The sequence below is a fragment of the Salvelinus fontinalis genome, chromosome 8 (assembly GCF_029448725.1).
Source record: "Salvelinus fontinalis isolate EN_2023a chromosome 8, ASM2944872v1, whole genome shotgun sequence".
In the NCBI taxonomy this organism is placed as follows: Eukaryota; Metazoa; Chordata; class Actinopteri; order Salmoniformes; family Salmonidae; genus Salvelinus; species Salvelinus fontinalis.
The window spans coordinates 1,178,612-1,322,790 of NC_074672.1; the positions used below are offsets into that span (position 1 = coordinate 1,178,612).

Here is a 144,179-nt window from a genome sequence, read left to right on the forward strand (position 1 = left end):
CGCAGTCCCGTTTGTGTTTCTTCATCCTCGAACTCTTTCAAAATGTAAAAAGTCTGGCATTGTATATGTGTACAAAACCGCATGGTTTGAAAGTAGACAATTTGGGCTTCACTGTCATATAAATGTTTTTGTATAATTCGCTGACCGACAAACTTTTATTTCCCGAAAACCTACCCGAAGCACAGCGCGTTGTGATCAATTTTGCAGAATTCCTATTAAATTGACCCAAACAGACGGAACCGAATATTAAAATGACAAATGCATAATGAAGACGAATCAATACTTTAACGAATGCACATGGGTTGACCGGTGCAAAAGCTAGTTTTTGCTTTTAATACACCGAAATAATTTTCGAACTAACACAGCCCGGCCATTGACTTTGAGTGACGTGGTTGAGATTATTTAGTGTTAAACCTCCTATAAATTAAATGACAGACTATCTGATGTATGGATAAAGCATCTGTTGTTAATATAGATTTATGTAGGATTTAGTGGAATGGTTACATTCAATTTATTTGATGTTTTAAGGCGGAATTAGAAATAAACAAACGGGCACTATTGCTCTTCGCGACTGTGCTCCTTTGTCAGGAAAGTTGCCAACACCTCCAAAGATCTGGTTCTCTGATAATAATTCACGAAATCTGTCCATTTTCATAAAAGAAACATGATTGTCTGATATTTGACGGGGTATTCGCTCAAGTGTGAGTGCGACAACTATCTATATTAATCCACCCTATCATTTAACATAGGGCGCATTGATGACATTCTTTTGTTCATTGGCTGGTAGGCTATAGGAGAGCCGACTGAACGACATGACTCATTTACGTGTGGATCATCACATATTTCCCATGGCTATACATGTATAATGCGCAGTGATATAGGCGACATTTGTTACAACAGGAAACATTCCAATTGGTTGTTTTTATTCTAGATGTTCATCTGATATATTTCCCCTGTAGCCTAAACGCCATCTTGGATCCCTTAGTCAATCTCCTAGTACTTTTTGTGTTCATTTTCTGCTATAAGGGCTTTATGACTGTTTACAATCAATTAATTTTGACCTGTCATTTTCATTATTCTGAATTTCACATCATAGCCACTTTGCAGTTAGTCCATAACATCGCATAACACTGTCAAAACGGTTTAGGCTAGCAGGTGATGTTATCAGTTTTAACAATTACTCAAGTTGTAGAATATCTAGTTATGCCAATATGTTGCTAGTGTAGGCTATGTTCTATGTAATTTGAAAATGTTTTCAAAATATTTTGGTATACCCTGCACAGAGGGGCCTAGGCTATATAGTTGTGCTGTATGCGCTCCCTCCTTCTTCCCCTTTCTGACCCGCTCGTTCTTTCCTTCTCCCTCTCTCTGATGAGTAGCCTATGTGTGCGAGAGCATGAGTGAGGGAGTGCTCATGAGGGGACGCGCTAAATGAACGAATGAATGCGCGCGCACTGTCGTTCGGTAATTTATTGAACATTCCTATTCACTGTTGTTGACGAGTGCCAGCAATTTGAGAGCAGAAGTGGTCGACCTCTTTCATGGCCTTCTTAATCGATATGTGTTTATTTATTTTCATTATGGTCACAGAACACTTAATAGTGTCGGGAGAAAGGTAGTTCTTCAGTCGGTGGTTATGCCTATGTGGTTTGGTGCTGAAAACAGCACCCAAACGCATTTCTCGCACTAACACACTCCCTCCCTTCACCGACAGAGGGACGTCTTTAACAATGGACGGCCCGTTGTTGGGTCAACAGAATCCATTCCATTTTTTCTGTTGATTATCTTAACACTGTAATGGCGGTACTGAATCAGCAGTCAATGCGCCAACCGTAGGATTTTAGAATCAATGAATTGCCCCATGGCAACTGTAAATATGCCTTTACATGAATCTGTGTAGCTTAACAACAGGAAGTCCATTTGTAACACCTCGCAATCATTGCGTAATAGTGCCATATTTCGGTCTTTGCTCCCGTTTCTGTGTCAGTTGTGATTGTAAGATAGTTCATTTACAAATATTAATTAATATAGGTGATGATTGTCAGAATTATTCATAATAAGTACATTATTAGCCTATTATTAATTATTATTATCAATGCTTATTATTGCAGGTGTATGATTTACTTCCAGACATCAAACACTTTTGCAGACAGTGCAGCCTACTGACAATACACAATTGACTCATTATTCAGCATTTCATATATGACAACTCCCTGCCATGCCCATATACTGTATATACATTGAACAGAAATATAAACGCAACATGCAACAATTTCAAATATTTTACTGAGTTACAGTTCATATAAAGAAATCAGTCAATTTAAATACATTCATTAGGCCCTAATCTATGGATTTAACATGACTGGGAAAACAGATATGCATCAGTTGGTCACATATACCTTAAAAAAAGGTAGTGGTGTGGATCAGAAAACCAGTCCGTATCTGGTGTGACCACCATTTGCCTCATGCAGCATGACACAGCTCCTTCGCATAGATTTGACCACGCTGTTGATTGTGGCCTGTGGAATATTGTCCCACTCCTCTTCAATGGCTGTGCAAAGTTGCTGGATATTGGCGGGAAGTGGAACACGCTGTCGTACACGTCAATCCAGAGCATCCCAAACATGCTCAATGGGTGACATGTCTGGTGAGAATGCAGGCCATGGAAAAACTGGGACATTTTCAGCTTCCGGGAATTGTGTACAGATCCTTGCGACATGGGGCTGTTCATTATCATGCTGAAACATGAGGCAAATTCTCTAAAACAACATTGAAGCCGGCTTATGTTAGAGAAATGAACATTCAGTTCTCTGGAAACAGCTCTGGTAGACATTCCTGCAGTCAGCATGCCAATTGCACGCTCCCTCAAAACTTGAGACATCTATGGCATTGTGTTCTGTGACAGGAATAGCATTTCAAGAAACTGATTAAACAGCATGATCTTTACACAGGTGCATCTTGTGCTGGGGACAATAGAAGGCCACTCTAAAATGTGTAGTTTTGTCAGGTGGATGGATTATCTTGGCAAAGGAGAAATGCTCACTAACAGGGATGGAAACACATTTGTGCACACAATTTGAGAGAAATAAGCTTTATGTACATTTCTGGGATATTTTCTTCAGCTCATGAAACAGGGGACCAACACTTTACATGTTATGTTTTTGTTCAGTGTAATAGCGACATAATGCAGTGCCGGCATGTTCTTAAAATAAAGTTCACACTACTTTAAGAAGTAGGTAAGTGATGTCTAAAGTTGCACATAAAAGCCTACTTCAATATATTCGTAGAGGAGAACCACACATGTCCGAAATACTTTGTCTTAGTTAAGTCTAAATTCATCCCTTTGCCAACTAGTAATTTGAGCTTTTTAAAACCTCTCTGGTCCTCTCATGCAGCAGTATGGGAAAAGTTGCTCTCCATGTTGCTCAAAGCTTGTGTGTTTATACTCGATTGTTGCTATGGAACCATTGTCTTGGGGTCCAAAGCAAATACAGCAAAGGATCTATGTAGCGTACTTCTTTCTCTCTATGAAAAGCTTGCCACCTGTAACCCTCTTAACTGCAGATACTGTGTAGGATTCCAGATGAAATTAACCTTTTACTGAATGTTGCTGAAGGTGCAAGGAATGTATGAGGGTCTGGTTTGGGTTCAGGGGCTGTATGAGGGTTGAGAGTTGATGTTATGGTGTCCTCTTTGTTACATTATTGAGTGTACTTCAAACCGTATGTATTAGAAGAGGTGTTAGTCTTGTTGATCCAGGCAGAGACAGCAACGTAATGTTTTGTCCTTAAACAGTTGTAGTGTGTTCACTCACACACATGCCGTTAGTGTGTGTTCCCTTTGACAGTTGTGACAACACGTGGTTGTGTGTCTGTATGAGCAGGTGACGGAGAACAAGTGCTCTGCTGACTGCAGCACAATACTCAAACACACACACGCAATGCCACACAATGAGGAGAGTGTCCGTCTGAGCCAACAGAAGCACAGTGGTTTGTGGCCCACGCCAAGTCTCTCTTTGAAACGCTCTACCCTCCTGCTCCATAGCTTCCCCGTCTCCCCCTGAGCTCAGTATTTAGATCAGCTAATTATTGCCACTGTGACAGCTGTGACCCCCTCCTCTCCTGACAGCCCCCTCATTGGACATCATCTGAGATGCACCTGTGTGCCTTCAGTCAAGCCAACAGACTTTGTCTGATCAAGGCTATTATAGGCTGTGCCTTTGATACATATTAAGGGTATAACCATTAACTTATTCTTTATTGCTTTTGAGTTGATATCGGTCACCAGAAGTATGTTTGTTTCATTTCAGTTTAATGCTTAAATTGACTGTATTTGGACTGCTTTCAATTTGATCACATGCTGTAGCCATTCTATCATAGTCCTCTGATGGTATCACGATTTGACGAAAGGCCTTTAATCCTTTCATCGCTCAGCAGGCTTCTTTTTTCTGTCTAGGGCAGCTTACATCTTAGTGTACATCTTAGCGATAAATCATGGGCATTAAAAACATTAGGCAACTTTTTCTCCAGCTCTCAGTAAATGAATGCAGTATAGTTGTGTGGCTGAATAGTGTATTGTTTTTTAGACCAGCAGCAGCTGTCCAATACTTTTTTTAAAGCTGGTCATGTAGATGAAGCCTACCTCTTTCTGCTCTGATTCGGTGTCAAGGTTAGATATTTTGGTCATATTTCACGAGAGCTTGAGGGATTATAAAACCATTATAACCGTTATAATTATTTTATAAACCTGTAGTTATTTACAGAGCCTAGCAATGTCATGATGTGTGAGCATTGGTTAAGGTTCATACATGAAGCTTGTTTGGTGACTGACAGACTCACGACAGGTTTGAAATGGTAATTTATTTGTTTTCTTTCAAATACTTGAGGTGCACTTGATTCATATACTGTAGCTTCCTGATTTAATGGAACCAATGGGGAAAAGTCCAACTCCACCCATGCACCTCAGGTATTTGAAGGAAAACAAATACTGTTTGGTCCCAGACTTTTCTCTACAGTTGGTCCTTGACTTTAACCCTTTTCACCAATAGATGGCAGCAGCCCCCTAATAGGGGCACTAGAACAGTAATTTACCCTTAGCCTACATATTGCTTACAGTACAGTCTAGGGTTCCCTTGCCACCTATATTATTCTCACCTGGGCAGTCCGGTTTTCAATCTTGTGCCAGAAGGAAGATGTGAGATAAACCAGTGTCTAGTTTTAGATAGGTGGCTCTATTTTCAGCTGTAAACTAGCCCAATTGTCAAAAGCACGTCCGTTGGCAATTTCAACCTTTTAAAGCCAGCACTCTGCTGTTTTCCAACATGTGCGGCAGGATTGGTAATGTAGGCTACCTGTTTTATATGAGCTGGCTTGGGAGGGGTGGCAATATCTGAGGTGTGTCCTTAAAAACGTGCGCCAAAGTGCCAATTTCAGACAGCACTGGTGGGGATATTTAAGACCAACCAAAAGCTGATCTTAGCAGTAACGTGGTTGGAACGCGGTTGGTTATGTCATGGCATGGATTTTGACAGCAGAACTTCAGTCTATCCAACTGCGACGCACAGTGCCCACGTGCACACCGAACAAGAAATTTGCTTTTGGTGCCAGTAAACATAATATTTAGAAACATAAAATACTTGTTTTTTTCCATTTTGTTTCATTTGATATAAAACCAACAATAGCCTCCCCTCCTCTCAGTGAGAGGAATGCATTGCCAAGTACTTAAGATAAAGGGTTTGAAATAGATCTTAACCACCAAATCCTTATTAAAATATCAAGTTTGGGAGCAGCAAAACAGTGAGCTGACATACCCTTTTTCATCTATGCATTGTAGTGCCTACATTGTTTTAGACAGCTCCCATTTTTTTTTTAGGTAAAACCCCTCCAAAAGCTACATGTGTCTATATGCCCATCATGAAACGAAAGATGGTGACCCTTGTAATTAGAAGTTATTTTCCTGTAACAATTGCTTGTCTAACGTTTCATATGATTAAAAACCAAGCCCTCCGTAGGCTACTCTTGAAGACGATTTATGCTTGATCTGGAGGCGATATCAAGCTCCATGCTGCAACGCCTTGCGCCCCACCCTTTTTTTAACAATGTGGAGGGCTCAGTATAGCTCCTTATAGCTCTGCATTGATATGATTGGTGGACAGTAGGTGGGCAGGGCCAGAGTTATGGGCGGGCCTTAGGTGGCATGGCTCGCCCTACCATACCTCGGTTGAATTCCAAACACTTAAGACACACCCTATCCCCTCAGCCCTCAAATTAAGTGGGCACTTCTGATGACGTTCATGACGTCTGACAAGTATACACTTGCACTTGGGCGAGGGAGGAATGATTTTTAAATGGAACGCCCATACCCAGAAATTCATCACTCGTTCATCCCTGCAGAGGCCAATGTAAACGTCAGAATGACCATGCAGCGCCTTTTACTGTCGCAGCTTATCTAGGTCAAATAAATGATCAATATTTTTATTTGGATGGGCAAGGAGGGCTGCAGCTCAAACTCAAAGTAGACAGCCCTCGGCCTTATTCATTTGGGGGAATCCCCGCGGACATATTTGTCGTCGTTTCAAATTAGCCAAGCAAGGGAAGTTTACAACGTTGCCTGAAACGATGATTGTACATCCGCTAAGAAAAGTCTGTCAAAACTAAAAACCTCCATCAATATGGGGTCAACATACAAGTGTAAGTAAAAATGAATGTAAATAAGTTAGAAATTGTGCTACCAACGCGAAAACACATTTCATAAAAGTATTGACGTTTTTGTTTGGTAAGCTTTTGGAAATTGTAGAAATAAAACATTTTCCTTCTTCAGAAGTAGCTAGGCAGGCTAACGTTAGTTAGCTAATTCATTTGCTAGCTATCATACAGTAGGCATATATTAATAACTATATAGTTAATATAAGTAGATGTAACAGGAAAATATATTGGTGATTCCCCTTGCCACTTTATTGTTAAGCCAATGGGTTTTTGGTTTTAGTTTTGTCTTGCCTTCACCTACTCAACATGGCATCTTATTGGCTGGTTTGCGTAGCTTGCTTACGAGGGAGGATGTTTCAGTTAGAATCGTCCCAGTGAACAAGCACCAAACCAGCGGTAAGTTGTTGGTTGCAAAGCACTGTACGTCAAAAGTGATTTTTATACTCCCAAGTGATGATTTAAATGTACAATTTATATCAACCGGTTTGTAAATGTTATTCGAACATCACACATAAGATGCAGTGTTTTTTGGAGAATATTGGTTGTGCATTTTGTTGTAAAGAATTCCCGCCAGTACTAGCTAGCAACTTACTGTGTCTGGTGGGGGGGGTTCATATATTTTGTACAGTGCGTGAGAGGGATTTGAGTGGGTGCAACCAACCTAGAGAATCTTCCGTTTACTGTCTTTCTTTCAGGCACGCGTACCTTCGCGGTCATTCGCATCACATCTTCTCTTCGTTTAAGCTACTCTCTCTACCCATTCGGCGTATTTCACTCGGATAGCTTCTCTCTAAAGGAAAATACTGTTTATGGTTTTGACCGAAGATTTCAAGATGTCTCGCACCGACGAGGTTCACCGCATAACGGAGAATGTCTACAAGTCCATCATGGAACAGTTCAACCCCTGTTTGCGGAACTTCGTTGCCATGGGGAAGAGCTATGAGAAGGCCCTATCCAATGTGACGTTTGCTGCTAAAGGCTACTTTGATGCCCTGGTGAGGATGGGAGAGCTAGCCAGTGAGAGCCAGGGATCCAAGGACATGGGGGACGTGCTGTTTCAGATGGCGGAGGTCCACAGACAGATCCAAGTCTTTCCACAACGAGCTGCTGTCTGAGCTGGAGAAGAAGGTTGAGCTGGATGCTCGTTACCTGACGGCTGCGTTGAAGAAGTACCAAGTGGAGCACAAGAGTAAGGGAGAGAGTCTGGAGAAGTGTCAGGCTGAACTGAAGAAACTCCGCAGGAAGAGCCAAGGCAGCAAGAACCCCTCCAAGTACGGAGAGAAGGAGATGCAGTTTGTGGAGACCATCAGTAGTAAGCAGAGTGAACTGGACACCTTCATAGCAGAGGGCTACAAGACTGCTCTGTCTGAGGAGCGCATGAGGTACTGTTTCCTGGTGGACAGACAGTGTGCTGTAGCCAAGAACAGCAGCGCCTACCACGGCAAGGGTAAAGACCTGGTGACCCAGAAGATCCCAGTATGGCATGCCATGCTCCTAGTCCAGCAGATGGGCTCCGGGTCCAGCACGGGCACCGCTTCCCTGACCATGGGAGGCTCCAGCCCCCTGAACACCTCCAAGTCTAACCTGTCCAACCTGGTCATCTCTGACCCCATTCCCGGGGCTCAGCCACTCCCTGTCCCCCCAGAACTGGCCGTCTTCATGGGTGGTGGGCTGGGGCACCAGGCGAGGCTGATGGGTTCAGATGGGATGTCCATGGTGAACGGTACGACAGGACTCCACGGAGAAGAAGAGTATTGTTACAGTGGTGCCGTGACCGTTCTTCTGAATCGGATCATCCTTCGCTGGATTTCCATCTCAGAACTTCGCCGTGGTTGCCTTTGAAGAACCAGATAAGACGTTGCTGGTGCAGTATAGTGCGATATCGCATTTCGCCACAAGAGGGCGCCACCAACGTTTTATTATCGAAATTGATGATTTCTCTGGCTGAGACACTTCACAGATAAACGATATAACTTTTGTGTTACTTGTTTATTTGCAATTCTAATGTATATCTGATATAAGTAGGGTGAGTTTTACCTGTGTACTAGATATAGGTTCGATTTTGATGTGAGGTTAAAGAAAGAAATATATATATATGCATTTTTTTTGCTAGTTACATTTTTATTAGTGTGTTGATTTCCCATTGTTAAAATGGAAGGTGTTGGGAGAGGTAAGGGTTTCCTGTCATTTAATCTGTCACCATCTGTTGGTAGGGGTTCAGGCAAAATTCCAGTTGCTTCTACACCTGTGCCTAAACTGGAGGGTTTTGGGAGTTTTGATGATAGTGTACCCATGGAAACGCCCAAGGATGTGTATGACAGAGTTTTGCCAAATACAGGGAGTGGGGAGGTCTCCATGGATTTCATAGCAGACATAGTACAGCAGATTGGTCATTCCATTGGGGAGAACATTGCCTCCTGTTTGGAGTCAAAGGCAATTGTTGGACATGTTGGGGACAATGTTATGGGGAATGCATGCAGCTCTAGGGGTTTGGATGTGTCAGGCCTGAACCTGGTATTGAAGTCTGATATCAGGGAACCGGTGTACTTTCGGGGGGATGGCTCTGAAAAGTGCACAGTGCATGAGTGGGAGGATATGGTCATGGTTTACATGCGTAAGAGGGATGTATCTGTGATGGACCAAGCTGTTGAGGTTATGGGTAGGCTTATGGGAAGGGCCCGTGATGTTGTTAAAGTTGGCATACGCAGCAATCCCTCCGTTGATTTATCTAAAGGCCCGAGTCCCATCTTTGACATACTGAAACAACATTTTAGTGACACTGCTTTTTCAAGCATGCCCCTCGCTGACTTTTATGCCACATTACCTCTGACTGATGAACAACCATTTGAATATTGGCTCAGACTGAACAGGGCTATGGAGGTTGCTGAAGATTGTCTAAAGAGACAGAAAAAGAGTGTTGAAGACCCATCTCGTGAGCTCACAGTCATGTTCATCAGACATTGCCCTAACGCTGAACTGTCCCTTATCTTTAAGTGCAAGCCATTACAGCAGTGGACTGCTGCAGATGTTCACGAGAGGCTGGATGAATACAGGAGGGAGCAGAGGTACTCTCACTTATCTAAGGTGACCCCAGCCATCACAACAATGAAGCAGGAAGTTGGTGCTGTCATGCCGATCACCATGCCTGCTGTGAGGCCCCACATGGAAGTACCCAATACGTTGCCTTACCCAGCCCAGACAATTCAGGGCTCAGCTGAGCCGATGGAACGTATCCTTGCAATGCTAGAGCGAGTGCTGGCGCAGAGACCACAACAGTCTGACCATAGGTTCCAGAAAGGGAATAGGAGCAAAGTGAAGTCTAATGGGCCATGTAACGTGTGCGGGGATGCTGGACATGATACTTACTTTCACTGCAGGGCCAATCACCTCTGCTTTCTTTGTCATGTAGCTGGCCACGCACGCTCTCAGTGCCCCAAGGCCGCAGCTCTGAGCACAGCTGGTGGAGTCCCTACAGTAACCACTGCTCAGCTCCCGGAAAACTAGTAGGCCTGCATGTAGAAGGGGAGAGTGTTGGGCCTTTTGTAGAGTCCCCATCGGTGAGAGCTGTTGATTTGGAGTCTGTATATAAAAGTGTTTGTGACAAAATGGAGACTGAGAAGAGTATCATAATGCAGAACACACAGAGGCTTTCCGCACATGATGATTTATTTTATGCCAAGGTGTTAATAGGAGGAGAAGTGGAAGTGAGAGCTATGCTTGACAGTGGATCCATGGCTTGTACCTTGAGCTCTAGGGTCTTACCTGAACTGTTGTGTGCAGGAGTGTTGAAAAGTCCATCATTGAGTCCTACAGAGGTAGTCTTGGTTGGTTGTGGTGGGTTGAAGACGAAGCCTTTGGGAGTATGTGAGCTGGAGATGGAGGTGTACGGATGTGTAGTTGCCGTGCCTACACTGGTGGTTGAAGGCCAGAGTGATGACCTCATCTTGGGCAGCAATCTCCTAAAGCACTTGATTCGCCACCTGAAGACGGATGTAGATCTCTGGAAGAGGGTTTATACTCCTGGGTGTGACGGGGGTGAGGAGAGCAAGCTAATCAATATGATGGCTAATGTGGAGAGATGGAGAGACAGTGAAGTACCTGACAAAGTTGGAACTGTGAGAATTAAAGGGGCGGTGACTCTAGAGCCTATGCAGGAGCACTTAGTCTGGGGCAGACTACGAAACACTCAGAATCTATCAGCGGGAAGTGCTGTTCTCATTGAGCCCAGCAGTTCAAGGTCAACACCAAGGTCAATACTAGTAGGGAGGACAGTAGCTCTATTGCGGGGGGATGGGTGGCTCCCTGTTAGAGTGATAAACCCTTCTCAGAAGACCGTGACATTGAGACGAAACGCCACTCTAGCCGATGTCTTTCCTTGCATGGCTCTAGAGGACTTTGACTGTTCGTGTGTGAATGATGATTCATCAGCAGCTTTACAGCAGCAAGTGCAGAGAACGGCTGATATACTCACTGACTGCCAAGATGACTTGACACTGACTGATGACGGTTCCAGCCAACTTCACGATACTGACGGACCTGACAGTTCAAGCGATCCTGAGGTCTTACGTGACTTAGGTTTGTCTGATATTGATGTCGACTCCTGTCAAGCGTCTCCTGCTGGTAAGAAGAAACTCATCCAGCTCATAGCTGAGTACCAGTCTATTTTTTCCAGGCACAAGTTGGATTGTGGAAAAGCTTCCGGATGTCTTCACCGCATTCAACTGAGTGATGAGAAACCCTTTCGGATGTCCTACCGACGCCTTTCACCAAATCATTATGAGAAGCTCAAACAAGCATTGAATGAGATGGAAGAACGTGAAATCATAAGGAAGTCTAGTAGTGAGTTCGCCTCTCCCCTTGTCCTTGTATGGAAGAAGTCTGGAGACCTGAGACTCTGTACTGATTTTCGTTTGCTCAATGCTCGCACCATCAAAGATGCCCACCCACTCCCTCACCAGGCTGACGCGCTGGCTGCTTTAGGTGGAAATGCCTTTTTCTCGACAATGGACCTTACCTCTGGCTACTACAATGTGGAAGTGCATGAGGATGACCGGAGATTCACAGCTTTTACGTCGCCATTTGGATTGTACGAATACAATCGTATGCCACAGGGGTTATGTAATAGTCCTGCAACCTTTATGAGGATGATGCTAAACATCTTTGGGGATCAGAACTTTCTTAGCCTGCTGTGTTACCTTGACGATGTCTTGGTCTATGCGCCCACTGAAGATCTGGCTATACAGCGCCTGGAAATGTTTTTTGAGCGTCTCAAGGCTCACAACCTGAAGTTGGCGCCAAAAAAGTGTAACTTTCTGCAGAGGTCTGTGAAGTTTCTGGGGCATATCATTAGCACGGATGGTGTAGCTACAGACCCTGAGAAGGTGAAGGCCATTACAGGAGTAACAGAAGCTGATCTGATGGAAGATGGCACTGACATTCCATCTCAGAAGAAATTGAGGTCATTCCTTGGGATGGTGGTGTATTATCAACAGTTCATTGAAGGTTGCTCGACCATTACAAAGCCTCTCTTTGGATTGACTACTGGACACAAGGCTCCACGCTGGAAAAAGAAGCGACGCCCACCTGTCAGGAAGTTGACGGCTGCCGACTGGACAACAGAATGCAGACAGGCCTTATTCCAGCTAAAGCAAACCTTACTGGACCAGGTTTTGTTGGCCCACCCCAACTTCGAAAAACCCTTTCTACTCTCGGTGGATGCGTCCAGCAATGGCTTAGGTGCTGTGCTGTCCCAGGTGCAGGAACAGGGAGCTACAGCGAGACCTATAGCCTTCGCGAGCAAGTCCCTCAGTTATGCGCAGTCGAGGTATCCTGCGCACAGGCTCGAGTTCTTTGCCATAAAATGGGCTATCTGTGACAAGTTCCACCACTGGCTACAGGGACAGCAGTTCACGGTATGGACGGATAATAATCCCTTGACATACATTCTGACCAAAGCAAAGCTTGATGCTTGTGAACAGAGATGGGTCGCCAAGCTGGCACCGTACGAGTTTGACATCAAGTACATCCCTGGAAAAAGAAATGTTGTTGCAGATGCTTTGAGCAGAGAGCCCTTCGTACAACCCAGTGCACTCCATCGCCTGACAAGGGTCCCGTACGAGACCTTACTAGCTGAAGCCGACGCTGTGCGCACAGACAGAGTGCAAGATGTGTTTCGCTGGTCCAGCCACCCCTTTGACAAAGCCTCTGACTCCAACGAAGTGGTCATTAGCTGTCAGGCTACTGTTGACCCCCCATCTGGTGCTTTATCAAGACATGAAGTTGCAGCTGTTCTTCATTCACACAGGTGCTGGGGGGATGAAGTGGGCTCACATGCACTGCTGTTGCCACAGCTTCCACAGGCTGTTATGCCATCAGAGCAGACCGATGTCGATGTTCTGCCACACGACCGACTGATGGGTAAGCAGCGTGATGACAACGTGATCAGCAGAGTGATCTTCTTTGTGGAGAGGGGGAGAAGGCCATCCCGGAGAGAGCGTTCCCATGAGACTGTTGAGGTTTTGTGTCTTCTCAGAAGTTGGGACAAGTTGACCATGAAGATGGGTGTACTGTATCGTGTTTCAAGGAATGTGGTTACAAAGAGGAAAACGTATCTGTATGTGGTTCCAGCCTCCATGAAAGCAATGGTGTTGAAGGGTGTCCATGATGAAGCTGGTCACCAGGGCCAACAGAGAACAGTCTACCTGACAAGACAGAGGTTCTTCTGGCATGGCCTGGAGAGGGAGGTAAAGGCATATGTGAAGTGCTGCAGGAGATGCGTCGTGAGCAAGACTCCTGATCCGGAAGCAAGAGCTCCTCTTGAGAGCATAATAACAACCAAGCCTCTTGAACTAGTGTGCATAGACTTCTGGTCTGCAGAAGATTCTTCAAACAAGTCCTTTGATGTGCTCGTTGTTACTGACCACTTTACCAAATTGGCTCATGCCTTCTTGTGTCCGAACCAGTCTGCTAAGTCAGTAGCTCATCAGTTGTGGAACAACTATTTCTGTGTCTACGGGATGCCTCGCCGTATACACTCAGACCAGGGAGCCAACTTCGAGAGCGCTTTAATAGCCGAACTGTTGAGTGTTGCAGGTGTTCAGAAGTCTCACACCACGCCGTACCATCCGATGGGGAACGGGTCCTGCGAAAGGATGAATAGGACGTTGGGAAACATGATCCGGGCCCTGCCAACGAGAGCAAAGCACAGATGGCCTCAGGCGCTGAAGTCCCTCACGTTTGCGTACAATTGTACAATCCACGAGACCACAGGCTTTGCCCCTTTCCTGCTAATGTTTGGGAGGACGCCAAGACTGCCTGTTGACATAGTCTTTGGCTCTGTCATAGAGAACCCAGAAGTTGTCGACTATGACCAGTTTGTTCAGTCTTTGAGGAGAGATCTGAAAGAAGCCATGAATACAGCACAGGCATCTGCAGCGAAGCAGTTGAAGAGGCATGCTGACCTTTATGACAGAAGAGTCAGAGGAGCACCAGTGGAGATTGGTGATCGAGTGTTGCTGGCTAACAAGGGGGAGCGGGGAAAGCGGAAGCTCGCTGACCGTTGGGAGGATACTGTCTACCTTGTCACTGGGTTGAATGCTGACAGCCACACTTTTAAGATTCAGAACAGCTCCACTGGACGGGAGAAGACGGTACATCGCAACCTGATAATGCCAGTCAACTTCCTTCCTCTTCCCCATGCTGCCGTTGATGAGGGAACAGACATGTCTGGATTAACAGAGTCTGAGGGCATGAATGACAGCCTTATGGTCTCAGCTGCCATGGACACTGCAGTGGATGATGATGCTGAGTACAGAACAAGAGTGTGGGTGTCAGAATTGCCTTCTGAAGGAACAGGTGACACAAGCCTGGAGGGTGATGCGCGATCCTTGGATGCTCAGGATATTCCACCTTTGGATTCGGTGGGAGATATACTGCAGCTGGAAGGTCTGCCTCGGTCAGAGAGTCTTCAAGAATCTGACCGAGACCGTAACAGTGTAGTGAGTGAGCTAATTGACCAGTCTACTTACGATATCCGTACTGACCTACCAAACTCGGACCATTCCTTACCTGATCAGTTACAGACGGACTGTGTTGACAGACCCACTATTGCAACAGTACAAAACACTGTTACCCCTTATGCAGTTGAAGGTAGTCGGGGTCGTATTAGGTCAAGGGCAGGAAGACTATTTAAACCAGTGTCAAGACTGATTGAGATTATGAATCAGCAGACAGTTAGCTCTTGAAGGTTCAATATGTGAATAGAGGGTCAATGGTATTGACATCTTTTATTAGTTTTGCTTTTACATCATTGTGACCATGATTAGAGGTTGCAGGATGGTAATGTGACGGATATGATCAACTCTCTTATGGTAGTTTATTTTATTACTTGGATGTTTTAAAGTCACTGAGTGTACTTAACATGTAACAGGCATGTTTACCTATGAGGGCTAAGGGGATTGATCAACCGCTTTTCAGTCTAATTCTCAAGGAGAATAGTCTAATGACTGGAATATTTAGTGACTGATTTAAAGCAGGGTCTGCATCCTTGGTATACACAGCTTTACCTTTTAGTTTCTCTATTAGGTAGTATAAAAATATATCAAATTTTTTTTCTCTGGATTATTCTGTACATATGTTGAGTGTTTCTGTATCTGGTATGTTTGCACAGTGCCGTTTTGTATTTTTATTATTTTTCTTTGCAAGTGGAATTCAGTAGGGGGGAGTGTAACAGGGTTATATTGGTGATTCCCCTTGCCACTTTATTGTTAAGCCAATGGGTTTTTGGTTTTAGTTTTGTCTTGCCTTCACCTACTCAACATGGCATCTTATTGGCTGGTTTGCGTAGCTTGCTTACGAGGGAGGATGTTTCAGTTAGAATCGTCCCAGTGAACAAGCACCAAACCAGCGGTAAGTTGTTGGTTGCAAAGCACTGTATGTCAAAAGTGATTTTTATACTCCCAAGTGATGATTTAAATGTACAATTTATATCAACCGGTTTGTAAATGTTATTCGAACATCACACATAAGATGCAGTGTTTTTTGGAGAATATTGGTTGTGCATTTTGTTGTAAAGAATTCCCGCCAGTACTAGCTAGCAACTTACTGTGTCTGGTGGGGGGGGGGGGTTCATATATTTTGTACAGTGCGTGAGTGCAGAGTTGGATGGTGAGCCGTGCATTGCATGACATGCAATTTTGTGCTGTTCCTATCAGGTACATTGTTAAAGATATTATATTGTATATTGTAATTGTATTATTTTGGTAACTACACCCCAGTGAACAAGCACCAAACCAGCGTGCGTGAGTGCAGAGTTGGATGGTGAGCCGTGCATTGCATGACGTGCAATTTTGTGCTGTTCCTATCAGAATAAATCTCCATGACTGGTGCTACACGTTGGAATTCGTGTCGAGGATTGATTGTACACAACGCAAGAAGAGTACTGTTACATAGACATACAATCATAAATGACTGTAGTACATATAAAGCACCCACAAGCTACCGGTGGCTGAAAACACAATCATCGCGGGATAGAAGCCAGGGCATTCAGTGAGTTTGTTTTATACAGGACCTCCCGCCCTCATCTACAGTCAACCAATCATGTCGATGCGGAGCTATATGGAGCCCTCTGTATTGTTAAAACATTTGAGAGGGACACAACGATGTGGTGCCGAGCTCAATTTGGCCTCTGCCTGACTCTGGAGACTCCGCAATTGCGTCACACCATCCATATAGCGCTCCGACCACATTTTCGGTTTGGATCAAGCGTAAGAGCGAATTTATGCTTGATCCGAAAATGTGGTCGGAGGCGCCATATGGATCACCTTGTATTGACCTTGTAGCGCCTTTGGTGCGTCTTTCAGCCAATTTAATCTCAGTTAAGCATCCGAGCGAGCGAAACAGCGCCCCCTATGTCTCAGTATGTGTAGACCATGAATCTGACGCTGTGTGGACCAAAATAAATGGCATGTCATATTATTTCTGGCCAGATGGCATCAGATATATGGGCTACATATAGAGGGGCGCAGTTTTGATCGCTCAGATAATTTCTCCTGTGATATACAGTACCAGTCAAAAGTTTGGACACACCTACTCATTCAAGGATTTTTCTTTATTTTTTTATATTTTCTACATTGTAGAATAATAGTGAAGACATCACAACTATGAAATAACACATATGGAATCATGTAGTAACCAAAAAAGTGTGAAACAAATCAAAATATATTTTATATTTGAGATTCTTCAAAGTAGCCACCCTTTGCCTTGATGACAGCTTTACACATTCTTGGCAATCTCTCAACCAGCTAAATGAGGTAGTCACCTGGAATGCATTTAAATTAACAGAATGATGCGCTCTATCTTGGCCTTATCAATACTGAATTGAATCTCACTTATTGACAACGTTTGGCATGTCCATGGCTCAGGCATAATGCCATTTACAGTAGCCCTAGCCCCTATATTAGTGTGAATGCTATGTTTTAACAGTATATTTCCATATTGAAGCCATGCAATTGCTTTCAATTAGTGGACTGAAACATGTTCAACATATTTAGCAAAGATGGGATAGGCCTACAGTTTGAAGCAACCACATATTTCGCGATGGGCCATGTTCCGATTGGCCAGTGATAAGTCAACCCTCAACACGCCTACAAATGACTTATTCATCAAAAAACACCCTTTTTGTGGCAACGCCAGCTACTGCACCCATAATTCTCGCTGTGAAAATATCTAAAATATTTCTGACACACCCTGGACCATAGCGCTACCACCAACGCTAAGAGGGTTTGTTAAAAATAGAACACAGAAAAGGACACAGAAACTAAAATGCATGTGTTATAAAAATACAATTTCAAAAAGATAATATACGGGCAAGTACTCAGGTTTCTGCCAGTTGAAAAGGCAACATCAGTTCTGCAGTCAGTACGATTCAGACACACAGACTGATTCAGTGGTTTGGGTCCAGGTCAACCTATATAACACCCATTGAGGATAATATTCAACATTCCAAAGCAGTTCTGTGGTTGGACTCCATGGCTGGTTGCCAAGATAATTTGGGTTGGTTGTTGGACTGGTAAGTCACAATTGCACGTCCAGACTTTAGAGGGCTCTCCACTCCTCTCTCTGAGTTTATTATTCCACTTCCTCAGCTATTCCCTTATCATTGGAAACTGCTTAAAAGGAGTGAGGCTTGATTCAACTCAATCAACAAACCTCTTTGGCCTGACACCAAATTGTTGAAATGTGGCATGATATTCTTAACAGTTCAGCACGTCATTTGGGACTTGAACATTACAGAGATGTTACAGAGCAACACATATTCCATGTCTAAATCTGGGTGGTGGCAAAACCTCTCAACCATAGGCAATTCTTCATCCTGTAAAGAATAACTTCAATGCATTTTATGCTGCAAGAATGTGATCTCAATCTCTCATCTGTTTGTGCTCTTCCTCCCTCCCTCTCTCTCACTTTCTTTCACTTGTTTTCACTTTCTAATTGTCCTCCCCATTCTCATCTCACTCTCTCCATTGGTGCTTCTCTCTTTCCCTTGGTTTCACTCTCTACTGCATCCTATCTCTCTCCAAATATCTCTCTCTCTCTCCATATTCATCCCTGGACATTGCATAAAATAGAGCACTTTGGACTAAAACTATGTCACATAGTGACCCGATTAATTTGGCTGTCATTTTCATCATACGGGTGATTCCCCACACTGCCCACTTACAATTGCCGGACATCTGAAAGCGAGAGGGTCAAGCATTATCTACTGTACAGTACCAGTCAAAAGTTCGGACACACCTATTCGTTCAAGGGTTGTTTTTTTTTTGTTTTTTTTACTATTTTTTACATTGTAGAATAATGGAATAACACATATGGAATCATGTTGTAACCAAAAAAGTGTTAAACAAATCAAAATATATTTTCTATTTGAGATTCTTCAAAGTAGCCACCCTTTGCCTTCATGACAACTTTGCAAACTCTTGGCATTCTCTCAACCAGCTTCACCTGGAATGCTTTTCCAACAGTCTAGAAGGAGTTCCCACATATGCTGAGCACTTGTTTGCTGCTTTTCCTTCACTTTGCGGTCCAACTCATCCCAAACCATCTCAACTGGGTTGAGGGTTGGGTGATTGTGGAGGCCAGGTCATCTGGTGCAGCACTCCATCACTCTCCTTCTTGGTCAAATAGCCCTTACAAGGCTGGAGGTGTGTCCCATTAACCGCTAATCAGATGGGATGGCGTATCGCTGTAGAATGCTGTGGTAGCCATGCTGGTTAAGTGTGCCTTAAATTAAAAATAAATCACAGTGTCACCAGCAAAGCACCATCACACCACCTCCTCCATACTTCACGTTGGGAACCACACATGCGGAGATCATCCGTTCACCTACTCTGCGTCTCACAAAGACACACGGTTGTAAACAAAAATCTCAAATTTGGACTCATCAGACCAAAGGACAAATTTCCACCGGTCTAATGTCCATTGCTCTTGTTTCTTGGCCCAAGCAAGTCTCCTCTTCTTATTGGTGTCCTTTAGTAGTGGTTTCTTTGCAGCAATTCGACCATGAAGGCCTGATTCACACAGTCTCCTCTGAACTTCTACTTGGTCACAATCCCGGATCCGGGAGCACCCCCATCAGTAAAAAAGCTGACTAGCATAGCCTAGCATAGCGTCACAAGTAAATACTAGCATCTAAATATCATTAAATCACAAGTCCAAGACACCAGATGAAAGATACACATCTTGTGAATCCAGCCATCATTTCTGATTTTTAAAATGTTTTACAGGGAAGACACAATATGTATTTATATTAGCTAACCACGATAGCAAAACACACAACTTTTTTTCCCCACCATTTTTTTCCTGCATAGGTAGCTATCACAATTTCGACCAAATAAAGATATAAATAGTCACTAACCAAGAAACAACCTCATCAGATGACAGTCTGATAACATATTTATTGTATAGCATATGTTTTGTTAGAAAAAGGTGCATATTTCAGGTATAAATCATAGTTTATACATTGCAGCCACCATCACAACCCTCACCAAAGCAACTAGAATAATTACAGAGACCAATGTGATTTACCTAAATACTCATCATAAAACATTTATGAAAAATACACAGCGTACAGCAAATGAAAGACAAAGATCTTGTGAATCCAGCCAATATTTCAGATTTTTCAAGTGTTTTACAGCGAAAACACAATATAGCATTATATTAGCTTACTACAATAGCCAACCACACAACAGCATTGATTCAAGCCAACAATAGCGATAACGAATAAACCAGCAAAATATATACATTTCTGTGGCCTCCCGGGTGGCGCAGTGGTCTAGGGCACTGCATCGCAGCGCTAACTGCGCCACCAGAGTCTCTGGGTTCGCGCCCAGGCTCTGTCGCAGCCGGCCGCGACCGGGAGGTCCGTGGGGCGACGCACAATTGGCATAGCGTCGTCCGGGGTAGGGAGGGTTTGGCCGGTAGGGATATCCTTGTCTCATCGCGCTCCAGCGACTCCTGTGGCGGGCCGGGCGCAGTGCGCGCCAACCAAGGGGGGCCAGGTACACGGTGTTTCCTCCGACACATTGGTGCGGCTGGCTTCCGGGTTGGAGGCGCGCTGTGTTAAGAAGCAGTACGGCTGGTTGGGTTGTGCTTCGGAGGACGCATGGCTTTCGACCTTCGTCTCTCCCGTGCCCGTACGGGAGTTGTAGCGATGAGACAAGGTAGTAATTACTAGCGATTGGATACCACGAAAATTGGGGAGAAAATGGGATAAAATTTAAAAAATATATATATATATATATATATATATCTACATTTTTTCACTAACCTTCTCAAACTTCTTCAGATGACAGTCCTATAACATCATATTACACAATACGTATAGACTTTGTTCGAAAATGTGCATATTTAGCGGCACAAATCGTGGTTATACAATGAGAATAGTAGCCAAGCTGCCAACAAAATGTCGGGAGAAATCTTGGGAGAGGCACCTAATCTAATCAGTAACTAATCATAAACTTGACAAAAAAATACAGGTTGGACAGCAAATGAAAGATACATTAGTTCTTAATGCAACCGCTGTGTTAGATTTTTAAAATTAACGTTACATCGACATACAGCGTGCGTTAAAGCGAGACCGCACCGAAATGAATGGCGGAACTGTTGGTCAACATTTTTCAACAGAACAACGAATTAACATCATAAATACTTCTTACTTTTTGATGAGCTCCCATCAGAATCTTGGGAAAGTTGTCCTTTGTCCAAAAGAATCGTTGCTCCGGTTGTAGAGTGTCGCCTTCAACTTTGGAATTAGCAGTAAACATTAGCCATGTGGCCCAGACGTGCCCAACCCACTACAACGCAGCACAAAGATTTATCCGAAAATCGCAATATACTGATATAAACTGATATAGCTCGGTTAAAATAACAACATTATGATGTCTTTAACACCTATATCGAACAAAATCAGAGCCGGATATATCTAAGGCCTATAACGGGAGCTTTCCAGGGCGCCATCTTGAGGTCTGTCTTGCGTCTTGGCGAATGTCGAAAAGGGGGGACACCTCGTTCCCAGACCCTTTTATATGGCTTCAGATCTGCCTAGCAACTCCATTCCAATTCTCACTATTTGCTGACATCTAGGGGAAGGCGTATGCAGTGCATCTCAACCAATAGAAGACAAGCAAATTAATAAACTGACACCAGAACAGTCTGCCTGATTTCAGATTTCTCACATCCTCACATGAAAATTGCTCCAACTTGAGTTCTGTTTTACTCACAGATATAATTCAGACGGTTTTAGAAACTAGAGAGTGTTTTCTATCCAATAGTAATATTAATATGCATATTGTACGAGCAAGAATTGAGTACGAGGCAGTTTAATTTGGGAACGAAATTCTTACAAAGCGAAAACAGCTCCCCCTATTGAGAAAAGGTTATTAATGTTGAGATGTGTCTGTTACTTGAACTTTGAGAAGCATTTATTTGGGCTGCAATCTGAGGTGCAGTTAACACTAATGAACTTATCCTCATGCGGCAGAGGTAACTCTGGGTCTTCCTTTCCTGTGGCGGTCCTCATGAGAGCCAAATTCATCATGTCGCTTAATGGTTTTTGCGACTGCACTTGAGGGCACACCTGTTAATTGAAATGCATTCCAGGTGACTACCTCATGAAGCTAGTTGAGGAAATACCAAGAGTGTGCAAAGCTGTCATCAAGGCAAAGGGTGGCTACTTTGAATAATATAAAATATATTTGTTTAACACTTTTTTGCTTACTACATGATTCCATATGTGTTATTTCATAGGTTTGATGTATTCACTATTATTCTATAATATAGAAAATAGTAAAAATAAAGAAGACCTTGAATGAGTAAGTGTGTCCAAACTTTTGACTGGTACTGTATTCACCAAGACCTAGAGAGTCACAGTGTGTGGTGCAATTATGAGATAGACAGACAGAGAGCCTCTGTCTTGTCACTGGGCCAGAGGCAGAAAATCATAGGACCTGGGAGTTGGCACTGGATCTGAGAGGGGACAGTGGACTGTAGACGGAGAGGGGATCCTGACCTGTTGTCACACTCTGATGGCCTCATACACTGTCAGGTCATAGCTGAGCCACAGCAACCTTACTAGAGCTTTCAATTGGAGCGAATACACCAGCTCACTTTACGAAGCAGGATTTACTGTATTCCCAGCCATCCTCATTGTCCTTAAGAAAAGTGGTTATGATGTATACATGCATATGGAATAATAATGTGTTCTCTTCTAAGGAAATAGGTCTGGTAATGGCACTGCTCCTACCAAGGCTGCCCACACAAGGGGTTATGAGTCGCCATTCATCAATCTGATGTTTCGACCTTTATGTTCAGGTCCCCATACACCAGTCTCTTCGTAATTTACATGAATTATGCATGGGATTAACATAAAGGCTTTATACTGGTTTTACTTATAATGATCAATTGTACACCAGGGATTTTTGCCCAAATGTTATTGCAGTTGTATTCATGTATGCGATACCATGGAGGTGGAATTGGTACGCCATCCAAACTGTCTCTGTCATTAATACATGCATGTTTGTGTGTGTATGATTCTATGTGCTATAATATGTCTTTGTGTGTATGATTAGCGTAAAGGGGTACACAGGAAGGGTATTTCGTCATGGTTCTGTAAGTGTGCTTTAGTGTAATATTTGTGTGGTTCCTGTGTGCATCTGAGTGTGATGTATATTCACGTTTCTGTTACAATATGTGATAGGCCTGCATGTACTGTACATGTATGCATATATTCAGTCTGTTCACAAGTAGCTTAGGTGTTTTCTCTCTCTCTCTCTCTCTGTCCGTGTGTATGTGTTTTAGATGTGCCTACGTGCGTCCCTATCTGAGCCTGTAGTAGGCACACAGCCGCAGTGGAGCTCATCCTCTCTTCCTCGTCAAGACGCCCTCCTTGCAATGTGGAAAGGAGCTGCAGCCAGTGGCCCCTCCTGTTCCGGTTCCCATTGGCCGAGAGGAGCCACCTCCCTCCCCTGCCTCATTGGTATGCAGGCAGTGCAGTGTCAGTGAGGAGAGAGGGAGCAGTCAGTGCTGCAGGGCAGAGGTTAGCGAGGAGGAGAGTGAGTGAATGAGAGCTGCTGAATCTGCTGTTTGCTTGTTTTGCTGGGCTGCCTCCTTTCCACACAGCACTGGCACCACAGAATACCCTGCCACCACTACAGACGCTGCTGATTACCACGCTAGTTAGCCACGGCGCTAACAGGAGACCAAGGGGCCACCAGGAATCAAGCTATCCGGGTTTCGCCATCCTTTGAGCAGGGGACATAGCCGTGTCGTGTAGTGGAGGGGGCTGACGCTACGATTTAGTCACCCGCTCCTACCTCCCCAAACCCCACTCCCCGTCCCCTTCTCCCCAACCACCACCAGCAGCCCGCTTGCTCCTCCCTATCTATGCCCTTGTCCTCGGCGGCTCCTCTCAACTCCCTGGCCAGTATATGGATAGAAGCTCCCTGTTTCAGCTCATACAAGAGCAGGTAAGCGAGCAAAGCAGCGGCGGGAGGTTTCTATGGTTACCGTCTCCTGCCAGCAACCAGCCGCACTCTTTCTATCTAGGGATGAAAGACAGGGATGAAAGGCAGGTGTTAGAACTGCTGCTATAGGGGAAGTGGGAAAGGGCATGTGGTATTGTGTTACTTAAAAAAAAAAAAAAACTTTATTTTATTTAGTAATTATTAACTTTATTTATTGAACTGCGTTGTTGGTTAAGGGCTTGTAAGCATTTCACGGTAAGGTCTACACCTGTTGTATTCGGCGCATGTGACAAATAAAATTTGATGTCGGCATCAAATAAAATTGTCACATGCGCCGAATACAAACCTTACCGTGAAATGCTTACTTACAAGCCCTTAATTAACCAACAATGCAGTTTTAATAAAATGGTCTTAATAAAATATTTACTAAATATTTTTATTTATTTAAGTAAGTAACACAAAATAGCAATAATATGGCATCGGTACAGGTTAGTCGAGGTCATTTGTACATGTAGGTAGGGGTAAAGTGATAATAAACAGCAAGTAGCAGCAGTGCAAAAACAAATGGGGGGGGGGGGGTGTCAATGCAAGTAGTTCCTGTGGCCATTTGATTAATTGTACAGCAGTCTTATGGCTTGGGGGTAGAAGCTGTTAAGGAGCCTTTTGGACCTGGACTTGGCACTCCGGTACCGCTTGCTGTGCGGTAGCAGAGAGAACAGTTTATGACTTGGGTGACTGAAGTATTGACCATTTTTTGGGCCCTTCCTCTGACCGACCTAGTATATAGGTCCTGGATGTCAGGAAGCTTTTTAAAATACTTTTACCCATTTTTCTCCCCAATTTCGTAGTATCCAATTGGTAGTTACAGGCTTGTCTCATCGCTGCAACTCCCGTACGGACTTGAGAGAGGCGAAGGTCGAGAGCCTTGCAACCTCCGAAGCACGACCAACCACGCCGCACTGCTTCTTGACACAATGCCCATTTAACCCGGAAGCCATCCACACCAATGTGTCAGAGAAAACACTGTACACCTGGCGACTGTGCCAGCGTGCATTGGCCCAGCCTGCCACAGGAGTCGCTAGAGTGCAATGGGACAAGGACATCCCTGCCGGCCAGACCCATTTGTCATCAAGACAAATGGTGGCTACTTTGAAGAATCTAAAATCTAAAATATATTTTGATTTGTTTTACACTTTTTTGGTTACTACGCGATTCCATATATGTTATTTCATAGTTTTGATCTTTTCAATTTTATTCTACAGTGTAGAAAATATAAAAAATAACGAAAAGCCTTGAATGAATAGGTGTGTCCAAACCTTTGACTGGTACTGTAAGTGTTCCTTTTTTCCAGGTGGGAAAGGGCTGCGTGGAGTGCGATTTGAGGTTGTGTCATCTGTGGATCTGTTGGGGTGGTATGCGAATTGGAGTGCGTCTAGGGTTTCCGGGATGATGGTGTTGATGTGAGCCATGACTAGCCTTTCAAAGCACTTTATGGCCACTGACGTAAGTGCTACAGGGCGGAAGTCATTTAGGCAGGTTACCTTCTCTTTCTTGGGCACAGGAACTATTGTGGTCTGCTTGAAACATGTAGGTATTACAGACTCGGTCAGGGAGAGGTTGAAAATGTCAGTGAAGATAGTTGGTCCACGCATGCTCTTAGTACATGTCCTGGTAATCCGTCTGACTCCGCAGCCTTGTGAATGTTGACTTGTTTAAAGGTCTTGCTCACATCGGCTACGGAGAGCGTGATGACACAGTCATCCGGAACAGCTGGTTCTCTCATGCATGCTTCAGTGTTGCTGGCCTTGAAGCGATCATATGAGGCATTTAGCCCATCTGGTAGGCGCTAGGCACTGGGCAGCTCGCAGCTGGGTTTCCCTTTGTAGGGTGTAATAGTTTGCAAGCCTTGCCACATCCGACGACCGTCAGAGCCGCTGTAGTAGGATTCAATCATAGTCCTGTATTGATGCTTTGCCTGTTTGAATGTTCGTCTGAGGGCATAGTGGGATTTCTTATAAGCCTCCGGATTAGTGTCCTGCTCTTTGAAAGCGGCAGCTCTAGCCTTTAGCTCGGTGCGGATGTTGCCTGTAATCCATGGCTTCTGGTTTGGATATGTATGTACAATCACTGTGGGGGTGACGTGGTCAATTCACTTATTGATGAAGCCAGTGACTGAGGTGGTATACTCCTCAATGACATTGGACGAATCCTGGAACATATTCCAGTCTGTTTTAGCAAAACAATTCTGTAGCGTAGCATCCGCGTCATCTGACCACTTCCGTATTGAGCTAGTCACTGGTACTTCCTGCTTAAGTTTTTTCTTGTACGCCAGAATCAGGAGGATAGTATTATGGTTAGATTTTCCAAATGGAGGGCGAGGGAGAGCCTTGTACGCGTCTATGTGTATGGAGTAAAGGTGGTCTAGAGTACTCTGCCTCTGGTGAGCAGTACCTCTAGACTACCTTAATATTAGACATCGCGCATCAGCTGTTATTGACAAATAGACTCACACCCTCACCTCTCGTCTTACCGGACGTAGCTGTTCTGTCCTGCCGATACACGGAAAACCCAACCAAATGTATATTATCTGTGTCGTTGTTCAGCCACGACTTGGTGAAACATAAACTATTACAGTTTTTAATATCTCGTTGTCAGGATAGTCTCGAACGGAGCTAATCCAGTTTATTCTCCAGTGATTGCACGTTGGCCAAAAGATCAGATGGTAGAGGCGGGTTACCCACTCGCCAACGAATTCTCACAAGACACCCTGATCTCTGCCCCCTGTATTTCCTTCTTTTCTTCATGCCAGTCACAGGGATTTGGACCTTGTATTGGAGCAACATTATATCCTTCTTGTCACTCATTATATAAAAAATCTTTGTCTAGTTCGAGGTGAGTAATCGCTGTTCTGATATCCAGAATCTCTTTTTGGTAAGAGACGGTAGTATCAACATTATGTACAAAATTTAAAAAAGGTCAGATCATGTGTCACAGTTTGTAGAGGTGGAAGTGACATGTTTTCCTGGTTTACCTGTGCAGCAGTGATAGGAATGAATGGTTAAACTCTGGATGAAATAGATTTAGTGTGAATGAATGGATTGTAGGAAGCAGTGGTCACGGGGTCATTTATCTGGAGATAGTTGGTCCTGACCTGATGATTTTACTGTAGTCAGTAGGGTAATCATCTGGGCACTAGCTTGTACCTGTGTTGCTGTGTGCCATAGGTCTGTCTAGGTGTCTGGTCTTTTTCCTATTCCTTGAGTATCTCAGAAATATTGACAGATTTTCCACTTTACATAACAACCCAGGGGCAATGCTGTGCTTTGCAGTATCAAGGTCCAGCACCAGTGGTGTAAAGTACTTCTTAAGTAGTTTTTAGGTAATCTGTAATTTATTTTACTATTTATATTTGTGACTACTTTTACTTAACTACAGTCCTAAAGAAAAGAATGTACTTTTTACTCCATACATTTTCCCTGACACCCAAAAGTACACCCAAAAGTTACATTTTGAATGCTTAGCAGGACAAGAAAATGGTCCAATTCCTACTTATCAAAAGAACATCCTTGGTCATCCCTACTGCCTCTGATCTGGCGGACTCAATAAACAAGCATGTTTCATTTGTAAATTATGTCTGACTGTTGGAGTGTGCTGCTGGCTATCCGTCAATGTAAAAAATTAAAAGAAGAAGAAAATGGTGCTGTCTGGTTTGCTTTATATAAGGAATTGAATTTTATATATTTTTTTACATTTGATACTTAAAGATGCAGAAATCGCTCTGCCATTTCCTGGTTACTAAAATTCTAACAGTTCGCCTAATTTCAGTTTATGTAGAAAATCATTGTACCATCTAAACCGCTGTGAAGTATATTTTCCATAACCAAAAATATTGTATATTCAGCTGTTAGAAGCTGGTGTTGATGACTCAAAAACAAGATTTCAGAACGGAAAGCGTTAGAAATAGGACACATAAAACAGATCTATCGTTTCTTGCCTTCTTGCCTTCTACGGGAATTAAAGATCTATAACTCAAATTTCTATATGAATTTGGTCAGGTCACTGAAAAATGTATATATTGTAGCGTTAAGTATATTTCAGCAATTACATTTAGTTTTGATACTTAAGTATATTTAAAACCAAATACCTTTTGACCTTACTCGAGTAGTATTTGACTTTCTCTTTTACTTGAGTCATTTTCTATTAAGGTATCTTTACTTTTACTCAAGTATGACAAGTGGGTACTTTTTTTCCACCATTGTCCAGCACTGAGACAGCTACAGCCTCAAGCACTCTTTTCAGCTCTCTCAGGAAGCATTTATTCAACTTTGAACATTTTTCAATTTTTTCAGTTTTAGTATTTAAAGCATGTTGCTAGCTAAATCAAAGACTACTTTAATGGTTCTTTTTTTATCAATGTCTAATGTGTATCGTGTCAGGTGTTGGACCAATCCAGCCAGCCAATAACATGAATGAGTTCTGTTCTGTGGCACCAGCTGGGGATTTGACTGATTGACAGATTGGGCACCGAGAGGGAGGCATCGATTATCTGCTGCAGGGTCTAAGGGTCACGAGTGGCCCATCAGTAACACATTGATCAACAGACTTAGAGGTGTGTGCGTTTGTGGGTACCTCCCGTGGCCGAGAGTCCCATAGGACAGTGTACAATTGGCCCAGCGTTGTCCGGGTTAGGGGAGGGTTTGGGGGTTTTACTTGGCTCCTCGCCCTCTTGCGACTCCTTGTGGCGGGCCGGGCGCCTGCAGGCTGACCCCGTCGTCAGTTGAACGGAATTAAGGTTAGGAGTTAGGGTTAGTGGTTAGGTATAGTTTTAAAGTTAGGGGTTATGGTTAGGTTTAGGGAAAATATGATTTTGGATGGGAATCAATTCTTTGGTCGCCACAAGGATAGCAATACAAACTGTGGTGTGTGTGTGCGTGCATGTTTTACCCTACCTTTTTTCAATATTTGTGTGTGTGTGTTTATGTATGAGAAGAAGGTGAAAAGCCACCAAGGAATATTGTGTGAATATCAATGTGGTAAAAGGATGTGTTGTGGTCATGGTGGTGGTTTTCAAAGTTTTCGAGCAGCAGCATGCATAGTGAATCATTTATGAGCAATTCATTGAAGGTGCAGAGGCAGAGGGAATTCTATAGCTTTAATGTGTCTGGTTTCAATGGAGAAAAGCTCTCTTTATGTTAGCCCAGGAAAGCAACGGAGTGTGTGCATGTCAACATCTATTTATCCATAATGTGTGGCAGACCTCAACTTGACAGTGGAGTAGACCAATATTTTCTCCCCTAAGAGATACTTGTTGTTCTTGTCTCCTCAAAATGTCTCTGAAGGCTATATTCTCATTGGCTCAGATGTGTAGACATTCATGTAGGCCCAGATCAGCAGGTTGACTTCATGTTGGTCTAGTCTCCTTTCACTCGTATAGGGCTATGAGTGGAGTTGTGTGCTACATGTAGCTAGTTGCATGCACCTCTCACATTGGGCTGCTACATCCGACTGCAGCACGAGAGAGAGAGTAGCTACACGAGTGAGTTTTATTAGTCTTTGTCTGCAGGAGGTAGCAGTGCTGAGCTCAGGCTATTTCCGTCCCATGCAGGCACATACACCCACTGACTCACACTCAGACTCATACTCTTAGCCTTGACAAACACAGACACACTCACACTTCTGTCTGTCTACTGGTTATTTATATAGCCTTAATAAGGAAATTGGCAGCCAGAGCTCGAGCTCCACCATCACTGAGCCATGCAATCATTAGTTGATTAATATCTCCTTTGCAATTCCCTCTATTTATCAGAGCTATTTTCACTTGCTAGATAAAGACTGATGATCTGAGGACAGTGTTATACAGTTTTGACGTGTATATATGCCAACCATAGCAAGGATGAGGTTCTTATTTTCTCTTTCATCGAGGTCTGATGCCTTCAGCATGGTGCTTTTCATGCATAGCATTTGAGGAATGTCTCCTGCTGCTGTTTGTGTGACTGCGTGTCAAAGGGAGAAAATGGAATCATGGATTCGACATGAATCAAGGAGTTTTGCTCTGTCTGTGTAGAGCGAGAGTAGAGACTAGAGAGCGAGAGAGAGCTGTTGTCGTGTCCTGACTGCCACCATCTTGCAGTCAGTGCCATAGTAGCCTAGAATGCTGCTGATGTATATTAATTAGAGGGCCCAGTTGTCAAAGAACAGCAGTGGATCCTGGGGGCGCTGGAGCTGATTCACTGCTTAGCTCAGACGCTATCGCTATGCTAATACACTGCCACGCAAATATTACTGGAACACTGATACTACTGTCATACGACAGCAATACTCAGATGCTACATGTATACTACTACCCTGCTGTACTTGTACTCTGGTATGGAAATTAAGGGTTTTGGGCATTGGCATAGCAGGCTAGTAGACCACCATTTTTACTAGCCCAGTCTGAAAAGTACTAGCCTTGGGCTATCTTTATTTCCAACCCTGCTCATAATACAACACTACTACACCACTCTGATACTACTACAGTACTTAACCTGTCTAGGATCAGCGTGGCGCTAGCGGCACACCCCCCCCCCCCCCCACTGAAAAACCAGTGCCGCGAAATTCAAAAAAAATATTTTTTTAAAATATTTAACTTTCACACATTAAAGTCCAATACAGCTAATGAAAGACACAGATCTTGTGAATCCAGTCAACATTTCCGATTTTTAAAATGTTTTACAGGGAAGACACAATATGTAAAGATGTACATCTATTACCTAAAAACACATTAGCATAATCCACCATCTTTTATTTGTCCACCAACACCAGTAGCCATCACCAATTCGGCTAAACTAAGATATTTATAGCCCCTAACCAACAAAAAAACTCATTAGATGACAGTCTGATAACATATTTATGGTATGGGATAGGTTTTGTTAGAAAAAAGTGCATATTTCAGGTAGATGGCATAGTTTACAATTGCACCCACCATCACAAATGGACTAGAATAATTACAATGAGCAACGTGTTTACCTAACTACTAATCATCAAACATTTCGTAAAAATACACAGCATACACGAATCGAAAGACACAGATCCTGTGAATACAGACAATATTTCAGATTTTCTAAGTGTCTTACAGCGAAAACACAATAAATCGTTATATTAGCATAGCACATAGCACATAGCAGCCCAGCATTGATTCTAGCCAAAGTGGGCGATAACGTCAACATCGCCAAAAATATATTAATTTTTTCACTAACCTTCTCAGAATTCTTCAGATGACACTCCTGTAACATCATATTACACAATCCATATAGAGTTTGATCGAAAATGTTTATATTTAGCCACCAAAATCATGGTTAGACAATGTGAAATGTAGCTCAGCTGGTCAGAAAATGTCCTTGCGCCACTTAGACAGTGATCTACTCTTATACATAAATACTCATAAACGTGACTAAAAAATATAGGGTGGACAGGGATTGATAGACAATTTAATTCTTAATACAATTGCGTTATTACATTTTTTAATTTATCCTTACTTTTCAATACAGTTTGCGCCAAGCGAAGCTACGTCAAAAAACATGGCGTCCTAAGCCACTAAAATGTTTCGACAGAAACACGATTTATCATAATAAAAATGTCCTACCTTGAGCTGTTCTTCCATCAGTATCTTGGGCAAAGGATCCTTTCTTGGGAGAAATCGTCTTTTGGTGGAAAGCTGTCCTCTTGCCATGTGGAAATGTCAACTGCGTTCGGGATGAACTGAAAAGCGTGCCCAACTTTTCACATCGTTGCAAAAATAAATGTCCCAAAATCGCACTAAACGGATATAAATTGCTATAAAACGCCTTAAATTAACTACCTTATGATGTTTTTAACTCCTAAAACGAGTGAAAAGATGACCGGAGAAATATAACAGGCTAAACTAACGCTTGGAACAGGTGCGCGCCGGTGTCCTCTAGGCTCATGACGCAGCTCCCAAAGAATGACTAGCTTCAGGGTTTTTTCATTTGTAGGGCCTGTGAACGAGCAATCGACCCCGTTGGAATCGTCATCACGTAAAGGCATCCAGGGGAAGACGTAAGAAGTGTCCGTATAGTCATAGCAACGACAGTGCCCTTTTAAATGACTTCAGAAGAGTGGCCAACATTTCTCAAATCTGACTCCATGTCAGGGAAATTGCTGTAGAATGGGCTCTGTTCCACTTAGAGACAAAATTTCAACTCCTATAGAAACTATAGACTGTTTTCTATCCAATAATAATAATAATATGCATATTGTACGATCAAGGATTTTGTGGGAAGCCGTTTCAAAAATTACCCAATTAGCATAAATAGTCTAAACAGCGCCCCCATCCCCAACAGGTTAAAATATTACGACACTTCTTCTACAATGCCACATTACTACAGTCATGCTACTACAGTACTACACTCTTACTACTACACAGTACGACGTAATGTAGGCACACACAGACCCATCCATTTTAGTGTGGATGTGAGGATGTAGATCTTGCAATGTGGACAAACAAAGCTTCCTTTTTTTTTATTTAGGGCCAAGGTCTGTTCTCAGGTCAGGGTTTCCTCCCCCTCCCACTGTAGTGCTGGCCTCAGTTAAGTGACACCTGCTCTGGGGTTAGCCTCAGTGGCTGGTTGTCTGCTGACGGTAATAGAGGTCTTGAGGGTTAACGACGTGATCTTCCCCTGCAGTCAGCACAGCCGCCTCCTCGTCCTCCACACTATTTCATCCCCTTATCTTCATCCATCCCCTTCTACTTGCTCCCACCATATTTTCTTCACCCTATCTTGTTTTTCTCTATTTTTGTTAACCCTTTCACCCTCTTCATCCGCAGGTCCTGCTGTCACCCCCCCCCCTGACCCCTTAGCCCTCACCTCTTTCATCATCCCTTTTTCACCAGCCCATCCTTCTATCCATTCCTCTAATTATCTCTCCATCCATCTATATCCTTCTTTTCCTACTCCAGTGCTCTCTACCCCCCTCCTCTCTCAATCTCCCCTCGTTAAAGGGAAATGCGAAAGCTATGACACACAGGAAACCCGTAACCATGGCGACGATGTGGCTTGTCAACGCATCATCCTCCCGGTGTTGTATGACTTCAATAACAGCTCCCTTTCAGCACCATCCCCTCGATTTCCTCCTCTCTCAGCTCTCTCTCTCTCTCAGCTCTCTCTCTCAGCTCTCTCGCTCTCGCTCTCGCTCTCTCTCTCTCTCAGCTCTCTCTGTCTCAGCTCTCTCTCTCTCGCTCTCTCTCTCAGCTCTCTCTCATCTCTCTCTCGCTCTCTCGCTCTCTCTATCTCTCAGCTCTCTCTCTCGCAGCTCTCTCTCTCTCGCAGCTCTCTCTCTCTCGCAGCTCTCTCTCTTCCTCCATCTCGCTCTTCCTCTCTCTCTTTCGCTCTTCCTCTCTCTCTCTCTCTCGCTCTTCCTCTCTCTCTCTCTCTCGCTCTTCCTCTCTCTCTCTTTCTCTGTCAAACAGTCATGGACCCCAGTACCCTTACTAAGAAAAGGTGAAGCGTATAACCTAACGTTCATTCGTCTCTGTTTTCCTCACTGAATGTATTGATTGTTAATCGTCATAATTACCAACAAGGACCAATCTTTCACCACCTCTTCACCTTCATTCTCAGCTCCCGGTACATGTGTAACACCCTTCCAGTAGAAGGTTAGGCAAATACTGTCTCTATTTACAGTATAGGCTACAGTTTAATTTGCAGTGTAAAACCCCACATGGTAACTGTGGCGATGTGACAATGACATATGGGGCCAGACAGTGATCAGACTCCGTGGCTCCTCTGTGTGCCCGGGTGAGAGATGGTGGAGAGGATCCTATTAGAATCTTGTGTGTGGAACTGTGGATGCAGAGCACCGGAGTGTGTCACAGCCTTCTGATAGACTTGGACTGTTGGAGTGTGTTAGAGCCGTCTGACTGACTGAATGCTACACAGTGGTTGAGCAGTCTCTGACGTTCTCTCTTTTCCTCTATTTCTCTCTCTCTCTCCTCATCTTTTTCTCAATTCAATTTTCTTTCTCTCTCTCCTGCTCTCTGTATACAGTGGCAAGAAAAAGTATGTGAACCCTTTGGAATGACCTGGATTTCTGCATAAATTGGTCATCAAATTTGATCTGATCTTCACAACAATAGACAAACATAGTGTGCTTAAACTAATAACACACACATTATTGTATTTTTCTTGTCTATATTGAATACATCATTTAAATATTCACAGTGTAGTTTGGGAAAAAGTATGTGAACCCCTAGGCTAATGACTTCTCCAAAAGCTAATTGGAGTCAGGAGTCAACTAACCTGGAGTCGAATCAATGAGACAAGATTGTAGATTTTGGTTAGAGCTACCTTGCCCTATAAAAAACACTCACAAAATTTGAGTTTGCTATTCACAAGGAGCATTGCCTGATGTGAACCATGCCTTGAACCAAAGAGATCTCAGAAGACCTAAGATTAAGAATTGTTGACTTGCATAAAGCTGGAAAGGGTTACAAAAGTATCACTAAAAGCATTGATGTTCATTAGTCCACGGTAAGACATTGTCTAAAAGTTCAGCACTGAAAAAGTTCAGCACTGTTGCTAGTGTAATGGATGTGAAATGGCTAGCTAGTTAGCGGGGGTGCGCGCTAATAGCCTTTCAATCTGTGACGTCACTTGCTCTGAGACCTTGAAGTAGTGGTTCCCCTTGCTCTGCAAGGGCCGTGGCTTTTGTGGAGCGATGGGTAACGATGCTTCGTGGGTGACTGTTGTTGATGTGTGCAGAGGGTCCCTGGTTCGCGCCCGGGTAGGGGCGAGGGGACGGTCTAAAGTTAAACTACTCTCCCTATGAGTGGCCGTCCTGCAAAGATGACTGCAAGAGCACAGTGCAGAATGCTCAATGCGGTTAAGAAGAATCAGAGTGTCAGCTAAAGACTTACAGAAATCTCTGGAACATGCTAACACCGCCGTTGATGAGTCTACGATATGTAAAAACACTACACAAGAATGGTGTTCATGGAAGGATACCACGGAAGAAGCCACTGCTGTCCAAAAAAAAACATTGCTGCACGTCTGAAGTTTGCAAAAGTGCACCTTGATGTTCCACAGCGCTACTGGCAAAATATTCTGTTGACAGATGAAACTATACAGTTGTTGTTTGGAAGGAACACACAACACTATGTGTGGAGAAAAAAGGTTCAGCACACAAACAAGCACACCAAGTATGGTGGAGGGAGCATCATGGTTTGGGGCTGCTTTGCTTCCTCAGGCCCTGGACAGCTATCATCGACGGAAAAAGGAATTCCCAAGTTTATCAAGCCATTTGGCAGGAGAGTGTTAGGCTATCTGTCCGCCAATTGAAGCTCAACAGAAGTTGGGTGACACAACAGGACAACAACCCAAATCACAGAAGTAAATCAACAACAGAATGGCTTCAACAGAAAAACAATACGCCTTTTGGAGTGGCCCAGTCAGTCCTGACCTCAACCCGATTGAGATGCTGTGACATGACCTCGAGAGCAGTTCACACCAAACATTCCAAGAATATTGCTGAACTGAAAAAGTTTTGTAAAGAGGAATGGTCCAAAATTCCTCCTGACCGTGCAGGTCTGATCCACAACTACAGAAAATGTTTGGTTGAGGTTTTTGCTGCCAAAGGAGGGTCAACCAGTTATTACATCCGAGGGTTCACATACTTTTTGCACCCTGCAGTGTGAATGTTTACACGGTGTGTTCAATAAAGACATGAAAACGTTTTAATTGTTCGTGTGTTATTAGTTTCAGCAGACTGTGTTTGTTCATTGTTGTGACCTAGATGAGGGTCAAATTTTATGACCAATTTATGCAGAAATGCACATATTTCCAAAGGGTTCACATACTTTTTCTTGCAAATGTATCCATCTCCCTTCCTCCTTCCCTCCACCTCCCTCCCTCCCTCCCTCTCTCCCCATCCTATCGTCCTAGTGCCCTACACTCAGCCTATGCAAAATGTTGGCCTTATCTGCAACCCTTCTTTCTCTCCCCAGGGGCAGAATAGGCTGTGTTTAAACAACCCTCTGTGAAACACACAGTAAGGGGATTAAGTCCAAATAGATCTGGGACATTTTTTCTATCTTGGTTCATTCTCATACATACATTTGCTTTAGCCGCATTTCAGTAAGCCACTTCCCAAGCTCAAGACTGTCAGGCCCAGCCAGCGAGGGGCCCCGGCATTCAGCCAATATTACTCAGTGTGTGATACGTTCGTGCGATGACTGAGAAGGGAGATGGCTCAGATTACTGATGTGTGTGTGTGTGTCCATGTGTGTATTTGTGTTCGTGTCGGTCTGTGTTTGTACTTTTGTATGGGTGCCTGCCTGTTGGGATGAAAAATGGCTTCACAACAAAGTCGTCTGTGATTGTGAAAACACAAGAATTTACAGTATTTGCTGTTAGCTCCCTACCATTTCAGAAGGCTGATAACATTTGGTTGCTTGCATCAACAGAGCAAACATGCAGGGCCGGTTCCAGGCATAAGCGACATAAGCGGTCAATTAGGGCCCCGGCCGCTAGGAGGCCCCCGTCCTGAGAGTAAGTATAGTAGAATACACAAGGTGCAATTTCAAAATTTGTTTGTGCATCGGCAGTTTTTCTCTTATGTCAGTCACTGACAGTCACTCAATTAGCCATGTCCGCTTACCATTTTTATATTGGTAGTTAGTCTAGCAAGCTATCTAAACTTGTAGTAATCATGGCCGAATACTGACTGGGCACGCAGGGCACGTGCCCAGGGTCCCTGACCTCCAGGGAGCCCCATTTGATTTTGTTAGTCATTCTCACTCGGATATCATATTAACATGGCATTATTACAAAATGTGTAGAATTGCAGGAAAATTGTTTTTAAAACTGCCAACATTTCTCTCCGCCCATAGCAAAATGTGTAGAATTGCAGAACATTTTCATGCAACATTTGCATGAAAATTAACTTTCAAACAAAAATATGTCTCCCTATCGTCAAAAGGGGGGGCCACTAAAATGTTTTGCCGCGAGGTGGAGGGCCTCCCAACCAAATCTCGCTTAGGGCCTCCAAAAGGCTAAAGCCGGCCCTGAAAAAATGCTACCATCTGACTCGAAGCATGATCAAAGCTAACACACTAGTATTTGACTGCTAATACCCCGCCCCTAACTAATAAATAAGTAACAAGAGACCTTGGGAAGGTGAGCAGTAGAAATGGAATTAAAGAGCTTCTTGTGTTCAATTAAACAGCCGTAAACGTTGCTGAAATCAGTCCCGGGGAGAAGGAAAAGAACTCCACAGAGAGAGAGGGATCGACACACACAAACACACTGTTTCAGACACTCCCAGGGATTTTCTGAATCTTCCTTGTTCTTGAGTTGAGCTGGCGAACTGTAAACCTTGAGACTGCTACAGTAGAGACTGGCAGTAGCAGGCTCAGTGTTTTATAGAACACTCTACCCTCCTGAGGCAGCCAGGGAATGGCTTCTGCCTACTGAGTCATGGAGCCATCTATATTCAGAATGAGAGGATCTCCTCCTCCTATATTTACACAGACCAACATGATACACACTGTGGGTGACTCCAGAGTGATGCAACAGCTGAAACAACCACTTTTCGGCCCTAGAGCAACAAGGAGCTGTTGGTTTAATCTCTTTTATCATTATTTGAAACACAGACACAGAAACACAGACACAGCTTGACAGCCTAAAGAGGAACTAGAACAGGATATTAATGCGCCATCGAAACAAATTAAATCTAATATAAATAAATAAAGAGGCAGTCGACGATGGATAGATACAGTACAAACACAAAAACACACTAGAATGCGGGCTCACAGACACTGTACACCACACACACACATCCTACACTTTATGGGCCATTTTTAACCAGGCACTATTTCAGAATTGTCATGTTTTGTCTTTGATCTTCATGTCTTGTCCCTGTGCTTCCCTCTGCTGGTCTTATTAGGTTCTTTCCCTCTTTCTATTCCTCTCTCTCCTCCTCCCTTTTTCCCTCTCCCGCTCTCTCTCTCTATCGTTCCGTTCTTGCTCCCAGCTGGTTCTCATTCTCCTAACGACCTTATTTACTCTTTCACACCTGTCCCCTATTTTGCCCTCTGATTTGAGTCCCTATTTCTCCCTCTGTTTTCTGCTTCTGTCTTTGTCGGATTCTTGTTTGAGGTTAGCTGCTCTGTGTCCTTGTTCCGCCCTGTTGTGTTTTTGCATTTGTCAGAAGTTGCGTGTGAGCAGGTGTCTATGTCAGCTACGGTCTGTGCCTTCCTGAAGCGACCTGCAGTCGGTGGTCGCGTCTCCAGTCGTTCCTCTCTACTGACAAGAGGTTTTCAGTTTCCTGTTTTGGATTACCTTTGGATAATATCCAGGAACATCATTGTTTGTTTAAGATTGGAATAAAGACTCTGTTTCTATTACGTCGCTTTTGGGTCCTCCTTCATCAGCATAACAGAAGAATCCGACCAAGAATGGACCCAGCGACTATGGATTCTCTCAACACTACCGTCAAGTTCCAGGGAGCAATGCTCGGCAGACACGAGCAGGAATTGTCTGCTGCTCGTCATGCCGTTGAGACCCTGGCCGCTCAGGTCTCCGATCTCTCAGGACAGTTTCAGAGTCTTCGTCTCGTACCACAAGCTACTTCCTGGTCTTCCGAGTCTCCGGAACCCAGGGTTAATAATCCACCATGTTACTCTGGACAGCCCACTGAGTGTCGCTCCTTTCTCACCCAGTGTGATATTGTGTTCTCTCTCCAGCCCAACACATACTCTGGAGAGAGAGCTCGGATCGCTTACGTCATATCACTCCTTACTGGGCGGGCTCGGGAGTGGGGCACAGCTATTTGGGAGGCAAGGGCTGAGTGTTCTGACGTTTATCAGAACTTTAAGGAGGAGATGATACGGGTCTTTGATCGTTCAGTTTTTGGGAAGGAGGCTTCCAGGGGTCTGGCTTCCCTATGTCAAGGTGATCGATCCATAACGGATTACTCTATAGAGTTTCGTACTCTTGCTGCATCCAGTGACTGGAACGAGCCGGCGTTGCTCGCTCGTTTTCTGGAGGGACTCCACGCTGAGGTTAAGGATGAGATTCTCTCCCGGGAGGTTCCTTCCAGCGTGGACTCTTTGATTGCACTCGCTATCCGCATAGAACGACGGGTAGATCTTCGTCACCGAGCTCGTGGAAGAGAGCTCGCGTTAACGGGGTTTCCCTTCTCCGCATCTCGACCATCTCCTTCCATCGGCTCAGAGACTGAGCCCATGCAGCTGGGAGGTGTTCACATCTCGACTAAGGAGAGGGAACGGAGAATCACCAACCGCCTTTGCTTCTATTGCGGTTCTGCTGGACATTTTGTCATGTCATGTCCAGTTAAAGGCCAGAGCTCATCAGTAAGCAGAGGGCTACTGGTGAGCGCTACTACTCAGGTCTCTCCATCAAGATCCTGTACTACCTTGTCGGTCCATCTACGCTGGACCGGGTCGGCTGCTTCCTGCAGTGCCTTGATAGACTCTGGGGCTGAGGGTTGTTTTATGGACGAAGCATGGGCTCGGAAACATGACATTCCTTTCAGAGAGTTAGGGAGGATCACACCCATGTTCGCCTTAGATGGTAGTCCTCTCCCCAGTATCAGATATGAGACACTACCTTTAACCCTCACAGTATCTGGTAACCACAGTGAGACCATTTCTTTTTTGATTTTTTGTTCACCTGTTACACCTGTTGTTTTGGGTCATCCCTGGCTAGTATGTCATAATCCTTCTATTAATTGGTCTAGTAATTCTATCCTTTCCTGGAACGTTTCTTGTCATGTGAAGTGTTTAATGTCTGCTATCCCTCCTGTTTCTTCTGTCCCCTCTACTCAGGAGGAGCCTGGTGATGTGACAGGAGTGCCGGAGGAATATCATGATCTACGCACGGTCTTCAGTCGGTCCAGAGCCAACTCTCTTCCTCCTCACCGGTCGTATGATTGTTGTATTGATCTCCATCCGGGGACCACTTCTCCTCGGGGTAGATTATTCTCTCTGTCGGCTCCCGAACGTAAGGCTCTCGATGATTATCTGTCTGCTGAAGGCATTCAGATGGATCCCGCTAAGGTCCAGGATGTCAGCGATTGGCCTGTTCCTAAGTCACGTGTCGAGTTACAGCGCTTTCTCGGTTTCGCTAATTTCTATCGGCGTTTCATTCGTAATTTCGGTCAAGTGGCTGCCCCTCTCACAGCTCTGACTTCTGTCAAGTCTTGCTTTAAGTGGTCTGGTTCCGCCCAGGGAGCTTTTGATCTCCTCAAGAAGCGTTTTACATCCGCCCCTATCCTTGTTACTCCTGACGTCACTAAACAATTCATTGTCGAGGTTGACGCTTCAGAGGTGGGCGTGGGAGCCATTCTGTCCCAGCGCTTCCAGTCTGACGATAAGGTCCATCCTTGCGCTTTCTTTTCTCATCGATTGTCGCCATCGGAACCCGAGGGGATTCTCCCTGAAGGGCGTGTTGTCGGGTTGACTGTCTGGGGAATTGAGAGACAGGTAAAGCAAGCACTCACTCACACTGCGTCGCCGCGCGCTTGTCCTAGTAACCTTCTGTTCGTTCCTGTCTCTATTCGTCTGGCTGTTCTTCAGTGGGCTCATTCTGCCAAGTTAGCTGGTCACCCCGGCGTTCGGGGTACGCTTGCTTCGATTCGCCAGCGGTTTTGGTGGCCTACTCAGGAGCGGGACACGCGCCGTTTCGTGGCTGCTTGTTCGGACTGCGCGCAGACTAAGTCAGGTAACTCTCCTCCTGCCGGTCGTTTTAGACCGCTTCCCATTCCTTCTCGACCATGGTCTCAGATCGCCTTAGACTTTATTACCGGTCTGCCTTCGTCGGCGGGGAGGACTGTGAGAGCCGCCAATAAACGTAGGATTAAGAGTCCTAGGTATTGTCGCGGTCAGAGAGTGTGGCTTTCCACTCGTAACCTTTCCATTACGACAGCTTCTCGCAAGTTGACTCCGCGGTTCATTGGTCCGTTCCGTGTCTCTCAGGTCGTTAATCCTGTCGCTGTGCGACTGCTTCTTCCGCGACATCTTCGTCGCATCCACCCTGTCTTCCATGTCTCTTGTGTCAAGCCTTTTCTTCGCGCCCCCGTTCGTCTTCCCTCCCCCCCTCCCGTCCTTGTCGAGGGCGCACCTATTTACAAGGAACGGAAGATCATGGACATGCGTTCTCAGGGACGTGGTCAACAGTACTTAGTGGATGGGGAGGGTTTCGGTCCTGAGGAGAGGAGTTGGGTTCCATCTCGGGACGTGCTGGACCGTTCGTTGATTGATGATTTCCTTCGTCGCCGCCAGGGTTCCTCCTCGAGTGCGCCAGGAGGCGCTTGGTGAGTGGGGGGGTACTGTCATGTTTTGTCTTTGATCTTCATGTCTTGTCCCTGTGCTTCCCTCTGCTGGTCTTATTAGGTTCTTTCCCTCTTTCTATTCCTCTCTCTCCTCCTCCCTTTTTCCCTCTCCCGCTCTCTCTCTCTATCGTTCCGTTCTTGCTCCCAGCTGGTTCTCATTCTCCTAACGACCTTATTTACTCTTTCACACCTGTCCCCTATTTTGCCCTCTGATTTGAGTCCCTATTTCTCCCTCTGTTTTCTGCTTCTGTCTTTGTCGGATTCTTGTTTGAGGTTAGCTGCTCTGTGTCCTTGTTCCGCCCTGTTGTGTTTTTGCATTTGTCAGAAGTTGCGTGTGAGCAGGTGTCTATGTCAGCTACGGTCTGTGCCTTCCTGAAGCGACCTGCAGTCGGTGGTCGCGTCTCCAGTCGTTCCTCTCTACTGACAAGAGGTTTTCAGTTTCCTGTTTTGGATTACCTTTGGATAATATCCAGGAACATCATTGTTTGTTTAAGATTGGAATAAAGACTCTGTTTCTATTACGTCGCTTTTGGGTCCTCCTTCATCAGCATAACAAGAATGCTAAACTCTGGCATTTTTATGACACTCCCTGCTTAAATCAATTACGGGGAGGCCGAGGCATGCAAGCATCAGCGGTAATAACCCATGGGGGCCTCACAGTGAGAGTGATGATTCATGAAAACCACAATGATTTGTCCACAAATGCAAATGTGGTAGAACCCAACTCACTAACTCCAAAAATGAAAGAAAAAGAGAATACACAATGTATGTACAATGACATATGGTGTCAGCAGTGGGATTTCAGTGGTACAGTGTGTTCAGATCACGGTGTACAATTAGAAGGACCTGTTGGCCCATCTTTGTTATCAGTCCTGCCAATGCGTGTTGTTACCAGTCTGTTATTTTCTTTAGGCCTGCCCATTTAATTAGATAGAAAAAATACAGCTGGCTTGTGTTCTGTTTTTAAGGCTGGTCTGATTCTTCCAATGATGTTCCCACTGACAATATGGTTTAATTAATGGTGCTCTTATTGTCATGTTCTTCCCTCTTGGCTCTGTTGCTCGCCATTGTCCTGGCATGTCTGTTGTGTCTCTGCTGTCGACCGCTGTCTATGGAATAGTTCAGCCCTACTCAATAGGTGACCTCCTGGACGAAATGTTATATATTTTTAAGATCCTGTCTGGCTTTTGAATTACTGTTGAGAATTGTAATAGTTGAATGCAGAAGGTGCAATTTTGAAATTTGGTGGTACATTAGCAGTTTTTATAGGAACACACAAGACATGAAGAAATGTGTAGAATTGCCTGAAATTAGCTTTAAAAGGGCAAAATTCTCTCTGCCAACAAGAGAGGTGTGGACAGTTTGAACAGTTTTTGTCATGGACAGTGTGTGTGTGAGTACTGAGTGTTTGTTGTGTTGTGTTTGCCAGCTGGACCCAGACAACACCGGTTTCATCGCAGTGGAGAACTTCACCAGTTTGGTGGAGCACCATGAGCTGCAGCTGGACCCTTCCAAACTGGACATGCTGTTCGCCCTGGTGCAGAGCAACGAGGATGGACAGGTGTGCTACCAGGAGCTCATTGAGCTGGTAAGTGGCTGAAAGGGTACACACACAGATGCATGCACGCACACACACACAGAGGCACATTCATACAGAAGAAGGCGTAGTGCATAGTACACACACACACGCTACAGAATTATTTGAGAAAGGTTAGAATTGCACACTCAAATTATTTCATGATAATACACACAAGTGCGCCTCACACACACACACGCACACGCACGCATACAGACATTCAAACTCATAATTCATAGCATGAGGATATCATGCACTTGTAGCGTAATGTACTGTATTATCTGGTGGTGGAGCAGAGGAGAAAACCTTGCCTCGATGTCTTCTGCTGAGTAGTGTTCTGAGTCTTGTGATGCTGCTCGGAGGTCCGAGACATCATTCTTATCCATTCCTCTCTACTTAACCTGTCTGTGTTTAGACCTGGTGTTCCTATTATGAATGAATTCAAAGCCTTTTAAAGGGGCTGAGGTGATTCTCAGCCCTGTGTAGCCGCAGACCAGAGCACGTTTCCAGTCCTCCTCACACCATACGGTGTAAGCAGCGGGATTAATGAAACGCAATGCAGTCCCTGACGTTTTCACTTCGCTAAGCCGATTCCTTCTTTCCCTCTGCGTTGCTCATGGTTTGTGATGAAAGGTTTCATTTCAAATTCTCAGGTCTCGCGTCTCGTGTGTGATCAGCAATGCAGATGCTCCCGCTGACATTTGAACCCCATCCTTGATTTTACTCTCCTCCTTCTACCATCCACTCTTCCCTTTATGGATCTTCACTCCTATTCCTTCTGTTTCTCCCTCCATCCAAGGTGTGATACTCTTTCCTCCGACTACTCCCTTCTGCAGATATTATCCTCCTTTAATTGAACCCATTTTTTTCTCAATGTGATCATACACCCCAGGGAGATTTATAGGGGGGACATCATTGACAGAATGTGACGGAGGACATTGCAGTGTTGTGTTCAAGACCACCGAAAGTGAGACCGAGCCAAGACAAAGACGGGAGCTAATCGAGTCTGAGTCAAGACCATGATTGTAATTATGTCAGATCACCACAATAATAAGAGCTCAAAATGTACAGTATTTCAGTGTTAATATTTCAGTCGAACATATAGATTCTTTAGCCATTCAAATTTGTAAAAAATAAATTTAGCTCTACAAATTATCACTAAACAAAACTGGTGTCAAATTATAGACAAAACTACAAAATATGTTAAATTTGCCCCAGTCTCCCCTACTAGTGGAGCAAGAGTTAAAGACACCAGATGCGGTAGAGAGAGAGTCCTAAACAGCAGGTCCGGGACAAGGTAGCACATCCAGTGAACATCTAGCCTGAGTTAAGACTTGACCAGGAAGATAGAACACCCCTGCCCAGGGAGATAGAGCAGTGTGTATTGTGTATGTGTGACAGTGTTTCTTTCGTGCTATGTGTGTTTTCACATGTTTATTCACTGTACACTCTACATATAGTGCATTCGGAAAGTATTCAGACCCCCTGACTTTTTCTACATTTTGTTCCATTACAGCCATATTCTAAAATGGATTTTTAAAATCCTCATCAATCTACACACAATACCCCATAATTACAAAGCAAAAACAGGTGTTTGGAAATGTTAGCAAATGTATTAAAAACATTATACAGAAATACCGCATTTACAAGTATTACAAGTATTCAGACCGTTTGCAATGAGACTCGAAATTGAGCTCACGTGCATTCTGTTTCCATTGATCATCCATGAAATGTTTCTACAACTTGATTGGGGGCACACACCTGTCTATATTAGTCCCACAGTTGACATTGCATGTCAGAGCAAAAACCAAGCTATGAGGTCAAAGGAATTGTCCGTAGACCTCTGAGACAGGATTGTGTCGAGGCACAGATCTGGGGAAAGGTACCAAAAAATGTCTGCAGCATTGAAGTTCCCCAAGAACACAGTGGCCTCCATCATTCTTAAATGGAAGAAGTTTGAAACCACCAATACTTTTGTAAATAAGGTATTTCTGTATATTTTATTTATAATGTCGTGACGTGACTTTCATTAACGTGATGACTGTTATTTATCGAATCAATTATGTTTAATTGCCAGCTGATTTCAATTAATCATGTAGCAATTAGCTCATTAGGAATTTTGGGCACCACGGGAAAAGTTGTTTAATAAGTTACCATCTCCCGAATTAACTCTAGAAGATATGTAGATATCTCTTTCATCAATAACAGTCACCTGTTAATCATTACCTCATCAGTCTCATTCTGAACGTTGCAGACTTCTTGAATCCACAAGAACCCCAGCCTTTCTGATTATTCAGTACTACGCAAATTGATTTAATCATTTATTTACTAACTAACTAAATAATAACACAGAATACACATTCACAATTACTTTAGACAAAAGTCCCTAGTGGACTGACAAGATATGACAGCTTGTTACACACATGGAGAGGGAGGGGTAGATAAAGAGAGGGAGAGACAAAGAGAGTCAAACTTAACGTACATTTGGAATCTACCCTTAAAGTAATAATAATACAGGGCCTCCCGGGTGGCACAGTGGTCTAGAGCACTGCATCGCAGTGCTAGCTGCGCCACCAGAGTCTCTGGGTTCGCGCCCAGGCTCTGTCGCAGCCGGCCGCGACCGGGAGGTCCGTGGGGCGACGCACAATTGGCTTAGCGTTGTCCGGATTAGGGAGGGTTTGGCCGGTAGGGATATCCTTGTCTCATCGCGCTCCAGCGACTCCTGTGGCGGGCCGGGCGCAGTGCGCGCTAACCGAGGGGGGCGGGTGCACGGTGTTTCCTCCGACACATTGGTGCAGCTGGCTTCCGGGTTAGAGGCGCGCTGTGTTAAGAAGCAGTGCGGCTTGATTGGGTTGTGCTTCGGAGGACGCATGGCTTTCGACCTTTGTCTCTCCCGAGCCCGTACGGGAGTTTAGCGATGAGATAAGATAGTAATTACTAGCGATTGGATACCACGAAAATTGGGGAGAAAAGGGGATAAAATGTATTTAAAAAAAATTAAAATATATATTTTTTTAAGTAATAATAATACTTTGCTCATGAACCATCGTCCATTTGGGGTAAGGAATGTAATGTATTTACGTGTAGATGTCTTTGTCCTTCGTCTCTCTGAAACCAATCGATCCTTCTATGGAAGTGGCTTGATGAGTGTAAGGCTCTGGTTGTCCACCAGAGGTCACAATGTCCTTCTTAGTTGTTCTGGTTTATAGTGGATGTTTCTTTAGATGCTCAAATGATTGTCTGGGATGGGATCTTCTCCTTCCTTTCTCAGGTAGATAGTCAAGTTTTAGACCACTTTACATGCACAGCTGCAGACTGTCAAATGTTCTGGTCTAGTCTTTATCTTCACTCGTGTTGAGAGTTTCAGAGTTTCTAACCATTTCAACATGTGGCCAACGCTCCACGCTTTTCTGGTCTGATAGATGAGCTTATCTTCTCACCTCGTGTTGAGTCTTAGAGTTTCAACCATTCGTAACATTCAGCTCACACTGTTCATCTGCTGGTCTGATATGTTCATTCTTAGTGAATCCTTTTAAGCACTCTGGTCGGAAACGCAGTTCCATCACACTGACAAGCTCTTCTGACCTCATTAGGGGTGTCGCTTAGTTAATGTGCCACGGACATGAAAAACCATTATCTCGTTAGAAAAATAAAATCACATTAATATGTTAACAAAAATAGTTTCATCGTTCTTCATATTATATTAACATCATATTGGATAGAAACTTGAAAGCTTGAATGTGTTTCCTTCCTAAGTTACAGTATTTTCATTATACAGTTTTTAATGACATCACAAACTGAAAAGCAACATGACAGGATTATTATTTAGATCCCCATGGACCATTCTTAACATTCCTATCTTATACATTTTGTTCCAACGTTCACTCTTTGGGTGTTATAGTTTTGGGCGGCAAAATGTCTCTGTAAAAAATACATTCCTTTCCCAATACTGAGGAGCAAAAGGAGAGATTCCCCTCCTGCCTAATTTACGACCAAGTGTCAAAACCGGCCCACCCTCCCTTCACCTCGTCTGTGGGTAAGAGGGTCTGGTTGTTGTCAGCTATTTCCCAAGCTGATCTGAGGCCTTTGATCCTCGACCAGGAGAGTCATAACAATACATTTGCTAAAATGTAAAAAAAAAAACTGTTTTAGCTCTGTCATTATGGGGTATTGTGTGTAGCTTGATGATGTAATAAGGCTTTTAGAATAAGGCTGTAATGTAACAAAATTGGGGAAAAATTGAGGGGTCTGAATACTTTCTGAATGCACTGAGGCTCTTTTCGCCTGAGGGGCTGTGACTTTCATTCTGTTAGTCTGCTGAACAGGGATGTTAAACTTTCCTTTGCTATATTGGTCTTCAGGCTCAATAAATGTATGTAAATGTCTTGGAAGCGAACTGTTAGCCCACAGGTTCAGTAGTGTGTGGCTGTGTGCATAAACATGTTTCAGGGGTTAGCATAGCTGATAAGTGGAAGGTGAATTGAGGCCACATGTGGCTGGTGTGCATGTGTAGGCTAAATGAGCATATTGTGTTATGGAATAGGTTAGGTACTGTAGTTTGAACAGCACACTACAGCTCACTGCCACTTCCACACTCCATTCCCCAGGGGGCACCAGCAACTTTGTCCAGGTGCTGAGCCTGGTTGATAAGCACATCGGGTGTTGCCAGTTTAACCTGTTATGGCTGCAGGGCGAATATTGAAAAAACTGGAAAATGTGTGCACATTTTCAAACGGCCTCCTAAGAAACTTTTTATTTTCCAATATGCATATATTTACTACTGTTGGATAGATAACAGTCTGTAGTTTCTAAAAAGGTTTGAATTGTTTCTCTAAGTCGAACAGAAATATTTTTACAGCCATTTTCCCAGCCGAATTGAGTTTTCCAAAATGCGATGTGTCTCTTTAAGACCTTCTCTATAAAAGGCCCTTTGACTTAGGACCATAGGGACACGTCACAGGCGTTCGTCAGACTGTAATGCGGAAGTGAGAATTGAAAGGAGTCGAATATCTCGTCCATGGACTGAATAACACACCTTCTTGTGAGACCTGCGCAGTTAAAAAAAAAATCCGGGCGCGAAGGATAATTTGTTCTCGGCTTCTGGAACAAGGTAGATAACGTTGAATATGATGCCTGACTACGATATTATTTGATACATGTCACAAAATCATCCTAAAGTATGTTTTTTCAATATACTTTAATTATATTATTGCAATTTATTCTGGACTTTAGATGTGAAACGACGGAAGAATTTTTTGAAGAAACGCTTTCTAGCTCCGCAATGCTATCGTGCCTGCTAACCCAAGAGGGAAATAATTCGTTCTGGAACCCAACTAAAGACTCTACTGGACATTGGACCCCGTTACAACATTCTGATGGAATATCAAGAAAGATAAGACCCAATTTGGGATGCTTTTTCATATATATGTCGAACTGTTGAATGCTAACTCTGCTAACTGTGCTAGGCTAGCGCTTGACTAGAATCAATGCTGCCTTATGCTAGCTTATGTTGTTAGCTAATATAACGATATATTGTGTTTTCGCTGTAAAACACTTCAAAAATCGGAAATGTTGGCTTTATTCACACGATATCTGTCTTTCATTAGTTATCCACCATATGTTTTTCTGAAATGTTTTATGAGGTGTAATTAGTAGCCGACGTTGGTGTATGTATTTTCTCTGGCTACTCCCGGCTGGATTCAGACTCTAGCTATGTTAGCATTTTTGGGTAGCATCAATGTAAAACTGATTTATAGCTAAAATATGCACTTTTTATGAACAAAACATAGATTTATTGTGTAACATGTTATATGACTGTCATCTGAGGTAGTTTTTTCTGGGCTCTTTAGGTTGGTTTTAGTTTATTTCGGTTGGTTGTGCATGCTACTTCAATCATAATTCATACTTCATAATCATAATTCATACGTGTCTGTCCACTTTTGTATTTGGTGGTGAGCTAACATAAATATATGTGGTGTTTTCTCTGTAAAACATTTAAAAAATCGGACATGTTGGCTGGATTGACAAGATGTTTATCTTTCAAATGCTGTATTGGACTTGTTAATGTGTAAAAGTTAAATATTTTTAAAAAATAGATTTTGAATTTCGCGCCCTGCAGGGGTGTCATTTTCAGCCGATTTCGGGCTTGCATCCCAAACAGGTTTTAAGGAGATTGTCAGTCAGTGTCCCAGCTTCAAATCAAATCAAACTTTATTTGTCACATGCTCCAAATACAACAAGTGTAGACCTTACAGTGAAATGCTTTCTTACAAGCCCTTTAACCAACAGTGCAGTTCAAGAAGAGTTAAGAAAATATTTACCAAATAAACTAAAGTTAATAAATAAATAAAAAGTAACACAATAACAACAATAACGAGGCTATATGCAGGGGATACCAGTACCGAGTCAGTGTGCGGGGTACAGGTTAGTTGAGGTGATTTGTTCATGTAGGTAGGGGTGAATTGACTATGCATAGATAATAAACAGCGAGGGGGGGGTCAATGTAAATAGTCCAGTGGCCTTTTGATTAATTGTTCAACAGTCTTATGGTTTGGGGGTAGGAGCCTTTTGGTCCTAGCCTTGGCGCTCCAGTACTGCTTGCTGTGCGGTAGCAGAGAAAACAGTCTATGACTTGGGTGACTGGAGTATCTGACAATTTTATGGGCTTTCCTCTCCAAGCTTGCACCTCCTTTGGTATTTTTGTACAAATTTATATTTCGTCACTCACTGAGAAAATACTAATCCGCTTAGACTGGCTGAACAAGAAGTCATGAGAGCGAGGTAATAGTAGTACTGCTAGAGCTCTGGACCAAGGTAAGATTGCTGTCTCCCTGGGAACATGTGCATCCAACACGGTCCTCAAATACAGAGTTCTCACATAAATGCACACATTCGTTCAGGTTACAGACCATGTAACTAGGCCTAGGACCCCTAGACAAAGCGAGTGCAACAATATCTACAGGCTAGTTATGGGTTTTGTAACAATTGATTTAACCTCGTTAACAGAGTGTGCCGGTAGTTGCTATCATGTATTGTTGTTAAATTAAATAAATCTGTCATTCCTCTCCTTCAGGTGGCAGTTTAAATGATGTTCTGAGAACATTCAACAGCTCCCATCCTGTAGGTAGGATCATTGTCAGGTGACTGTGATCATGAAAAACTCCTTGCCTTAGTCATTTTTCCTCCTTAATGGGAGAGATACAGCAATACGGATCCCACCTCTGCCACAATCTGGCAATATGCTTTGTGTTGTAGTCATGACACAGAAATATATACAACGCTAGGAAAACTTTACTGGGCATGCTTCAGTTACCTAGAGTAAATAGTCAAGTAAGAATATTTCAGTTTCCTGTGTAACAGAAATATTGCTCCAGGGATTCTCTGGGTTTCTGCTTCACTTGATGATGGATGAATTTGACACCATAAGCCCAGAGAATCCTTTGCCACCTGTGACCTGACTGAAGCTCTCTTGGGGAATGTTTGAGTGTCCCCAGCAAGGCCATTTTGGGATATTTAGTGACTCCAGTGTGGTCATTATATTGTTTAGAGGTGTCAATGGGGTCGTCTGACCGTGTTTAGTGCCCACGGTCTATCTCTCTTCTGAGTGGAAGAGCAGAGTCTAACTGAAGGGAAAGACAAAAAAAGATGATAGATGCACCCCATCATCCCTGACACACACACATACCGGCTGTTCGTCATACACACGTACACGCTCCACACATACAAACACACCCTCGCAACACACCACAAACTCAGACAGGCACCATTTCTTTTTTACTTGGATTGCTGGCTCCAGAGTGGTGCACTTTGCTTAAGTGTCCATGACCGAAGGTTTTTCCAGTTTAGGTACTGCTGATAAAACCATGAAGGAGGGTTATGGCTATGGGCTTATGGGGAGATAAAGGTGGGCTCTCATTTTAAAAGGATTTTGCTAGAATGAGGGTGGGCGCAAACAGTGCAGAGATCCACAGTGATTTAATTTTGTCTTATCACTGTGTGTTTGCATTTATTTAATAGCTTAATAATGGATTATAAATTACCAGTAAATGTGTAGTAAATGGCGTGCTGATCCTGTTTAACAGAACTAAGTGATGGTGAGTCATTTACTATATGGTAATTCAGGGGCATTCAGATTCCAACCTGGTTCTTCACAGTATGTGGTAGGGCTTGAAAACTATTACGGACTACGAAGGGAAACCCAACCGCGAGCTGCCCAGTGATGCAAGCCTACCAGATGAGCTAAATGCTTTTTATGCTCGCTTCGAGGCAGGCAACACTGAAGCATGCATGAGAGCACCAGCTGAGCAAGACCTTTAAACAGGTCAACATTCACAAAACAGCGGGCCAGATGGATTACCAGGACGTGTACTCAAAGCATGCGCGGACCAACTGGCAAGTGTCTTCACTGACATTTTCAACCTCTCCCTGACCAAGTCTGTAATACCTACATGTTTCAAACAGACCACCATAGTCCCTTTGCCCAAGAAAGCGAAGGTAACCTTCCTAAATTAATTCCGCCCCGTAGCACTCACATCTGTAGCCATGAAGAGCTTTGAAATGCTGGTCATGGCTCACATCAACACCTACATGCCAGAAACCCTAGACCCCCTCCAATTTGCATACTGCCCCAACAGATCCACAGATGACGCAATCTCAATCGCACTCCACACTGCCCTTTCCCACCTGGTCAAAAGGAACACCTATGTGAGAATGCTGTCAATTGACTACAGCTCAGCGTTCAACACCATAGTGCTCATAAAGCTCATCACTAAGCTAAGGTCCCTGGGACTAAATACCTCCCTCTGCAACTGGATCCTGGACTTCCAGACTCGCTGGCCCCAGGTGGTAAGGGTAGGCAACAACACATCTGCCACGCTGATCCTCAACACTGGGGCCCCTCAAGGTTCGTGCTTAGTCCCCTCCTGACAATTTTTTTGGGACACCCCTGCCTTTGTCTTTACACTGCTGCTACTCGCTGTTTATTATCTATGTGCATAGTCAATTTACATATTACCTCGACTAACCTGTACCCCCGCGCACTGACTCTGTACCAGTACTCCCTGTATATATTGTTATGTGATTTTCTTGTATTACTTTTTGATTCTATTTTATTTTTTTACTTACGTTTATTTAGTAAATCTTTTCTTAACCTCTCTGCGCTACGGATCCCTTTAGCGGGATCATTTTCCTAAACAACAGCTGAATTGCAGGGCGCAAAATATTACTACAAATATTTATAATCATGCAATCACAAGTGAAATATACCAAAACACAGCTTAGCTTGTTGTTAATCCACCTATCGTGTCAGATTTTGAAAATATGCTTTACAGCTAAAGCAATCTAAGCTTTTGTGAGTGTATCAATCACTGCTAGAACAGCTAGCCCCAAATTAGCATAGTCACGAAAGTCAGAAAAGCAATACAATTAATCGCTTACCTTTGATAATCTTCGGATGTTTGCACTCACGAGACTCCCAGTTACACAATAAATGTTATTTTTGTTCGATAAATATTACTTTTATAACAAAAAAACTCCATTTGGGTTGCGTGTTATGTTCAGAAAACTACAGCCTCGTTCCGTTCGACCAAAATTCCAAAAAGTATCCGTAATGTTCGTAGAAACATGTCAAATGTTTTTTATAATCAATCCTCAGGTTGTTTTTAGCATACATAATCAATAATATTTTAACCGGACCGTAACCTATTCAATAAAAGAGAAAAAGAAAATGGAGAGCTACCCCTCTCGCGCGCAGGAACTAATCAAAGGACAGCTGACTAGTTTTGAAATATCTCGCTCAAATTTCAAAATAAAAGCCTGAAACTATGTCTAAAGGAAGCCATTGGAAAAGTAATCTGGTTGATACCCCTTTAAATGGAAGAAAGACGGGAAATGAAACACAGATTGAAAAAAAGAACACTTCCGGGTTAGATTTCCTCAGGTTTTCGCCTGCAAAAACAGTTTTGTTATACTCACAGACAATATTTTGACCGTTTTGGAAACTTTGGAGTGTTTTCTATCCTAATCTGTAAATTATATGCATATTCTACGATCTGGACCTGAGAAATAGTCAGTTTACCTTGGGAACGTTGTTTTAAAAAATGTAAAAATCTGACCCCTAGTGTCAAGAAATTCATAATTTCACAGTAAGGTTTAGACCTGTTGTATTTGGCGCATGTGACAAATAAAATGTGATTTGATTTGGTAAATCATTTAGTAACATTAATTGAATGATTTATTAATTGACCTAGCTATCGTTTAGCAGCAGGACTCTCTGACTCTACACCTGGAGGGCTCTGTGTGTAAGAGAGCGAGGGCTGATGCTCTCCCAATCAGCTATTAATTAAATACATGAGATTAGCTAAATTTAGCAAACTTTGTTCGGAAAGCATCAGGACCAATTTTGGAAATGTAGTGGAATGGCACATCTGAATAATTTAGAATGACTTGATACCAAACTCAATACCTCCTAATATACACCTATAAAAGGAAAACTATGGAACAAATATCATCTTTGTGTTATTATATATTCAAACTATATTCGATAAGTACAGTCGTGGCAAAAAGTTTTCAGAATGACACAAATATTAATTTCCACAAAGTTTGCTGCTTCAGTGTCTTTAGATATTTTTGTCAGAAGTATAATTAGAAGCATTTCATAAGTGTCAAAGGCTTTTATTGACAATTACATGAAGTTGATGCAGAGTCAATATTTGCAGTGTTGACCCTTCTTTTTCAAGACCTCTGCAATCTGACCTGGCATGCTGTCAATTAACTTCTGGGCCACATCCTGACTGATGGCAGCCCATTCTTGCATAATCAATGCTTGGAGTTGATCAGAATTTGTGGGGTTTTGTTTGTCCACCCGCCTCTTGAGGATTGACCACAAGTTCTCAATGGGATTAAGGTCTGGGGAGTTTCCTGGCCATGGACCCAAAATATCTATGTTTTATTCCCCGAGCCAGTTAGTTATCACTTTTGCCTTATGGCAAGGTGCTCCATTATGCTGGAAAAGGCATTGTTTGTCACCAAACTGTTCCTGGATGGTTGGGAGAAGTTGTTCTCGGAGGATGTTTTGGTACCATTCTTTATTCATGGCTGTGTTCTTAGGCAAAATTGTGAGTGAGCCCACTCCCTTGGCTGAGAAGCAACCCCACACATGAATGGTCTCAGGATGCTTTACTGTTGGCATGACACAGGACTGATGGTAGCGCTCACCTTGTCTTCTCCGGACAAGCTTTTTTCCAGATGCCCCTAACAATCCGAAAGGGGATTCATCAGAGAAAATGACTTTACCCCAGTCCTCAGCAGTCCAATCCCTGTATCTTTTTGCGGAATATCGGTCTGTCCCTCATGTTTTTCCTGGAGAGAAGGGGTTTCTTTGCTGCCCTTCTTGACACCAGGCCATCCTCCAAAAGTCTTCGCCTCACTGTGCGCGCAGATGCACTCACACCTGCCTGCTGCCATTCCTGAGCAAGCTCTGTACTAGTGTTGCCCCGATCCTTCAGCTGAATCAACTTTAGGAGACGGTCCTGGCACTTGCTGGACTTTCTTGGGCGCCCTGAAGCCTTCTTCAGAACAATTGAACCGCTCTCCCTGAAGTTCTTGATGATCCGATAAATGGTTGATTTAGGTGCAATCTTACTGGCAGCAATATCCTTGCCTGTGAAGCCCTTTTTGTGCAAAGCAATGATGACGGCACGTGTTTCCTTGCAGGTAACCATGGTTGACAGAGGAAGAACAATGATTCCAAACACCACCCTCCTTTTGAAGCTTCCAGTCTATTATTTGAAGTAAATCATAATGACAGAGTGATCTCCAGCCTTGTCCTTGTCAACACTCTCACCTGTGTTAACGAGAGAATCACTGACATGATGTCAGCTGCTCCTTTTGTGGCAGGTCTGAAATGCAGTGGAAATGTTTTTGGAGATTCAGTTCATTTGCAGGGCAAAGAGGGACTTGGCAATTAATTGCAATTCATCTGATCACTCTTCATAACATTATGGAGTATATGCAAATTGCCATCATTCAAGCTGAGGCAGCAGACTTTGTGAAAATTAATATTTGTGTCATTCTCAACTTTTAGCCATGACTGTACACTATTGAGAAAACACCAGAACTAATTACGTCATCATGAAGAACAGAGGCTGGAGCTGAGCTGAGACCAGTATGTACTGTAAACCCACACTGTTCGCAAGGAGTGGAGTGTGAGCATCCTGCTGTTCGGAATACACACAAACGGACGCACACACACACACACGACGTCAATTAGGTCCTTTCCGGTCTCCCTTAAAGGGAATTCTATCTTCAGCTCCATCCTTAGCCTTTAATATCAATTATTGTCCCTGGCAGACATCCTCTTGCTTCTTGTCAGGGGAATTTTAGCTGCGGACCTTGTTGATGCCAGAGTCTGAGGTTCCCCTGAGTACGAAGTAGTGCTGCAATGGGATGTGATACTAGCACACCCTGCTCGAATGCTCCTGCTATGTTTGTCAGGGCTCACCAGTCAAGTCGTCAGCTCTCGTGCTAACACGCCTTATTGTCTGCCTCCCTGTCTCATATCCCAAACTTCAAAGGCCGCTTAATGCTCACTTTAGAAGCGGCAGTCCCACATGTCAGAAGAGAAGGCAAGGCAGAATGACGTGTGTCTAATTGGAAACGTCTCCGGGGAACGTTCAGGAGCACAAATCTCAGAGAGGGAGAAGAAACGCATCGCTAAGAGGAAAGGCAGTAGGTGTTTTCGGACAAAAAAAACTTTGTTAAAACACTGGAAACACAGGCATCGTTTAGAGAAGAAAGCCCACAGAGAATAATTTTTATTTTATTTGTGTATATATCCCCCAACTTCCTTTTCTCCTATTCAGTCTCTTAAAGACATTGGTAAAGACAGTTGGAAACCATTCACTTGCGCAGTTGTGCTTCCCCGGAGCTAGTAGATCCACGAGGGCATCTCATTTTCCTTTCCTTCCTTCCTAGTGTTCTTTCCTCCCTTCCTAATGTGCTTTCCTCTCCCTCCTAAAGCATGTACAGTATAATTGCATTTCCTGGGCCTGATCTCAATGCTAAAATATGCAGTAGTGCAGCCACGGGAGGGCCGGCCAGCCCCTCTCATCTTCACGCTGCTTATCGGTGTGCCACAGGCCCTCACTCGTTCATTGTTCAACCCTGGCATCATAATTACCTAATATGTGTCTCACGGCATCCCGCTCGACTATACTTCACCACGATCCACTACCGCTCTACAGACTAACTATATATTTCTGTTATTCCAAAAAATATATATATGTTAATAGCCTCAGACGACTAGGACTCATTTGTATTGTGATTTCTTTGTTTATATATTTATTTGTCTCCTTGTTTTGTTTCTTTCATTAGCACCATGTAGATATTGCACCCGATTACTTTCATTATTATGCTCCCCACAGTGTCCGGATGTAATGAGCCTGCACACAACAGCACCTAATGAAATTGTCACGTTCGTTAGAATAAATGTCGTACCAAGGCGCAGCGGATGTTGAGTTCCACATTATTATTTAGAAAGTGAAACTTAGCAAAGACAAAAACAAATAAACAATAAACTAACAACGAACCGATGCTACAGAGATGCTACGTGCAATATCCCATAAACACAGGTGGAAAAAGGCTACCTAAATATGATCCCCAATTAGAGACAACAATTACCAGCTGCCTCTAATTGGGAATCATACACAATCACCAACATAGAAAAATAAACCTAGAACCCCACATAGAAATAATAAACTACACTAACCCCCCAGTCACGCCCTGACCTACTCTACCATAGAAAATAAGGACTCTCTATGGTCAGGACGTGACAGAAATATGGTTGGTTTGCTTTAGCTGCCTCTTTGGTGGGGTCTGTGGGGACTCTGACGACTGTTGAAGTATAGATAGATACAGTACGAATGTGGCTTGACATATTGTCTATGTATCATCTTGGATTTAAGCATTATTCTCTCTATGGCATAGGCGTACACAGATCCATATACACTGAGATGTGTCGTTCTTATCTCCTTCCCCTTGTAGGACCGTTCAGATTCATTGTCATCATATGAGGAAGTTCATTTTCTTCTAGATTCATTGTACAACCTGTCCCTTATCCTTGTCAGGTGTGGTTGCACCAGGGTGTTTCATCAAGACGTCCTACTAAAGCAGCAGACATCAGGGATTCCATGTACCAAGTCATGCTAGCCCCAGCTGTGCCGTTCCTGCTCACTAAGCAAACCCGGAGTCTCAATGATAACAGAAGGCTGTCACCGGTCTCCCCAACGCATGCCCCCTCCCTTTGTTTGAAGTCGAGTGCAGTTGAAAAGTCAACTTCTAAAAGCAGTTGCAGGCATTTATCATGCCAGTTCATCTATCAAATGATATATTTCTTCACTCTGTCAGTCAAAGGAATACTAACTTTGTTCTCGTTCTCTCTCTTTCTCCTTTCTTTTTCTATATGTCATCCATCTCCCGCCCTTCTCTTCAGATGAGCAGCAAGCGCTCCAGCAGTTTCCGACGGGCCATCGCCAATGGCCGCCGTACGCTGCAGCGAGAGATCCTATTGGATGAGACGGGCCTGGGTGTGTACAAACGCTTTGTGCGCTACGTGGCCTATGAGATCCTGCCCTGCGAGACAGACCGACGCTGGTACTTCCACCAGAACCGCCTTTGTCCCCCGCCCATATTCATGGCCATCATTACCATTGTCCAGGTGAGAGGGAAGAGAGAAAGAAGACCCTTCAAATAAGCAGAACAATGTTTATGGCATAAAAAGTCTTTAGCTTTGTCATATGTGGGCACTGACCAACTATTTTGGAAACAATGGTTAAGGAGGTGCAATCGATGCCTGTCCTTGAAGGCAACACTGTATTGGCTTTCATGATTGAATTTCATGATTGAATGTAGAACTGGGAAACCAAGCCAGTGAACTAGTCTCTGGCCAAGTCATTGACATTATTGGAACAATTTAGTGAGAGGAAAGAAAATAACCACTAGACAGCTTTAGCCCCGGAGGCCTTGGCTTGAACAGGCAATGCTATAAAACCTGCTGCTCCTCAGCGAAGCAACAGCACTTTCTGTTCTAACTCACTGTCATTCTGAAGAAAGAGAATAAAGTGCTCTTACACTGAACTAAAATATAAATGCATGTAACAATTTAAAATATTTTACTGAGTTACAGTTCATATTCGGAAATTAGTCAATTGAAATATACTCAACAGAAATATAAATGCAACATGTAAAGTCCTGGGCCCATGTTTCATGAGCTGAAATAAAAGATTTTCCAAATGCAGAAAAAGCTTCTTTTTTTTTTCTCTCTCTTATCTACAAATTTGTTTACATCCCTGTTAGTGTGCATTTCTCCTTTGCCAAGATAATCCATCCACTTGACAGGTGTGGCGTATCAAGAAGCTGATTAAACAACATGATCATTACACAGGTGCACCTTGTGCTGGGGGACAATAAAAGGCCACTCTAAAATGTGCAGTTTTGTCACAACACAATACCCCAGATGTCTCAAGTTTTTAGGGAGCGTGCAATTTGCATGCTGACTTCAGGAATATCCACCAGAGCTGTTGCCAGAGAATTTTATGATCATTTTTCTACCATGAGCCGCCTCAAACGTCATTGGACGTACTAACAAATTCTCTAAAACAACGTTGGAGGCGGTTATTGCCACACCTGTCAGGTGGATGATTAGGGCTCCCGAGTGGCACAGGCTGTATCACATCCGGCGGTGATTGGGAGTCCCATAGGGTGGCGCACAACTGGCCCAGCGTCGTCCAGGTTTGGCCAGGGTAGGCCGTCATTGTAAATAAGATTTTGTTCCTAACTAACTTGCCTAGTTAAATAAAGGTTCAATTCAACAACAACAAACAAATCAAAAATCTTGGCAAGGGAGAAATTCTCACTGACAGGGATCTAAACAAATTTGTGCACAAAATTTCTGGAATCTTTTACTTCAGCTCATGAAACATGGGACCAACACTGCGTTTATATCTAAATGCTTCACAATGGCGGTGAATGGTCTGTAATGACAATGAGGCTATGATAATGACTATTTCCTTTCATTAAAATTCATGGAGATGATGATTTATGAAAGGAGCAAATGGAATCGGTCCAGCTCTGTGTCTCTCTGTATATGCATCACTTGTTGGTGCCAATTGAAGTCTTCAACCGACGCAAGGCATACGGCGTTCGAAAAAAGACAACATTCATGGGATTTATTAGCAAAATCACTATTTGTTTTGGCACTGCCATTTCTTGGCTCTCATAACAGAAATCTGTATTACATGATATCAATGAGTGTCTGAATGAAGAGACGTGGGTGTGAACCAGCGTGTGTCGTCTCTCCCGTCAGATCATCGTGTTCATGTGTTATGGCATCATGCTGAATAAGTGGGTGCTGCAGACGTACCAGCCAGACTTCATGAAGAGCCCCCTGGTGTACCACCCCAGACACCGCCACCAGGTCTGGCGCTTCTTCAGCTACATGTTCATGCACGTTGGGTAAGAGACCACCCCACCTGATTCACACACACACGTGCACCTACGCAAGGCACGCACGCACACACACGCGCACACACACACACACGCGCACGCAGTGTCAAGCAACATTAATTGATACTGGAAGGCATTGACCGATAATGCATTAGATAGGATTGATGGTGATAGATGACTACTGTAGTTAACATTGATGAAGTGTCTAGACTAAAGGAGCTGATTAAAACTATATGCATAATGAATCTGTTATTGAGACCGGAATCATCCTTCTGTTTACTGTGTCTCTCAGGTTGGAACAGCTGGGGTTCAACGCTCTGCTCCAGCTGATGATCGGCGTTCCCTTGGAGATGGTCCACGGCATCCTACGCATCAGTCTGCTGTACATGGCCGGTGTTGTGGCAGGTGAGTGTCAGTGTGTTAGCAACGTTGGCTGATGTGATAGTATCGTTGTTTATTGTGTTAGTAACCCTGTATTTTAGTGCTGATAGTACTGTATCTTGGTACTTTGGTGTTTTAGTATATGAATGTGTTGGTGTATTAATACTTTAGTTCCTTGGTGTGTTAGTCTGTTCCACATGGCTGGTAAGTTGGCCATAAAATGTACACTACCGCTCAAAAGTTTCGGGTCTCTTAGAAATGTCCTTGTTTTTGAAAGAAAAGCAAAAAAAAATGTCCATTTAAAATAACATCAAATTGATCAGAAATACAGTGTAGACATGGTTAATGTTGAAAATGACTATTGTAGCTGGAAATGACTGATTTCATATGGAATATCTACATAGGCATACAGAGGCCCATTGTCAGCAACCATCACTCCTGTGTCCAATGGCACGTTGTGTTAGCTAATCCAAGTTTATAATTTTAAAAGGCTAAATGATCATTAGAAAACCCTTTTGCAATTTTTAGCACAGCTGAAAAGTGTTTTTCTTATTAAACAAGAAATAAAACTGGCCTTCTTTAGACTAGTTGAGTATCTGGAGCATTAGCATTTGTGGGTTCGATTACAGGCTCAAAATGTCCAGAATCAAAGAACTTTGTGCTGAAACTCGTCAGTCTATTCTTGTTCTGAGAAATTAAGGCTATTCCATGCGAGAAATTGCCAAGAAACTGAAGATCTCGTTCAACGCTGTATACTACTCCCTTCACAGAACAGCGCAAACTGGCTCTAACCAGAATAGAAAGAGGAGTGGGAGGCCCCGGTGCACAACTGAGCAAGAGGACAAGTACATTAGCGTGTCTAGTTTGAGAAAGACGCCTCACAAGTCCTCAACTGGCAGCTTCATTAAATAGTACCCGCAAAACACCAGTCTCAACGTCAACAGTGAAGAGGCGACTCCGGGATGCTGGCCTTTTGACGCGTAAAACCCTTGTTTCCTAATACTGTATCTCTTTTATCTCCACTCGGCATGATTTTGTTTTCTGACGTTGTAAGTCACTTTCTCTCTTGACTTGTACTTGTATCAGAAGCTGAAGCCTAATTCCAATTGAGCGATATTCATTCATTTTGTACTGTTTATCTATTGTCTACTAAAAACATTGATTCTTTCACTACACTTATTTCCCTCCTAGCGTAAGATGGTGTAAATGTTGTTCAACTCCTCGTGCTCCCTGAAATTTACACACACGTGCACGCATGCACACACAAACACACACACAGCACACACACACAGTACATGCTCATGCTTTTATTTATTTTTGTGATGATGACAGACCTTGGCTAGGTCGCAGTTATACATGAGAACTTGTTTTCAACTAGCCTACCTGATTAAATAAAGGTGAAATAAAGTACATTTAAAAAATAATCGGAGAAAGGCTGGAAAAGAGAGAAAAAAGTGAGCCAGTGAAACAGAGGGTTTTAGGCCTCCTCTCTCGGGTGTTAGCCTAAGTGCAGCCGAAACTGAAGTAGGAGGAAAAGCAGTGGAAGGTCTGTTTTAAAGCAGGTAGATCAGCGCCAGGGCAGTTTGGGGTCTACAGGCTCAGCCGGGGGTCAAACTCACGGGTTCAGGCAGGGTTTTAGGGCGGCTAATGATGAGGCACACGTAATAACGGGGGTTATGAGAGACCGAGGATTCACGTCCAGGTGAGAGGTCAATGGGGCCAAACGCCCTGGCTCTAGGCACAGTGTGAGAGTAATAAAGACCTGGATCCCTGAGCCCTCCTGCCTTCAGCTAACGTTTTACATGAAAAGAACAGGCAGACATCAAACAAGTAAGGGGGACAAGTAAGTGAGCAAGTGGTGCTGACTTCTGTCTTGACTCTTCCACCGGAGTTTTAGTGTGGCTCATTTAATGCCAAACGCCATATAGCATGGTTTATAGCTTTATGCTGTTGGAATTAATTGTCTGTTTGAGTTAAGGCCGAGTAGCAATTTACATTAACATACTGTGAGCAATCGTAACAAGAAATGTTCTACTGTGCTTTATATGGTTTAATCCAAGTGTGTGTGGGTGGGGGGGGGGGGTATGTCCAATGTCTGTCTTTTTAAGTAACTGCATAGCTCGGGGAGAACAACCGTGTAGGGTTTCCCAGAAATCTCCTGTCTGTTTGTTTGTGGATGACGTAAGCCTTGTATTACCAGACTGATTACCGCAGCGCTAGACTTACCGTTGTGCTATCAAAACAGAATGTAATCTCGCAAGACTTCTGGATGGTTGTACCGGGCTAATAAAAATTGCCCAGGGACACAGATGACTTGGGCTAACTTTTTTTTTCTCTTTCCATTTTGTAGCCTTTGTCTGTCTCATGTTTATATCCATGTTCTGTTCAATCGTGTCAGGATTTGCTTGTCCTTGTGAAACGGTAGAGCTCACCGGGTTTAGTTGTGCTCCGAGATTACATCCTCAGGGAGACCTTCAGCAGGTGGTGTGTGTGCGTGCCTGTGTGTTACAGGGCGGTACAAGAGTTCAAAGGATTAGATTATACACAGTAAACATCTCCGACCTATGCATCGTAGTTCTTTTCTGGTTTCTTCTTTGAGTAACTATACCATCAGTTCTTCGTGACATAATGTGGAGGATGAGGGATCTTAGCTACTCTTCGTGGTGCTGATTTTCAGTGTTCATGATTTAATTAATGTAATCGTCGGTTACTGGACATGGCCTAGTATTTGCAAGAGTAAATATGCTTATACTTGCATTAGTGCGTGGGTGTTGACTGAAAAGCAGTTGATCCTGTAGGCTTATAGGGACCCGAGCCAGTTTCAGTCATTGTGTACTGCTACTGTATCCCGCTGTAAACCCCCCAAAAACCTGTGAAGATATGTGAAAAAATCCATACTGTTGCTCCCATATCAATACATTGATTCAAACAAGAATAGGAAATATGGATGGCTTTGCGCTGATGCTGATTCTCAATTCTAATAATGGTGTCAGTCCATCATTGAGTTCTCTCTTAATGGGATCGATTCAGGAGCATTCAGTTGGTCATCAAGTTGTCAATGTGATAAAAAAATAAAGCCTGTAAGAATGATTAAAACCTGAGACCGGGCTAAATCGATTTTTTGTTTGCTCTGTTCCTCGGTTTTGGTGAAATGGCTATAATATATTGCCTTGCCTTGTATTTTTTTGATAAAAAATTGTCACTTGTTTTGGAAGCCCAGGAGGTGTGAGTGTTTCACTGCCCATACAAGTCAAGGGAATGCTGTAGGTAGGCAAGTCTTTTTACATTTGTCTCAGTTTCATCAGGTCGCGGAGACCCAATAAATCTGTATTAAGGAGTCCACATTGCATTTCTCTAATGGGAATTTTAAGACATGGGAATTTGATGCACCATTATGTTAGATGGATTAGTTATCCTTTCTATTTTTTTTTTATTTTTTTATCAGGATAAAATGTTAGAGTCCTCTGCCCTCTTTCATCTCTTCCCAGGAGGTTGATTTGCATGAGTGTATGAATGAGTGCATTGTGAATACTTGGTATGGCCGTGATGGAGTAGAGGGGTCCGATCAGACAACAAGTTGACAGTTATTTTCCCTTCCTGCTGTGCAATGTAGAACAACTTTGAGCCAGCCTATAGGGAAAGGGAGAATGAGAGCAGAGGAAAGTAGAAGGGGGGGAGAAGGGGGGGAGGACAGAAGAAGGGGTTAGAGGAGGACAGAAGAGGGTGCAGAGAACACAAGGCTAGATAAATCACCCCAGGTGCCAGGGAAAGGTGACTCTAACACCCTGACCCTAACTCAGGCTCTGACTCCTGGTGGAAGGATATTTATTATTCACTGTGGCCCTGAGGGAGGAAGAGAGAAGATAGATAGCTAGATCGAGAGATGGAGGAAACATCAGCCACTCTTCTAGCTTATGTACTGTGTCAATTTGGCTTTGCTTCAGCCAGTTGAGTCACTTGCTTCATTATACTTCTTGTTCTTTTGGTTCTTTGAATGCATGAATGGTATTGTGGGGGCTCAGTTGTCACTAACACTACACAGTACATTAGCAGCATAGCCTGTATGAACTGAGTTCTGCTTGAGTGCATGTAACCCTTTAATATTAGCCATGGAGCCCTGTATTGTGTATAGATCCTGGTGTTGCATAAAGACCCTGCCTTGTGTGCGGTTCTTTGGCTGCAAGCCCCTCTGATGTAGTCTCTTGGCAGTGGGGTAGTGGGAGTGTGCATTGAGGAGGCAGGCAGGGTGACCTTGGCGCTGTGCAGCTGGCTCATTGGTGCCGGTGTGATTATGGTAATCCCCCAGCCCTCCTCCATGGAGCCTTCCTCACCGTCAACCTCACCACACGATGTGGCACCATCCAGGCTCATTTCCTCTCCCAGCCTTTTTCCCCCCTCATCAATCTACACACAATGCCCCGTACTGACAAAGCAAAAAGTGGTTTTTCGAAATTTTTGCAAATTAATAAAAACAAAAAACATATCACGTATTCAGACCTTTTACTTAGTACTTTGTTGAAGAACCTTTGGCAGCGATTACAGCCTCGAGTCTTCTTGGGTATGACGGTACAAGCTTGGTACACCTGCAGATCCTCTCAAGCTCTGTCAGGTTGGATGGGGAGCTCTGGCTGGGACACTCAAGGACATTCAGAGACTTGTCCCGAAGCCACTCCTGCGTTGTCTTGGCTGTGTGCTTAGGGTCGTTATTCTGTTGGAAGGCGATCCTTCACTCCAGTCTGAGGTCCTGAGCGCTCGCTCTGAAGCAGGTTTTCATCAATGATCTCTCTGTACTTTGCTCCTTTCATTTTTCCCTCGATCCTGACTAATCTCCCAGTCACTGCTGCTGAAAAACTTCCTCACAGCATGATTTTGCCACCAGCATGCTTCACCGTAGGGATGGTGCCAGGTTTCCTCAAGACGTAACGCTTGGCATTCAGGCCAAAGAGTTCAACCTTGGTTTCATCAGACCAGAGAATCTTGTTTCTTATGGTCTGAGAGTCCTTTAGGTACCTTTTGGCAAACTCCAAGCGGGCTGTCATGTGCCTTTTTACTGAGGAGTGGCTTCCGTCTGCCCACTCTAACATAAAGGCATGATTGATGGAGTTCTACAGAGATGGTTGTCCTTCTGGAAGGTTCTCACATCCCCACAGAGCTCTGTCAGAGTGACCATCCCTTAACATACTGCTTGACTAGTTGGGCCCAAGCTTGCTGTACAACATTAAAACCTATTCAGTCTGTCTACAAACAGGCTCTCAAAGTGCTTGATAGGAAGTCCAATAGCCATCATCACTGTTACATCCTCAGAAAGCATGAGCTGGGTTGGGAAAATCTTGTGCAATACACCGACGCATGTCTTGTATTCAAGATCCTAAATGGCCTGGCTCCCCCTCCACTCAGTATTTCTGTTAAACAGAAAACCCAAACATATGGCAGCAGATCCACAAGGTCTGCCATGAAAGGTGACTAAGGAAAAGCACCTTTAGTAAATCCGCTTTCTCTGTGAGAGCTTCCCATGTCTGGAATACACTGCCATCAGACACACATAACTGCACCACACATCACACTTTCACAAAATGCATGAAGACATGTCTAAAGGTCAATCAGATTTGTGAACATAATCCCTAGCTGTGTATTGCCGCTTTCCATGTTGTCTGTTGTCTGTAGCTTGTGAGGTGTGGAAACACTTTGTTGCTTTTATGAATTTTGTCTTGTTGCTTTTTGTTCCATGTTGCTCTGTCTGTATGCTACGTCTTGCTTGTCCTATGTTGCTCTGTCTGTATGCTATGTCTTGCTTGTCCTATGTTGCTCTGCGTGTGCTCACTGCTCAATGATTGTCTATGTTGTAATTGTTTTTAATAACCTGCCCAGGGAGTGCGGTTGAAAATTAGCCGACTGGCTAAAACCGGCACTTTTACTGTAACGTTGATTAATGTGCACTGTCCCTGTAAAAATAAAATAAACTCAAACTCAAACCATCCGGTTCTTGGTCGACTCCCTGACCAAGGCCCTTCTCACCCAATTGCTCAGTTTGACCGGGCAGCCAGCTCTAGGAATAGTCTTTGCGGTTCCAAACGTCTTCCATTTAAGAATGATGGAGGCCACCGTGTTCTTGGGAACCTTCAATGCTGCAGAAATGTTTTGGTATCCTTCCCCAGATCTGTGTCTTGACACAATCCTATCTCTGAGCTCTATGGACAATTCCTTGACCCCATGGCTTGGTTTTTGCACTGTCAACTGTGGGACCTTTATATAGACAGGTGTGTGCCTTTCCAAATCATGACCAATCAATTGAATGTACCACAGGTGGGCTCCAATCAAGTTGTAGTAACATCTCAAGGATGATCAATGGAAACAGGATGCACCTGAGCTCAACTTCGAGTCTCATAGCAAAGTGTCTGAATACTTATGTAAATAAGGTATTTGTTTTAATTTTTTATAAATGAGCAAACATTTCTAAAAACCTGTTTTCGCTTTGTAATTATGGTGTATTGTGTGTAGATTAATGAGGGGAAACAAATCATTTAATCCATTTTAGAATAAGGCTGTAACGTAACAAAATGTGGAAAAAGGGAAGGGGTCTGAATACTTTCTGAATGCACTGTATCTTCTATTTCTGTGGGTTATCCTGTCCAGTCTAGTCTAGGTGCATTCTGTTTGCTTTCTAGAGCACAGGAATGTATTTCCTTTGTTCTTTAAAAAAAAAACAGTGAATCATTTTCTCCCAAGGGTCTTTTGTGTCTGTTTGCTGAAAAGCTGTTGTGGCTGAGGACGAGATTGGTCGTGACCAGAGTATATTCGGACACATAGCAGTAACCACTGGATGTCATTAGGTGAATGCACCAATTTGTAAGTCGCTCTGGATAAGAGCGTCTGCTAAATGACTTAAATGTAAAATGTAAATGTATGCATTCTCACACACACACAGACACAAACAGTACACACACACACTATAATATGCACCACACTTACTCTCATGTGCGCTAAACACACACGCGCACACACACACATCCACGTGCACACCCAGGCGTCAGATTATATCTGGCCTCTGATGCCTGGTGCTGTGTTGAATGGTCTCTCCTCTCAGCAGCTCTGAGAATGTGACTGCGGGAGACTATAGATTTCTCTTGGAGGCCCCTGTGTTCCCAGAATTGACTGACTCAATCTCCGAGGAGGCCAAGGGCAAAGTGTCTTTGGACCGGGGTGTTTTAGCACAGTGCAAAATGTATGAGTTTTATATGCCTGTGTGATTAAGCGCTGCTCTCAGGGCCCTGATGTTGATATTGCTGTTTTTGATTCTATGGAACTCAGCTGTGTGTTTAGACTGGGCTTTCGTGATATGTATTGACCCGAAATGTTGTTTGTCTGGCGCATAGGCGGGAGGCGGGAGTGTTGAATACAGGCGGGAGTGTTGAATATCTTTGATTTCTATGGGAATTCGTGTTTTTATCCCGTTGGGGGCCTTGTGAACTGGGGATGATGATTATAAGGCCTCAGTCTCCTCTTTCCATTGAGGTCATTCTAAGGTTTAATATTTTCCTCTGTACTCGTACTCTACACCAAGCCAGAGAAATGGATAATGGTGGCAGATTGGATGTGGACTGATTGTAGATTGTAGAAGAAAAGCCACAGATAGTAGAATGAGGATATATCCCGTATGTCTCCCGTGCCGTCGGGGAGAGGAAGCGTTCATCTCTATCCCAGGTGTACCATCATATTTCGAACAAACTTCCCCAGACTGACAGGACCATTATAGTTCAAATGGGACTAGAAAATGGGCGCCCATTCGAGTAATGACCTTTCGAGTTATGAGCGTGTCAAATAGAGGATAGGGTAGACAAAAGCCCATGTGACAGATGGCTAGCCTCCAGTTATGTCCCCCCCGCCACCCTCTACCACCCTCCCCTCCCTTCTACCTCTCAACATCAGCAGAGTTCCTCGATGCCCTTGTCTTGATGTGTCTGACTCTTGTTGTGTAATTACTGCAGACACCACTCAAACACAAATCTATTTGATAAAGGAACAGAAGCACACGTCTTTACAGATCTCGGCTGTGTAAGCTTGAAAAGAAAATGCCACTCCAAAACTATATTTTAGCATTGGTTTCACTAGTTCTATATCTTGGAAACTTGATTGCTGACATCCAAAACATTTTGGGACTTTATCAACAGTGGAATAATGAAACAGATACCAAATTATTGTTTTGGAGTGGTATTTTCCTTTAAGGTTAGGTTTGGGATACAGGCGTTCCATATGTGCTCATCTCAGTGTAACAGAACAATGTGTTGTTGACCTCCTGACCTAAGCTCAGTCCTGTCATGTGCACCACTTGTGATCCTTCCCCATTGCAGTAAACTTGTGTTAATTTTACATTGCCAAGGTTGCTGATTAAGATCTCCCACTCACGTTTAATGTGGCTGCCTCCTCGGCTGCACTGTAAAAAGCACACTAATTCATCTGTGTCTCGTTAGAGGCTGTCAGTTTCACTTTACCTGAGGAACATTAGATACTCCTCCTACTCATAGGCGGAAATCCCAGGGGGGACGGGGGGGACACGACCCCCCCATCTTGGGAAAAATATGATTTGTCCCCCCCAATATATCACTGTAAACATAACTATGTAATTTCAATAATATTAATAATACGCAATGAAAGCACTTGTGCTGATTATAGACACTTAATAGCGCATTTAAATTTCAAAAGATTGCGACCCCCCCCGCCCTTTGCCTCACAATGGTTTGATCCACTGCCAGTTCTTTAGCTGGCAAGGTAATAAAGGGTTCGTATCTACTGTCCGAAAGGGACATGTACGTAACTGACGTGAGGTAATCCAGTCAATCCATAGCAGGTCCATAGCAATGTTATGTATTTATTTTTATGTTGGCAGGGTTCACACACTAGTTGAATTTGCAGAGCTAGCGCGCAAACTAAAGCAAACATTAACTATCAAGCTAGCTAGTACCTATTCCATTTATGTGGCGTCGTCAAAGATGGAATCTTTGCTATCGTCAGTTTATTCCAAGATCATCATGCAGCTGTAGTGCTTCGACGTCCCTGTGATAAGGTTAGCAATAAACTGAAGTCCAAACTGAACAGAACAGAACTACACTCTCTTCTACCATTGTCTTAAATACATATAATGGTCTCGTTGCAAAAGATAAATTGTCGCTAGTGAACTTTTTTTATTTTATTTTATTTCACCTTTATTTAACCAGGTAGCAAAGATTATAGCAAACACACAGAAACGGAATTGGTGCTCGCTAGCTTTACAAATTCAGCTATTGTTGGAAGCCAGCCAATGTGAAACAAACTCTTTAAATTACAAAAGGTTGCAGCATGTGTTGTGTAAATGTGTGTGTGTGCAGCTAGGCCAGCCAGCCAGCCAGGTAGAAAAATGGCAGAAAAAAGTAAGAAGACGGACATCAGAGTATTTGTCAGTACACCAAAACGCATAGTAAGAACTCTAGTATCCTAAAATCTCAAAGACTAGTTGATAAAATGTTCATAAGAAAGAAGTGAAATGCTAATGGGAATGTTTCACAATGATGTCATTAGGCAGAGCAGGCAACAGATGGCACACAGACAGCAGAGCTGGGGACAGATATGCAGGGACAGACTGGCAGAGACAGGGAGTCTCAGGTAAGTTTGTTGAGTCTTTGTTTGGCAACATTATGAAAGGTTCTCAATTTTTTTGACTTGTAAAATAGGGACATAATTGGAAAATGCCATGGATACCCCCACTCTCAACTTAAACTGGTGACTAAACTAAGATTTGTTTACGGCAATGGTATTGCTGTTGTGATTAATTGTGTAGTTTTGGGTACCGGTAGTTAGGAGTACGGCAAACACCTTATTTATTTTCTAGGAGACCGGCTGAGTCAGTTAGGGGGGTGAAAGGGAAAGAGCCAGGAAGAGAGACTTCAGAGGACAGTGTCACAGCCACGGCAGGACCAAGTGTCACCCTTGTTGCCAGCAGCACCAGTATAGGGGACAGTGGCACAGCATTGTCCAGTTACCACAGTGATGGCACAAAACCATATCAGCCACACCCACAATTTATAGAACCGCAAACTCTTGCCAACAGAGTGTTGACGTTTCAAGAGAGATGGTTTCGCGATTTCCCCTGGCTACATTATAATCCATCAATAAAAGGAGTGTTGTGTTTTCACTGTAGCCAAGGGTTTTCAAGCCAGCCATCTTTTGGCCAAAGAGCTGATGCTGCCTTCATTAGTGCAGGATTTAGGAACTGGAGAAAAGGCATTGAAAAATTCACAGCACATCAAAATTGCCAAACCCACCGCCACTTTGTAATTGTAACAGCACACCAGCTAAATCCAATCAGTGTCCAGTTATGTCCAGCGCGTGGGTTAAACAGCTGGATGACGCAAGGCATTGCTTGATAAAAATTGTTAGTTCGGTGCGGCATGTAGTAAGACAGGGACAAGCCTTTAGAGGCCACACGGATGACAGTGGGAATTTATACCAGATTTTGAAACTTAGGGCAGAAGAGGATGATCCCATTTTACTGAAGTGGTTAACACAGCGTACCACAATGTACACAGGCCCCAAAGCACAGAATGAAATTCTGAACATCATGGCCAATAGTCATTCGAGGCATTGCAGCTGAGATTAGGTCTCTTCCGATTGTACAATTTTCATTAATTGTTGATGGTACTCAAGATGTCTCTGGTGCTGAACAGGAGAGTGTCTGTCTGCGTTATGTTGACCATGACCATGTCCCTCACAAGGAGTTTATTGGGCTATACAGGGTGTCGGAGACAACAGGAGAGGGCATTGCGAAAGTGCCAACTGATGTGTTGTTGAGGAAACCCGCAAACATATGCTCGGTTCTTTTGTTCAGTAGTGTGTATAGCAGTGGTTCTCAACCTTTTTGGGGTACTGGAACCCCTGCATATTTTGAGGCAAGGCAGGCAAGGTTTTGAGCAGTCCTCAGGGACCTCCACCCCCTCTATATTATATGTAAACTTACTGGAAACCTTGTGGTACTGACTACATTCATTACACTTTTTTATTTCACGGACCCCTTGCAATTAGTCCATGGATCCCTGTTTGAGAACACCTGGTGTAATTGATATTTGTTCTTTTGTTTAGTAGTTTTCAGGACACTTACAAATGATTTATTTCATGTTATTTTATTTAAAATGGCCTACTTTGTGCGACATACTTGTCCATAGCTGCTGTTTGAAGAGTTGAGACACTGACTGAGTTGAGACACTGACTGAGTTGAGACACTGACTGAGTTGAGACACTGGCTGAGTTGAGACACTGGCTGAGTTGAGACACTGGCTGAGTTGAGACACTGGCTGAGTTGAGACACTGGCTGAGTTGAGACACTGGCTGAGTTGAGACACTGGCTGAGTTGAGACACTGGCTGAGTTGAGACACTGGCTGAGTTGAGACACTGGCTGAGTTGAGACACTGGCTGAGTTGAGACACTGGCTGAGTTGAGACACTGAAGGATATTTTGTTTGATTTATTTGGGTTTTTCATTGAAGTAGTTATTTTGCTTTTAGAACTACTTATTTTAAGCTTTTTGTTCTTGCAAAGATATTGTAGACTCAGGCCAGGTGGACATATTTAATGACTATATAAATGTATCAGAAAAAGTCAAATTAAAAGGTCAATTCAATACGGAGACCAACTTTGTGATGGTTCTCAATGGAGATTCTTTTAGATGTGATCACACCATGTTCATTGTATTTATGAAAACTACACCCATACAGTGTACAGTACCATTGTCACCTACTGACCTTTCTTGATATTGCTGGTTGTAAGTACGAATACCTGCATACATACTGGACTGGTAAGGAGCACTGCTATAACTATTATTAGTAGTAGAATTATAATGATTTAAACATTTGAACAAGTTGGGAAAACCCTTCAGTTAACTACTGTACCTATCAATTATCCAGTTGTAGGAATTATGGTTCCTCAATATACATTTAACAACGTATGCTATGTGTTACAGCACTACTTTTGGTGTCCCCCTCAGGAATTGCTCTTGAGAAAATTTAATGTAATTGTCCCCTCCAAGGTTGATCTCAGATTTTCGCCCCTGCTCCTACTGTGGGTAAACCCCCACCCCTTTGAGAAAACACACATAGAAAGGACTCGCCGGGTTTTTAAGTTTCTTGCCCTCTCTGCATTAACAGTATTTGTTCCTGTAGGCCTACTCTCTCTCACGCCTTCTTTCTCTCTTGCTCTTTCTCTCACTCTCTCCCTCCCTCCATTTCTGATTGGTAAATAAATCTGATCAGGCATTTCCCCAGTTTACTAGCAAGGCGAGGCAGCCTTTGGAGAGGGACAGTGCTGACTACAGCACATCTTGCTTAGATGACCAGGAGATTGAATACGTACAGGATAGATCTCCCAGCTAGCACATACTGGTCTGAGCACCATTCCCACAACTTTCTGTGAATGGTGCAGGGTAGTTGCTTGGCATTGGACCATTATCACATTTAAGGAACTTGACAAAAAAAAAGTTCTTTTCTTTCATAGAACGTTTCCTAAAAGTTCAAACATGATTTCATTTTAATTTTGCTAATGTTCTAAATCTTTAACTGGTCTGACGTTGGGAATATTCTCACAGCTCAGGGAACATTAAGAAACAACATTATTCTGTGAGAATGTCAGTACTTCATCATAACGTTTCTTATGAGTTTCCTCATGGTTCTATTTAAAGTCATGTTCTCAAATAGTTCAGAGAATGTTAAGAAAACCTTGAACCTTTTCACACGTACCAACACACGGGTGTGATCATTATACAGTGGTCCCTGTAGCATACGATCAAACCGGTGTGATTAGAACGCTTATTTAGAATGTCCAGATTCGATTGACAGATTCGATTGATGCAACGGTCAGAATTTGAGCTGGCCACACTGTTTTTTCAGAAACATTTTGCACAAACACAGTCCTTACAAAGTTATGTCCAGAATGTGACCAGTTTATTTTTGTTCAGACATTCACAGAAGTAGCTACAGCATAACACAATCATCCAAACCGGAAAAATGGAGCCTACATTTGTCCTAGCACTAACTGAGGAAAGATTGATATAACACAAGCGGTCGAATTTGTATAACTCTCGGCTGACAGAAACTACAATATGAATTAGCTAATAGCAATTACTATTTATAATTAATCACATCACGTGTGAGCTCACCATTGATAAAAAATGATTGAGTAAAACACTTTCTAGAAATCAAAAGTAATCCGCCGATGGGTAGTTTCTGCACGCCGTCATGTTGTTTTTTTCACAGAAACTAAAGATAAGAGGAGACTAAATGAGTTTGGTCAGTTTATAGTATGCATGTTGAAGGGGGTGTGTTGTCTACCATTGTTCACATCCCACGATTCACTTCTGGAAGTTCTCAAAAAATGAGTGAACCTTTACTCACCTAATTTTGTTATAACATCTTTGGTACGACAGACGATTACGTGAAACCCAGAATGCACTGTATGTCAACAAACATGGCTCCACACACAGCTGGAATTAGCTTACCTCATCATAATCAGTACAAACTTCAAAAAAGTATTTTACACACGTGTCATTACAATCTATGCAAGAATTTGAATGCATGTTTTGTCACCAGTACTTGAAAACATGTGAATAAAACAGTAAATATATAAGTAATTACCACACAAAACATTTTCTGATAGTGATTTATTGATACAAGTGGGGCGTGCAGGCAGTCAATCACGTAACCTCTCACTCCCACTCTGAGCCAGTCAGTGTTGTTGTTTATGTATGTAACTAGTGAGCTAAGCTGTAGCATTAGCAAAGTCTTTTAAAAGGAGATGACTCATAAATGCGGAAATTCTGGAGATTTTTTAAAATTCTGACAATGAGTCTGAGTATGAAAGTCAGGATTCAGATTCTGACAGTGACAGTGAGGAGCTGCCCCCAAACCTTGTAGCCATTAAGAACCCTGAATCTGAGGACCCCTTGTCCACTGACGAAGTCCCAGGTCCCTTTGAAGATGCTGGTGGTGATGGAGGCAGACCGACAGTGGATGAAGTACAGGATTTTTGTGGTAGCTGGAAGGCCGCCAGCCATTTCATCCCTCCTGGCCCAGCTGTTTGCTTTGATGAGTCCCAGTCTGGAGTGCAAAGCCCCTTACCATTTCCGTCTGAGGCAGAGTGCTTCAAGTTGTTTCTGACAGAGGAGCTGGTGGAATACATAGTAGAGGAGACCAATCACTATGCCTTGGAGCTACAGAAGAGAGAGCCAGGAGTGAGAGGGAAACTCGCTAAATGGGTGACAACGAGGGTTGCACATTTTGGGGAATATTCAGAGGTGGAAACCTTCCATGGGAATTAACGGGAATATATGGGAATTAACGGGAATATATGCAAATTAATACCATTTAAATGTAGATGTTTTTTTGCATTGGATATATTTACCATATCATATGGAGACAGAAACATAAACCTTTTACGTTATCATAAGTAGAAATAGTTGCAAATGATTAATTCAATCCTTCCAATAGAAATAAAAAAATCTATTTAGTTATTTAACTTTAATTAAATGAGTTGACTCTTCACATGGGATGATTTCACTGAACAACAAAAGAAAGGGAATATTGAATGATCCCCAATGATCTATCACATCTCCCAAAAACTTTTTCAACATATATCTGTGAAATGATAGTCTAGAAACTAAAGCTTTGGTTGTCTTCCTCTCAGGCTTCCATGTCTTCTCCCTGGACCTCCTCAATGTCCACCTCTTGAACATCAGACCCTGAGGCCTCATCTTCACTGTCACTTTCCAACTTTGTTGAGGATGTCTCGTTATCATACTCAAAAAGCCTCAAATTTGCCCGGATGGCCACCAATTTTTCAACCCTTGTATTGGTCAGCCTGTTGCGTGCTTTGGTGTGTGTGTTCTCAAACAAGGACCAGTTGCGCTCTGAGGCGGATGATGTTGGTGGGATTTGGAGGGTGATGGAGGCCACAGGAGAAAGAGCCTCAGATCCACAAAGTCCCTTCCACCAGGTGGATGACGAGATATGTTGGCACGACTGCCAAAGCTTGGATGTGTACTTCGCCAGACTGCCAAGAACCTTGCCCTCATCCAGGCCAAGGTGGTGAGATACGATACAGTAGTGATGACACCATAGGCCTTGTTGATCTCTGCACCAGACAGGATGCTCTTGCCAGCATACTTGGGGTCCAACATGTACACTGTGGCATGTATGGGCTTCAGGCAGAAGTCTTCACGCTTTTGATGCATTTCAGAACTGCAGTTTCCTCTGCATGGAGCAACAGTGAATTGGGCAGGGCAGCATGGATTTCTTCTCTTACATCTGCAAGCAGTCTGAACATCAGACAGGATGGCATTGATTCCCTCAATTCGTGCAATGGCTACTGCTATAGGTTTCAGGAGTTTCAGGCTGCTTACCACTCTCTCCCAAAATACTTAATCCAGGAGGATCCTCTTGATGGGGCTGTCCATATCGGCAGACTGTGATACAGCTATTTCTTGGAGAGACTCCTTCCCCTCCAGGAGACTGTCAAACATGATGACAACACCACCCCAATGGGTGTTGCTGGGCAGCTTCAATGTGGTGCACTTATTCTTCTCACTTTGCTTGGTGAGGTAGATTGCTGCTATAACCTGATGACCCTTCACATACCTAACCATTTCCTTGGCTCTCTTATAGTGTATCCATTGTTTTCAGTGCCATGTCCTTGAGGAGCAGATTCAATGCATGAGCAGCACAGCCAATGGGTGTGATATGAGGGTAGGACTCCGCCACTTTAAACCAAGCAGCCTTCATGTTCGCAGCATTGTCTGTCACCAGTGCAAATACCTTCTGTGGTCCAAGGTCATTGATGACTGCCTTCAGCTCATCTGCAATGTAGAGACCGGTGTGTCTGTTGTCCCTTGTGTCTGTGCTCTTGTAGAATACTGGTTGAGGGGTGGCGATGTAGTTAATTATTCCTTGCCCACGAACATTCGACCACCCATCAGAGATGATTGCAATACAGTCTGCTTTCTCTATAATTTGCTTGACCTTCATTTGAGCTCTGTGGAACTCTGCATCCAGCAAATGAGTAGATAAAGCATGTCTGGTTGGAGGAGTGTATGCTGGGCGAAGAACATTCAGAAATCTCTTCCAATACACATTGCATGTGAGCATCAGAGGTGAACCAGTTGCATACACAGCTCGAGCAAGACATTCATCAGCATTTCTCTGACTATGTTCCTCCATTGAGTCAAAAAAATGTCTGATTCCAGGAGAACTATGAGCTGTTGCTATCGATAAGGTGTCTGATTCCTCATTTTCACCTCAAATAGAAGTAGAGAGACTTTTGTCAGAGGTTGCTTGTATTGAGCGCTAAGGGAACTTTATGCACTTGGCCAGATGATTTTGCATCTTTGTTGCATTCTTCACACATGATTTGGTACAGTATTTGCAAATGTACAGAGCTTTTCCTACTACATTAGCTGCAGTGTAATGTCTCTACACATCAGATAGTGCCCGTGGCATTTTCCTGTAAAGATTAGGAAAAAAATAGGGAAAAAACATACAATTCCATGTACCGATAAATAGTTAAGCAGTTAGATTAAACAACTCCTTTGTAAAATAAATGTTTTAAAATGAAACGTATGGAAAAAGGTGATTTAACCTGTCTAGGATCAGCGTGGCGCTAGCGGCACCCCCCCCCCCCCCCCACTGAAAAACCAGTGCCGCGAAATTCAAAAAAAATATTTTTTTAAAATATTTAACTTTCACACATTAAAGTCCAATACAGCTAATGAAAGACACAGATCTTATGAATCCAGTCAACATTTCCGATTTTTAAAATGTTTTACAGGGAAGACACAATATGTAAAGATGTACATCTATTACCTAAAAACACATTAGCATAATCCACCATCTTTTATTTGTCCACCAACACCAGTAGCCATCACCAATTCGGCTAAACTAAGATATTTATAGCCCCTAACCAACAAAAAAACTCATTAGATGACAGTCTGATAACATATTTATGGTATGGGATAGGTTTTGTTAGAAAAAAGTGCATATTTCAGGTAGATGGCATAGTTTACAATTGCACCCACCATCACAAATGGACTAGAATAATTACAATGAGCAACGTGTTTACCTAACTACTAATCATCAAACATTTCGTAAAAATACACAGCATACACGAATCGAAAGACACAGATCCTGTGAATACAGACAATATTTCAGATTTTCTAAGTGTCTTACAGCGAAAACACAATAAATCGTTATATTAGCTTAGCACATAGCAATTAGCAGCCCAGCATTGATTCTAGCCAAAGTGAGCGATAAAAGTCAACATCGCCAAAAGATATTAATTTTTTCACTAACCTTCTCAGAATTCTTCCGATGACACTCCTGTAACATCACATTACAACATGCATATACAGTTTGATCGAAAATGTTTATATTTAGCCACCAAAATCATGGTTAGACAATGTGAAATGTAGACAAGCTGGTAAAGAAAACGTCCTTGCGCCACTTAGACAGTGATCTACTCTTATACATAAATACTCATAAACGTGACTAAAAAATATAGGGTGGACAGGGATTGATAGACAATTTAATTCTTAATACAATTGCGTTATTACATTTTTTAATTTATCCTTACTTTTCAATACAGTTTGCGCCAAGCGAAGCTACGTCAAAAAACATGGCGTCCTAAGCCACTAAAATGTTTCGACAGAAACACGATTTATCATAATAAAAATGTCCTACCTTGAGCTGTTCTTCCATCAGTATCTTGGGCAAAGGATCCTTTCTTGGGAGAAATCGTCTTTTGGTGGAAAGCTGTCCTCTTGCCATGTGGAAATGTCAACTACGTTCGGGATGAACTGAAAAGCGTGCCCAACTTTTCACATCGTTGCAAAAATAAATGTCCCAAAATCGCACTAAACGGATATAAATTGCTATAAAACGCTTTAAATTAACTACTTTGTGATGTTTGTAACTCCTATAACGAGTGAAAAGATGACCGGAGAAATATAACAGGCTAAACTAACGCTTGGAACAGGAGAGGGTCGGTGTCTTCCACGCGCGTTACGCAGCAAGAAAAGACTTGCTAGCTAAAGGTTTTTTTCATTTGTAGGGCCTGTGAACGAGCAATCGAGCCCGTTGGAATCGTCATCACGTAAAGGCATCCAGGGGAAGACGTAAGAAGTGTCCGTATAGTCATAGCAACGACAGAGCCCTTTTAAATGACTTCAGAAAAGTGGCCAACGTTTCTCAAATCTGACTCCATGTCAGGGAAATTGCTGTAGAATGGGCTCTGTTCCACTTAGAGACAAAATTTCAACTCCTATAGAAACTATAGACTGTTTTCTATCCAATAATAATAATAATATGCATATTGTACGATCAAGGATTTTGTGGGAAGCCGTTTAAAAAATTAGCCACATTAGCATAAATAGTCTAAACAGCGCCCCCATCCCCAACAGGTTAACTTGTTGCGGATCAGTGGGACGCTACCGTCCCACGTGGCCAACATTCGGTGAAATTGCAGAGCGCCAAATTCAAATTAAATTACTTTAAATATTAAACTTTCATGAAATCACAAGTGCAATATATCAAAATAAAGCTTAACTTGTTGTTAATCCAGCCGCCATGTCAGATTTCAAAAAGGCTTTACGGCGAAAGCAAACCATGCGATTATCTGAGGACAGCGCCCAGCACACAAATGCATAACAAATCATTTTCAACCAGGGAGTTGCAACATGAAAGTCAAGAAATAGCGATATAATATATGCCTTACCTTTGAAGATCTTCTTCTGTTGGCACTCCAAAAGGTCCCAGTTACATTACAAATGGTCCTTTTGTTCGATAACATCTTATTTATATCCATAAAAACTCAGTTTAGCTGGTGTGCTTATCCAAACAAGTCAATCAACGTTTATAATCAAACCGTAGGTACCCTAATACGCAAATAAACACTCAAATTTAAGACAGAGAATCGTTATTGTCTTTACCGGAGAAAAATACCAAAGAACGCGCTCTCATTCACGTGCTTGGAAACACTACAGCCAAAATGGGAGCCGCCTACAAAAAGCACCACACCCTTCGGCGCCCATCCACTGGGGGTCGTCCTGCTGCAGAAAATCCCCTACGCCTCACTGCATGGCATTTTCCCTGAAAAGTCTCTCAAACTACTGCTCAAGGTAGTTGGACACGGAGGCACGGCAAAGTCTTCCTGTCTGGCACCAGGGGAAGGAAGCAGAGGAAGTTGACAAAATACAGGTGTTTAGCTTGTGACACACCTCCCCAACATGTTTTGGGGAGTATCATATGCTCAAGCACTATTGAGCACATTTGCACCAATTACTGACTGACTTGACAGGTGACTTGCCATGATACTGTGCCTTTAGAGGTGGGGGGTGGAAATACAGTTGTTGTTCAGTCACTGCATGAATATGAAATATGGGTTATGCATATTCTGTTTTTTTCCCTCTAGTAAAGCTAATTTGTGTTGTTCAACCAACTACCACCAATACTGCAATAAAATAGACAACTATTACCTATTGGCCTATGTGTTTTCTTGCTGTGTTTTCGTCCAGTAAAACTGTTAACTTCTACCGACTCAGAAACCCGGATCCGGGAGCACCCCCACCTCCCCCACCAGTAAAAAAGCTGAATAGCATAGCTAGCATAGCGTCACAATTAAATAGTAGCATCTAAATATCATTCAATCACAAGTCCAAGATACCAGATGAAAGATCCACTTCTTGTGAATCCAACAATCATTTCTGATTTGTAAAATGTTTTACAGGGAAGACACAATATGTAAATCTATTAGCTAACCACGTTAGCAAAAGACACCATTTTTCTTTGTCCACCATTTTTTCTCAACACCAGTAGCTATCACCAATTCGGCCAAATAAAGATATTGATAGCCACTAACCAAGAAAAAACCTCATCAGATCACAGTCTGATAACATATTTATTGTATAGGATAGGTTTTGTTAGAAAAATGTGCATATTTCAGGTAGAAATCATAGTTTACAATTGCACCCACCATCACAACTCGACTAGAAAACACTATAAATACAGAGAGCAACGTATATTACCTAATTACTAATCATAAAACATTTCTTAAAAATACACAGCGTACACTAATTGAAAGACACAGATCCTGTGAATCCAGACAATATTTCAGATTTTCTAAGTGTCTTACAGCGAAAACACAAGAAATCGTTATATTAGCATAGCACATGTGCAAACATTACCCCAGCATTGATTCACGGCAAAAAGAGCGATAGCATTATCACCACCAAAATGTATTAATTTTTTCACTAACCTTCTCAGAATTCTTCTGATGACACTCCTGTAACATCATATTACAACATACATATAGAGTTTGTTCGAAAATGTGCATATTTAGCCACCAAAATAGTGGTTATACAATGAGAAAAGTAGCCAAGCTGGTCAGAAAATGTCGGGCGCCATATTGGACAGTGATCTTGTCTAATGCATAAATACTCATAAACTTGACTAAAAAATACAGGGTGGACAGGGATTGAAAGACAATTTAGTTCTTAATGCAATCGCTGAATTACATTTTTTAAATTATCCTTACTTTTCAATACAGGTTGCGCCAAAGCGAAGCTACCCCAAAGAAAATGGCGGCATAAGCGTTTAACATTTTTCGACAGAACAACGATTTATCATCATAAATAGTTCTTACTATTAGCTGAACTGCCATCAGAATCTTGGGCAATGAATCCTTTCTCCGGTCTAATCGTCTTTTGGTCGAAAGATGTCCTCTTGTCCCGTCGAAATGGCCACTAACGTTCACCATGCACTAGAAAAGTGCCCAGCTCCTCGAAGTGCGTCACACAGAAATGCCATAAAATCGCCCTAAACGGATATAAATTGCTATAAAACAGTTTAAATTAACTACCTTATGATGTTTTTAACACCTATAACGAGTAAAAACATGACCGGAGAAATATTACTGGCTAAACAACAGCTTGGAAGGAGGCAAGTCCGACGTCCATCGTGCGTCAGGCGCAGAGACGAAAAGAAATGTACTTCCGGTCATTGGTCTTTTATACAGGCCCTGATTGCGCAATCGACTCCATTCAAAGCGTCACCACTTACTGACATCTAGAGGAAGACGTAGGCAGTGTTTGTTTCCCCATAGCATTTACTGGGACATTACAACTGACCTGGGAACAGGGGCCAAGATTTCTGAAATCTCACTCCCTGTCATGAAAAGTGCTGTAGAAGGAGTTCTGTTTCACTCAGAGACATAATTCCAACGGCTATAGAAACTAGAGAGTGTTTTCTATCCAATAATAATAATAATATGCATATTGTACGAGCAAGAATTGAGTACTAGGCAGTTTAATCTGGAGACCAAATTATGATAAGTCGAAACAGCACCCTCTATATTCGCAAGAAATTAAGGAGACGCTGGCACACAAAAGCTGGCCTCAATCTTCAGCTCCAAAGATGTCAAGCTCCAGTTTTGATATTGTCAAATACTGTTTGTGTGTTTGGTTTCTGAAAATACAGAATAAAGAGGAATTATTAGTAATAATAATACAGTATCAGGATATAGCAATAAAACAATATTACAAAGAAGTAACATAATAAACACTGCTTTAAAAATAATATATTGCATTGGCAGAATCACAAATTTGTGTCATAACAGTAAGAAACAGTAACTGTTGAGCTCCACAAGGGGGCAGGGCAGAACAGAGCTATGCTAAATAGGCCAAACGAAAACAAACCATGGTCATATATTTTGTATTTATTTAACTAGGAAAGTCATTTAAGAACAAATTATTATTTACAATGACGACCTACACCGGCCAAACTCGGGCAACGCTAGGCCAATTGTGCGCCGCCCTGTGGGACTCCCAATCACAGCCGGTTGTGATACAGCCTGAATTCGAACCAGGCGGTCTGTAGTGACGCCTCTAGCACTGAGATGCGGTGCCTTAGATCGCTGCGCCACTTGGGAGTCATAAGGACAGGGTAGCTTCAAAATACAACACAAGCTAATACTTCACTGACGCAATTAGCATTGTTTTACAGAGCTAATAGAATGTTCTAGCTACATAAGCACGATTGAATAACACACCATAAAGGTTATGAAATTAGTAACGTTACCTCGCGTGTCCGCGGTTATAAGGAATATACACAAATATATTATGCTCCATACATACAGTGAACTACAGTAGAAACAACATAACATGACATACATAATCTATTATAACGTAATAAGGCACTTACTTGATAGAAATGCACACATTTCCAAAGTTATTTTTAGAATTGAAAACAACAATGACTGCGATGTGGGCACCAGATGGAAAATGTGAGCACGTGTGTGCAGATCTTGTTCTGACGGGAGATGCGCAAATGTCTGCAGACTTGAACTGCATAAACAATTGGGAAGTGCTTGGGGAATTTTGTCCGGATCAGAAATCCCCCCCCCCCCCCCCCAAAAAAAAATTGTCCGCAAATGTAAAAAGGTCCTACTTTTATGTGAATTAATGAGGAGGCTGAACACACCGCAATTCAAACTGTTCTTTAGAAAATAAAAACTTGTTATAAAATCATTTGAAATTGACAAGTTGGAACAGCCTATAAATAAAAACAGTGCCTTGGTTTGAGGGCAGCGCGGATGAATAAAAACTACAACTTTAATAACGTTCAGAGAACATTCTAACAATATTATTTTAAAACATACATTCCATTTTCAGAACATTAAGAACTTTCCAGAAAAAAACCATGTGTAACATTTAAAGAATGTTTTAAGAATGTTATTAAAAACAGTGTTAACAAAACTCTCTCTATCCTATCTTGTCAAGTGTGTTCAGGTGTGTTAGCCCACTAATTGTGCACACCTGATCTTAATGAGTGCTTGTTTCCTTTCTAAATTAGGTCTATTTGAATACATTGAATAGACTGATATGAACAGCTTTGTATGAGTTTAAAAAAAAACATGGCATGCTAGCTCCGTATAAAAACGTTTGTTCAGTTTTACCAGTCAGGAAATGTATGGTTTCTTTCCCAGAACCAATGGGAAACCAAAAACGTACGTTCACACAACTTACAATGATCCAAATGTGCTAGATGGGCATGTACAAATAGGGCAAGAAGAACTCAAACTTAGCAATTCTCTAATATGATTGAAATAGCCTCTATTGAAAAGAGCTCTCAAAGGTAGACTTTCAGACCTCTGAGTTTGGTTTAAAGCACCTGAATTTGGTTTAAAGCTGAGGCAAAGTACATTTGAACTGTTGGTATTAATTTATTGTATGCAACTAGTGTAATTTCTCAGAAGTAGACACAATGTAGGATTATCAAAAAAATATGCAGTCTGGGTAACGGCAAATTATGTGGGATCAGATATCAGACACGGTCATCTCTTTTCTGTGACTTGAGAACGCTGGCAAAATAAAAAGCCCATCCTTCCTTTCACAGTGGACTATCAACCTAAAAGGAATGGAAGCACTGAGCACTGTCTCATGAAGTGTGTGTGAATCACATGAATAAATCACCACTAATTGTCCTTGCAGAGTCCCTTCCTGATTCACTTATTGACTCACCAATCAGGAAATGCTGCTCAGTGCATGTCAGTGCTCTGGGTCAATCAGTCCATTGGTGTCCTTGTCTGTCCTAACCACATGTAACAAAAGGGGTTGAAAATCCTACATCTGTTAGCCAAATGATCTGTCCAGAATCACCTCAAATGTGTAACGAGACAACAATACGAAACCTGTTGTGCTATAGAACTACTCAATATGGCAGCTATTCTTTTGAAAACACTACGCATGTTTGCTCCGAAAGCACTGAGGTGGATGCAGAGGCAGCTAGATTTCCTATGTTTTTCTCCCCTCTTAAGAGTAAAATGATTTTTATTGTGTCATCTTTTGTTCTCTTCTGTAGCTGCCAGTTGAGCCACGAGTGACTCAAGGGAAATGTAGCCTTTGGCATTCAGCACGGGTCTTGGATCAGTGTCCCCTTCCCACATCAGAACCTTATCCATGATAACTCAAATGTGCATGGCTAGCCATTGCTTAGGGACATAATCTGCTAACATCACTGCTGTGCTGCTTGGTTTAGTTTGACAGGCAGAACCAGAGACAGTTCAGTTCTCCCACAAGAGGATTATAGCCACTGTAAATGTGACCCTGAGTGTATATACAGTGGGCTCCAAAATTACTGGCACCCCTGACTGGCAATGCACAAACAATACATAAAACAATATTAACAATATAATTATGGAGATAAACTCAAAATACCAAGATGTGAGAAATACTGTACTTTATTAATGTTTCAATGGAACCCACCCAAATCATACAATTATTAATTCAAAATACATTTCACCAAAATCAAGGTTTCATAATTATTGGCACTCCTCATTTAGTACTTAGTGCCACCACCTCTGGCAAGGATAACAGCATGGAGTCTTTTCCTGTAATGTTTGACAAGGTTAAGGAACACATTTGGAGGGATTTTGGACCATTCCTCTATGCAGATCCTTTCAAGATCCTTCACATTCTTGGGTTTGCGCTTATCAACTGCCCTCTTCAACTCAACCCACAGGTTTTCGATTGGATTGAGGTCCGGCAACTGAGATGGCCATGGCAGAACATTGATTTTGTTGTCACAGAACCATTTCTGTGTGGATCTTGAGGTATGTTTTGGGTCATTGTCTTGTTGGAAAGTCCAAAAATGGCCAAGTCCCAGCCTTCCGGCAGAGGCAACCAGATTGTCAGCCAAAATTGCCTGATACTTGGTGGAATTCATCATGCCATCAATCTTAACCAGTGCCCCTGGACCTCTGGAAATAAAACAGCCCCAAAACCTCACTGACCCACCACCATATTTCACCGTGGGTATGAGATGCCTCTCCTTGTATGCATCTCTGTTTCGACGCCAAACATGCTGATGCTGTATCTGACCAAAATGTTACATTTTGGTCTCATCTGACCACAGTACCTTCTTCCAATCATAATTTAAATGACGTTTGGCAAACTCCAAGCGCTTGCGTCTGTGTCTTGGGGTCATTAAGGGCTTTCTTCTGGCAACCCTTCTAAAGAGCCTGTGGTTGTGGAGGTGGCGTCTCGTTAATATTCATATCCGAAGCCTTTTAACCAGAGCTGTGCTAGCAGGAAGAGGGAGCCGTGTGAAACACTTCTGTCATCCCCACGGACTCCTTTGCTTCCCCTTTCTCCCTGCTCCCCCCACTTAACTACAGATGGAGTGTCCCGCCAGCGACTAGTATCAGGTGGCTGCTTACTGGGATGTAACCATGGCGTTGTGGCTGCTCTGGCCGCTATAAACACTATTATGTTATGACAGCATGCCAGTTTAGCTGCAGTACAACGTGAAGACTGCTCTCTGTGCTGTGTTTCATGGAAACTCATGCGTTTGTTCTGTGAATTCACTTTTGCAGTTCAAATAAACATCAAAGCTTCACTTCCAGCTAGTCTCAACTTGAAAAAGTGGGGGGGCCGTCTATGGAGAGATCTCCACATTCAATAAATGCTGTATTGGAGTTATAATTGAACCACTTTGACTTAATGTTTTTAGGCTTTGAGAAAGACCTAAAAACATCTGAGAGTATTCTGTGTTAGGGTGACCTACGTCCCCGATTTCCGTGGACAGGCCCCGATTTTTATTGGGGAGCCTTCCCCGGAAATGTCCCTGCTTTAGCAATCAGAAAGAAAAAAGTAACTCTGAAGTTAAATCGCAGCTGATATTTCAATAGTCAAACGGATTTACAGTGCATTTGGAAAGTATTCAGACCCTCTGACTTTTTCCAAATTTTTTTCCATTACAGCCTTATTCTAAAATGGATTTTTAAAAATCTCATCCTCATCTACACACAAGACCCCATAATGACAAAGCGAAAACAGGTTTTTAGAAATGTTTGCAAATGTATAAAAAATGTAAAACAAATAACTTATTTATATAAGTATTCAGACCATTTGCTATGATACTCGAAATTGAGCTGAGGTGCATCCTGTTTCCATTGATCATAATTGAGATGTTTCTACACCTGTGGTAATTTTAAATTGATTGGACATGATTTGGAAAGGCACATACCTATCTATATATGGTCCCACAGTTGACAGTGCAAAAAACGAAGCCATGAGGTTGAAGGAATTGTCCATAGAGCTCCGATTACAGGATTGTGTCGAGGCACAGATCTGGGGAAGGGTACCAAAAAAATTATGTAGCATTGAAGGTCCCCAAGAACACAGTGGCCTCCATCATTCTTAAATGGAAGAAGTTTGGAACCACCAAGGCTCTTCCTAGAGCTGGCCGCCTGGCCAACTGAGTAATTGAAGAAGTGCCTTGGTTAGGGAGGTGACCAAGAAGCCGATGGTCACTCTGACAGAGTTCCTCTTTGGAGATGGGAGAACCTTCCAAAAGGACAACCATCTCTGCAGCACTCCACCAATCAGGCCTATATGGTAGAGTGGCCAGACGGAAGCCACTCCTCAGTAAAGGCACATGACAGCCTGCTTGGACTCTCAGACCAAAAGAAACAAGATTATCTGGTCTGATGAAACCAAGCTAGAACTCTTTGGCCTGAATGCAAAGCGTCACGTCTGGAGGAAACCTGGCACCATCTCTACGGTAAAGCAGGGTGGTGGCAGCATCATGCTGTGGGGATGTTTTTCAGCGTCAGGGACTGGGATACTAGTCAGGATCAAGGGAAAGATGAAAGGAGAAAAGTACAGCGATCCTTGATGAAAACCTGCTCCAGAGCGCTCAGAACCTCAGACTGGGAAGTCGGTTCTACTGACTTCCAACAGGACAACGACCCTAAGCACACAGCAAAGACAACGAAGGAGTGGCTTCGGGACAAGTCTCTGAATGTCCTTGAGTGGCCCATCCAGTGCCCGGACTTGAACCCGATCGAACATCTCTGGAGAAACCTTAAAATAGCTGTGCAGCAACGCTCCCCATCCAACCCGACAGAGCTTGAGAGGATCTGCAGAGAAGAATGGGAGAAACTCCCCAAATACAGGTGTGCCAAGATTGTAGCATCATACCCAAGAAGACTTGAGGCTGTAATTGATGCCAAAGGTGCTTCCATAAAGTACTGCGTAAAGGCTCTGAATACTTAGTGGGGCAAAAAAGTATTTAGTCAGCCACCAATTGTGCAAGTTCTCCCACTTAAAAAGATGAGAGAGGCCTGTAATTTTCATCATAGGTACACTTCAACTATGACAGATAAAATGAGAATTTTTTTTCCAGAAAATCACATTGTAGGATTTTTTATGAATTTATTTGCAAATTATGGTGGAAAATAAGTATTTGGTCTATAACAAAAGTTTATCTCAATACTTTGTTATATACCCTTTGTTGGCAATGACAGAGGTCAAACGTTTTCTGTAAGTCTTCACAAGGTTCACACACTGTTGCTGGTATTTTGGCCCATTCCTCCATACAGATCTCCTCTAGAGCAGTGATGTTTTGGGGCTGTTGCTGGGCAACACGGACTTTCAACTCCCGCCAAAGATTTTCTATGTGTTTGAGATCTGGAGACTGACTAGGCCACTCCAGGACCTTGAAATGCTTCTTACGAAGCCACTCCTTCGTTGCCCGGGCGGTGTGTTTGGGATCATTGTCATGCTGAAAGACCCAGCCACGTTTCATCTTCAATGCCCTTGCTGATGGAAGGAGGTTTTCACTCAAAATCTCACGATACATGGCCCCATTCATTCTTTCCTTTACACGGATCAGTCGTCCTGGTCCCTTTGCAGAAAAACAGCCCCAAAGCATGATGTTTCCACCCCCATACCTCACAGTAGGTATGGTGTTCTTTGGATGCAACTCAGCATTCTTTGTACTCCAAACACGACGAGTTGAGTTTTTACCAAAAAGTTATATTTTGGTTTCATCTGACCATATGACATTCTCCCAATCTTCTTCTGGATCATCCAAATGCTCTCTAGCAAACTTCAGACGGGCCTGGACATGTACTGGCTTAAGCAGGGGGACACGTCTGACACTGCAGGATTTGAGTCCCTGGCGGCGTAGTGTGTTACTGATGGTAGGCTTTGTTACTTTGGTCCCAGCTCTCTGCAGGTCATTCACTAGGTCCCCCCGTGTGGTTCTGGGATTTTTGCTCACCGTTCTTGTGATAATTTTGACCCCGCGGGGTGAGATTTACATTTACATTTACATTTAAGTCATTTAGCAGACGCTCTTATCCAGAGCGACTTACAAATTGGAAAGTTCATACATATTCATCCTGGTCCCCCCGTGGGGAATGAACCCACAACCCTGGCGTTGCAAGCGCCATGCTCTACCAACTGAGCCACACGAGATCTTGCGTGGAGCCCCAGATCGAGGGAGATTATCAGTGATCTTGTATGTCTTCCATTTCCTAATAATTGCTCCCACAGTTGATTTCTTCAAACCAAGCTGCTTACCTATTGCAGATTCAGTCTTCCCAGCCTGGTGCAGGTCTACAATTTTGTTTCTGGTGTCCTTTGACAGCTCTTTGGTCTTGGCCATAGTGGAGTTTGGAGTGTGACTGTTTGAGGTTGTGGACAGGTGTCTTTTATACTGATAACAAGTTCAAACAGGTGCCATTAATACAGGTAACGAGTGGAGGACAGAGGAGCCTCTTAAAGAAGAAGTTACAGGTCTGTGAGAGCCAGAAATCTTGCTTGTTTGTAGGTGACCAAATACTTATTTTCCACCCTAATTTGCAAATAAATTCATAAAAAATCCTACAATGTGATTTTCTGGATTTTTTTTTCTCATTTTGTCTGTCATAGTTGAAGTGTACCTATGATGAAAATTACAGGCCTCTCTCATCTTTTTAAGTGGGAGAACTTGCACAATTGGTGGCTGACTAAATACTTTTTTGCCCCACTGTATGTAAATATGATATTTCAGTTATTAAAAAAAAAAAAAAAATCCTTTGTCATTATGGGGTATTGCTTGTAGATTGAGGTGAGGAAAAATATTTGAATCCATTTTAGAATAAGGCTCTATGTTGAAAAAGTCAAGGGGTCTGAATACTTTCATATTGCACTGTACATGTACAAATGTTGTCTATCCCTGTTCCAAACTCGTTTGAAGCTGCGATCCTTTTATGAGAACGTTTAATCTTTAATACATTGTAACCACAACATGAACCACTGCCAGAAACTGTTTCAGCATAGGTTACAAACTTGGGGGATTCGGAAATTATTAAATGTAGGCTAAGAAAAATGTGGAGGGGGAATCCATTTCTGTATAATAATTAATAACACTGTAACACTGAAAGGACAAAAGCAAAAATGTGTATTAGAATTTTCCCGCAGCCCAATTTTTTCCCCCCAGAATTTCATTTAAAAAATCTAGTCAACTTAGTCTGTGTGAAAGTTGCTCCAATTCTGTTTTTTCTTGACTTTAAAGAGATCAGAGATCACATATGCCACTCCGTGTGTAATTGCAATTTCTTGGAACCACTAAAAATGAGGCACCATGGATCTGTACAAGTCTTGAGCTGCTGCACGCACTTTATCAAGCGTTGTATCTTCCATAAATCTATGTAAAAATGGACGTGTGAGTGTCGGGGGGGGATAAATGACTCAGGAAACGCACTCCGATTGCCATCTGTCATCAGATGATGATCACCACCATAGGCTTGACAGGGCGCTCTTTAAGGAGCTGTTATAACTCTCTGTGGTCTCTCTGCGGGCACACACAGAATACCAACGGAACATGTATTATAGATCTGAGATCAGAATGCCAGCACACCCCTGCTGTAATTAAAAAAGTAACTTTTGTTTAATCAGCCCTTTTTCATTTCTGTTATCTGCTCATTTGCATACTTAACGATGGCTGATGGTGTCCTTGTGAGCAACTGCCACTGTAATTTACTGCTTAAGATTATTTTCTACTTCATAGCGAGTATCACTAAAACTATATTTACATGGTGATTGCATTGGCGGGTCAGTAGAACAACATTGTGACACGTTGTAGAATGATTGCTATATCTTTATGGCTTGCACAGTTTCCGACTTGAAAACACATTTGCGACAAAGCACCTAAGTTTCACTGCGTAATTTGAGACAATAATTAGAGTGAAGGGAGGTTTTCATGAAAATTCCTGCTGTAAGTGCTGTGACAATTTGTTTCCTGCACAACTAGACAGTACCTGCTACCCATATAATTACATATAAATATAGTTAAACTGTAGAGATACTTCAACAAGCTGTTTGCCCCATAATTTAGTTTGCCAGAGTCTGATCCACCTTAAATTAACCAATTGTTTTAAGTTCAGTCTTGCAGAGGATTTGGCCCATAGCCATGCTATGCACATTTCTGATTAGACTTTTCTCATGAATACAGACAGTCTTATATGGAATTGATGAAATCATCCAGCTGACTGGTCCGAGTAGCATGTCTATTTTGGGAACCCAATTACATTTATCTTCCAGAGTAGTCAAACTAGGCTTTTGTTGTCATATTACATGTTGTATAAGGTCATTCATTGGTGTTGGGCATTCATTGACAGTTTTCTTTGGCATCCTACAGAAATTACAAATCTAATTCAATTCTACTCTGCTTATTTCTGTAACACTTTCAGTCATTTGTGACAGCGAATGTTTCAAAAGCCAATGCTCAAAGTTTCAGTACATTCTGCATGGGATCAAGAGGACTTCATAGTATCATGGCATTATAGCACGACGACATCATAAAGAATCCCTCTTATGGGCCCTGTGTAGTGTGTAGAGTGTGGTTTTTGTAGCTGCCCATGAGTTTAATATGTGTCTAAGTATATAAAATGACATTTTATGACTATGGTCTGTTCTGTTTAACATGACTGTTCTATTTTATGGGCCTCGTGGTGGTGCTGGGACCTGCACTACAATGTAAGCATGTTCAGCAGCTCAGAAAAGAAAACCAAAGTATGTGGGTGTAAAGAGGGCAAGTCGACTCATGCCAGACAGACAGACGGGATGTGTTATTTTGTGTTCTGGGGGATGTTGGAAGAAAGGTGACTGAAACTGCTGTTTGATGAGTAACCTAACCCTCTCTTTTTTTTTTCTCTCCCTCCCCCAACATGTTCCTCTTTCACTCATGCTTTCTCTCTTGCTGAACGTCTTCTCTCTCTCCTGCCATCTTGCTCTGTCTCCTTCTCTCCCTCCCCTCTTTCTCTCTCCATCTCTCTCTCTTCAGGTTCCTTGACGGTGTCCATCACAGACATGCGTGCTCCAGTGGTGGGGGGCTCCGGTGGGGTCTATGCTCTGTGCTCGGCGCATCTGGCCAACGTCGTCATGGTAACTGCCGTCATTATTGCCTCCATTGTTACGCTTGACAACAGTATCAAGGGAGACAAAATGTCAGAGCCATCCCCTTGGAGAGAGCTCCTCCACACAACACCCTCCTGTTTTGTTATGTGTTTAGATAGACTGCTGTGCTTGCCGTCATCCTGAAGCTCTGCAGGTGTGAGTGGGATCTTCAATAGAACCGATGAGTTTTCCTAAGTGTTCCATGCCCTCGAGTGCAGATAGAGAGTGGGTACCTATCACAGGAGGTTGATGGCACCTTAATTGGGGAGCACGGGCTCGCAGTAATAGCTGGAGTGGAATGAGTGGAATGGTATCAACCACATGGTTTCCATGTATTTGATGCCATTCCGTTTGCGCCGTTTCAGCCATAATAATGCACTGTGCTTCCCATCAGCAGCCTCCTGTGGTCCCTATCAATATGATGAGATAAGGACTTTTTACAACTGACTAAGAAGTGCTTTTTTGGATAAGCGCCATTTAATATTCCAGAACCCCCATGATCACAGCTTGTCAGAAAGGCCCTCTGCAGTGGGTGCGTGCATAGACTATTGACTTGACTTGAATAGACCTTAGCTACTCTCCACTATTTTTCCAACAAAGGATGTTTTTATTCCACCCTTAAACTGTTATTCATTGTTTTCCTTTGTCAAGTATCCTTATTTCCTCTCTATTCAGAGCCAAATCCGATGCATATGGGAATATTAAAGTAAATCTGTTCCTCACTACTCTCTGGATGACTGGTCTGCCAAATGTCCCTGCAACAGAAAACATAAAATGTGTGATCACAGTGTTTGTGTGTGTGTGAAAGTCAGGATCAGTGGGTCTGAATGTGTGATGTCTCATCACATTCTGTCAGAGGACTCAAGGCTGTGTAAGAGATGATGAATCCCTCCTAAGTAGAGTAGGCCTTTACTACGGGCAAAAGACATGCCAACAAACTCAAAAGGCATCAACAGCCACAGAGCAAATTTAAACTTTGGTCCCTGTTCCCGGCAAACTAACCCACTGGTCACACACTGGTTGACTCATTATTACGTCTTGTACTCTTGATTTTTGTTGTTTTTTCTGATGTTTTCAAAATGTTTGGGTGAGTTTTGACTCGTTTGTGTCTCAGGGGGTGGAAGTCTTTTTACTCCAGTGGACCTCACCTGTCTGTCTGAAGGCTTGTATCATTGGTTATGTGGATGAGACGATTAAACTGAGGTTTTGACTCACTGCTGTCAAGGCCATCAAAATGATCTAGGTAATTTCCTGTTAAATCGTCCGAATGCCTCTTCGTTAAAGTTCAGACTGAACAAGAAATATGCACCTCCCCAGCATTTAGTTTTTATGTATGTTGCTCTTATATTTTATAGGAAACTTTTTTCATCTACTCATCCAAAGATAGTGAGAAAAACTTTCAATTTTATTCACCGCGTTGTGGATGTGTGCCCCATATGTAAAAAAATAAATAAAAATACTATAGTTAACTGGAGCTATTGCTATATTTATATACTATAGTGTTCACTGTAATGCTTTTGCGGACTGAACTATAGTATTCACTGTAGTGTTTTTGCGGACATGACTGTAGTATACTACAGAATTCACTGTAGAGTTTTTGCGGACAGGCAGTGCTTGACTTGGGCCAGAACTGTCCCGAGCGCCTTACCGGCATTCCAGCTCCACTATAAAGTACCCTATCACTGGCCCAGATTCACACACGGAGGCAAAAAACGTTGCTCAAAGCAGAATGAAGGCGGGATCTGCATTGACTAGCAATGGAGAGTGGGCATTCATTTCCTGATTCCGCTTTGTTCAAGTTTATTTGCCGCTAGTCTGTAAATCTGCGTGATCGTAGGCTGTTCGATTGAAAATGCACCAAAACGAATGTGCATAATGCACTGTTCAAAGTTGTGAAATGAGGGTTTGTAAGGTCATGGAAATTAGCTTCATAATTTTTGTTAATATAATTCATGAAGGCACACTTTGAAAGATTAACAATCACTTACAAATCAACATATCAGGCCTTATCAGGTTGACCTGTAGGTCTGTCTGTGTGTGTGTGTGTGTGTGCGTGCGTGCGTCCGTGCGAGGTGCCATTGCCAGAGGAGAGAGAATGCGACATTTCAGCAGCAGGTATTAAATACTGACAGACAACAGACTAACTAAATAGCTAAGTGGAAACAGGTTCTCTGGAGTGATGAATCACGCTTCACCATCTGCCAGTCCGACAGACGAATCTGGGTTTGGCAGATGCCGGGGGAATGCTACCTGCCCCAGTGCATAGTGCCAACTGTAAAGTTTGGTGGAGGAGGAATAATGGTCTGGGGCTGTTTTTCCTGGTTCAGGCTAGGCCCCTTAGTTCCAGTGAAGGGAAATCTTAACGCTACAGCATACAATTACATTCTAGATGATTCTGTGCTTCCAACTTTGTGGCAACAGTTTGGGAAAGGCCCTTTCCTGTTTCAGCACGACAATGCCCCAATGCACAAAGCGAGGTCCATACAGAAATGGTTTGTCGAGATCAGTGTGGAAGAACTTGACTGGTCTGCACAGAGCCCTGACCTCAACCCCATCGAACATCTTTGGGATTAATTGGAAGGCCTAATCGCCCAACATCAGTGCCCGATCTCACTAATGCTCTTGTGGCTGAATGGAAGCAAGTCCTCGCAGCAATTTTAATTTAATTAATTAATTAAAACTTTATTTAACTTGGCAAGTCAGTTAAGAACAAATTCTTATTTACAATGACAGCCTACACCGGCCAAACCCTAACCAGGACGACACTGGGCAAATTGTGCACTGCCCTATGGGACCCCCGATCACGGCCGGTTGTGATACAGCCCGGGATCGATCCAGGGTCTGTAGTGATGCCTCTTGCACTTAGACCGCTGCGCCACTCGGGAGCCTAAATGCAATGTTCCAACATCTATTGGAAAGCCTTCCCAGAAGGGTGGAGGCTGTTATAGCAGCAAAGGGGGGACCAACTGCATCAACTGCATATTAATGCCTATGATTTTGTAGTGAGATGTTAGACAAGAAGGTGTCCACATACTTTTGGCAATGTAGTGTACCTTGCTTTGAAGTAGTCAACCTTATTCATTTGATCCCTGATTCATTGAATGAGGGAATAATTTTACAAAGAAAACCAAATACTCTTATGTCGCAATATTTTATATCAACGGTGGCAACCACCCTCCAGGATGCTACTGGGTGTACAAGCTTTTGTTCAAGCCCTGGTCTAACCAAATTGTAGCCTAAACATCAGCTGCTCAACAGGACTTTGATAAGCAGTCTTGGGTGTTTCAGGGCTGGATCAAAAGCTAAGCCTGCACACCCAGGAGCTCTCCAGATGGAGGATTGACCACATGTTGACAACATGTGACTAACTGTGCAGTTCTACTTTGTGGGGGGTTAAGTGCCTTGATCAAGGGCACAGCGGCAGGAGATGGTAAGCCTACATGGGATCAGAAACAGCAGCCTTCTAGTGTCAATAATGCTACTTTTTCATGTAGGCTACATTCATGGAAAATGTGTATGAACCCTTAAGTGGATAATCAGATGTCTCTATAGCATAATGTAATTTGTGAATTTCGGTGAACGTAGTCTAATGGACTGACTTCTTTCATCCCAAGTCAAGCACTGCTGACATGACTGTAGTATACATTAGTATTTACTGTAGTGTTTTTTGCTGACATGACCGTAGTATATATAAACTATAGTATTCACTGTAATGTCTTTGTTGACTTTACTTTAGTATTCACTAGTATTTTGCGGACATGACTCTAGTACTCTGCAGTATTTACTGTAGTCTTTTTTCGGACTTGACTATTAGAAGAACAAACTGTATTAGGAAGCCAAGATCAATGATATGAGGAAAAAAACTTTGGAGTACTTTAAATGAAATTATGGGCAGAAAGACATTCAACTCCATCTTTCATTGAATCAGATGGCTTATTCATCACAAAACAATTTGATGTTGCCAACTATAGGGGCGGCAGGTGGCCTAGTGGTTAGAGTGTTGGACGTGTAACCAAAAGGTTGCAAGATTGAATCCCCGAGCTGACAAGGTAAAAGTCTGTCGTTCTGCCCCTGAACAAGGCAGTTAACCCACTGTTTAGGCAGAGTTGCAAAGAAAAAGACATATCTGAGACTGGCCAATAAAAAGAAAAGACTAAGATGGACAAAAGAACACAGACACTGGACAGAGGAACTCTGCCTAGAAGGCCAGCATCCCGGAGTCGCCTCTTCACTGTTGGCGTTGAGACTGGTGTTTTGCGGGTACTATTTAATGAAGCTGCCTGTTGAGGACTAGACACTCTTGCTCAGTTGTGCATCGGGGCCTCCTACTTCTCTTTCTATTCTGGTTAGTGCCAGTTTGCGCTGTTCTGTGAAGGGTTGTACGAGATCTTCAGTTTCTTGTCAATTTCTCACATGGAATAGCCTTCATTTTTCAGAACAAGAATAGACTGACGAGTTTCAGAAGAAAGTGCTTTGTTTCTGGACATTTTGAGCCTGTAATCAAACCCAAAAATGCTGATGTTCCAGATACTCAACTTGTCTAAAGAAGGCCAGTTTTATTGCTTCTTTAATCAGAAAAAGTTTTCAACTGTGCTAACATAATTGCAAAAGAGTTTTCTAATGATCAATTAGCCTTTTAAAATGATAAACTTGGATTAGCTAACACAACGTGCCATTGGAACACAGGAGTGATGGTTGCTGATAATGGGCCTCTGTACGCCTATGTAGATATTCCATCAAAAATCAGCCGTTTCCAGCTACAATAGTCATTTACAACATTAACAATGTCTACACTGTATTTCTGATCAATTTGATGTTATTTTAATGGACAAAAAATGTGCTTTTCTTTCAAAAACAAGGACATTTTTAAGAGACTCCAAACTTTTGAACGGTGGTGTATTTTTTGTTATGTGTCGGAACCCAGTAAGACTAGCTGTCGCCATTGGCGTCGGCTAATGGGGATCCTAATGTAACAGTCCTGACCTGTTTTATGTTGTTTTTTATGTGTTTATGGTCAGGGCATGTGTTTTGGGTGGGCAGTCTATGTTACCTGTTTCTATGTTGGTTTCGGTTTGCCTGGTATGGCTCTTGATTAGAGGCAGGTGGTTTGCATTTTCCTCTAATCAAGAGTCATATTTAGGTAGGGCATTATCACTGTGTGTTTGTGGGTGATTGTCTCCTGTGATGTCTTCGTTATGTTCGTTGTATTCACTTTTGGAGCTGTTTGGCTGTTCGTTATGTTTCGATGTCCGTTCCTGTTCGTGAGTTTACGTTTGTCTATGTAAGTTTATGTTCAGGTTGCGTCGACGTCGTTTTGTTATTTTGTAAATTTTGAAAGTGTTTTGTTTTGTTTTCGTGTTACCATCTTCATCGTTGTAAATAAATAAAGATGGCATATTTCCCTGAACCCGCATTTTGGTCAGAAGATCCTTCTCTCCTCACCTCATCTGAGGATGAGGAAAGCGTCAGCTATAACACCTAATAAATCAAATAATAAATCAAAAACACCTGCTGACTAGGGTTAGCTAAAATTCCCCAACTACCAGACTACGCCAGTTACTGTTTAATTAGGGGAACACCTCGACCAGAACATAAGACACACATGTTCGTAGCAGGCCACCTATTGAGTTGGGTCAACAGTTCTGAGCAATGCAACGGACCAGACAACACCTAAGCAAAAGTATAACATGTTTATTACAATTGTAACACCTAAACTTTAGACATGGGTTCTAGGCCCATTAAAGGGAAACAGTACAGAGGCAGATATAAAGAACAAGCTAAGTTTATTAAAGCTTGGAGGATTAGGTTTGCTTATTTGACAGATAACACACATTAACAAGAGTCCACCAAAATGACTTCTTAGATGTGTTACTTCCACTAGTATCCCCACAATCGAGGGATACTACAGTGTGTAGAATATGATTTTCCAGTATACTCCAAAAATCTATAGTAAGCACGATACGATCGAGGGATACTTCAGTGTGGAGTATAGGATTCTACAGTTTACTACAGAATTCTATAGTAGGTACTATAGAATTCTATAGTAAACTGTTGTATTTGTTGTGGGGGTGTGTGCGTGCATTATCATTAAATTATGTTTGTGTGCAATTCTCTAACTTAAATCATCCTGCGTTTGTGTATATGTCACTCATGTTTTTACGTTTGTGGTGTTCATCAGATTCCTCTCCCTGAGCGACAGGGCTCACACAAGTACAGTTACTGTGCGTTCCCGAGATATCTCCGACTCTAAAAGCTAGTGATGGAAGTTTGTTCGTGTATGAAAGTGGAATACAAGTCTTTCAAGGAGAGCGTATAGAAATAATATCGAACTGTCTTTACCTATAGTGTAAAAAAAAAAATACAAATATTGAGCGACAAGCTAAAGACAATAATAGGATGAAATGAGATGAGCATTGCTCGTAAGAATGAAGACGTCTAAAAACAGACACTTCTTTTCGGAGCGGACGGCGTCTTTTGACATATATTTGACATATTCAGCTTTCAGAATATTGTACCACAAGCACCCTATGATCCCCTTGTCTCTGTGGCGGTGCAGCTTCAATCAAATCCCTAAGCTTGGTATTGAGACGGTCAAAATGGAGGATGCACTTCTCTCCATCGAGAGCACAGTCATGTAAAACAAACCCTGCTTCAGTAAGGAAAACACTCATCACTTTTTTGTGATATTATTGCACTTTTATGAGGCCCTGCCGTCCCACAGGCATATCAATCATATGAGCAGTCATGTTTATAGGACTCCGCTTTATTGACTTTCTTTAGTATCTTTAATCTTGCAAGGCGCTCAGCTCTGCCTGCCTGGCTTCCTCTGCATGGAGAAAAACACCGCTGCTCCCTCCGGTTCTCCCAGGACCCAGAGGACATGAAGAGGGATGTGATTGGTGCAATTCTTCATCCTGTGGAATAAATACGTTATTGTGAGGCAAAAGGCTTTCGTTTTATCCCAGGAGGAACACATGTTTTTTCAATGGGCCGTTCTCATCCTCCGTTGAGGTATCTTAACCCTGATTAATAGATCGTTAGCGAGGTGAAACCACCAAATGGAGACCAGCCAGGTGTATAATTATTTCTCTGTCTAGTAGGCGTATCCTCATCCTGCCTGTATTGAAATGGATTTCTGATCGCTCTGTGGTCTACACACATCCCTCACAAAATACAGAGATGGTGGAGATACTGTGTAAGCTGTAAATATGCAGGTCTTTGGAACTGACTGTGTTTGACTTGCCTCTTTCGCTCTGTGTTGCAGAACTGGGCCGGCATGCGTTGTCCATACAAGCTCCTCCGCATGATTCTTGCGCTGGTGTGCAGTAAGTTTCATACTATATCTATATATCCATTCCATAGCCACACTGTATTCAGCCATTGGTGTTATGGTCATAGCAGCATCCAGACATAATTGGTGTGCGTATAACACCCCTTAACTTTAAGCCTTCCTCATGTCCACACAACTGCTGACAGTATAATTTAATTGCGAGGTAATTATGACTTGAGTGGGAGTTATTGGCCTCCTAAAATTCAGATATTGTTCTAGTGCAGTCGTTAATTGGGAGGAATGAGTGGTCCTCGGGTTGCATGTTGGTTATGTTGTATTTTGTTCAGATGATATTACTCATTGTCACGTTCCTGACCTGTTTTCCTTTGTTTTGTATTCATTTTAGTTGGTCAGGGCGTGAGTTGGGTGGGTTTGTCTATGTTTTGTATTTCTATGTGGGGTTTTGTGTTCGGCCTGGTATGATTCTCAATTAGAGACAGGTGTGTATTGTTTGTCTCTAATTGAGAGTCATACAAAGGCAGCCAGGGTTTCACTGGTGTTTTGTGGGTGTTTGTTCCTGTGTCCTCACAGGACAGTTGAAGGTTAGTCACGTTTGTTGTTTTGTAGTTTGTAGTGTCTTGTTTGCTGTTTGTTCATTAAAAGATGGCTTATTTCCCTCAATCCGCATCTTGGTCCTATCCATGCTCCTCCTCGTTTGAGGAGGAGAACAACATTGACTGCCTGTACAGAAACACCCACCACAACAGGACCAAGCGGATTGAGGAGAGAGAACAAGAACTAAAGCAATGGAGAGAAGAGGAATGGAGTTGGGAGCAAATTTTCAATGGAGAAGGACCCTGGGCTAAGGTTGGTGTGAATCGCCGCTCTCGGGAGGAGAGGAAGGCAGCCACAGCCCAGGAGCGCAGGTATGAGGGTACGCGGCTAGCACGGAAGCCCGAGAGGCTCACCCAAAAATTTCTTGGGGGGGGGCTAAAGGGGAGTGTGGCGAAGCCGGGTTGGATACCTGAGCCAACTCCCCGGGCTTGCCGTGGAGTAAGAGGGCGTCGTACTGGTCAGACACCGTGTTATGCGGTAAAGCGCACGGTGTCCCCAGTACGCGTGCTTAGCCCAGTGCGGGCTATTCCACCTTGCCGCACTGGGAGGGCTAGGTTGGGCATCGAGCCGGATGCCATGAAGCCGGCCCAACGTATCTGGCCTCCAGTACGTCTCCTCGGGCCGGCGTACATGGCACCAGCCTTACAGGTGGTGTCCCCGGTTCGCCTGCATAGCTCAGTGCGGGCTATTCCACCTCGCCGCACTGGCAGGGCTACGGGGTCCATTCAACCTGGTAAGGTTGGGGAGGCTCGGTGCTCAAGAGCACGTGTCCTCCTTCACGGTCCGGTATATCCGGCGCCACCTTCCCACCCCAGCTCAGTACCACCAGTGCCTACACCACGCACCAGGCTTCCAGTGCATCTCCAGAGCCCTGTTCCTCTTCCACGTACTCTCCCTATGGTGCGTGTCTCCAGCCCGGTGCCTCCAGTTCCGGCACCACGCACCAAGCCTCCTGTGCATCTCCAGAGCCCTGGACGCACTGTTCCTTCTCCCCGCACTCGCCCTGAGGTGCGTGCCCTCAGCCCGGTACCTCCAGTTCCGGTACCACGCACCAGGCCTAGAGTGCGCCACGAGAGTCCAGTGTGCCCTGTTCCTGTTCCCCGCACTCGCCCTGAGGTGCGTGCCCTCAGCCCGGTACCTCCAGTTCCGGTACCACGCACCAGGCCTATAGTGCGTCTCAGCCGGCCAGAGTCTGCCGTCTGCCCAGCGGTGCCTGAACGGCCCGTCTGCCCAGCGCCGTCTGAGCCATCTGTCTGCCCAGCGCCGTCTGAGCCATCTGTCTGCCCAGCGCCGTCTGAGCCATCTGTCTGCCCAGCGCCGTCTGAGCCGTCTGTCTGCCCAGCGCCGTCTGAGCCGTCTGTCTGCCCAGCGCCATCTGAGTCGTCCGTCTGCCACGAGCCATTAGAGCCGCCCGTCTGTCCCGAGCCAGTAGAGCCGTCCGTCAGTCAGGAGCCGCTAGAGCCGTCCGTCAGTCAGGAGCCGCCAGAGACGCCCGCCAGTCAGGAGCCGCCAGAGACGCCCGCCAGTCAGGAGCTGCCAGAGACGCCCGCCAGTCAGGAGCTGCCAGAGACGCCCGCCAGTCAGGAGCTGCCAGAGACGCCCGCCAGTCAGGAGCTGCCAGAGACGCCCGCCAGTCAGGAGCTGCCAGAGACGCCCGCCAGTCAGGAGCTGCCAGAGACGCCCGCCAGTCAGGAGCTGCCAGAGACGCCCGCCAGTCAGGAGCTGCCAGAGACGCCCGCCAGTCAGGAGCTGCCAGAGACGCCCGCCAGTCAGGAGCTGCCCTACAGTCCGGAGCTGCCCTACAGTCCGGAGCTGCCCTACAGTCCGGAGCTGCCCTACAGTCCGGAGCTGCCCTACAGTCCGGAGCTGCCACTCAGCCCGGACCTGCCGGAGTCCCTCAGCCCGGACCTGCCGGAGTCCCTCAGCCAGGACCTGCTGGAGTCCCTCAGCCAGGACCTGCTGCCCCTTATCCCGGTGTTGCCCCTTATCCCGGTGTTGCCCCTTGTCCCGGTGCTGCCCCTTGTCCCGGTGCTGCCCCTTGTCTCGGTGCTGCCCCTTGTCCCGGTGCTGCCCCTTGTCCCGGTGCTGCCCCTTGTCCCGGTGCTGCCCCTTGTCCCGGTGCTGCCCCTTGTCCCGGTGCTGCCCCTTGTCCCGGTGCTGCCCCTTGTCCCGGTGCTGCCCCTTGTCCCGGTGCTGCCCCTTGTCCCGGTGCTGCCCCTTGTCCCGGTGCTGCCCCTTGTCCCGGTGCTGCCCCTTATCCCGGTGCTGCCCCTTCATTTAGGTGGGGTTAGTGGGAGGGTGGTCATTGGGAGGGGGATAAAGAAGCGGGGATTGATTATGGTGGGGTGGGGACCTCGTCCACCGCCAGAGCCGCCACCGTGGACAGACGCCCACCCAGACCCTCCCCTAGACTTTGTGCTGGTGCGCCCGGAGTTCGCACCTTAAGGGGGGGGTTCTGTCACGTTCCTGACCTGTTTTCCTTTGTTTTGTATTCATTTTAGTTGGTCAGGGCGTGAGTTGGGTGGGTTTGTCTATGTTTTGTATTTCTATGTGGGGTTTTGTGTTCGGCCTGGTATGATTCTCAATTAGAGACAGGTGTGTATTGTTTGTCTCTAATTGAGAGTCATACAAAGGCAGCCAGGGTTTCACTGGTGTTTTGTGGGTGTTTGTTCCTGTGTCCTCACAGGACAGTTGAAGGTTAGTCACGTTTGTTGTTTTGTAGTTTGTAGTGTCTTGTTTGCTGTTTGTTCATTAAAAGATGGCTTATTTCCCTCAATCCGCATCTTGGTCCTATCCATGCTCCTCCTCGTTTGAGGAGGAGAACAACATTGACTGCCTTTACACTCATGCTGTATGGCAGCGACTTTTCCCCACATGGGGGCCAATTCGCTACGACTTCCGTTACTGTTCAATATGTCCCCTCCATCTGTTCCTCGTCTGATTCTATACCTCAACCTAGCCTATCCTTAGCCAGAACCCTATCCGTTAACATAGCCTTAGCCTTATCATAGCCCTAGTCTTTGCCAGAAGTGTAACTCTTATGTAATCTGTACCCTGGCTTTTGCTTTCAACTGAACTGTACTCAAAACCATAAATCTATCTGCCAAATCCCACATTTCAACTGATATTGATGACTTACGATACAATATACTGTATTGTCCATTTACATGGAAATTCATTTTGTGATGTCAGCACACAAATACACAAACACAATACAATATATTACATGCATTAAGGAAAACTGGAAAGTTAGTACACAAATGTACATTTTCACATATCAAATCTGAAACTTATGTCCCACTGTTCAGTAGCCTAATGGAGGAGGAGATAAACTTCCTCTCTTTTCCATTGCAGTGAGTTCGGAGGTGGGCCGTGCAGTGTGGCTGCGCTTCTCCCCGCCCTTGCCCTCCTCAGGGCCCCAGCCCAGCTTCATGGCCCACCTGTCGGGGGCGGTGGTAGGCATCAGCATGGGCCTGCTCATCCTGCGCAGCTATGAAGAGAGCCTGCAGAAGCAGTGCTCCTGGTGGGTCATCGTCTTCTCCTTCATCACGTTCCTTCTCTTTGCCATCTTCTGGAACATCTTCGCCTACGAGCTGCTAGGGGTGCAGCTCCCGCCCGCTCCCTGACACCAAGAAGCTCCCTCCCACTCCATTACATTGTCCCTCTCATTGCCATATGTCAAGATCCATCCACTTTACCATATCCTTTTCCTGTTCCCTCAGCCAACCTCCCAACAACACCATTCAAAACACAATATGTTTTTTCATTTAAAACTGTACAGGGCAGGAATTATTCTTTCCATGTACCCATATCATCAAAAAATTATATCTGTTTTGTGGTGGGAGGGAATTTGGTAGCAACATATGCAGGTGAAACCTGTGTAACTCTCTTCATATCCTCATTGTGGAGCAGCTATGTAAAAAGGGAATCCCTTTTGTCTTTTGTGTTGAAGCTTTACCCACCTCAAGGTGGAGACTGTCAGTCAGCATTTTGATTAATACCCATGCAACTTCAGTTCTCCTGTGTTCAGAGTGGGTTCATGACCCTCTAGGTGCTTCTTACTGGACAGGTGTGTGTTCTGTCAGTATCCCTCACTGCCCCTTTTAAAGCCATGAGGCAGTAGGGAACCAGTGTTCTATTGCGCAACATGCACCTAAACACAAGATCTACACTGTGGAATAATAATAGGAATTCACAGGAATAGATATTACATGTAACAAGGCATGCAGCTAGGAAGTATAGAGGTGGGAAAGACAAGAGGGGAGAGGGGGAAAAAATTAAATGCTGAAACTGTGACATCCTTTCTCCTCACCGTCACCACCGTGGTGCTCATGTCCCTAGTAGCCATTGTCACTCTCCTTTTCCACCCAACCTAAATGCTTCAGCAGGTTAGCATAATCTCTACCAGTACCATATGCTAACCTGCTAAGCACCAGCATCTCATCTAGCTAATGCTATAAGGTCGTAACTAAAACGCTTGCCCTGTGTACCCTGGACACACCAGCCCTCACCCTTCTGTGTTGCCATCTCCAAGAACAACCACTGCCTGATGCTGTAAGTCGGTATGGGAACGCAAAGAGAGAGATGCACACACTGGCCTCTGTCAATTCTCACTCTAACACACTGAACTGGGGAGGGCAACGGACATGTTATCATCGCCTGACCTCTGACCTCTGTCCCAGCGGGCTTTGGGGTCGGTCTGTCAAGGCCCAGTCTATACCTCAGTGTCTCATTCTTAGGGACTGTACACTTTTGTAAAGGAATGTAAGCATCAAAAAAAGTGTTAATAATTTATTTCTGTTTTTCCTTTGATAGTGGATGTGGATATTATATGTTCATAATTTAAGAGTATATTTAACGGTGCAGACTTAATGCTATGATTGTTCTTATGATTACTCTTACAATACAGCTTTGATCCTCTGAAAATAGTCAGCGAGCAGAAATCCCTGGTTACTATGACGAATGAACACCAATGACGCAAGTTACACTCGTCTTTATAAATCTGAGTGCTCTAAAGAATAAGCCATAGAAGAACCAATTCAACATAGACATGGAAAACAAAGGATGAGTAAAAACAGTCAGTGCCTGATTTCTGGTATATGCTTTGGTGAATGTTTCTGCCGTGTAGTCGTCATTATTAAGGTCAAAGCTGATCAAATATTTAATATGTTATGTGGTAAATGAAAGACAGGATGACAAAGCCAAACTCTTTGTGCAAGAACATGCTTGAGAAATGCTGGACTGTTAAACATGAAATATTTGTTGTTAAACACATCTTAACAACTTGGTTGACCGATAGAATATTCAGACACAGCATTACTGTTAGTATGATTGACAGATTCCAAATCACCCCAGTGTGGTGATGCCTGACTAGTCTTTTTGGGTTAATGACACATTTTGGATAGAGGAACATGCCCCAAATTAGCTCATTGTCTGAACCAAGCATTTTCTTAACTTGATCTTAATCTTTTTTTTCAGTTTGTAAGTTAATTCATGTGAAAGGTTTCTTCTGACTGCTTTAGAGAAGTTTTAGTTTCCAATGTTGACAGTTGGTCTCAGACATAATCCTCAGCATACATGATTGTCACTGACAGATGATACTCGTAAACTATAGAATCCATCGGACATTAACACAGAAAATGCAAAGGGGCCTACATAAGGGCTAGAAACTAAGTATTGGTAAAACTGTTAATAGGAGTAGGAACCTTCCCGAAAATGAAAACTAAACGACTAAAGGGGATGATAAAAGCTGAAGTACAAGGTACAAGCTTCCATTTCCCCACCCTTAAAAACACACCCAGGTCTCCGTTAAGTTATTTGTCAACCGGTTGTTCTTGCACGAATGTGTGATCAGTCTCAAATAAGTCTCCAATTCTGTATTCATAGACATGTTTATTTTTTCTTTCTTTTCACCATGGCGTATGAGACAGCCGTCGGAGGAATTAAGAAGTGCATATATCTTAATTAAACAGGCAGAGAAGTCGACGGGAGTAGTCTATTACCCGTCTGTAAGCCAAATTACTTCACCTTGGGCTGCATCCAAACACGGCAGTACTAACAACACGTCTTCTACAAAAGCCAATCCAATCCCACTCTCCTTTTGGCTGAGATGTCTCTGCTTTGTCCAGACATCCGAGGATCTGGGGGGAGAGGCATAAATGCTGTGATGAAGGAGCAAGTGTCATCTACAGGCTGACATATGTTTAGATGGTGCCAATGTGTGTCTCCAATGCTTTAGATGGTGCCAATGTGTGTCTGTGAGCGATGGCGGGAGAGGGGGAACAGAGGAGGAGGATTGGAGATGGCACCACTCATAAAACACCATTGGGGTCAAAGCAACTGTGTGTGCCTTCATATCTTGTCTTATACCCATCACAATGCCTCGGGCGTCAGAAATTATGTATGGCTGTTACGTGGGGCTCTGTTCTACCAGGACCCGGGGCTCCACCGCTGTAAACATGATCTATTTTTCTTTAAGTAGATGTGAAAGGCTGCATGATGTTGATTTAATTGCTGTCTTTCATGTGACATATTTGTTTTCATCGACATAGGGGGGCCTGGTGAAGAATAGGATGAGCAGGATAGGGGCCAGCCAACCATACCATGTGATCCATTATATAAATGATGCTCTATTGATTAGAACCCCATCACCACCTCTTTAGTGAGTGGTCTACTGACCACGCCCCTCCCCCTTCACATTCACTATATAAACAAAGCTATGCGGACACCCCTTCAAATTAGTGGATTCAGCTATTTCAGCCACACCCATTGATGACAGGTGTATAAAATTGAACACACAGCTATACAATCTCCATAGACAAACATTGGCAGTAGAATGGCCTTACTGAAAGGCTCAGTGACTTTCAACGTGGCACCGTCATAGGATGCCACCTTTCCAACAAGTCAGTTCCTCAAATTTCTGCCCTGCTAGAGCTGCCCTGGTCAACTGTCAGTGCTGTTATTGTGAAGTGGAAACATCTAGGAGAAACAACGGCTCAGCCGTGAAATGGTAGGACACAAAAGCTCACGAAATGGGGCCGCCATGTGCTGAAGTGCGTAGTGCTTAAAAATCGCTTGTCCTCGGTTGCAACACTCACTACAGAGTTCCAAACTGCCTCTGGAAGCAACATCAGCACAAGAACTGTTGGTCGGGAGCTTCATGAAATGGGTTTCTATGGCAGAGCAGCCGTACACAAGCCTAAAATCACCATGTGCAATGCAAAGTGTCGGCTGGAGTGGTGTAAAGCTCGCCGCCATTGGACTCTGGAGCAGTGGAAACGTGTTCTCTGGAATGATGAATCAGGCTTCACCATCTGGCAGTCTGACGGACGAATCTGGGTTTGGCAGATGCCAGGAGAAAGCTACCTGCCCCAATACATAGTGTCAACTGTAAAGCTTGGCAGAGGGGGAATAATGGTCTGGGGCTGTTTTTTATGGTTCGGGCTAGGCTCCTTAGTTCCAGTGAAGGGACATCTTCCATACAGAAATGGTTGGTGTAGATCGGTGTGGAAGAACTTGACTGGCCTGCACAGAGCCCTGACCTCAACCCCATCAAATACCTTTGGGATGAATTGGAACACTGACTGTGAGCCAGGCCTAATCGCCCAACCTCCGTGCCCGACCTCACTAAAGCTCTTGTGGCTGAATGGAAGCAAGTCCCCGCAGCAATGTTCCAACATCTCGTGGAAAGCCTTCCCAGAAGAGTGGAGGCTGTTATTATAGCAAAGAGGAGACCAACTCCATATTCATGCCCATGATTTAGAATGAGATGTTCAACAAGCAGGTGTCCACATACTTTTGGTTATGTAGTGTATGTGTCAGTGTCCATGAATAGCCTAACATTTTGAAGGAAGGAAGGATCGTTATTGAACCACATCACCATTAAAGGACGTCACTGTTAAAACTAATGATATATATATAAACCCTTGATTGCTGATGCTAATGTATGTATTGGCCAATGACAGGCTTTGAAGCCACTGGTCGGCCATTTTGGCATTTCTCAGAAAAGCAGTCCTCAATAAGAATGAATGGAATTCTAAATCTTCTCTAGTGTGTATATATAAATCATTGGTTAAAACAAAAAGTGGGACCAACATACCACCTTGCCATGTGCCCTACATTTTCCTTGGATGCATCAACCCCATAGTTGACATCATTCTATGGGGTTGTTCTCAAACCACTTTCTCTGTTCATCCTTTCTGTGTTCATGTCTAAATGCAACATAACTTTTGTAGCAAGCATATTTGAGATTTATACTGTTATTAGATACTCCAGACTCTTGTGTTTTGACATCAGTGAGCTTTTTTGCACTTGTCGTAATGTGGTCAACTGAGATGTCATCGTGCCAATATGTTATAGTGCCATTTTGTTCTTTATGCTTTCATTGGTATTACCTCCTTACCCCAATTTGTTGTGCTCTTATGGATAATGCCTTGTTACAACTAGTGCGTCTACATCCTAAACTTAGCAATGGGAGAGGGGGCTTGGCTTTTGCGTTCGTGTGTGATTAAAGGCATCAGGTTATGAGGGTCACTGCACTGCGTCACTGATCTGATCTTTATATAGTATGGATATGTAGATCAACCAACCTTAATTATATCAATATGCAGTACCTGCTCTAAGCTGATGCTTGTGAACAAGCAGGTTGCCTTCTCCCAGTGTCAGTAGTGTACTACTTGAACATGGGGTACTTTAATGCTGTACTGTATGAGGCAGGCTACTGTAGCTCATTAGACAGATAAACTGTTATTTTAAATAAAAATCAAAGCAAGCAAACCAGCGTATTACTTTTTCAGTATCAACTTCTAGTATTAAATAATTTGAGCGCAGTGGAATCCACACATGGTTTGACCAACATACAACAATCACCAGTGCTGAATAGTTATCCAAGTTGTTTTCATCTATCTCTAGACCATTAGAATACCAGTATATGGAGGTTTTGAATGCAGCATATGGTACTGTAGTTATGGATAACTGAGGCAGTTTGGTTTATGGTCATATGTGTGCTGCTGTGGTAGTTTTCACTGGCTGTTCTCTTGCATTGATAAAAATGTTGCCAAGCTTAGGAGGTTAAGTCTCCAAATCCAGACCAGAGGTTGTACCAAAACAGCGTTTACAAAAAAAAAAAAAATGAATAGAGAGGCTATTTTTCTCTGGGTCACAAAATGTATGTAAATATGGATAGTTTATATTAAATTCCTCATTAATTATTTAATGATGTATTGTACTTTTTAAATGTTCTGAATTGAACCCTTTTATATTGTATATATGTATGTTTTATTTTGTACTGTTCATTGTACTTGCTTTAAGTTCGGAACAATACGAATAAAGAAACATACTGTGGAAATGTCTCATCTTCCCACTGCTATATTACTAGCCTCCTTGTCATTGTACATATCATCTAGTGGGCACTGGGCACTACACATTGTGGGTACATGGGGTGAGTTAACCAAACACAGTGCCAGATGCAAAATCAATCCTGTTTAATATCAAAGATATATTTGCAAGTTACACTATACAAATCTACTGAAGACGTAAAGACAAAATACTATATTGTCATGATGTTGAGGTAGCCTTCTTTCACCAGTCATATTCTCCAAACTTAAAGGCTTAACAAGGTTGTTTGTTGAAGTAAAACAGGGTTAACTTTGTCCTCTGTCTCTTAGCTGGCCTGTCATTGGTCTCTGGGTCTGTCTTATTCCTAAGGCTGCTCGCTAGATTGACGTCCTTCGTCAGGGGAAGCTGCAGCTGATTGGCTACAGCCCATGCCCACAAACACAGCTCCACCCTATGGGGCGTCCATTCCTGTTTGCTGTTCACTGAGCGAGATGGAGGAGGCGGGTCAACAAACAACATCCGCATAGACTACAGCACAGGGTTTTCACATCCCACCCTCCTGTCTCTTACACAAACAAACCAAGAGCAATGGACATGGAGCAATACTACAATGTTGCAGATAGATCATATTTTGACCCACAAAATATGAATATGAATATGTATCCACAAAAGTGCATTCCAGAGCACAGGTTCACAATCTAACCAAGTTGCTATCACCTTTGTTTAACTTTTAAATTCAGACAAAACAGAGATGCTTGTTCTAGGTCCCAAGAAACAAAGAGATCTTCTGTTGAATCTGACAATTAATCTTGATGGTTGTACAGTCGTCTCAAATAAAACTGTGAAGGCCCTCGGCATTACTCTGGACCATGATCTCTCTTTTGACGAACATATCAAGACTGTTTCAAGGACAGCTTTTTCCATCTATGTAACATTGCAAAATTCAGAAACTTTCTGTCCAAAAATTATGCAGAAAAAGTCATCCATGCTTTTGTCACTTCTAGGTTAGACTACTGCAATGCTCTACTTTCCGGCTACCCGGATAAAGCACTAAATAAACTTCCGTTAGTGCTAAACACGGCTGCTAGAATGACTTGACTAGAACCCAAAAATGTGATCATATTACTACAGTGGTAGCCTCTCTACACTGGCTTCCTGTTAAGGCAAGGGCTGATTTTAAGGCTTTAATGCTAACCTACAAAGCATTACATGGGCTTGCTCCTACCTATCTTTCCAAATTGGTTCTGCCGTACATACCTACTCGTACGCTACGGTCACAAGACGCAGGCCTCCTTACTGTCCCTAGAATTTCTAAGCAAACAGCTGGAGGCAGGGCTTTCTCCTACAGAGCTCAATTTTAATGGAATGGTCTGCCTACCCATGTGAGAGACGCAGACTCGGTCTCAACCTTTAAGTCTTTATTGAAGACTCATCTCTTCAGTAGGTCCTATGATTGAGTGTAGTCTGGCCCAGGAGTGTGAAGGTGAACGAAAAGTCACCGGAGCAACGAACCGCCCTTGCTGTCTCTGCCTGGCCGGTTCCCCTCTCTCCACTGGGATGTTCTGCCTCTAACCCTATTACAGGGGCTGAGTCACTGGCTTACAGGTGCTCTTCCATGCCAATCCCTAGGAAGGGTGTGTCACTTGAGTGGGTTGAGTCACTGACGTGATCTTCCTGTCTGGGTTGGCGTCCCCCCTTGGGTTGTGCCGTGGCGGAGATCTTTGTGGGCTATACTCGGCCTTGTCTCAGGATGGTAGGTTGGTGGTTGAAGATATCCCTCTAGTGGTGTGGGGGGCTGTGCTTTGGCAAAGTGGGTGGGGTTTTATCCTGCCTGTTTGGCCCTGTACGTGGATATCGTTGGATGGGGCCACAGTGTTTCCCGACACCTCCTGTCTCAGCCTCCAGTATTGATGCTGCAGTAGTTTATGTGTCGGGGGGCTAGGGTCAGTCTGTTATATCTGGAGTATTTCTCCTGTCTTATCCGGTGTCCTGTGTGAATTTTTAGTATGCTCTCTATAATTCTCTTTCTCTCCTTCTTTCTTTCTTTCTTTCTTTCTTTCTCTCTCTCGGAGGACCTGAGTCCTAGGACCATGCCTCAGGACTACCTGGCCTGAGGACTCCTTGCTGTCCCCAGTCCACCTGGCCGTGCTGCTGCTCCAGTTTCAACTGTTCTGCCTGCGGCTATGGAACCCTGACCTGTTCACCAGACAGGCTACCTGTTCCAGACTTGCTGTTTTCAACTCTCTAGAGACAGCAGGAGCGGTAGAGATACACTGAATGATCGGCTATGAAAATCCAACTGACATTTACTCCTGAGGTGCTGACCTGTTGCACCCTTGACAACCACTGTGATTATTATTATTTTACCCTGCTGGTCATCGATGAACATTTGAACATCTTGGCCATGTTCTGTATAATCTCCACCCAGAAGAGGATTGGCCACCCCTCAGAGCCTGGTTCCGCTCTAGGTTTCTTCCTAGGTTCTGGCCTTTCTAGGGAGTTTTTCCAAGCCACCGTGCTTCTACACCTGCATTGCTTGTTGTTTGGGGTTTTAGGCTGGGTTTCTGTACAGCACTTTGAGATATCAGCTGATGTAAGAAGGGCTTTATAAATACATTTGATTGATTGATTGGTGTGTGTGAAGCCATCTTGTTCAGATAGAGTGCATAGTGTCTGGCTGTGTACTGGAAGGGCCTCAGTCCAGGGACACTTTCAACAGCCTTGTTGGGCATGAACGCTGCCTGCTCCGGAGCTCCTGGTGCCAAAACAGCTGGAACAAAACGGACTGTCAGTGATAGGCCAAGTTAATTTGGCCCCTGGCCAGATTTCTGATATTTCCTGAATATTAACGTTTATTAAGGCTGCAGTGTGAGCTTTGTTCAGCTTGCTTAATCCGATTGAGAGCACCACTGAACCAACTTTGACTAGGTTACTTTTTTCTACTCTTGATAAGAAGAAAAAATATCTGCCTTATTTGTCGGTATTAGACAGTGCCTAAAAAAGCATTTTCCACTCCAGACCCCTGCCCTGGCCCCTAGCTGCTGCTGACCTGAGGCGGTGGCTGGGCCCAGGGCTTTGAGAGAGCCGAGTTCTGTGATAGCTGCCTGTATGTCAGGGAGGAAACTGAAGGCCTTTCTGGAGCAGTTCTCCATATCTCCTCACTGTTAGTGGCCACCAGCTGCTGCAGCCACGGGCGGAACTTCCCCCTCTGCAGGGGATAAAGTGCCAAGACATTTCACAACCGGGAGCAGGGAGTTTAAAGAGATTCCTCTGCTCATGGAAAGTAAGTAAAGCACAGCTTTATTTATCTTAGTAGGAGATGTTTTCATTTCACATTATTACCTTGAATTTCAGAAGCATCGAAAAAAAAAATGGCATGCACCACTTACTATTGAGTCAATAAGGCTCTGCATCTATCTGCACTACAGTACTTACAGTGAGAATCCACTCCATCAGTTTCACCAGCTCTGGTTGGGTGATATTTGTAAGGGCACACAGTGATGGCTGCATGCAGCTCCTCTTGATATTTGGCTGGAGACAAGTCTCAGACTCAATAACCCGTGTTAACTTACATCAATCAAAAAGCATGGCAAATACTGCTCCATTCATCGCTGTACAGGGTTAATGGTGGGCTGAAACTACCTCAGACCTGGGGAGACAGCACACACAAGGGAATGTTGTTATTACCCAAAACTCCTGAGGGGGTGCTTTTTCCCCTGACACACACTGTGAGGACTGCCGCTGTCTAAACCTTCATGCATTGGAGAACAGAAACCATAGTTGACAAGCCTCATTCTCAGTTCAGTACTCTCTGTATTGATATTAATTTTGGCCAAAAATAGCATATTCAATGGATGCACATGAACTGAAACTGTATGGAAGAACACGAAAGATGTATTCAGCTGCAACTTCAAAGACAGTCATGATGCCAGAATAATAAACGTTAGACAAACACTTACCATGTGTGGTTGCAACCTGGTCTCAGAGCATTTCGTATTATTCTGTATGTAAATCCGAGACACTCCATTTAGTATGATATGTTGCATTCGCATCATTCGCCCAACCACCCTACTTTCGCGTTATATGCCCACCCACCCTACTTTCTTTAAGTAACCATCTGTCTTATGTATGGAGGAGAGATTTGGAAATGGTGGCGAGTAGTGCGGGCGAAGTGGAGGAAATTGAGAAGAAGTTGGTGAAGCAACAGCTGTGCTGGAATGCGACCAATATTGGTGTCAGTTCGCATAGTATGGAGTGGGAGGATGAGGGTCAAGGACCGTAATGGTCAGTAATTTAAATTCATAGGAAGAAGAGAGATCGTGATACAGTAAGCAGTGGAGCATCTAGTAAGGAAAGCATAAAGACGGCCAAGGTAGGACGCAAGAGTAATGATGTGGTAGGGTGAAAGTGTTGATCGTGTTTGATGAGACCACAGGGTCTCATTTACACCCTATCTGACTAACTATTGCCATAGAGAAAGAGGTAGGTGAAGTCAAATTAGTTTGGTTCATTGGAAATGGTCAATTGTTAATATGTTTAAAAAATATATATATTTATCCGTTATTTTACCAGGTAAGTTGACTGAGAACACGTTCTCATTTACAGCAACGACCTGGGGAATTGTTACAGAAAGATGAATGAGCCAATTGTAAACTGGGGATTATTAGGTGACCGTGATGGTTTGAGGGCCAGATTGGGAATTTTTGCAAAACACCAGGGTTAACACCCCTATTCTTACGATAAGTGCCAGGGGATCTTTAATGACCTCAGAGAGTCAGGACACCAGTTTAACGTCCCATCCGAAAGACGGCACCTACACAGGGCAGTGTCCTGGGGAATTGGGATATTTTTTAGACAAGAGGAAAGAGTGCCTCCTACTGGCCCTCCAACACCACCTGTGGTAGCCAGGCTCAGCAAGAGAAGATTCTGAAAATGGAAAAGCTTAATGGGAAGAAATTAAAAGCCATGTTGCTGGTGCTTATGCTAGACTGAGGGGAGTCATGACTGGGGTCCCAATATCTATGTCCGTAGATGATATTAAAGAAAATGTGAAGGCGGGAAGAGTGATTGAGGCCAAAAGGTTGATCAGTAGGAAAGAAGGTCAAAGAAGTGAAAGCCTATCAGTGCTGCTGAGGTTTGAGAAGGTTATGCCTGGAAAAGTACAGAGAGGATTCCTTAGTTTCAATGTCAGAGAATTTGTCCCATCTGTATTGCTCTGTTTTATATGCCAAAGAATGGGACATGTAGCTGTTCAATGTAAAGGAAAGAAAAGATGTGCCAAGTGTGGAGGAGAACATAGTTACGGTGAATGTGGGAGCAAAGTGAAGGTTGAGTGTTGTAATTGTGTGGGGGAACATTGTGCATCATTTGATGGATGTCAGGTGCAGAGAGAGGCTAGAGAGGCTCAGAGATATATAATTAGGCATGCTGTATCGTATGTAGAGCCTGTAAGACAGATTGGTGGAACTACAGTGTGGAATGATGGAGCTTCCACGGCTGCTCCTGTACTAAGTGGACCTAATGTCGGTGCTGGGTCATTCCTAGTAAGCGGTGCCTTTTCTGTCCCCAGGAAATATCAGTTCTTATTTAGTGTAAAATGTGGATTCCAAAAGTCTTTAAATATAATGTCAGGTGTCCATTACCTTAAAAACACCAAATATGGATCCTGAAAGGGAATTTTATGCATTTTAAACACTTTTTGTCAGTGGATGTAGATGTTTTTGCCATGTCCCCAGGTGTTATTTTATTTTCATTTAACCAGTTGAGAACAAGTTCTCATTTACAACTGCGACCTGACCAAGGTAGAGCAAAGCAGTGCGACACAAACAACACAGAGTTACACATGGGATAAACAAACGTACATTCAATAACACAATAGAAAAGTCTATATACAGTGTGTGCAAATGTAGTAAGATTAGGGAGCAGCAGCATGTAGACTTCAGTATAAGCCTTAAAATAATAAAATGTTAAAAATGTTTCTTCATTATTTTATAGTGCTACTTTCATCAATAATTTTTTTCCCATGATTATTGTATTTATTTTATTTTATTTAAGATTTTCTGTTGGTCCCCGATACCACTTTCCACCCTGTTCGTTTGTTGTAATTCTCAATTGAAGAAAACAACCACTTCCTACAATACCATATTCAGGAAGTGTCATCATTTCTTTGGTGCGAAAACAATGGTGCGAAGCTAAATAAATATAAACACTCAGTTGTATCTATTTGTCATGTTTCATGTTGTTCGTCTGTAGGTCCCACTCGTACATTTCCACCCTGCTATTCTAAATTATAGACAAAAACATAATAAAATATATATATTTTTAAAATATGTTTGATAGAGAAGTTAAAATGCGGTTCAAGTGTTTACCATTATGCTAGCTCAATTTTGCTCACTCACAGATTGAATGTCTAATTCATTGATTGATCGTACATTCCAGCATAGTACGTCGCGGCATGCAGTTAATAAACGATTGTTTCCGGACCGCCATGATATCGAAGAAGAAAATGAAAACGTGATGATGAGTGAATTCCTTTTAGAACACGTACTTCCGTTTTGCAATGCTTGTTTTTGTTAAATTCATGTGAATGACACTTACAACTTCCGGTTCTCCAGTGCCGTGAATTATTTGTTGTTGTTTAGAAGCAAGGTAAGTCCTACAAAATTAGGACCAATTATTGTGTACTGAAAACATTTATGTAGAGAAATAACAGTAAATATCTTGCCACGCTAATGTTCTGAACCTGTTAGTGTAAGATTTAGCAACATTGGTCATCTGACTGTGATGTTGCAACTAGCTACTTTAACAAGCCAGCTACCTAGCTTTGTATCTGGCTCCCAGGTGATTTCTACCTACAAATTAGAAGACAAATGTTCGATATTGATGTGCACTCATTGGCTGTGTGTCTCAGTCATGTTGTGTTTGGTGTAAGGTAATTCTGAGAACATAAACACCTAAATTTGCATGCCTGCCACCCTAGACAGATGCTAGCTAGCTTAGCTCAGCTCTATTTATGTTAATACTTCAAATGACACTCAACGTCCCTAAACATTGCATAGTTTAGTAGCTACATTGTTTTAAGCAATTTATGTAAATCTCAGGTTTATGCATCTGGTAGAACTGGAATTATCACAAGGTTAACAGGCCATATTTATGTTTGTTTATGTTGTTAAACTCATGCACACCCCTATACCAGACCTGACCATAGGTCGTGGACTGTGGTCATGCTAATGTCATCATTAACAATTACTCTAGGCTTAGGGACCCAAATGACAAAGTATAGTGTGTTTCCACAGACTGCAGCATAATTTGCTTTAGTATGGAGTAAAGCTGCATAAACCATAACAAGGCTCTCCTCCCTCTTTTCTCCTCTAGGTGTGTCATTCTTTGCTGTGGTCCAACCTCAACCAGGGCCCCTCTGTTATAATCACACAGGACTCTGGAGAGCTGGGAGCATTAAGCAGTCTGCCATGCACCTCTGGAAAATGGAGGTGAATATTCTCTTAAGCCATTTTATAGAAGACTATTGGGTTGTAGGTAAGCTGGTTTGGTATAAGTGAATGTTCAATCTGGTTGCAATATTTGTCTCAGCACCAGTGATGTATCAGTGTAGCTACTCTTGAGAGAACTTTGATCTTGAAGAGTTGCTATGACAGTCAGGCTTTTTGCTCCAGCTTAGACATCGGCACCTGAACAGGAAGCAACATTTTCTTAGAACCAAGGCCTAAACAGTCTCTACTATCAGGTCATAGCTGGCTGGTTGGAGCAAAAACCTACAGACACTATTAAGTGGGTTACCTTTCTCAGCTCTACAACATGAACATAAGTGTGGATGATTGTTTTTTTTTTTTTTTTTTTACATTTGTGTATATTGTTAGATATTACTACACTGTTGGAGCTAGGAACACAAGCATTTCGCTACACCCGCAATAACATCTGCTAAATGTGTATGTGACCAATACAAAGTGACGATAATGTCCCTTTTCTCAGGTATCCTCTGACAGGACTGTATGAGGAGGCCTCTGTGTTTCTTTAGAGGCAGAGAAGACCACCGCTGCTATTTGAAGTAAGTCCATAGGAATAAATTAGAGAGAGATTAGAGGGTCATATAAGTATGTGACAGACCACTGCCAGCAGCACGGCTCAAGTACCAAACTGAGCTCACCTCATAGGTGTAGCGCCATCTTCTGGTGGAACTAGGGGCATTCTTTTAGAATTTCCCAATAGGCTAGAATGGCTTTGTCCATGTATTAGAAATGTGGTGGTTGTTGAATGCTGTTCTGACTTTGCCAATGAAAAACAGTTATTTGCAATGTGCATAATCAATTTTTGTGTGCTTGTTGTGTGCCTCTGCTGCTTTGAGTCTAGCACCTTCCCTGAACCAAACCACCCTTCTATGTCCCCAACCAGGCCATGGAGAAGATGTCTCGGGTCACTACGGCCCTAGGCAGCAGCGCCATCAGCGGGCGCACCATGTTCTGCCACCTGGATGCGCCCGCCAACGCCATCAGTGTGTGCCGCGATGCCACGCAGGTGGTGGTGGCCGGCCGCAATATCTTCAAGATCTACGGCCTGGAGGAGGAGCAGTTTGTGGAGAAGCTCAACCTGCGCGTGGGCCGCAAGCCCTCGCTCAACTTCAGCTGCGCCGACGTCATGTGGCACCAGATGGAGGAGAACCTGCTGGCCACGGCTGCCACCAACGGGGCAGTAGTCACCTGGAACCTGGGCAAACCGTCACGCAACAAGCAGGACCAGCTGTTCACCGAACACAAGCGTACAGTCAATAAGGTGTGCTTCCACCCCACCGAAGTCTACATGCTGCTTAGTGGCTCCCAGGACGGCTACATGAAGTGCTTCGACCTGCGCAAGAAAGAGTCTGTCAGCACCTTCTCAGGTATGTGTGTGGGGACTCTTTGAGGTTGAACACAGGAGTAACACCTTCAAAATACCTACCTGCGTATGTCCAGGAATGACTCTGGGCTACAAAACAAACAGCATCTTATTTGTTACTACTGTCTTAATTGACCATTTTCAGACAGTATCTTAAACCGCACGTTTTGACATATGACATGGGAATGAACCTGGCCTGAGGACATTTTTTTTTTTTCTATTTTATTTCTCTCAGGTCAGTCAGAGAGTGTAAGAGATGTTCAGTTTAGCATGAAGGATTACTTTACTTTCGCTGCTTCCTTTGAGAATGGTAATGTCCAGCTGTGGGACATACGGAGGCCAGACCGGTATGAGAGGATGTTCACAGCCCACACCGGACCTGTGTTTTGCTGTGACTGGCACCCCGATGACAGGTAGGGAGAGGCTTTAGAGAAACTTTAGTGAAAGACATGTTAATGCATGTTGAAAAAAACACTGTTTGCATTGGTTGACCATTAATCTAAAGTGAATTTTCTTAAGATACAGTAATCATTCTTGCTTACAGTGTGGCTGTTAATTCACTTACATGATTGTGATTTGCTAATGTATTGGTCTCGGTCTGCAGGGGCTGGCTGGCCACTGGTGGCCGGGACAAGATGGTGAAGGTGTGGGACATGACCACCAACCGGGCCAAGGAGATCTATTGCGTCCAGACTATCGCCTCGGTGGCCCGGGTCAAGTGGCGTCCTGAGAGGAAGTGGCACCTGGCCACCTGCTCCATGATGGTGGACCACAACATCTATGTGTGGGACATCCGGAGGCCCTTCATCCCATTTGCCACCTTCGAGGAGCACAAGGACGTGACCACAGGTATTGTGTGGCGCCACCAGCACGACCCCTACTTCCTACTGTCAGGTTCCAAGGACAGCACGCTCTACCAGCACATGTTCAAGGATGCCAGCCGGCCCGTGGACCGGGCCAACCCTGAGGGACTGTGCTTCGGCCTGTTTGGCGACCTGGCCTTCGCTGCCAAGGAGAGCCTAATCAGTGGCGACGCCAACAGGAAGCCGTACCCGGGTGGAGATCGCCGCTACCCCATCTTCTTCTTCAAAAAGCCCGACCTGACGGAGCAGTTTGCCCACGTGTCCAGCGCCCTCAGCGTGTTTGAGTCGTCTTTGGAGAGCAGGCGCATGGACTGGTTTGTCAAGACGGCACGCCTCTACCTCCTCAGCGGCAAACCCTTTGCCGAGCTGTGTGACCACAATGCCAAGGTGGCCAAGGAGCTCAACAGACCTCAGGTCAGTCAGTCTGCCCTTAAGAGATGGGCTGCATTCATTTACATACACTACCATTCAAAAGATTGGGGTCACTTTGTCCATTAAAATAACATCAAATTGATCAGAAATACGGTGTAGACATTGTTAATGTTGTAAATGACCATTGTAGCTGGAAATGGCAGATGTTTTATGGAATATCTACATAGGTGTACAGAGGCCCATTATCAGCAACCATCACTCCTGTATTCCAATGGCACGTTGTGTTAGCTAATCCAAGTTTATAATTTTAAAAGGCTAACACAACGTGCTACAATAGTTATTTACAACATTAACAATGTCTACATTGTGTTTCTGATCAATTTGATGTTATTTTAAAGGACAAAAAATATGCTTTTCTTTCAAAAACAAGGACATTTCTAAGTGACCCCAAACTTTTGAACCGTAGTGTATATCTAATTCAACATTTTTGAGGAACTAAGTCGAGTTTTGATGATCAATAGTAAACCTCTTTCATATTTCCCCCACTTGAAGGTTTCCACTACATGGACGATGCTTCGGATCATGTTCTCAGACCCAGCAAACCTCTCGACGCCGGGTCCAAATCACATTGGCAAACTGGGCACCCTTCCTTTAATGAACAGGTACTTCCCACATGCTTCACATAAACGCATAGGCTGTAAAATTGTGTGGACAAACTAAAGACTTTTAAAAGTAAAATCTTGAATCCTTTATTTTGTCTGCCCTAGTTTCAGTATGAAGGAGATGGGCATGGGGACGGAGAGCAGGCTGGACCGCAGTAAAGGAGAGAGCAGACAGGACAACATTCACCTAGAGCTTGGGAACTCGCTAATCAACAGCAACAACGACGGTGAGAGTGAACTCTTAGAAACACTCAAGCTGCTCCCACTTCACTGAAGAAATTAATAAACATAAACACTGAGTGTACAAAACAGTAGGAACACCTGCCTAACATTGAGTTGCACCCCATTTTTCCCTCAGAACAGCCTCAATTTGTCAGGGCATGGACTCTTCAAGGTGTTGAAAGTGTTCCACAAGAATGCTGGCCCATGTTGACTCCAATGCTTCTCACAGTTGTGTCAAGTTGGCTGGATGTCCTTTGGGTGGTGGACCATTTTTTTAATACACACGGGAAACTGTTGAGCGTGAAACCCAGCAGTGTTGCAGTTCTTGACACACACAAACCGGTGCGCCTGGCACCTCCTACCATACCCCGTTCAAAGGCACTTAAATATTTTGTCTTGCCCATTCCCCCTCTGAATGGCACACACATACATAATCCATATCTCAATTGTCTCAAGGCTTAAAAACCTGTCTCCTACCCTTCATCGACATTGATTTGAAGTGGATTTAACAAGTGACGTCAATAGCTTTCACCTCGATTCACCTGGTCAGTCTATCATGGAAAGAGCAGGTGTACCTAATGTTTTGTACACTCAGTGTAGGTGGTTCTTGTGAACTGCATTTAGTAGTATGTGACTTACTATGCTAGATGAGTAAAAAATAGTGATATTTGTCCCACTGCAGAGAATGAAGAGACAGAGGGAAGTGAGGGCCAGGCGGAGTACATGTTTGGTGATGCTGAGCTGGACGACGATGACCTCTACTCTATGGAGCACGACATCCAGGCCGGTGAGTCTCTGACCCCTATATAGGTCCTATACATTCAACACTGACATCTTGGATCTAGCCACCACTAACCTTACATATCTATTGCCATATAAAATGTAAGTTACAGCCATGATTGAGGGCTGGTCTATGATCTACCCCGAGTACTTTCTGAGCATGTTCTTCTCTCTGGTGTTTTCAGCGGAGGAGCAGGAGTACACGCTCCCCCAGGAGGCCTTCCCACTGCGCCACGAGATCATGGACAACCCGTTGGCGCCGGAGCACCTGCAGCAGGACAAGGCCGACTCGCCGCATGCCAGCGGCAACGAGGCGGAGGTCATGTGCTTGACGCCCATCGAGTCGTTCTCCCTGATCTCAATCTCCCAGCCGCTGTTCAGCCCCCACCTTCCTGCCCACTTCTTCTGCCCTGTGGTCAGGGAGATGCTGAGCCATTATGCCGAGCAGGGCGACGTGCAGATGGCTGTCTCGGTGCTCATCGTTCTGGGAGACCGCATCCGCAAGGAGATTGACGACCTCACTCAGGTCAGAGCTAGGGATATAAATTGTCATAGTGTTCTATAACACTATAATAATGTTAATCTATGGTCGGTTCCTGAAGTAGAATCCAAATTCTATGATTATGCGTTGCATAACATTTATTGGGATGGTCTTGAGAATTCTATTTAAACGATTTAACATGGCTGATTGCTTGATAGAAAAAGTTATGATGGAGATTAGAGTCTTGGTAATCTGAATATTCTCCAAACTGGCAAATATGTTCTTTTCGGCATGTTCTAATAATCGAGGTGACCCTATTTCAGGAGCACTGGTACATGTCCTACATTGACTTGCTGCAGCGTTTCGAGCTGTGGAACGTGTCCAACGAGGTCATCAAGCTGAGCACGTGCAGCGCCATCACCTGTCTGAACCAGACATCCACCACTCTGCATGTCAACTGCAGCAACTGCAAACGGCCCATGAGCAACAGGGGCTGGATCTGTGACAGGTACAACTTAAAACCATAACGTATAACTTTGACCCACCTGACACAGTAAAGGGAAGGGTTAATAACCTATTAGAAACAATATAGAGCTCAAAGTCAAGAGAACATTTGGAAGTTAGACCAATATGTCTTACCACCCGACCTCTTTGCCCATTCCCCAGATGCCACCAGTGTGCCAGCGTTTGTGCCGTGTGCCACCACGTGGTGAAGGGGCTGTTCGTGTGGTGCCAGGGCTGCAGTCACGGCGGGCACTTGGAGCACGTGAAGAACTGGCTAAAGAGCAGTTCCCACTGCCCGGCCGGCTGCGGTCACCTGTGTGAGTACACCTGACCCTCCGCTCCACCCCTGCCCAGCTTGCTCTCTGTGTGAGGGAGCACCACACCTCAGTGCCTGGCTCACCCTGGCCTGGGTCTCACACTCCAGGCTGGCGTCTCCTGAGACTGGGGTCCACAAGGGACTGGCCATGGTAGCAAGATGGCTACTATTGGAAGACAGGTGGGTAAGACTGGAGTCCAATCCACAGAACCAGTCCGAGAGGAGGACATGTATGTACCGTATGGAGCACTGTTAAAAGTTTGTGATGGGGCCCCTGCCCTACTTGGCAATGACAGAAACTTGAAGTTAAGTGAAAACAATCATTTGTGAATATATACACAATATATGCTGATATGGCCTTTATTTTATTTTTCATTTCTTTAATGTATTGCTCAGCTGGCCTTGTCTCACACACACAGCTGGGCAGACCTCCATGTTCAGCACAGTGTTTTCTATGGCAATAAAACATTTAGACCGAAGCTCAGCTGTCTCTGTACCATAAACCATGTGAACTCGTATTACCGCTGTCAGTGACCTTTTGAATGGGACACATTGCCATAACAATTATTATGTAACTAATATTTTAAAAGGAATAAGTTACACTATATTAGACAGGTTAAATTGTGTTTACATCTTATTCATTTTAGAAGAAAAAGAAATGCACACCTATTTAGGCGAGGTGCTGGCTAGCGGAGTAGAAAACTTAAATAAAGGAGAGCCGCACACTCTAGGAGCTCAGATGCAAAAATATTTAATTTCGACAGGCAAGCTGTCTTCATCAGGGTACAATCACAGACACTGCGGGATGACTCGTTTATATATAGTGTCAAGACACACAGGTGTCTGTAATCATGGCCAAGAGTGGCCTAATATCATTGGTTAATTTCTCAAATATTAAAATGGCATAGAAAGCGCAACATACAATAAATACAAATGGATAGTATACGATCATAGACTCACTTAAGACCACACAAGCCTACAAACAACCACAATGGCAATCACAAGAATGGCTTCAGATCAAAGTCCACGTTAAAACCGAAGGGAGCAAGGGTCTTTAAGTTAAAGAGCCAAGCAGCCTCTCGTTTTAACAATAAATGATCAAGGTCACCCCCTCTCCTAGGGAGGGTGACATGTTCGATGCCAATATAATGCAGAGACGAAATCGAGTGGCCTGCCTCCAAAAAGTGGGCCGCAACTGGGTAGGTCAAGTTTATTCATTACAATGTAAAATTAGTCATTCATAATCAGACTTGTGTAACTTTCATACTAAAATGTTGAGAAATTACTTTTTGTTAGGGATGAAAAATTGCCTGGAAAGTTAAAATGTGCATTAGATTTGATCATTGAATAGGTTCACTGACACGATGCAAAACATGTATTTATTGAGTTTATGACTACACACCCACACAGTACACTACATTCACTGTGGTCATGCTAAAAGAAAGATGTAAACTTCAATCACAATAAAATGGGAAGTTTGTGTGGTTCAGAGAGAAATATCCCATAAAAACATTACAGAAGAGACTAGTAACATAGGCGTCGTGAAAGATTAACACTGGAGGCTACGGACATTGTTTTCCTCTATCGGGATTTTCTGTTCCAGACATTACATTGACGGATGACACTTCCTAACATGAAACAGAATACATTTTAATATATCTTAATGAATTTAAACACAACTGATTTTAGGGGATATCAAACACATTTTCAAAAATGAATTTACATTTCTCTTCCTGTCAAAGATCAGGTTAGTTAGAAACATAAGTGATCTTTAATTTGTTTGGTTGCGTCACTGATCACAGCATGTGCATTCAGACAGACCCCATACATTTTTCCACATTTTGTTACGTTACAGCTTAATTCTAAAATTGATCAAATATTTTTTTCCTCCCTCAATCTACACACAATACCCCATAATGACAAAGCGAAAACGGGTTTTTAGAAATTAAAAAAAAAAAAATATTACAAAAAAAATAAACATTTGTCCTTTGCTATGAGACTTGATCCTTTGCTATGAGACTCGAAATTGAGCTCCGGTGCATCCTGTTTCCATTGATCATCTTTGAGATGCTTCAAGAACTTGATTGGAGTCAATTAAATTGTTTGGACATGATTTGGAAGGGCACACACCTGTCCTACAGTACCAGTCGAAAGGTTGGACACCTACTCATTCAAGGGTTTTTCTTTATTTTTACTATTTTCTACATAATGTAGATGTATAATAATATAAGACAAACTATAGAATCATGTAGTAACCAAAAAAGTGTTAAACAGAGTAGCCAACCTTGATTTTACTGCAGAGGTGTGTTGAATGACAATTTCCATACACAGCCACATAGAGAAGTCAGATTTGAAAATTCCTAATAAGACACTTTAGTCATCACCTTTGTGCACAAAACATCAATTGAATTATACAGGTACTTGTCTTTTTTTTTCTTTTTTTTATCACTCCCGACGATATTAACGTTTTATTTTCATACAATGTCTGCCATGTTTTTGGTTGACGTGATGACGTCGTTGCTGCTACCGGTGTATACTGAGTCCTAGTGTGCATGTAAAAAAAAAAAAAATGCTAGTGTGCATGTAATGTTGGTCCATATGAACCGGATGCAACCCGGATATAGATGGTTCATTAATCGGCGTATGCGAACGTGAGTAGATTACCTTGAAAACAACGGGCGGACATCCTGGACGCAGCCTCCAGTTCTTATTACCTAAATGGCCTGAATGGCACCAAAACGGATCATGGGGAAAGTGGGCATAACTAGCAAAGCATCATGGTCGATGTAGTCGTTTTCATTCTGCCTGAAGAGAGTCAACCGGGAACATCCTTGTACCCTGCTGGCCCGTGATTGGTCTGTGTCACATAGCACGTGGTCCTATGTGATGACAAATGTAGTAGGTAGAATGGATCACTATTTAATTAAATATCTCGATTTTCAGCAAACTTTTAAATAATTCACTGTGGGGGTTGAACTAATTTAACTAATTTAAGAGGCCAAATCAGGCGCCTATATATTTTTTTGTTTGGCCGTTCTGGCGATTGTAATTTACATTGGATGAATATGGCAAACCAGACACTGGGGGGCCTGCATTATTTACACAGAGCTGCATAGCAGTAATCCCCAGCTTCACAGCCTGTCTGATCTGGCGACCAACGGTGACACAACAATGAGAATTGGATTGTCGATCCGTCCCATTTTCTTGACAACCAGCAGAGCTAGCTGGGAAATCATGCTCTTGACGAACCCAGTCGGGAGAAGAATGAAAACCTCTTCTCCCCTGGGAAAAGCCTTGCAGTTATTTGCTGTTTCAATTTAGTTATGCCTTCCAGTTCTGATATAACTGCTCCTATAGCAGCATCAACACCAACCTCCTCAAGAACAGCCATTGTTGTTGCGACTTCTTTAAATTTGCATTGGCGGATCGTAACCAACTGAAAGGTGCATACACCGCCACCTCCTACACTGGAGTGTGAAGGCTCCCCATCACAGGAGGTTGGTGGCAGCTTATTTGGGGAGAACGGGCTCTTGGTATTGGCTGGAACTGAATGAGTGGAACGGTATCAAATACATGGTTTCTATGTGTTTGGTGCCATTCCATTTGCTTCGTTCCAGCCATTAGTATATGCCATCCTACACTCAGCAGCCTCCACTGCTCCCTATTCATCTATTTATTTCAGCTAGCCCCGTTGTTCTGGAGTGTGAATTAATTACACTTTGTGATTAAAAAAAGGGAGGGGACAAAGGACAGGGAAAAGGGAAGACAAATTGCCTGACCAACTAACCTCATACCTATTAAAACCTCACCACTATGCCACTACTTGGCTCTGTCTGATCCTACACCAGGCCGGCTGCCTGGGAGGACGGTACGCTATCGTTCAACACACCTTGTAACTGCTCTGCAGCAAAATCTCGTACACCCAAGTACTTCTCTTCAGCTGCCACCACATATTTTCTGTGATTTACGTTCCATTTCTGCTGTGCAGATAACCAGGGCATGGATGCTAAGAAACCAACCTTACTGAAGCACATGTTATTCCTATCATTCTTTATTGGCCTCGGCCTACTCACAGGTAACCTCTTAGGATCCCCGCCCTGGAACCATCTTCCTCTGCTACTACTCTTCACTGCCTCAGCATACGACACCTTCTGTAATACTCTGATCCTGGCAACCTTAACCTGCCTTTCTCTCACCGGAAACTTCTGATCTCCAGCACCATGGGTCCCCACAATGGCGTGTATTCATGAATGGCAAGGAAGCCAGACTTCGCCCAAAAAAGTAACCAACAAACCCCCCCCCTCCCCAAAAAACATAAATGTATCGTTTGTGTCTCATCATTTTTCTTCAGTTCACAAGAGGCTGAATGTATCTCACAGGAGAAAGCATCCGAATGAGTGAAACAGCTCCCCTCTGTTTCTCTGTGTAGGCCATCTATCTGATGATGTCTGGTCCAAATGAGTATGAAATTATTGCCGCCCATAGCATTGAATTCAAGGGAAGCCAGTGAGCATTTGGCCTCCATTGATTAAGAAAAAGTATAAAAAATGTGCCAATCAACGTTGAGCTAAACTGAGCGAGCTATTCATCTATTTGGTCGACGCACCAAAAAAAAGTGTCAAGGGAAGCCAGCTTGGATTTTGGCCTCACTCCTATCAAATCCCATTGAGAGCATACGTCATTGACAGAAACACTTGAATTTTTGCATCTCGTTGTGTTGTTGTCCTCCGGTGGCTAGCTAGCTAGCTAAAATTGGCCCTTTCCTAAATTTTGCCATGAATGGAGATATGATTTGGACTTGTGGTTTTACTTAATTCTCCGTACTGGACAATTATTATAATGGAGATTAATAAGCGTGTACTGTATGACAGTGATAGACCGTTTTGTCAACATGAAAGAGAGGAGGATGGCATTGGTGTTTTTCTGCAAGTAGGGTGCGTCAATGTGTTTTTCAACTTGAATGAACGCGCACACAGATGCTCACGTACACACACAAACACAGAAATCAGAACCATGGACAGCCATATCATGTTTAGTTTACGTTGATTGGACCATTGTTTCCGGTATAATTTAGTGGTCACTGTATTAGACTAAGCAGAGCTGATTTGGTGATGTTGAAATGGTGCTGGAATAGTGGAGGCAGCATTTTATTTCTTTGCGACTTACGGTAACTCTCTGTGGTTCTAAATCAACAGTTGTTTAGTGGTCCAAAAATGGCGGAAACATTAACTTGCTTGACCATGCTATAGGTAATGTTAGTGTACATGAAATATGCTTTGTGGACTTCACTGGACAGAGGTTGCTACCTGGTTTTGTGATAAAACAAAGATGTGGTGGAATTTATTCTTCCACTGTGTCTTGGCTTCCCCATTGATTTTACCCACACTGGGTTCCCCTACAGTTAACACAGACAACTTTTTCCACCGATATTACACATTCCTTTGTCTCATGCCCTCCTGCACACTAATGACATTTAGTAAGTGAGGGGCTCAAACGGTTTGAATCTGGTCGTTGCCACTTGTATCCGTGTAGCGAGAGAAAAGAAAAAAAAAGCCCTTCAGCCAATCAGCGGGTTTGAATGGACATTTGAACTCTGGCTTCGCCCACTCTAGCTCAGTGTTTTTAGACATTGACAGAAGAAGATGCAAGTTTGGCTGGCGACCGAGTTTACAGTGTTTATTTTAGAAGTGTTGTGCGTGCATCAGCAATAACCACAAAGATCACATTTATGTGTGTGTGTGTGTGTGCTAATGTGTGGTGAACTAGAGAATAAAACTATTGATACAGAGACACCTGCCTGGTTCTTGCAGGACTGCCTCTATTAGGGTCAGACCAAAGTAGAGTCAGAACTAAGTCACTAGCAGGTGAGGGCATCTACAGCCAACCGTTCAGACAGTTCCAGATGGACGTTTTTACATGGTCCTTCGAGCAGGATTCCGACCTGGCTACAGTGAAGATGTTCCAGTACCCAAAAGAGAAGTTGTTTCTGTGCCCCAGGATGCAGATGAGTTATCCTGCATTCCAAGGACATATGGGGCTGCTGTCACCAGCCACAACACACACACGAAGATGTCGCTTTCCAGAGGAAGATGAGCTGCTAGGTCTTACCCACCTCTCTCATCCTACAGTCGACCAGCCCGACTCCAGGCCTCCTCAGTGGTCATCTCACCAGTGGGGAGCTGTTGAGGGAATACGAGGACCTACGTCATGAGCAGCAAGAGATCAGGAGGGCGTACTCTGCGGGAGCACCGGTACCGCCACTACTCTCCTGGAGTACCACCACATCCGATACTCCCCGAACAGACACCACTCCAGGCCTCCCTGGCCAGAGTATTCGCCACCTCCACAAGTGGCCCAGTTATTCACCAGCTCGCCTAAGCCTATGCCATATCTACCAGAGCTTCGAGAACGCCACATGGTTAAGGAGACACCCACTTCAGTTGTGGAGCCACAGCCAGCCGATGCCATAGGGCTTGTACTTGGTGGTGCCCAATCGGATGCCGGCCCGAGAGGGTGCCTGCTCTCTCTCAGGAGCCCCTCCCTGCTCCTGGCCAAGAGCCTAAGCCAGTCACGGCCTGGTGGGATCAGACTCTTCCGGTCTTCCAAGCCTGTGGCCACAAGGACTTAGCCCTTCCTCCTGGCTCTGTCAACCCCTGCCTGGTCCCAGACCCAGACCCCTGCCTGGTCTCCAGCCTCAAGGACTCTGATACTTCCAGATCTCCCAGACCTTGCCTCAGGGGGCCCTCCAGTTCTCTCCTTGGGGGACCCACCAGAAGTCACCCCTGATGTTCCCCATGACCTAGCTGTCCAGTTCCCTGCCCCCAGGGTAGGGTTAGAGTCCCCTTCTTCCATGGTAGGGTCAGAGTTCCCTTCCTTCCCGGAAGGTTCAGAGTTTCCTTCCTTCCTGGTAGGATCAGAGTTGCCCACCACCACGATAGGGTCAGAGTTCCCTTCCTTCCTGGTAGGGTCAGGTTTAGATTTTCGTGCCTCTCTGCTAGGCCTTCGGCGCCGTGCCTCACAGGGAGGCTTTGAGTATCCTGCCCCCATGGTAGGTCTAGAGTTCCCTGCCTTCCCGTTAGGTCCAGTCTATCTTGGCCCCTCTGTAGGTTTTCAGTTTACGTTCGTACCTGGCCTTTAGTCTCTGGCCATAGTTGCAGGTTCATACTGTTCTGACTTAGGTTCCTGGACTCCTGCCATACTGCTAGGCCCCCAGTCATTTGCCATTCTAGGTTTACAGTTCCCTGCACTAGTAGACCCTAGGTATCCTACCCAGCCAGGGCCCACGTTCGCATCGTTGTCAGGTCCACAGTATCCTGCCCTGAAGGGATCGAAGACCCCCGCCTTATTGGGTACACAGCGCCCTAGCCTGTCAGCCTTAGAGCCCCCTGCCCTGCCAGGCTCTAAGTTAGGTGCCCTGTCTGTAGGTCTGCAGTCTCTCTCCCTGCTCAGATTGCAGCCCCCTGCCTTAGTTGGTAGGTAGTTGCCTATCCCACCAGGTTTAGAGCCTCCTGCCTTACTAGGCCCCAAATTAGCTGCACTAGGATCGCAGTCTCCAGACACACAGTCCACAGCTCTCTAGCCCACCAGGCTTTGAGCCTCCTGCACTGCTAGGCCACAAGTAACCTGCGCTAGGTTCTCAGTCCTCAGCCCTTGTCTGCTCTCAGTCCCTAGTACTAGGTCCTCAGTCTCCAGCATTAGTCGGCCCTCAGCCCGTAGCCCAGGTGGGTCATCAGGCTCCTGCCCCACTAGGCTCAAAGGTACCAGTTTCTCCAGTAGGACCAGAGTTCTACTGCTGTTCTAGGCCTCTTTCAGTTTCCCTGTCAGGTCCAGATTTGCTGTCCCTGTCAGGCCCAAAGTTATCAACACTAGGCTCCCAGCCCTCAGCCGTTCTAATTTCGCTGTCTCCAGCTCTAGTCGGCCATCAGTCCACTGCTCCACCAGGCTACAGGTTCTCTGCCCCACTAAGTCGGCAGCCTCTGCCCTCAGTTGGTCCGCAGCCCCCAGCCTCAATTGGCAAGTAGTCAGCTCCCTCAGTGCTACACGCCGAACCTCCTACACTAGTTCTAAGCCCTGGGTCTCCTGTCCCACTCGGCTTTGAGTTATTTGTTCCTCTAGGTGTGCAGTCCCTGCCTCTAGCCAGTTCACAGCCCCCAGTCTCAGCCAACACCCAATCGACTATACTAGCGCTAAGCTACAAATTCCCTGCTCGGCTAGGTTCACAGCCTCCCACCATACCTAGTTTGCAGTCCTCAGTCTTAGTAGTAGGTTCCAAATCTTCACCCCTGTCAGGCCCTAAGTTTCCTGCCCTGCTAGGCCCTCAGCTCCCTGACCTGGGGGACCCACCGTTCCCTAACCAGGGGGGGGCCTGCTGTCTCTAGTTCTGGGTGTGTTGTGTGTGCATCAGCAATAATCACAAAGATCACTTATATGTGTGGTGGTGAACTAGAGAATAAAATTCTGGATAAGGATACATCTGTCTGGTTCTTGTCGGACTGCCTGTAGTGGGGTCAGACTCAAGTAGAGTCAGCATTAAGTCACTAGCGGGTGAGGGCATCTACAGCCAACTGCTCGGACGGCTTCAACTAGCCGTTTTTACAAAAAACAGAATGTAAGCTTGCAGATCAGGGTGGTTTGTACGAGGCTATGCATTAAGGAGTTTTACTGCAAGTTGTAACAGAAACTGTGGCATGAAATAGTATACTCTTTTCCAACAACACACTTGTCTTGAGTCCAGGGCACATTATTAGTAACTGTTTTCACCTCCCTGAACAAGACAGGTGTGTTACTGGACAAGGCTGACTTGCTCACCTTTCAGTTTAAATAAAGTGTGGTGTACAGCAGGTTAGCCATCAGGGGGAGACTCGTCGAGGCCTAGTGACAGACGGAGTCTACATCACGAGGTGATGGCTCCTTCTGCTGGACGTGCCAGGTCCTAACGGGCCCTCCGGCCAGGACTAATTGGGGATGATTGTTGTTTGTGAGTAATCAAGGGGCTGATTGCTCACGAGCTGGACAAGTCCCAAAGGCTGCCAGAAGGGCAGCACATGGGGAAGGGACTGGGGGAAGAGAGATTACTCCCTTGTAGTCGTGCTCAGTCCCAGGGATAACGGAGGGAGCTCAGGTTTGTTCCCCACAGGATACAGCAAGACCCGGAGCCCAGAAGACTGTATCCCAGAGAGGGTCTCCCCCATTATTTTATTTTTGTTTATTATTTAAATGAACATCCTGGAAACCGAGCTAATCCAACTCTGTCCGTGTCTGATCTGTGTAAACGTCTTGACAAAACCCCCTGGTCTGCCACAAAAGGTAGAGATGGTCGTAGATTGATGCAACTTCAGTGAATTCATGCGAAGTGAGGATATTTATGCAAATAATACATTTTATTAATCAAAAGCTTTACAATACATAGTCAAACCATGACCAATAGCATTATCACGACCAAAGCAAAGAACTTTATTAAGACTCTCAAAATAGTTTCTCAGAGGAAGTTGAAGCAGAACTCTTCCTTAGCAGAGGTGAAGACCAAAGTTGAGTTCTCCTGATTCTACACACTTGTGTTTGGAGTCATAGCCTGAAAAGTATCTTGTTGACTCTTTGCATCGGAATTTATGGGTATTTAAAGTGTCTGTCTTATTTTCTGCTTTCCTGTGGAAAACTGACATCTTAGCAGGGTCTGCCACTGCTTTGACGTGAGCTGATGTCATTGCTGAAAAAGAGAATGCTTAGTTGCCACATTTCTATGCCACATATTTAGATCTATCATTGGTCGTATTTCTAGTCTACTGAATTTAGTGTACACTGCATGTTTATTTTTCACCTAAGCCTGGTTAAATTTGAACTTTTATTTGTCTTGCTGTAGGGGAGAGTGGGGTAAGTTCACAATCAGAATTACTCTAACAAGGGAAATATAGTAATCTTTCAACAACAACAAAAGTTGTGCACAAAACATTAAAGACTGACCAGGTGAATCCAGGTGAAAGCTATGATCCGATAATGAGGTTACATCCACTTCAATCAGTGTAGATGATGGGGAGGAGACAGGTTAAATAAGGATTTTTAAGCCTTGAGATGACTGTGTATGTATGCCATGAATGGGCAAGACAGACTTAAGTGCCTTTGAACAGGGTATGGTAGTAGGTGCCAGGCAACCGGTTTGAGTGTGTCAAGAATTGCAACGCTGCTGGGTTTTTCACGCTCAACAGTTTTCTGTGTGTAACTCAATATTAGGAAGGTGCTCTTAATGTTTTGTACAATCAGTATATTTGAGGATGGTGTGTATCCCTGGAAATAATCAGAATTCATGTTAACATTACAGTTTTGAAATGGAGCTTGTCCACAACTTGGCAGCTTGGCACAACTTACCCCCGGGTATGGGGTATGTTGAATCGTGGGACAGGGTAAGTTAAGCTGCCTGCCTACAAATTTCTGTACTGAATTAAATATTAACACTACCTTTTTAAAACCATGTCTATCTTTATTTCCCAAACACAATTCAACACAATAGTTTTTTTGTATTTTAATCATTTTAAGCATCTTTTAACACAGGCTTAACATCTAACAAACACTTCGTTTTTTAAAACACTTTTAACATACGTCATTGCCCTTTTGTTTCCTCATATCCCAGCAAAGAAAACACTAACATCTGCTCAACTTGCCATTGGCTCAACTTACCCCGTGGCCATGGGGCTGAACTTAACCCAAGGCAAACATTTTGACTGTATTTGCCCACACAGCTACCGGGATGCACTTTCATGTTAGGTTTAGGACCTCATGTTGAAGCGTATAGAGACCCCAACTTAAATAACAAGCCTAAAATTATCTACTTCGGTTTTGATACAATCATCATGAGACCTACAACACAATAAATTAATTTAACATGGTGAAATCTGTTTTTTTTGGACCTAACTTGCTTAACACTTTGTCCATGTGATTTCTTCCTTCAGACTCCATGAAATGATGCCCTCTTCCTAAGTAGTTCGTCAAATGATGACTTTAGTATATGGTTTCCTAGAAACAAGGGTGGCTCAATTTACCCCTTTGGCTCAACTGACCCCACTCTCCCCTACTTTCATATTTGAGTTTCTCTCTTTCCCCAATCACCAGCCAGAATACACTTTATGCCAAAAACCCCCATTAATTACGAAGTTTAACAAACCATATAGCTCTACACACAATGATTACTTAGAACAATTTACACAATAAATTAAATAAAAAAACTGTGCAGAGGCTACCTTTGGTAACAGAATAAAGGTAAAATCTCCCTCTGTTTTATTATGTTACTAAACTTTATCTTTACAGTTCTTCCTGTAAATGTGTTTTTGCAACATTTTCTGTGGAAATTGTTCAAAGTTGTCCTTGTTCATATGGTTTGTTAAACTTTGAAAATGTTCTTTGGTATTCATTTTTAAGGGAAAAATCTGTAAATCCATTACCATCTAGTAATTTTTTTTTTATTCAAGGTTGTTATGAACAACTCACATTTGAATGTACTGTTTATCATAAACAACTGGATTCTATGTATTTTTCTTATATATATATATATTATTTTTTTACCCCTTTATCTCCACAATTTCATGGTATCCAATTGGTAGTTACAGTCTTGTCTCATCACTGCAACTCCCGTACGGACTCAGGAGAGGCGAAGGTCAAGAGCCATGCGTCCGAAACATGACCCAACCAAGCCGCATTGCTTCTAGACACCATGCCCGCTTAACCCGGAAGCCAGCCACACCAATGTGTCGGAAGAAACACCGTACACCTGGCGACCATGTCAGTGTGCATGTGCCGGCCTGCCACAGGAGTCGCTAGAGCGCGATGGAACAAGGACATCCCTGTCGGCCAAACCCTCCCCTAACCCGGACGACGCTGGGCCAATTGTGCACCGCCCCATGGGTCTCCCGGTCGCAGCTGGCTGCGACAGAGCCTGGACTCAAACCAGGATCTCTAGTGGCACAGCTAGCAACTGCGATGCAGTGCCTTAGACCACTGCGCCACTCAGGAGGCACAAGCAACTGGATTCTAGAGTCTAAATTGCACCCACTCTGTTTTGGCGTAGCCTTCTGAGTAGCCAGCTCCAGCTGTTAAATGCACCAGTCCAGTCTGAAAAATGTCTTGTTATGCATTCTGACTCTAAGGGCTACAGCCTCGGAGGTTACTGGTGTGCCAATTTCTTTGTCCATCTCCCCGGGCCCTGGTGTACTAACAGTGATTTGGAAGTTGAATGCAAAACCAGAACCCTGTACTATAGAAGCGGTGGATGTTTTTGTCTGTAATCCTGCAAACTGGTGTTTCACATCTGAGAGAGCAGTTTCTTCCCCCTCTGCTGCTGGTGCACCCTCAGGGAAGAAGTAGAAAGTGAAAGAGATGTTTCTCTGCTCTGCTTTGTTGGTACTTTTGGGCAGTGTCATTCACCCGAGGCTCAACGTCTGCTCCAAAACAATAACAGACACAAACACATGCAGAGACACAGTATTAAATCACATTACAATGCATAAGTATGTCAAGGAATTTCGTGTAATTACTTTTTGTGTCTTAACTATGACCAGTGTCTTGTACTCTGTCATGATTCCCTCAGCACCAGCCATTTCCAGATAAACTCTGAAGACACTCCTGCTGTTAGCTCAAATGACATGTAGATTGCTGCAGAAAGATTTTGCCAAAGCTTAACATCAGGTGCATAAAGTGTCACTAGCTACAGTGACTGCAGTGAATGCATTACAGGACCTTCATGAATGATCAAAGCACTGTTTTTGCACCTTTATGGAAGTGTAGTACAGTGCCTTCAGAAAGTATTCACACCACTTGACTTTTTCCACATTTGTATGTCTTACAGTGGCATTAACATGGATTGAATTGTCATTTTTTTGTGAATGATCTACATGAAACACTGTAATTTCAAAACGGAAGATAAATTCTAACGTTTGTAAAAAATAAATTTAAAAAAAGATATATATATATCTACTGTATATACCGTATATGACAAATAAAACACTAATATCTTGATTTAGATAAGTATTCAACTTCCTGACTCAATACATGTTAGAATCCCCTTTGGCAGAAATTACAGCAGTGAGACTTTCTGAGTAAGTCTGTAATAGCTTTCCACACCTGAAATGTGCAACATTTGCCCTTTATTCTTTAAAAAATTATTCTTGCTCTGTTAAATTGGTTGTTGATCATTGCTTGACAACCATTTTCAGGTCTTGCCATAGATTTTCAAGCAGATTTAAGTCAAAACTCTAACTCGGCCACTCAGGAACATTCACTGTCTTCTGGGTAAGCAACTCCAGTGTAGATTTGGGCTTGTGTTTTCGGTTATTGTCCTGCTTAAAGGTGAATTAATCTCCAAGTATCTGGTGGAAAGCAGACTGAACAAGATTTTCCTCTAGGATTTTCCCTGTCCTTAGTAACATTCCAAAAAAAAAATACCTAAAAAAACTCCCCAGTCCTTAAAGATTAAAACCATACCCATAACATATTGCAGCCACCACTATGCTTGAACATATGGAGAAGGACACTGTAATGGGTTGTATTGGATTTGCCCCAAACATAACGCTTTGTATTCAGGACAAAAAGTTAGTTGCTTGGACACATTTTTTGCAGTATTACTATAGTGCCTAGTTGCAAACAGGATGCATGTTTTGGATTTTTTACAATTCTGTACAGGCTTCCACTTTGCACTGTCAATTAGGTTAGTATTGCGGTGTAACTACAATGTTGTTGATCCATCCTCAGGTTCTCCTATCACAGCCATTAAACTCTTAACTGTTTTAAAGTCACCATTGGCCTCATGGTGACATCTCTGAGCGGTTTCCTTCTTCTCTGGCAAATGAGTTAGGAAGGATGCCTGTATTTCTAGTGACTGGGTGTATTGATATACCATCCAAAGTGTAGTTAATAACTTCACCATGCTCAAAGGGATATTCAATGTCTGAATTTGATTTGATTTTACTCAATGTCTGCATTGAAAAACCTCCCTGGTCTTTGTGGTTGAATCTGTGTTTGTAATTCACTGCTCGACTGAGGGACCTTACAATTAAATCAAATCAGATGGTATTGGTCACATACACATGGTTAGTAGATGTTAATGCAGATGTAGCAAAATGCAATTATCTGTATGTGTGGGGTACTGAGATGAGATATTTATTCAAAAATCACGTTAAACACTATTATTGCACACAGAATCCAGAGTCCATGCAACTTAAGTGACTTGTTAAGCAAATGTTTACTCCTGAATTTTTTTCGGTTTGCCATAACTGGGGTTGAATACGTATTGACATTTCAGCTATTCATTTAAAAAAAAATCGTTTCAAACATTTCGAAAAACATAATTCCACTTTGACATTATGGGGTATAGTGTTGTACAAATGTGGAAAAAGTCCAGATGTGTGAATACTTTCTGAAGGCTTTGAAAAATGCACAATGCTATTTCAAGCAGCCAAATTACTAGGAATGCATCGACCTTATTACACGTTTTCGTAATTCCCGACCAGTAAAACTTTCCAAATTAATTTGTTTCCACTATTCCGATTTTTGTTGCTGGGAATAACGAAAACGTGTAAAAAGGTCGATGCATTCCTATCGAAGAAAGACTGACACATAGTAGTAATTTGGCTGCTTGAAATAGCATTGTGCATTTTCTATATAGAAAATGAACCACAGAGTATTATATTTATTAAACTACTTTATCATAGAAATCTCATATTTAGCTTGGAAATGCCTTTTAGAAATGTGATTCAATTTGTAAACAAGCCTCGGCGTCGTAGTGCGTCATTTTGGTTTGACCAATACATATGCGTTTTGCTGGTGTTTGTGGGCAGGTCTACAAATTAGACGTCAAGAAAAGTATAAATACAAATACGATTTCTTGTTCAAAATTCTACGGAACTGTAAAAGGAACGGTGTATCTGGCATCTAAGAACATTGTAGTAGTTGTTTTGTTCTCAGTTAAGATTCTATTAAGCTAAATACACTAGGTAAGTGTTTTGTGGTTGTTCATTTGAAATGTAGTTAGCCCAGGCTATTTTTATCCGTTGTTGGTAGTTAACTAACGTCGAGCGTTAGCTTAAACCAGGTGGTTTGCGTGGGCACTAGCTTGTCAACTTGGCTTATTTAGCTATCCGAGTTAACTAGCTACTGTAGGTAACTTAAATAAACCAGGCCTCGCAGGCGATTTTGAAATGCTGCATGGCTAACTAAGGTGGCTAACGTTACATTGAAGATAACGAGGTTGCAACCTCGTTACGGTGACTTGAATAACGTTAACGGCGTTAGTGTAGACAGTTGGAACTATTGTTAACATTTTCTAGGTAACGAACGACTGTCCGCCTTGTTTAGCCTTTCTCAATTTTAGTGTTTAGCTTGTTACTTATTTGGATGTTAATACTAACAGTACCTAGTTGGTTGTTACCCCCATCTTGGTTCTAAAATCGGACGTAGCTAGTTACCTAACGTTAAATTGTCTGCTAGTGCGTGATAGAATAATGCTACTTTCAGTTGAACCGCCATACCGGTTTAGAAAGCTGTCCTGCGTCCTATATGTTTAAACATCCTGTGTTGCTAGCTAGCCGACTGGGGTCTCGGCTAGCTTCTTGGCGCCTTTAGCCGTATGAAACTAGTAGTAGCCTTTTGTCATGTTTTTTTTTATGGTATAACGTTAGTTGCATGCCTGCTGATATAGGTATCACCATTTATTTGGCGGTCTAATGCAACCACTACGACTGGTTTCAAAACTCGCGATATTAAATGTGCTGGCCATCAGTAACCTTGTTTGAGTAGTGACGCCACGTGGTTTCTTGTGCATTTTAGAATTTCACCTATTTTCAGATACGTCTACAAGTGAGCTATGGCACGTACCAAACAGACCGCCCGTAAATCCACTGGTGGAAAAGCACCCAGGAAACAACTGGCCACAAAGGCTGCAAGGAAAAGTGCGCCATCTACTGGCGGTGTGAAGAAACCTCACCGTTACAGGTAACGCTTCTCACCTGGACCATAATCAATTTGCTGCAACGGGACACTTCTTGGCATGTGTACTGACTGTGTGTGTGTGTGTAGGCCGGGCACAGTGGCTCTGAGAGAAATTCGTCGCTACCAGAAATCCACTGAGCTGCTGATCAGGAAACTGCCTTTTCAGCGGCTGGTCCGTGAGATTGCCCAGGACTTCAAGACAGACCTCCGCTTCCAGAGTGCTGCCATTGGTGCTCTGCAGGCAAGTTAACCAAAGGATTTGAGTTGAAACGGGTTGATTTATGGATAGGTGTAGTCCAGGGTTTCTGTTTTTGCCCAAAAGCCTGCTGCAGCTGAAAACAGAACTAAATAAATTGCTAAATAGTGCTTTTATTCTTTGCTGGCAATACCAGTTGATTGAAATGCATTTGACTTATGCTTATTGGTCTATATTTACTATAGGTTAATTTGCATAATTATTTTGGATTAAATTGGCCTGTATTTTCTTTAGTAATGGATCTAAAGAAAAGTATACAGAGCATATTTTGCGCTGGATTTCTTGCAAATCCTAAGTTGGTTGCTGCTGGAGTACAATATAATTTAAAAAAACTAGTCATTGCACAACAATTTTAAGTGCTATTGTGCGTTGACCAGTTTTGGTGCGCAACTAAAGAGAATATATTTCTCAAATGGCAAATTAAGTGTGCCTCCCATTCAAGTAAATGTCATCAGCCCATCACCCACCACCATTTCTCAAGACACTTATCTTGCTTCAAAGTAGCCTATAGGCATAATCTGACCATGGCAACGTGGCTGCAATAATTTTATCAGTTTCAAGGTTGGGGAAAACTAGCAATTTATCTTTACATTTCCTACTTTTTAAGTGCAGTTAGGATCTTCATATGTGCAGTTATGTTTTCTTTCTCAATCAGTCATGTTAATCATAAACCTGAGTTCAAATGATAGAAAACTGAAAGTTAAGCGAACTGTGACATCACCAACCTCATATGGACACAGATACTAGAGGTCGACTTATTATTGGACCAAAAAAGCTGATGCAGACTTACTTATTTGTAATAATTACAACAGTACTGAATTAACACTTTTATTTTAACGCAATATAATACAGCAATAAAATCAATTTAGTCTCAAATAAATAATGCAAAAAGTGTTGGAGAAAGTAAAAGTGCAATATGTGCCATGTAAAAAAAAAAAAAAAAAAAAAAAAAAGCACTTGTTTAAATTCCTTGCTCAGAACATGCGAACGTATGAAAGCTGGTGGTTCCTTTTAACATGAGTCTTCAATATTCCCAGCTAAGGAGTTTTAGTTTGTAGATATTATAGGACTATACCATTTGTATTTCATATACCTTTGACTATTGGCTGTTCTTATTGGCACTATAGTATTGCTAGCCTAATCTCGGAAGTTGATAGGCTTGAAGTCATAAAGAGCGCTGTGCATCAAGCATTGCTAAGAGCTGTTGGCAAATGTATTTAAGTGCTGTTTGAATGCTTACGAATGCTCAGACTGCTCTATCAAATCATAGACTTACTTATAATATAGTTAACACAGTTTCCGGATTTGACCAAAATAATGACCAAAGGCTCGTATTTCTATCATTTCAAAAACAAAACATTTATTCTTTCAGTGAAATACGGAACTGTTCCGTACTTAATCGAATGGATGGCATCCCTAAGTCTCAATATTGCTGTTACATTGCACAACCTTCAATGTCATGTCATAATTATGTGAAATTGTGGCAAATTAATTACGGTGTTAGGAAGAAATGGTCTTCACACAGTTCACAACGAGCCAGGCGGCCCAAACTGCTGCATATACCCTGACTCTGCTTGCACTGAACGCAAGAGAAGTGACAATTTCCCTAGTTAATATTGCCTGCTAACATGAATTTCTTAACTAAATATGCAGGTTTCAAAAAATATATACTTGTGTATTGATTTTAAGACAGTCATTGATTATGGTTAGGTACATTGGTGCAACGGCAGTGCTTTTTTTCATGACTGAGCTTGTTAAATCATCACCCTTTTGGTGAAGTACGCTGTGATTCAATGATAAATTAACATGCATTGATTATTTGCACTGCAGGGCAAGCTAGTTGAACTAGTAATATCATCAACCATGTGTAGTTAACTAGTGATTATGGTAATTTTTAATGCTAGCTAGCAACTTACCGTGGCTTGTTGCTGCACTCGCGTAACAGGTGGTCAGCCTGCCACGCAGTCTCCTCGTGGAGTGAGATGTAATCGGCGTCCAAAAATGTTTATGAAAACTTAATCGGGGTCGACCTCTAACAGATGCATTGATCCATTGGCAGCTAAATGAGTGCACAGAACTCGTAGCCTCTAACTTCTCTTGAGCTTTCATGCTGAGGACTGATTATTGAAGGCGGTAGTTGGAAATATTTTTCTAATAGGTTACTGTGAGGGACTAGTTTTAATAACATATAATTCGCAGTGGATGTTCCTCTTTCCTACATTTTCACACAGCAGGCCAGGTACTTCTATGCATGCTCAGGCACTCATGCTTCCTCAACATTATCAGGACTGAGAAGCCAGACTTGCTCATTAGTCACATGGAGCACTCCAAACAAAAGACAATGAGAAATTGACAAATCTCATAAATGATTATGAAATAAACGTAAACTCAGAAGTGTAGAAGGTTGCAAACTCTGCAAACAGTGTTTCTACTCAATGAGAACAGTAAAATGACTAATGCATGCATTAACAGAAATTGTAACCAAATGACAGCTTAACAGTACATTTACTAAAATCAAAGGGCAAAGAATTTACACTGAATTGGCGGGAGACCGCTGAGCAATTCTGTAGAGACTCGACCATCTTCGCCACACACCCCGCCCCTTGTCCCAACATTTAAATATTCTACTCTAGACAGCTTCACACATTTTAGCTTTTCACCCCAGCCGTAACTCGATCAGCTAGGTCTTAATGCCCTGCGTTTACCAAATTGCAGATTTCCCAAATAGGCATCGGCCTACGGGATTTTGAAATGATCCACAACAACAAAAAATGTAAGATGCAAGATGATCCTCAGTTCCTCTTTGGCCAAGTCATGCTTTCTGGTGAAGTGTGTCGAATGGTCTTGTTCCTCTATAGACAAGTACTTTTGTCATTTATTTCCATTCCCTATTGGGCCCACCCCATGCAGTTAATCCCATTCTATTGGTTTTCATATTTACTTTATTTCGTTGTCCAGAAGCAAAATGTACAATCGTTGTCATATTAGCAACCCATCCACGTTGAGTCTTTAGATTCCCCTGCTTTCTAACTTGACAATGCAGTTGTATTGGTTGCTGCGATAAATGCGTTGCTTTTTCTGTTAAAAGATGCATTGCTATATTCTGAGCACTGGGTGGATGCCCTAATAGATGCCCATACGTGTCCGGTAAATTACTCTTTCCCTGTCACGTTGTCTGGAAACTTATCCTATTTTTTTTATTTTTCCCCCTAATGGAAACCTTGGTTCAGTCCCATTGGCTGTTGCTCTAACATGGGTAGACAACCCAGGCAGGGGTGTGCCAGAGTAGCCTTAGTCCCAATTATGCAGCAGGTAAATGATGACTTGGTTAGCTGCTGCTGCCCTTAAGTTAATATGTACTGATGCCAATAGATTCTGATTATGGGCTTTTCTCTCCTCATACAGGAAGCCAGTGAGGCATACCTTGTTGGCCTGTTTGAGGACACCAACCTGTGTGCCATCCATGCCAAGAGGGTCACCATCATGCCCAAAGACATCCAGCTGGCCAGGCGAATCCGAGGCGAGCGTGCATAATATGAACACTTTGAACTCTTCGAGGAAAGGTGGGTGGGGTGTTCAACCATAAATTACTGTGCTTGACAAAAATGTTTAAACGCACCAATTTCATTGCTTTTACTGAGTTCATAAGGCAATTAGTCAATTTAAATAAATTCATTAAGCCCTAATCTATAGATTTCATATGACTGGGTACAATGGTTGGTTACAAATACCTTAGAATGGGACTAAGGATCTCATCAGTTTTGAGCATTCAAATTGCCATTGATAATGCAGTTTCCATTGTCTGTAGCTTATGCCTGCCCATACATAACCCCACCATGGGGCACTCTGTTCACATCACAGACATCAGCAATGGTTGAGGCCGGTTGGACGTGCTGCCAAATTCTCTTAAACAATGTTGGATGCGGCTTATCGTAGAGAAATTAACATTCAATTCTCTGGCAATAGCTCTAGTGGACATTCCTGCAGGCAGAATGCCAATTTCATGCTCGCCCAACTTGAGACATCTGGGATTGACAATTTAGCATTTTAGATTGGCCTTTGTCCCCAGCACAAGGTGCCCCTGTGTAATGATCATGCTGTTTAATCAGCTTCTTGATATGCCACACCTTTTCAGGTGTATGGATTACCTTGGAAAATGAGAAATGCTCACTAATGGGGATGTAAAACAATTTGTGCACAAAGTTTAAGATTTTTGTGTAAAATATCTTATTTTATTTCAGCTCAAACTTGGGACCAAATTGTTATTTTTGTTCAGTGTATGTAGTAATTTTTGTATGGTCTCATTAGTAGAATAAAAGCTTGGGATTTATAGTACATGAGTAGCAAGTTTCATGCAAAAACATTCTTAATCTTTTCTCAGGTTTTGAAACTATTTTAAAAAAATTGTTAGTTTATACTTTTAGGTCATCTTAATGTAGTATGCATATCACATTATGGCCATTTGTTGTAAATAAACTTTCCACTACCTCACTTGGACTACATTTTTTTTGTTGGTTTATGACCCTCATTTATGCAAATTCTGGGCTGAGCTATACTTTCTTAGTCATGGCTGAGGTAAAATTGACTGCCCAGGATTGGCATTTGTTGGTTAAAGTGAGACTATGTTAAGTACAAGGCTCAGCATTAACATTTTAAAATCGAGAGTCTACAAGGCATTGCTTCAAATGCACATCCAAAGACTACATCTTCTGCAAAATTACATCTATAATTCATATTGTACACAACTTGGTTTCACCATATGCTTATGACTACTTGCTTAAAGGTTGGATGGAAACATGGTTAGTGTTACCTTTCCTTCACACGATGTGACAATGTTGAGTGAGGTTCATAGTCTAAATCTTGGATAGTAAACATTTTGAATGACAATTGCATTTTGCTCCTTAATTATTGAACCTCGATACTTACAGGTGGATGGCCAGAGCATTAATACCTCATGCTCATCGACATGGAAGCATACACACATTGTGCATTCCACAGACATTGCCTAATCTAGCTAAAATAAATAACCTGAAATTAGACTTTCAGTTGCACAATATTAGCTAGATTTGCTTTGTTCTTCATCCAAACGTAAGCCAGGTAAATGTTCATAAATTCCTCTCAAGCTGTCTCTCAATGTCTGTCTCGCCCCTCACTGCACACCACAGCAAGAAGCTCACCCCAAAGAGACTGATGGAGGACTTTCCACCACGGCTGCTGATACTTGCGTCCAAGGGACTGGTCTACATTCTAAGTCTTGTGACTGGCTTTGCTGGTAATGAACTTGATGGGATGACTGAGCTCCTCACCATCCTAATCTGCTGTTTTTGACTTAGCCAGCCACTGGGAGGTCAGGGAGAGGGTCCGTGAATGGTTTAATAAAAAACAGGCCAGGTGTAACAGTAACAACATATCAATAAATGGCATTGAACAGAATGCCACTCCCCACCCTTAAATTTCCCCCCATGTTGTAATGACTTTACTGATCGCTACTTTGAGAGAGAATTTACTTTCTATGACATGATTGTCCAGATGTGGTTGCACTGGATAAGAGTGTCTGCCAAATTACTAATGTACAATTTTAGGAGCTGGGCGTCTAGGATTTTTTTTGGGCAACCTACAGAAAGCTGTTTCGCAATATTGTATTTTATCCCCCCTTTTCATATTTGATCGTTTGAAAAGGCTTCAGATATGCAGCTACTCAGGATCTTGGGGCAGCATGTAGCCTAAGGTAAACTCACATCGCTTTGGTCCGTACAATTGCCCTTATTTTAGCGCCCCAAAAAAAACGTTTTACTTCCAGATCAACTGATGTCAATTCCATTGTAAAGAACAATTTCTCCCCTTTCCAACATTATCAATTACATGACCTAAACGCTGCACGTTTCTGCACAATTCAAGCAGGCAATGAGCCCCGTTGGGTCTTTCTAAAAATGGCGGGTGGGGAAGAGAAACTAATGTGTGATAGTGAGAAGGGGAGCTGTTGTGTGGGAAAAATTGCTTTTTTTCACTCGATCTGTCCAACCTATTGCTTCTAAAATGTAAATTAAACACTTAAGTTTATATAATGTGTCATTACATACCTATTTGAATCGGGTTTTTAGGGCGGTGCTAAAGTGATGTTAGAAGTAAACAGCGGCTTTGAGAATGATGATCGCATGCAATGATGATGCAAAAAATGACTAGGTATCCACCCTTACCCCGTCACTGTCCATTTCTTGTTTTTAAAAACAGAAGTGCTCCACCTGGTGGAGAGATTGTAAGACATAAATAGTTGCTTTATGAGTGCTGTACGTTACGACACGTCATGATGTAACGGAGGGTCTGTTTTTTTTTTCAACTTTTCTCCAATACTATAGAGCCATTACCATGTCGATCAATGCTTGAATGGAAACCTAGTTCACACCCCCGATTTTGAAGTTGCTACAGTCCCATTAGTTTTCTGTGTAGCCTCGTTTGAATGTTGCGGTTGAGCACATTTGTACGGAATGGGGTGAGTTTACGCTAGAGCGTTGGGCCACTAACCGAATGGTTGCTAAATCGAATCCCCGAGCTGACATGGTAAACATCTGTTTTGCCCCTGAACAAGGCAGCACTGTTCTTAGTCCGTCATCGTAAGTAAGAATTTGTTCTTAACTGACTTGCCTAGTTCAATAAAAAAAAATGACCGTAGGAAATGTTGCTAGCAAGCTATCACTGTTAGCTAATGTGTGAGTCAGTCACTCCTGGTTGGTCACGTGGGGTGCAGGAAGGGTGAAGAGCCCCTTAATCTAAAAGGTAAAATAGCCAGTGTCACTGAACACTGAGTGATGGTTTTAAAACCTGAACCAAATGTGT

The 144,179-nt window shown here is 43.3% G+C and overlaps 3 protein-coding genes, 1 long non-coding RNA gene and 1 pseudogene across 5 annotated transcripts; all 5 read left to right on the forward strand.

Annotated features, from left to right (window-relative positions):
- The first annotated feature begins 7,410 nt into the window (after positions 1 to 7,410).
- Positions 7,411 to 8,546, forward strand: LOC129861406 (brain-specific angiogenesis inhibitor 1-associated protein 2-like; annotated as a pseudogene).
- Positions 8,547 to 23,230: 14,684 nt separating this feature from the next.
- Positions 23,231 to 108,041, forward strand: LOC129860342 (rhomboid-related protein 1-like). The gene is made up of 8 exons (XM_055930666.1): positions 23,231 to 23,725; positions 42,498 to 42,656; positions 57,133 to 57,357; positions 59,005 to 59,153; positions 59,437 to 59,549; positions 90,698 to 90,798; positions 98,075 to 98,135; positions 102,050 to 108,041. The coding sequence occupies exons 1-8, from the start codon at positions 23,687 to 23,689 to the stop codon at positions 102,319 to 102,321; spliced, it is 1,119 nt and encodes a 372-aa protein (XP_055786641.1). The 5' UTR covers positions 23,231 to 23,686; the 3' UTR covers positions 102,322 to 108,041.
- Positions 108,042 to 114,422: 6,381 nt separating this feature from the next.
- LOC129860341 (GATOR complex protein WDR24-like) lies at positions 114,423 to 121,599 on the forward strand. The gene is made up of 12 exons (XM_055930665.1): positions 114,423 to 114,679; positions 115,406 to 115,521; positions 116,021 to 116,096; positions 116,441 to 116,924; positions 117,156 to 117,333; positions 117,525 to 118,197; positions 118,708 to 118,817; positions 118,923 to 119,044; positions 119,722 to 119,826; positions 120,005 to 120,345; positions 120,624 to 120,808; positions 120,967 to 121,599. The coding sequence occupies exons 4-12, from the start codon at positions 116,444 to 116,446 to the stop codon at positions 121,133 to 121,135; spliced, it is 2,364 nt and encodes a 787-aa protein (XP_055786640.1). The 5' UTR covers positions 114,423 to 114,679; positions 115,406 to 115,521; positions 116,021 to 116,096; positions 116,441 to 116,443; the 3' UTR covers positions 121,136 to 121,599.
- Positions 121,600 to 135,912: 14,313 nt separating this feature from the next.
- On the forward strand, positions 135,913 to 137,358 carry LOC129860345 (histone H3.3A-like). Of its 2 annotated transcripts, none has more exons than XM_055930668.1 (3): positions 135,913 to 136,095; positions 136,928 to 137,092; positions 137,177 to 137,358. In XM_055930668.1, the coding sequence occupies exons 2-3, from the start codon at positions 136,965 to 136,967 to the stop codon at positions 137,337 to 137,339; spliced, it is 291 nt and encodes a 96-aa protein (XP_055786643.1). In that variant the 5' UTR covers positions 135,913 to 136,095; positions 136,928 to 136,964; the 3' UTR covers positions 137,340 to 137,358. The 2 variants fall into 2 exon arrangements, with proteins under 2 accessions (XP_055786643.1, XP_055786644.1); XM_055930669.1 differs by having other exon boundaries at positions 136,946 to 137,092.
- Positions 137,359 to 138,288: 930 nt separating this feature from the next.
- On the forward strand, positions 138,289 to 142,798 carry LOC129860347 (uncharacterized). Its single transcript, XR_008760353.1, has 2 exons — positions 138,289 to 140,908; positions 142,511 to 142,798. It is a non-coding gene; the product is annotated as an uncharacterized LOC129860347 (long non-coding RNA).
- The last annotated feature ends 1,381 nt before the right edge of the window (positions 142,799 to 144,179 follow it).

Coding starts and splice junctions, on each gene's coding strand:
- LOC129860342 (XM_055930666.1), top strand. CDS start 23,687: ATGGATAGAAGCTCCCTGTTTCAGCTCATACAAGAGCAG. Junction 23,726..42,497: donor TTCAGCTCATACAAGAGCAG/GTAAGCGAGCAA, acceptor TGTGTTTGCCAG/CTGGACCCAGACAACACCGG. Junction 42,657..57,132: donor ACCAGGAGCTCATTGAGCTG/GTAAGTGGCTGA, acceptor CCTTCTCTTCAG/ATGAGCAGCAAGCGCTCCAG.
- LOC129860341 (XM_055930665.1), top strand. CDS start 116,444: ATGGAGAAGATGTCTCGGGTCACTACGGCCCTAGGCAGCAGCGCCATC. Junction 117,334..117,524: donor GACTGGCACCCCGATGACAG/GTAGGGAGAGGC, acceptor CTCGGTCTGCAG/GGGCTGGCTGGCCACTGGTG. Junction 118,198..118,707: donor AGGAGCTCAACAGACCTCAG/GTCAGTCAGTCT, acceptor CCCCACTTGAAG/GTTTCCACTACATGGACGAT.
- LOC129860345 (XM_055930668.1), top strand. CDS start 136,965: ATGGCACGTACCAAACAGACCGCCCGTAAATCCACTGGTGGAAAAGCA. Junction 137,093..137,176: donor AAGAAACCTCACCGTTACAG/GTAACGCTTCTC, acceptor GTGTGTGTGTAG/GCCGGGCACAGTGGCTCTGA.